Source organism: Podarcis liolepis (genome assembly GCF_965112155.1).
Source record: "Podarcis liolepis genome assembly, chromosome: 8".
Lineage (NCBI taxonomy): Eukaryota > Metazoa > Chordata > Lepidosauria > Squamata > Lacertidae > Podarcis > Podarcis liolepis.
In genome coordinates, this window is record NC_139560.1 from 36005836 (window position 1) to 36131353 (window position 125518).

At 41.5% G+C, this 125518-nt stretch overlaps 5 protein-coding genes and 1 long non-coding RNA gene across 14 annotated transcripts in view; 3 read left to right on the forward strand and 3 right to left on the reverse strand.

Moving 5' to 3' along the window:
* Nucleotides 1-1158: 1158 nt before the first annotated feature.
* YTHDF3 (YTH N6-methyladenosine RNA binding protein F3) lies at nucleotides 1159-22146 on the reverse strand. Of its 4 annotated transcripts, none has more exons than XM_083517916.1 (6): nucleotides 22005-22146; nucleotides 20263-20287; nucleotides 18712-18795; nucleotides 13554-13639; nucleotides 9880-11463; nucleotides 1159-2301 (listed from the first exon to the last, which is right to left on the reverse strand). In XM_083517916.1, exons 1-6 carry the CDS (start codon nucleotides 22026-22028, stop codon nucleotides 2278-2280), a joined length of 1827 nt encoding a protein of 608 aa, XP_083374042.1. In that variant the 5' UTR covers nucleotides 22029-22146; the 3' UTR covers nucleotides 1159-2277. The 4 variants fall into 4 exon arrangements, with proteins under 4 accessions (XP_083374042.1, XP_083374044.1, XP_083374043.1 ...); XM_083517918.1 differs by having other exon boundaries at nucleotides 18712-18824; nucleotides 22005-22083; XM_083517917.1 differs by lacking the exon at nucleotides 18712-18795 and having other exon boundaries at nucleotides 22005-22116.
* Nucleotides 22147-22390: 244 nt separating this feature from the next.
* Nucleotides 22391-30743, forward strand: LOC310713609 (E3 ubiquitin-protein ligase RNF4-like). 2 transcript variants are annotated; one of them, XM_083518050.1, is made up of 2 exons: nucleotides 22391-22688; nucleotides 26621-30743. In XM_083518050.1, exon 2 carries the CDS (start codon nucleotides 26667-26669, stop codon nucleotides 27510-27512), a length of 846 nt encoding a protein of 281 aa, XP_083374176.1. In that variant the 5' UTR covers nucleotides 22391-22688; nucleotides 26621-26666; the 3' UTR covers nucleotides 27513-30743. The 2 variants fall into 2 exon arrangements, with proteins under 2 accessions (XP_083374176.1, XP_083374177.1); XM_083518051.1 differs by having other exon boundaries at nucleotides 22560-22843.
* On the reverse strand, nucleotides 27676-33373 carry LOC310713643. Its single transcript, XR_014529378.1, has 2 exons — nucleotides 32412-33373; nucleotides 27676-31545 (listed from the first exon to the last, which is right to left on the reverse strand). It is a non-coding gene; the product is annotated as an uncharacterized lncRNA (long non-coding RNA).
* Nucleotides 33374-35399: 2026 nt separating this feature from the next.
* On the forward strand, nucleotides 35400-52383 carry TTPA (alpha tocopherol transfer protein). The gene is made up of 5 exons (XM_083518061.1): nucleotides 35400-36023; nucleotides 45434-45587; nucleotides 46847-47040; nucleotides 47751-47861; nucleotides 50131-52383. Exons 1-5 carry the CDS (start codon nucleotides 35823-35825, stop codon nucleotides 50302-50304), a joined length of 834 nt encoding a protein of 277 aa, XP_083374187.1. The 5' UTR covers nucleotides 35400-35822; the 3' UTR covers nucleotides 50305-52383.
* Nucleotides 52384-54433: 2050 nt separating this feature from the next.
* On the forward strand, nucleotides 54434-69850 carry GGH (gamma-glutamyl hydrolase). 2 transcript variants are annotated; one of them, XR_014529345.1, is made up of 10 exons: nucleotides 54434-55148; nucleotides 58178-58292; nucleotides 58783-58833; nucleotides 60140-60224; nucleotides 60701-60839; nucleotides 64404-64510; nucleotides 64733-64823; nucleotides 65384-65521; nucleotides 66785-68034; nucleotides 68323-69850. XR_014529345.1 is itself a non-coding variant. In XM_083518019.1 (9 exons), exons 1-9 carry the CDS (start codon nucleotides 55001-55003, stop codon nucleotides 66904-66906), a joined length of 996 nt encoding a protein of 331 aa, XP_083374145.1. In that variant the 5' UTR covers nucleotides 54434-55000; the 3' UTR covers nucleotides 66907-69850. The 2 variants fall into 2 exon arrangements, 1 of the variants encoding a protein (XP_083374145.1); XM_083518019.1 differs by having other exon boundaries at nucleotides 66785-69850.
* Nucleotides 69851-79774: 9924 nt separating this feature from the next.
* Nucleotides 79775-125518, reverse strand: part of NKAIN3 (sodium/potassium transporting ATPase interacting 3) — a 200826-nt gene continuing 155082 nt past the window's right edge. For 2 of the 4 annotated variants that reach the window (XM_083518081.1, XM_083518079.1), the window contains 2 exons: nucleotides 94149-94209; nucleotides 79775-82725 (listed from right to left, as the gene is read on the reverse strand). In XM_083518081.1, coding sequence (XP_083374207.1) covers nucleotides 82712-82725; nucleotides 94149-94209 — 75 coding nt within the window. In that variant the 3' untranslated portion in view covers nucleotides 79775-82711. Of the gene's footprint in view, nucleotides 82726-94100; nucleotides 94210-125518 lie in introns of all 4 variants that reach the window. The other 2 variants (XM_083518082.1, XM_083518080.1) reach the window with 1 other exon arrangement.

Genomic DNA, 125518 nt, shown 5'->3' on the forward strand with positions numbered 1-125518 from the left:
AAGATATTGAAAATGGTAACTGTTAACTATGGTTGCAAAAAAACACCTCTGTGTACAATGCAGACAAGTTAATAACAAATAGAATTATCTTGGTATTGCGCCAAAGTTTTGTTACCCATGATCAGCACTGAATGTATGCCCCAAGAAAGGTGTGTTTAATATATGCTGCAATTCATACACATGGTCACTTTGCAACACAGCCATTTGGTAGTTCTTTGTGAATGGAGTTTGCCACTGGATTCAGAAAGATTTTGACACTGCCAAGAAAATCCTCTTCTTTGGAATTTGCGGCTGGTGTTGTTAATTACCACAAAGAGAACCACTCTTCAAACCACTTACCTTAGTTAACACATGGTCCACATGATAGCACTGCACTTGGCACTATATGTTTGAATTAATCATGTTCTCCATAGTGATCACACACAAATTCTAATAACACAGCATCTTTTGAAATATGAGGATATGAACAATTATGGCTTTCTTTTGAAGTAGGCTAGCCTTTCATCCTCATACTAATCGCAATGAAGCAATTTTTTGTAGGTGTTTCAATAACCAAATGTAACTTATTTGGAAGGAAGTTGCACAGAATTCAAAGGAATTCCATCCAAGTATATAGAGGAACCTTTAGTTAAGTAACACAAGTGGGTGGGTGACCAATGTTATATACTCAGAGCAGAGCCACGGAAATTCATGACTTCAGTACCTGAAGTCCACTAATTTCAAGGGGTCTACTCTTGAGTATGGCTTGGATGGTCATCACCCAATGATGTTTTCAAAATTAATGTAAAAATGACTGTCACACTGTGCCAAAACAGCCATATATTCAACCAATTTGAATAAGAACAGAGCAGCCAAAAATAATGGGATCAAGCAGTTTTGATCTCCCCAATAAGCTTCAGAAACAGACTGCCAGTGAAAGAATCCAGACATGAAGTAAATATTTGGGTTTGACGGATACAACAAGTATTCATACAACAGCTATTTTTCAACTTCCCCATATCTGGATTTCGTACTGATCTTAAAGAAAGCTTTCAGACTCTTCAGTATTTCATGAAACCAATACAGTTGCTTCACTTTCAAGGCAGCATTCATGTTGGTGTGCAAGTGGAAATTTTAAAATAAAAGTTTAAAAAGTAGCATAGAAAATATTCAGGTGAATATGGTACCTAGGCTTTTATTATATAGCTCTAACAGATAACATGTAAACACATCCATGAGCATACAAACTGAAACCATGGATAAACGTTTATTTCCCAAAGTATTTTGAATTGAAAGAATATCAGACTATAATATTCAGAGCTGGGAACAAACAAAATTTGAGAAACAGAGTATATGCTTGCTAAAACAAGAATTATGTTTATTTAGCTAGTGAATCACCTAGAGGAGTAAATTTTCACTTCCATGATAGCAATCTTTTCAGGCTTGCAAACACCCAGAAATAGGAATTAAAGATTTTAAGTATAGTTATAAAGGTCATAAAAAGTCTGATTTAGACTGAGGTACATGTACTCAAAACTGAGATTGAGTGGTAGCAAACAAACAGTTCCTCAGACAAATGCACTTTTTTCGGTATACATGTTACAGGAAAAAAAAAGGAAATGTGCATTAATTGGTGCGGCCCACCAAGCTGCATATATTAATATTCTCTACACCAAACAGTTTGAAACAAGGGAAATGTCATTCTAATATAATTTCATGTTATAATTCATTTGGCTAAACTGCAGCTCAAAGTTGCTTTGCCATATTAAAAGTTTACTACAATAATTTTCACATGAACATTTAGACTTGAGTTTTACTCCAGGACTAAATATGGCATGATTTTGCTTTAAATTCTGTTGAATAGCTAAAAACTGACAATTAAAAAACTACATCAAAGAAAAATAAGTTGAAGCAATGTGAATCTCACATCATTGAACCACTTATGATGGTTAATTGTTAGTATTTAACAAATTCAAAGAGTTAATGAATCCTTGCATTCGTTCCATCTCCTGTGCCTTAGCTAGGATGCATAATTACAAAAGACAGCAGATACTGGTAAAAGCTTCAGGACAGAAAGTGCTTGACGAAGTTACAGTTCTCAAGTGTGTTTGGTGAGAGAGTATAAGGGCAGATGCACTGATGAGAACCATTACAAGAAGAGTCAATTTTGTGTTAAAGTGTTCAAAGATGTCACCTTAAGCAGGAACAAAGCTTTAATAACTTCTTCTTAGACATATTAGGCATTTCCAGAGTCCACATCATTAGTGTTGTAATTCTAGCAGGACCATCGCCATATAGTTATTGTTTGTTTCTATTCCTCTCCTGCAGAACAGAAGAAAGGAAAATTAGTATAGCTCTGTCATAGAAGACTTTTATTCGGTACAAGTGCTATGCGACTATAAATATTTCATAAAAGCATGACATTAGCTTTACAGAAACATTACAGCAATCAGCTGAATTAAAAGTGCAATTCTATAATCCAACCTAAGGGATGCATCCAATGGTGGCTTCCCATTCCCACAGAAATACTTCCTGCTACTGCAAGGTGAGGCATCTAGTTTTCGCTAACTGCAGCCCTCTGCATTATATTTCAAAATGTTTCCAAGGGTCTCCAAGCCCAGAGGATTCTTTTCTTGGGAGGGGGTGTCATTGGGTAAGATGGATCAATTAATATAAGGAACACTTCCACTAGCATAATGCCACTTTTTGACACAAGTCAAACACAACAAATCTTTACAATTCTACTTCATCACAGAAACTTAAATGAAAGATACAAGATGATGCCAAAGTGCTTTACAGGGCACAAAAAACCACCCCCTTATAAACTGATAATCTCTGACTAAGTTTCATTGTGTCTGGTGATATCAGTGGCACTTCAGAACCCTTGTAGCTTAGTAACATGTAGATACTAGCTATGCAAGGGATAATTTACAAATGGTAAATATCTAGTACCGACATTGTTTTCTAGAACATTTTGCCTAAAGTCACGAAGACTTGAATAGCAATTCCTGATATGAAGGGTTATACATTGTTGGCATCTGCCTGTCTCAAGAGACAGCAAAGTGTGCCTCCATGGGATAAGTCAAACCATTGTGTTGGCAGCACCAAAATCACTTCCCCAGGATGCAAGCCTAGGCAGTGGTATGGAGGTCCTGGACAGCCCAGATGACAGGACCCCCCTCTTAGCTTTGCTGATGTGGTCCAAAGGTAGGCTGAGCAGTATGTTTGTTACACACTATTGCCTTATTGGGACGCGGGTGGTGCTGTGGGTTAAACCACAGAGCCTAGGACTTGCCAATCAGGTCGGCAGTTCGAAACCCCGCGACAGGGTGAGCTCCCGTTGCTCAGTCCCTGCTCCTGCCAACCTAGCAGTTTGAAAGCACACCAAAGTGTAAGTAGATAAATAGGTACTGCTCCGGTGGGAAGGTAAACAGCGTTTCCGTGTGCTGTTCTGGTTCACCAAAAGCGGCTTAGTCATGCTGGCCACATGACCCAGAAGCTGTACACTGGCTCCCTCGGCCAATAAAGCGAGAGGAGCGTCGCAACCCCAGAGTCCGTCACAACTGGACCTAATGGTCAGGGGTCCCTTTACCTATTGCCTTATTTATTCAACTGATATCCTTTTACTCCCAAAGGAGTCCAGGTAGTATGTGTGATGTTATGACAAAGCTACTGATAGAAAAACATGTACCCTTTATGAAACATGATTACAGAATATGAATTCACGAACTGTTTGGAAGTAGGGTTTCCCTAGAAAATTATGCAAACTTTAGACTCCTACTACCTAAGTTGCTGATATTAGCCAACATGTCACTAGTGACATTTTACTTAACATTTTGAAAATACTTTGTAGTTCAGGAAAGTATGCACATTTTTAATCTGAAGCAGTGGTGGGGAACATTTAGGCTTTCTATTTGATCCACATGGTCATTTGGAGGCAAATCTAATATCATGTCAGACATGGAAGAGTTAAAGAGAACTCTTTTTTTTATCTAAGTAAGGTAAAGGTAAAGGTAAAGGGACCTGTTTACCTTCCCGCCAGAGCGGTACCTATTTATCTACTTACACTTTGTCATGCTTTCGAACTGCTAGGTTGGCAGGAGCAGGGACTGAGCAACGGGAGCTCACCCGTCACGGGGATTCGAACAGCCGACCTTTTGATCGGCAAGTCCTAGACTCTGTGGTTTAACCCACAGCACCACCCAAGTACCACAGTGTTAAGATTGAAGATAAGACCTCTTTGAGAGGAAAGGGAAGCAGAGGGCTCTCTCAACTTAAGATGGGAGACAAGCTCTTTGCCTTCTCCCAACCCCACCTTCCATTCCAGCACTGGATGGGCAGAATGCTACCTACTATTCTTAAAGAGCAGTCAGAAGATTTATTTTTTGAAATTAATACTGTAGTGCTTAGTGCTAAGATGGGGAAATAACCCTTTGACTGAAGAGGCAGATATAATTTTCTAGCCACCCCGGCCCTACAACTAGAGTGGGCTCAAAATGCATATTGTGTGTTTATGTTCCTGCCATGTGTATATGTGGCTGCATGTATGAGTGTGTGACTGAATTTATGGATGTGTAAGAAAAGGCGTGTGTGCTTACTGTGTGCCTGTTGGAGGTGTGTTGTGATGCAGGGAGAGGAGAGAGGTATGTGCAATTTTTTCATTGGGTGGGTGTTTGGTTTTTGTTTTAACATGCCACCATTCTTAGGAAGCCCCCAGAAGGTTGGGCAAGTTCTGATCTGGCCCTGGGACTCAAAAAGAATCCTCACTCCTGTTCTAAGAAGTGCATGCTTCAAATAACTACAAGTGCTATGCTCTCATCTGTTCCTCAGCCCAGATGCTTCAACCCAGTTTTCAAATCCCATGCAAAATGATGAAAAACAATTAGGAATGAAGATAAAAGGTGGACTAGGCTCCTTTCATCTTTATCCTTTTCGGAATCCTAATTTCACAAAAGCTAATCAATACACTTTTTCTTGGAACCATACTAGTTCTCCCACTGTTCCCAGTACTGCGCCTTTTTCCTTCTGAAATTTTTATTCATATACCATCTACTAATCCTATCAGACAGCAGAAGTTTAATTCAGCACAAAATGTTTCTCATTCAAAACTCTTCCCTTACAATTGTTTGGAACATTCAGGACTTCTACTAACATATGTGAATTTATTATGATCAGTCTTTGAGAAATCATCAAACACTTAACTCTGAGGTAAACAATATGGGTAGCAGACAAGCAGCTAGTTTTAAAATTAACTTACAACTATGGATCACATGGTAAACATATTTACTGCCTGCAAGAATATTATTGTACTTGTAACAAAAATAGGAAATCAACCTGGAAACAAAAGAACATTGGACTTTTGAATCTGTGTATTAAGCAGACATCTTTCTAAGCTCTGCTTTCACAACAGTCATCACTTCCAAGTTCCCAAATATTTCTTTCAAAATCTAGTAAATTTTATTCTCATCCTTGCTCAAAGTTTTCTGTACAAACAGGTGTTTCTTCGGCGTAGTCACGTAGAATTAAGATTAATTCACTATTTAATCAGATTACTGCAGATACCAATCAATGTCATTTTGTAAATATTGAGCCTTTTCGTTGTGAAATCAAACCAAGAGTTAACAGGCACAACCAAAATTAAATCAACTCAGAAAATTTAAATACAGTGGTACCCCGCAAGACGAACGCCTCGGAAGACGAAAAACTCGCTAGATGAAGGAGTTTTTCGTTTTCTTAGCCGCTTCGCAAGACACATTTCCCTATGGGCTTGCTTCACAAAACGAAGCTTGCCCCGCAAGCTCCGGGGATAGTGGGGAAGCGCAGCGCGTCTTCCCCGCTGTCCCCGGACCTCTTTTGAAGCAAGGGGCGGCGGGGAGAAGATCGCTTCTCCCCGTTGCCAGCCCCGCAATCTCTGGGGACAGAGGGGAAGGCGCACGCGCCTTCCCCTTTCTCCCCGGACCCCTTTTGAACCAAGGGGCGGCAACGGGGAGAAGCGATCTTCTCCCCTCCACCCCTTGCTTCAAAAGAGGGGACAGAGGGGAAGGTGCGCGCGCCTTCCCCTCTCTCCCCAGACCCCTTTTGAACCAAGGGGCGGCAACGGGGAGAAGCGATTCTCCCCGCCGCCCCTTGCCTTAAACAGGTCCGGCGCTTCCCCTCTGTCCCCGGATGGTCTCCATAGGAACGCATTGATTGATTTTCAATGCATTCCTATGGGAAACCGTGCTTCGCAAGACGAAAAATTCGCAAGAAGAAAAAACTTGCGGAACGAATTAATTTCGTCTTGCGAGGCCCCACTGTAGTTTGATGCCCTGCCTAGAACACAAAGGACTAAAACAATGTGCTGCATACGTAACAGATAAAAAGGTAAAGGTAAAGGGACCGACTCTGGGGTTGCAGCGCTCATCTTGCTTTACTGACGGAGGGAGCTGGTGTACAGCTTCCGGGTCATGTGGCCAGCATGATTAAGCCGCTTCTGGCGAACCAGAGCATGGAAACGCCATTTACCTTCCCGCCGGAGTGGTACCTATTTATCTACTTGCACTTTTTGACGTGCCTTCAAACTGCTAGGTTGGCAATAACAGTTAATAGGTTTTTAGAACAGTTTTGGTTCCAATTGCACCCATTGAGCCACTTGGTGCTTAAAATGTCTCTGTGACACACAGTGCCTGCCCTTCCAAGCTGTAAAGAGTGTGATCAGTCTTGAAAAAAGTAGTAGCAGTAAAAGCATTACCACCTTCTATGGCCTGTCTTAAGTCTATGAACTTTTCCAGGCTGACCAGCACCAAAACATTAAGTTGAGAGACATGAGTGGAAAGAATCCTATAGAAATGTTTAGAAACAAAGAAAAAGGTGGCTGAAGGGACAAGAAAGAAGATATAGCAAAGCAAATTTGTGTTTCTGCCTCTCTCAGACTATGCACATGATCCTCTCCTCTCCTCTATTGGTTCCTGAACCGTGTGCTTTCCTACCTCACCCTCTGGGACTCTGTTTCTCTCTCTCTCTCTCTGGGGCAATGTGTGCTTGTTTCTTTTCCTTCTCTGGATCTGTGCACTCTTCTGTTGAGGCTGCCTGTTCATCTCCCTCTCTCTTTCTGGGGCTGCATGTGCAAGCTTTGGTATCTCGATTGGTTTAATGTGAAATGAGTACTTTGTGTCTGGCTCCACCCAGCATGCAAGTCATTTTGTGAAGGGGAACAACCCCATGACAGCCATTTTATGACAGCACTATAATATATTCAAAATTCCCAACATGCCCATGGAACCCAACATATTAGGCACCACTGTAAGCCAGTGCAATATAAAGATAGGCACAGGTTTGAAAGAAACACAATTAGTAGCACTAGAATTTCTGTACTGTTCCAACAATCCAGTTACACCCTTTAAAATGAATAGAAACCCAGCAGATCAACCTATTTGTAAAATGTGCTATTTACATGAGGACAATAGGCAATAATCTTAGCAACTTGGTTGATGATGTACCCCATCTGATTTCAGGTGTCTACAACCACAAGAATAATTCCAAAAGCCATCTTGTAAATAGAACACTGGAACTAGCCTGTATATGCATCTCTAATAGCAAGTGTAATTATCTTAATAACAAGGACTGTATGAAAAACAAAACAAACACAACCACCTGAAATGAAAGTCGAAGCAAAGAACCATTACAGAAAATTTGTAAACAGAAGAACCAATTAGTATAAACATTTAAGTTGCCATTTTGTATGCAGCATCATTACTAGACTACCCAAGGAATCCTGCTTATTTATGGAGCGTGGCTGGACTCTTCATATGTAGGTATAATTTTTTCTTCTCTTCAAACACTGCAAAACTACCTGGGCTTAAAACAAAACTGTTTATTCAGTTCCACTCTGTAGATCCCACCTAAGAAAAATCAACCATGAGAAGCACAAAAGAAATGACAACTTGGGTCAAAGAGACGTTTTATTCTTCAGCCTTTTCTTCTGTTCAAGGTTCTGTCACAACTTCAGCTGAGGACCAGACTTAGTATCCCATTTGCTTTGTTAACCAATGCCATTCAATGTGAATTTAGCAATGGCTGGCTACTATGTAGCCACACCTGAATCAGAATTCTCAAACCCACTTTTGATTATGAACTGAACAGATTCTGCCCAACATCTCCTCTGCCACTGAATTCCTTGATTACAAGCAAGTTTATTTTAAGCCTTCTTCAGAACTCCTAGTTAATCCCTAGTTAACTACTTGTAACACTGTTTTTTCTTCTTCTCCAAACTGCTCCCATCCTACAAACAATGACATAGAATCCTTCTCACCAGCTTCCTATGGAATAAAAAGCTTTCTGTGGTGCACAGAGGAGACCTGGAATGGGGACACAAGATCATGCCAAGCAGTCATTCAGAAGTTAGGATATTTCTCCTGCTCTTAAAGGAGAATCCATCTACTACTTATTTACAGTAATTCCTCCTTCCATTTGAACAGTACAGGAGCTTACAAGTTCATACACTGTACACAGTCTTTTCCAGCAAGTTGACTCCATCAGCAGCTATCAGGGTATGTAGCTAACAAGAGTAAAACTGAATTACTGTGTTGTGAAATGATACATGTCTAAGAAGTGTGTCGCCAACATGAAGTTTGGAAAGCTCTTATGTAAGGAAAGATACCTGAATTTGTTTATTTTCATCTTCTTTCTTCATCCATTTTTCCTTTTGTACTGCCCCTAAGAGTCTGTGTGTTTAATTTTTATTGTAAATTACAAAAACACACAGATCTTCATAAATAACATTTGGTATGGGACAAGATACCTTGGATTGGCATGTGCTTACAGCATTAAGTACCTACGGAATAAAGTGGGGTCCACAGGTTGGTGACAAGTGCCTGTTTTGCATGTAGAACAATCCACAATCAACGCCTGGCATATCCCACATAAGAAGGGAGAAATTTCAAGTCTCTTCCCAACTCTTTATTCTCCCCTAAGATAACTAGGTCATCATAAGAATCAGCCCTGGGTTGGGTTAATTTATTTCTGCGTAAATGTTGTTTGGGTTATAGCCAAATGATGCCCCTTTACATATGAAAGGCTCTTTGATCCAGCAGAGCCTTCAAGGACTGAAGCTGTTCTAAAGGGTTCTTCAACCTTGCAAAGCAGGCTGGAGAGCTGCAGAGGGGCCAGGAAAAACACAATTTTGCCTTGACCCCTGGAAGGTTCCACTGTATTAAAGTGCCTTCCATCAGGAGAAACACATTGCCTGAATACAGCCCTTTCTATTTGTCCTGCCAGGCACATTTGATAAGAAATGTTTCACAAAAAATATTTCACAAAGGGTCAAAACACATTTAAACTCATGTTGACATTTTCTTTTTCTTTCCTATGCATCTCTATGAGAAGCAAGTCCTACTGAGTTCAATTGGGCTTACCATCAAGTAAATGGGCATAGGATAGCAGTCTAAATTCCTAACAAGCTCTCAATTTCTGTGTTATGTGGCTTTTTCTATGCATCTAAAAAAATTGTACTATTACAACAGCTGAAGCATGTAGACATCACAACTTCCATATACATATTTTTTGTTTAAATGTCACAAAACAAAACAGGCAACGAAATGATTTAAGGAACAAGTACCATTTGCTACCGAAACCATTAAAATACATATTTTTTCAATCGACTGCCAGTGAAGTTCAGTTACTTAGCTGAAGGTTTTAATGCAGAAGTAAAATGCTATGAAGAATGGAAAATTGTATTTGCAAATGTGCTTGCAAGGAAGTGTTGTTGAGTACGTTACATGCCTTGGCCTTTACCATCTAAACCCATTTCTAATTACTTTTTGTTTTACATATTAAAAAACCAAGCAGATCTGTTTTTTAAAAAACCCCAAACCCCAAAAAGCATGAAAAAAGTTTATTATAATTATAATATTAGATTCTTACCCTACGCATGGCTTCCTCCTCCTCTTGACGCTTTTCATAATGTGCAAAGTCATCAAAGATTGAGGTGGTATGCTTGAAAGTAGCAATTATTTTAAGCACTTGCTTGGCTTTTTCTAGGGGTACTTCTTGAGTGTCCCTCGAGTTGGTAACGGGTTTGTTGTCATTATTTTCCAAGCGAATGTGCCGCAGCTGGTTGTTTGGAACGTCTTTAACAAAGATCCACTTAACATCAAACTTCCCCTTCCACTTATCCTGAGACCAGACTCCAGCATATGCATTGTAGTCCACCACAGACTTCATCTCAGCTACTCCGCAGAAGTGTCCACTGCCATTCACACTGAAAAGTAAATAGAGTGGGCCTTTTCCATTCAGTGAACGGTAGGCAGCATCCAAGCGCTTATTACCATGCTCAGTACTACACCAGATAGAATACTTAATGGAGCGGTGTATATCATCCTCCGAATAGCTTTTGATTATAAACACACGACCGTTCTTCAGATTCCAATCAAAGTCTTTGGGATTATAGTTATTTATGGCCTTTAGTTTCTCCAATACTGGGTGCACTTCTACACCAGAAGGTGAAGAGCTAACTGGTATAACACCTATACCATAGTTTTCATTGCCAGCTCCATTGCTCTGATTGAAGCCTACACCCCTATTGCGAGGAGCCACCCAGCGATTTTGCAGCTGCTGCTGCTGCAGCTGATGAGGCGGAGCCTGTTGCTGAGGTCCTTGTGGCGGCGGAGGCGGAGGCTGCTGCTGAGGCAGTTGGCTTTGCACCATTGGAGGAGGCTGAATTAATGGCTGAGGCTGCTGCATTATAGTCTGAGGAGGCAGTACTGGTTGGGTTGGGGGAGCTTTTACCACAGACCCTTTGTCATCCCAAGTTCCAATATTCATGTTGTGTTTTATAGGGGGAGGTGGTACCGCAGGGCCCCCAATTCCCACATTACCTTTAGGCTTAAGTTTTGGCTGAGGCTTAGCAGGCTTCCTAGCAATGGCAGCCCATGAGGTTGGTTTAGGTGCTGAACTGCTAACCGCAGGCACACTATTTGCTGCAATGCTTGTCATACCTGTACTACTCAGAGCGGAACCAACTGTTTTCGTCACAGCGACTGTCATATCACCGCCAATTTTCAGTCCAGTCATGCCTTGCTCAATGCTGCTAATACCAGGCACCTTGTTCAATGTATCATTGCCAAATCCAGCCTGTCCATCAGCTATTGCTCTACCAAGAGAGCTAGGTGGGTAGCCATAGCTGCTGCTGTAAGCAGAGCTTTGAGTCGATTGTCCCTGAGATCCACTTGTCCCCCATGTTGAGAAATCTGCATTCCCAGGGAAAAAATTAAATCCATGCTGACCAAGGAATGGAGGGGTGTTTCCTAAAGCCCCAGGTTGACTAAAGACACCATCAGGGATGTAGTGGTGTTCACCATTGCTCATCTGTCCGTAAGTTGTCAAGTATGGCATTGGAGGATCTCCTGCTGTGGACCATGCCGCTTCACCCAGAGAGTACGGAAATCCAATGGATGGAGCATAATAACTAGGCATGTATGGGTCTGACATTGGTGGATAGCTATTATTCTGCAGGAAAACATATCAGTGTAAGAATCATTCTATTGCTACATCTACATTATTTGCCTATAAATATGCATTTATGGACATCTGAAGCAAATTTCCGACACAGTTAGAATTTTAAACAGAAAAAAAATTCAAGCAATGAGATCTAAAAGAGATACCTTTGTTATCTTTAATCTCACATACAAAACCAACGTAATTACAGCCTACATCGTTTTAATTAATATAACACAATTAAAAGTGCTTTGAGCAATTAAAAAATTCTCTTCCATCTCCAAACAGGAGTGTTTTTCCTGTTTTTTAACAGGATGTCATTTTATTTCTTTTATTCCTATAGGCAAATTCCTGTCCTACTTCTAGGCCTCTCTCCTATGCTGAACAGCTGATCAAAGATTCAGTACTGACCATGACCATTAGCCCAACATGTATGCGTACCAACATTCCCCTGAGAAACCTGCCTCTGGTGTATAGATAAGGTTCAGTGTATATATTTAACAACTCATCATGTTCCTTGCCAAGCTGTAAATAAGTTCACCCTGCACAGTGAAAAGGAACTTCAAGTACTGATAAACCCTGTCACCTAGCTCACTTGAAATCAGGGGTAGCTAACCTGAGGCCCTCAATATGATTTTGGACTCCCAGCTCCCACCAGTCAAAGACAGCATGACCAATGGTCAGAGATGATAGTCCAATAACATCTTAAAGGCTATAGCTTAGCTACATTTGTTGTAAAAAATAAAAGAATACCTCTATATGAGCAAACAAGGAAGTTTTTATAAGTGTGAGGGTTCCTTTGCATTTGCAAGAAAGGTAAAAAAAAATTGCTGATTTATTTGGTCCAGATCCAATTCCTAATTCGCTTAGCTTGCTCTAATTGTTCAATCTTGAATCAATATTTTAATGTTCTGTGTTTGGCATTTTGAGTCTTGTCACTATTATTTTCCCCAATAACAAAAAACAGAAAATGCAATTATCTGCTCTATGTATACATAAAGAATATTAAACTCCAAAGTTTGCCTAAACTATGCCACCCTTGGCGTAGCTGGATCCTTCCATTTGCAAAAGCAACCAGTACCCAGCAGAAGCTTTCCAGTGGAGGGAGAGACGTGATTTTTGCCCCTGGAACTGCCACACTTTTCCAGAGAATCAGCCAAACCTCCAAAACAGCTTTTCAGGGAAAGGCAGAGGCAAGGAGAAATCAGCAAAGTCACTTCCCACTACAGAGCAGAACTCGAATTCAAGAATGGATCAAAACCACAAGGTTTTATCAGCTCACTCATCTACAAGTGTGTTTTTCAAAAGGTTGTTTGAGTGCTGGATCAAGTAATGTATGTTCTTGCCTAGCAACTGACTGGCTGCAAGGCCATTCGACACCAAAAGGAACTGGCCCAATAAAAAGCACCACATATTCTTTGCATTTCTTACTCACCATGCAAATTTAGGCATACAAAACCACTATCAATGTATAGAAGGTTGGGCATAAGGATATAAACTGTTTCTCCCATCACAGTACACACATACAAAATGATAGAAATACCACTTTCTTGCACTTTCTTTCCAAATACCTTGCCCCAAAGCCTGTCAACATGCATCTTCTGCAAGCAAAAATTCCCTGAAATGGAAGAATCCTTGTTGGACTTGAAACTCATGTAAGAATTCAGAAAGGGAGCACAAAATCAAAAGCTAACCAAAGGCTGAATCATAAGAAAAATGACTGGACCATTAACTCTTTCTCCATCCAATCCCAACTGCTGAAGGAAATGGAATGGGATGTAGCACTGTAGGCTGCTACAGGAGTAGGGCATGAGATTTGTGTACTGTTCTGTGCACACACAACAGGTATGCTTAATTTAAGATAGATTTCATTAAGCTTAAGTGGATCCCTCTGCTTAAAGTAACTTCGCTCATTTGGAACCTAACTCGTACAAATCCATTTAGCACTGTTTAAGAGATTTACAAATACTATGAAAACTTACAATGGTCTGTTATAAAACCATTTAAACTGTTTTGTGTTACTTGCTTATTATAAAGGAATAACCAACTAAAAACTATACTCACTAGCTTACAAGAAAAGGTGTATTCTTGTAAATACTCACCTGATTTGTCTGGCTACTTAGATATGGCTCAAAATCATCATCATTTACTGCATCCTTTTGATGAATCGAACCGTTTTGCACTGAAACTGAAACATAACTGAAATTAGACATCTTCTAGAAGTCCTATGCCTAACTTTTTAGTTGTTAAAAACACATGATGGAAAAAATGTTTCAAAAACCAGAATATTTCTTTAGCAGGCAGCAACACACTACAAGCATCTTAGAATTCAAAAAACCAATAGCAGCCTATGGATGCATTTTGGCTTGCCTGCTGCTGAAAGAGACCATGAAGTGATTGATAATACCATCATTTATTAGTTTTAGACCCTTAAGTAGTAGCAGATGCCAGGACATTGTCCTGTTTGCCTCTGTGTAGTTCCTTCCTTATTTCAGATGTTGCCATATATCGAGATGTTTAGCTGGTGATATACTGCAATATTGATAACCCAGCCCTACTCTCAACAGAAACAAGGTAATTCATAGGAGTGCACTTTTTGTCTAGTTATATGTATTAAAACTGAAGTTGAAGTTTTATGGATTCACATGCAAGCATAAATATTAGATTTAACTGCTCTGTTCAAATAACTTCAACTAAACACTTTCCCATACCATCTTCTGCAGGTATACTTAGCTGGCATAATTTTCCAATATAAAATATTTGGACACTAAACCATTTTTCCTGACATCCTAACGGAACATTGTAAATTCAACACCTCAACAGATGGGAAACCTACAGAAAGCAGGGAAACCAACTCTCCATAGTTAAGAACGGAATAGTCTAAAAAGTGCTTAGCTGTTGAAATATCACTTCTAACATAGCTAGAAACAATATAGTATATTTGCAGCAATTGTTCACTTCAAAAATGAAATTTGCAGACACCTTTATTAATAGAGCTCTATGCCGAGTACTCGATACAAACGTTTTCTACCTGAAAATAGCAAAAATGCATGCAAACATTTTTAGTAAGCCAGTTCTAGTTAAATTCAAGCAAATGAAATGAAAAAGCAACACAAACTAGTTCTACAGATTAATCATTCTCTCTCTCTCTCTCTCTCTCTCACTCACACACACACACACACACACACATCTCCTGTTTGCATGTTCCTACTATTTTTTGCAACAGAATTAGAGCACAAGCACAGCTTTCAAGGCAGACATGCACACACAAGCTAGAACTTTGCCTTGGCATGACCTACTTTTCCAATAATGTAACATGAATCTGGTTTTGTTTACCTTGCCAGCAATAGGGTTCTCACCCCACCCCACAGAGCAATTCCTAATACCAAATACAAAGAATGTATTTGCAAAGAGTAATGGTAACAGTTTTTTACATGTGAGCTGACAACCCAGGACTTCTACAGGTGCACTGCAGTAAACCTGCCACACAAACAGTCACAATAAAAGCAGGTTTTGTACTTCTTGACAGTAAACAAGACCCAGAGATGTTCTGAGCATTTACAACATAAACTCTGCCCTCTAAGTAACTAAGATGGACTCATGAGAACTTAGGTTTCCAATTTCACAATGCAGACACAAAGTCCAGCTGTATTGTGTAGCTCATCCAACCAATCATAAGGACAAAGCAACTACATATGCATATATATTAGCAAGAATATGGCAGCTTAAAGTTTTTTTCCGGGAGGAAATTATGCCCTGCACACACACAGGGTGGGAAACAGTGCAATAATTTTTGGGGATGGAGGACGACAAGGACACTTAAAGATCATCAGGATTTCCTAGCATTAAAAAACCCCTTACCTTCAGGTCCTTCGCATCATATGCAAAGTAACTTGTGAAATGTAATTTGTATTCACTGTGTGTTCAGAGCTTTGTGGCGTTTTTAATTTTGCTTACAAGAAAAACAACCATCTGCCCCATGCATTTCACACAGATTTTTCAAGGAGTCAATGCACCTAATGAAATTTATACTTTGGCTAGTTACGTTGTTATTCATATTTGTATAAAGAACATAGGTGATCTGAAACTAAAGACTGCAGCTGAAAACTAGTATCCAAAACTTTGGATCACTAACTCAATTAAAAACCACGCACGCAGCTATGAAGCTGCATAGCATCTGCATTCTGCAGCATCTACACCCAGATAGCTAACATGTTCAGCCATACTTCTAACCGAGCTGCCCTGTTAAGTGTTCTTCTTGGTGCAAGAATTCCTGTTTGCACTTTTTAAGACAGCTATTTCACTTAACTGTAGAGAAAAATCTGGAGAACCATAAAAGACCCAAACTAGACAACAGCAAAACACCACTTCCCGTGGATGAGATAGTCACACCTAAAAGCAACAGGAGCTATTCCACATCTAAAACCTTTCCTGCCACAAACAAATTTCCATCAATTTATCTTTCAAGAGTCCATTCTTTCCTGCATCTCCGTCATTCTTCTCCAATAAGATGAAGTAGCTTCATCAGATCCTCTGAAAAAAACAGTGCCATTCAGTAAGTCTACCACTTTTGAAACCCTATTCAATGTTACAAAACCAAAAAAAACAACAACTTTGGCCTCCTCCCCGCCCCAATGGGTAGATCACTGCCAGTTGTTTTATACTGGGAGTAGATCGTGGTCTAATCTAAACTCCACGTTCTTTCCTCATTCACTTCTGTGTTCATTAGAAAAGGTGAAACTTTTGTCCATGCCCAAAACATTCCCTTTAATGCTACTAGATTCTCTGAGCATTTGTCTTTTTGTTTGTGCTTTTGAAAGTGGCACTTTCACATGAAGCAGACAAAGTTATAGAATACCTCAAGAAGGAGGAAGTGAACAGAGAAGACAGTAAGCCAGCAAGCCAGAAATCCATTCACAGCAGATGATGTGCCCCACCCCCACAATTCCTGTTGCAATGATTTAAACATTTTGAAAACACTGATTATATCCCCAAATATATGCAAAATAAGGAAATGTGACATTTTAGTTCATTAGTACAATACATTCCAAATCTGACTGCAGAAGCAAGAGAAATGTGGTGAGGGAGAAAGAAGGGCCTTTACTTTTGTTCAATTGGGGCTCTGCAGCCCTGGGCACAGCAATGGGCTGGATAAGAGTCAATGAAGCTGAATTGTAGCAAGATGGAGATCCTGTAGGTGACTAGTTTCCAAATCCAGAATGTAGGCAGTTTGTCTGTCCTGTATTTGTCTACTGCATTCCATGTGAAGGAGCCGAATCAAAGTATGGGGGTGTTCCTGTACCTATAGTTGTTACTGGAGTCCCATGTGACTACAGCAGCAGGGACCGCCTTTTACCAGCTTCAGTCATTACTCCAGTTGTAGCTAATCCTGGCCAGGGACAGCCTGGCTACAGTGACCCATGCATTGGAATAGAGTGTCAATTACGGTAATGTGCTTTCTGTGGGTCTACCCTCAAAACTGGTCTGGAAGCTGCAGTTAGCACAAAATGCAGTTGCTAAGTTACTGGCCATGAGACTGCAACTCCACCGTTAAAGGAACTGCACTGACTGCCAATTTGCTATCAAGCCGTGTTTCGGGATTTGTTATTAAACAATTTGGAACCAGGTTATCCGAGAGAACGCTTTCCTCTAGACAAGCATGCCCTGCCAGTAAGAACATCTGCAGAGGCCCTTCTGATTGTGCCATAGCCTGCAGATAGCATTAACTGGGACAAGGGCCTTTTCTGTGACAGAGTCCACACTATCGAATACCCCCTCCCCCAAATAAGAAATGTGCCAATAGTGGTGCAATTCCACTGCTTTTTTATTTGTTTTATATAGCTTTTGGTGGATACGGATTCCAGCGGCTGTGGAATTTTAAGAATGTTTATTGTCTGATTATTTTCATTTTCTTTGTATTACATTTTATGATATTGCTGCATTGAGTTGCCCGCATAACATGTGGTATTTAAATATCTAAATAAACAGATGCAGAAAAGCTCAAAACCTTCTCCAGTGTCTCATCAGAGAAAAGACAGCCATTTCTCCTGTGACTAAAGTGATACCATGTTTGAAAGGGGACCAACCCTGTATTGGAAAAGAGGGAGCCACATACTAGCAATTCTCCTCAAATAGTAAAATGTGCTTTAAAAGGAATTATGAACTCAGAAACAGTTATCAGCCAGTATAATGAAGTTCTGTATGTATTAAGGTACAAAAAATTTATGCTGCAAAATAAACTTGTGTCCTTAAATGAATTATTGAACTGCAAGTTGAATCTTAATAATCAAATCATTTGATTTACAGGAAAACACATGCTATATCCACAGTTACCAACGGTGTATTTCAAGTACAGTTTTATGTTTCATGTCTCTCTTCTTTGGAACGGGGAATACACCACTAAACTGAAGGTGTCACTACCAGCAAATCAATGACAGTGACATATGTACAGCTAAGACTGCAATTCTATGCACACTCAAATGGGAATAATAAATTTGTCAGTTTATAAAAAAATATTTGCACCTTATTTTGCTGTATGAAGCTTAGTGATATTTTGCCATTACCACAACCCTTGGAGGTAAGTTAGGCTGATACACAGTGCCAGTGAGCTTCATAGATCAGCAGGGATTTCAACCAGAGTTTCAGACATGTAAGTCCAATGCTCTAGCTGCACAGACTTTCAATATGTTCCTTAGTAAGATTATGAATTCTCATTCGCTGAAGAGTTAAAAAAAAAGCAGGGGAAAACAGATACTGGAGATACCTTAGGAATAGTATGGCTATGACAAGGCACAAGTGAAAGTGCTTAATCTTTAGCACAAGGCTCTTCTCATCTATACGTGCCTAAACCATGGGATCTTTTTTTTGGGGGGGGGGTGCCGGCGGCTGACATGTTGCCCTGAGAAACCCCCAAAAAAGAAATAAGGTGAGTAACAATCAGGACAGGCATCTCAATTATGGGTACTCCAGTTATAGACTAGCCTACTAAGGCTTCTTAAGTCCCAGGGTAAAGATCAGGCCTTTTAAATAACTTGTGTAATCTGGGCCTTTTTTAAAATCAGTGCTTTTAACTTTGGCGTTGTAGTGAGTTTTGTTTTCTTGTATTTATTATGCTTTTGATGTTATGCCTTATTCTGTATTTAAGTTGTTTTTATCTTTACAATAAGTCCTGAGAACTCTGTTGTGGATCAGCATACAAAAGTCATTAATACTAAAGACCACTAAACCAAACAGGAGTTGATTCTAAGTAAATATCCATACCTAAAATACAAGCCTTCAAGCACAGGATGGGGGAGAAGAGAACCAGAGTAGGGGAGTAGCTGAACTGCTGCTTAGAGATCTTTCCTGCCGAGATAAGATTCAATCTAGCTTCTCTTGTTGATATTAACGTGATATAATGGAAACAAAAAAACTTTACATTGATTGACAAAGCAGATTTGGATCACATCTGGGAGATTTAAAGGGGAATTCCCTTTTGCAACTGGAAATTCATTCATACGATGTTGGCAAGTGAACCTATCCACTGGGAAGTTCACTTCTTTGCTTGTCTTTACTCTACAGAAAATTAAGTGCACTAAAATATCCCAATGAAGATGTGATGTAAAGTGCACATGTGAAACAGCTAAAATTTTAGGAGTTCAATAACTGAACAGTTCTCAATATTTGAGAAAGGTTGATCCTATGCATACCAAACAATTTCACCCTTTGTTAAGCTATGACTAGGTAACTGCCTATGACCATATAATGTTTAGCAAGCTTTATCTCTCACTTCTAACAAAATGGAGTCCTTAACTCTCCCATGTATATATTTTAGCAGTATAGCTATATGCAGATGTTCAATTTTTTAATAAGCTGCCAAAAGCTTGAGATAAAGAATACACTAAAGATTAAAGCATACCATGATGCTATCCTGTATGCAGAGATAAATAACATGCTACATTCACTTTTTTTTTCATTTGCCAGTATGTCTCACAGTTTAAGGACTCAAAATTCTCATGCACATATGCTCACCACTCATCATCAGTTTAGCACACTTGCTACTAGGCTAAATGAAGAACCATTCCTACAATAACATGCACATAAGCACAATTATTAACCCTTCATATACAGAAACATTTTTTATGGTTTTTCACTACCTTTTTGTTCTGGCAGGTATTTAACTGTCTTCTTGTTTTATGGTCTTTGCATAAGCTCATAAAGTGCACTGTTGCTTATCTGCTTTTATTGGAATTTTAATGGCTTTACGTTTTGCTTTCCGGTTTAATTTTTAGCTGATTTTAATAGGTCGTACTACTCAGTGTATGATTCATATATGACTCTATACTCTTGGCTGAGTATAAAGCATTCTGACAGCACAATTCTGTCTACACATGACTACTCAGATGTCCCACTGAGTTCAACATAAGTAGGAATAGACTGGTGCCTGAATTACTCTATATAATGGGAGATATTCAGCTAAATAATTGCATGAGCAGAAGAGGAATTCCCCTGCTCCCCCCCCCCCACCAATCTGTTCTGAGGGTTCCTCAGAAATATGGGGACAACACAGGAGAAGTCCTGATATGCAAATGGAAGCTGTTGCAGAATCAATATATTAAGAATGATGTAACACACAAAAATGTTGGGAAAGTCCACTTTATAAGTGAAAAAAATGATTCACTGTCTGGTGCAGTCTCATGACTACTACTACTACTACTACTCCAGTATAAACTGTCAATTGAATGCATCTGCTACACTTAACTGTCTACTACAGGGAAATCATTGAATTACTCTATTCATGTCAGTGAACCTAACACAGAAGAATCAACTTACCTTTATTTCCCTGTCCTTTAGGTCTCTGTTAGTGATAAAACAAGAAAAACAAACAAACAAAAATTAGAGGAACCGAACATTAAAGTTATCACAAAGATCAAATAATTTTGGTGATTTTAAGATACCCCAAGATGGTAAAATACAAGCCATTTTATTAAAAAGAAAGAACTATGACTTAAGTGCTGCAAGCCTGATGCATTCTAAATTCTGTTTATTGGGATTACTGGTAGACTCCCAATATTACTGTACACATTAAGATACCTAACTACAGTTTACCATTCAGAAACAAAATGGAACAGTCATCCAATATTTATGTGTGGCACTATAAAAAGTATAATCAGATGATTTTGTAGAAGCTAAACTGTTCACTGTACTATGCCTGCTTTTATTTCTTAAAACTATGCATGTATTGCTATTATCAAATCAGTTATAAAAAGGTGCCTGTAAAATGCAAAAAAAATATGCAACAAGGACCGAATAGCATGTTCCAGTGAGGTACAGGCCACTCCCATTTTAGGCGCAACTGATATGTGCATGATCGTGCACATGTGCCGAACCCGGAAATGTTATAAAGATGTCATTGAAATGTCACTAAATGGGTAGAATGGGTGTTTGTAGACTTTTTCAATTAGTTTCTGATTTCACACAAATGTGTAATGACCTGAATGCAACCCCCACACAAATGGGGTGTTGCCTGTACTGCTGCATGCCCCTAGTCCTGTACCTTAAGAATGCTACACTTCGATGCTGAATAAAATCAGAACTAGCCATATTGCGGACTATACTATTTATTACATACCATGTTAAAATATTTTTACTTCATTAAGTGCATTTCCCTGCCCCCAAATAAAGCTCCCATTACAAACAATTCCTGTTTCCACATAGACTTTACGACTCTGACCCTGCAATGACTTTTGCAAATTACTCAATCCTGACAGAATGAAGAAAAACCTGTACTAGCTGAAGAGCCAATACTAAAAGCAAGTATTTTCAAAAGTGGCATTCCAGGTTTAAAAATGAAACTTGTGCAGACATGGATTCTGGTTTGCAAGATTTCTCCCCCAAGTTAACGTTCACCAGAGACCTCCATTATCTGCTCTCAGCTGCAAAAATAATGTTTACACGGGGAGGGGGGACCCAGAAGGGTGAGACTGAGAGGATCAAGACTAGAAAAACAACCATGGGAAGAATTGGTGAAAGAATTGGGAGGGGGGATAAGGAGATCAGAAAAGGGTGAAAGAAAGAAAAAAGTGTACATGGAATAGCTGCATGAAAACAAAATAAGCAGATACGGAAACACGCATGAAGACATGCCATCAATAAATGAAACGCAAAGAAACATATAACCGCAAGAACGAGATACGAGAGGCGGCTGCACTACGAAGGAGGTTTAACGGTGGCCGTAAGGATCCCTCCAAGTCCACTTGCGAGGGAAAACCGGAGGCGGCACAGGAAAGCGGGCAGAGGGCGAAGCTGGCGGGGAAAGCGAAGGCGCCCCCGGAGAGGGAAAGGCCTGCTCGTGAAGAGAAGCAACGGGTTCGCCTCACGGCCTCCGCGGGGAGGCCCCAGGCCGAGCGGCCTCCAGGCCTGCGGAGGGGGCGGGCCTGGGAACAGGGGAGGAGCCGCACGGCCTCGGATGTAGCGGGCGCGGATCCCCGCTATGCCCAGAGGAAGGAGGGCGGGACGGGGTGAGGAAGGGGAGGCCGAGCCATCCTCCAGGCCAGGCCGGGCGCAGACCGTACCTGGTCGACGCTGGTGGCTGACATTCTTCACGGGGAGCCGCAATCCCCTCACCCCGCTCCGCTTGGGCCTCCTCCTCCTCCTCCCGCTCTTCCTCAATTCCCCGCCGCCGCCCTTTCCGCCGCTCTCCCCGCCGCCGCCGCCGCCTGACTCTCTCCGCAGCCCGGGCACTTCTAGTCTGCTCGGCGCCTCCGAAAGCAACCAGCTGGACACAGCTCGGCTTCCCTCCCCTGCTCCGCTTTCCCACAATGGCGGACGCGCTCCGGATCCTACTTCCGCTCCGCGGCGCCCTGACCTTCCGCTCTCCCCCCTCCCTCTACCACTGACGACATTGCAGCCGACTTTTCCCTTTCCGTCCCCGTCTCCTATCACGTGGTTCCGAAGACGAGGGCGGGGGAAACGGCCGTCCGTCGGCGCGCACGCGCGCGCTCGCCTCTTAAATGTCCCGTATGTTAACAGCCCGAGCAAACAGCGACAGCGCGCTTGCGCGGCATTTGTCGAATTGCCGAGGTGTGTGGGGGGTGGAGTGGAGGAGGAGGAGGAGGAAGTGACGTTTTAACGTTCTCAGCGGTCGGGTGTAGAGCTGTGTGGGAGCCTCGGAGAGGAAGGTGCGCGCGAGTCTTCGGAGGGAGGCAGCTCGGGAAAGTGCGGCCGTGTGGATTTCTGCAGCGTCGTCCGTTTCTGTGGTGGGTTTAAGAAAGGATTTGTTCCCCTTTTTTGGGCCTCTGGGTAGCGGGAGCGGCCGCTAGAGGTTGTTCTGAGGTAGTTTCGTCCCGTACAGAGGAGGGTCGGGGAGGCGTTTCTCGAAAGACTGCCATTATACGCCGGATGTTCGTGACAGGTAGGCCCTGGCTGTCGTCTTCAGAAAGGCCGCTCCTCGGCAGGGCCTTTCCTTCCAGTGAGGCTGCTTTGAAGGCTGAGGGTTCCGTGGGGCTGGGGCGGGAGGGAGGCGATCCCTCAGAATCGAAACCGTAACGAATATATGTGGGTGTGGTTCGAGCTCTGCGCAAGGGGACAGCGATGGGAGGCTTTTTGGAATCGTGGTGGTCTAGGCAGGGAACAGGAAGTGCGCACAATCTCGTTCCTTGGCGCGCCTAAGGCCTGCTCTCGGGTAAAGACTCGCCGCTCCGAGAAGACCCAGCCTCTCCCCTCCCCGCCCCCCCCCCCGCGACCTTCGAACTGTGAACGGAGACGGCCCTGGAAGGTTTGTACCAACAATTCACACCTCCCCAGCTCAAAAGTTGCAAGCAGGCCTCTGGATAGTTGCTGACCAAGCCTAACATCGGAGTTGCCAGCCTGTCTGTCAGGACCTCTTCCCGACAAAGAAGTGTGGTGCTCCCCCCACCACCACCCGGCTTCCCCTGGGTTCAGCTGCCAAACCAGCCTCTAGCCTTTCTCCTAGCTTTGGAGCTGGGGAAGTGGCAGTGAGTGCCTGATGTTCTAGTCCCTATAATGGAGATAAGGCATTTATTAGCTTGATTATGACATTGTATGTAACCCTTTTTAGTATAGCCCACCCAAAGTGACACACAACAGGCTTGACTCAGTAGATGTAATGATAATTTTTATTTATACCCGACCCTCCCCAGCCAAGGCCGGGCTCAGGGCAGCTAACAAGCAATAATAAAAACAAGTTGAATGAATACAACTTAAAAACAAGATTAAAATACAACATTAAAATGCAGCCTCATCACAGGAGGAGAAAGAAAAAAGAAAGGGGTAGGGAATCAAATTGGCTCCAAGCCAAAGGCCAGGCGGAACAACTCTGTCTTACAGGCCCTGCGGAAAGAAATCAGATCCTGCAGGGCCCTGGTCTCATGAGGCAGAGCGTTCCACCAGGCCGGAGCCAGTGTTGAAAAGGCCCTGTCTCTGGTTGAAGCTAATCTAACTTCCTTAGGGCCCGGGACCACTAGGGTGTTGCTATTTATGGACCTTGAGGCTCTCCATGGTGTACACAGTGTTATGTACCAAATGGTATCAAAAATCCTTGGGTGGAGTTTCCTTGCAGATAATCTGGTTTTACTGAATTCCTGGAGGTGATGTGGTTAATATATTTAATAGACAGATGTTGAACTTCCCGTCTTTCTGAAGAGCTCTATCCAGTGTTAGAAACTCAGGTGTATAAGCTAATCACCAAATGGCACTGTAAACTTTGGTTACGGTCACCACAACAGAATGTCTAGGTGCCATTTTGCCCTAGTGGGGTTTACTATTATTATTAATTTCATTTATATACAGCTTTATATTTTAAAGAAAAATCTCAAAGCTGTTTACAACACATTAAAACCTCAAATAAAAATCCAGAATAAACAAATTCAAGCTTCAAGGAAAATATTTCAGATCCTTCTCTAAGTGACATTTGGCTTTCCCCATGTTTGTTAATCTACTTAATTTATAGCTGCCCAGTAGCAGAAGTACTCTAGCAAGCCAGTGAGGTGTAGTGGTTAGAGATCAGGGTTAAAATCTCCACTCAGTCATGAAGCTCACTGAGTGACATTGGAGTCAGTCACAGCCTCTTAACCTACCTCACAGGGTTATTGTAAGGATTAACTGGGGAGGGGGTGAAGTGTGTACTATTTGGAGAAAAAGCTGGGATATAAATGCAGTGAATAAGCTCTTCAATTGCCAACGTAGCATTATGTTTCAAGTCCATTTCCTATTTTCCCCTAAAATATAATTCCTGTTTTTTTACTGCTGGCACAACCTGGATCGACATCTTAGTTGAGCTATCCACTATGACCCTAATATCTCTTCTTGGTCAGCCACTGTCAACTCAAACCTCAATAGCATATATACAATGTTAGGGTGTTTTGCCTCAACATGCATCACTTTACCCTTGTTAACACTGAATCAGATTTACCATTTTACTGCTCATTCCCCCAGTTTGGAGAGGTCCTTTTGGAGAACCTCACAGCCTCTTTTAGTTAAAAATTACCCAGAACAACTTGATGTCCTCAGCAAACTTTGCTAACTCATCCCCAGGAAGGGCTAGAAAGATGCTCTGTCTCATGCTTCAGACTTGGGTTCAAAAAGCAGACAGCACACATATAGTAAATCTCACTGTCACAAATAAGCAGGAATGGGTTTCTTATCTATTTCAAATATAAGAATATTTATTCTATTTGCACTCCTCTCTCCGTACTAAATATGCCACCAGATACGCAAAATAAAACTTCAGAATGGGCAGGTACACATAAAGGGAACACCCCCCAACAACCCCCCCCCCCAATTTCCAGTCTGTTCTCTCCAACCCCAGGCTCAACCTGCATTCCTGGGGGAAAAACAGCAACGATGCAGCAGAAACCAAATAAAGGGGGCAAGCCTTTATTCTTCCAATCAAGCCAGCAAAAATATGAGAAGACATGAAAGGCAAAATAAGAAAAGGGGCACTGCTTAAGTACTAGAGCCATTTCACTTTTGAGAAGCAAGATCATCATTAGAAGCCCCTTAAATAATCAGTCAGCACAGGAAAAATCCATCGCAGGTTGGGTTTGTTTGCAAACCACAACATGTCCCGTGCCCACAAGAGAGAAGCAATCCATGTAATGGTATGAAAGAGCTTCTTCTCAGTTTGCTTACCTAAGCTCTCCTGCCCAGCCAGAGGAGATTTCAGTTGCAAACCACGTGACTGTCACAAGGGGGCGCTCCTGAGTAGCAGAAAGCATCTGGCCAGCCTGGGCAAAATGGTTGGTTCCAAAAAGGTTATAGCATGTAGACCTTTATGCTGGGCCTGATCTGAGCTTGGAACATGTCAACTACTTGTGCAACTAATTTCTGTGCTGCATTGCCATCTTTTGGCTTTATGTTTTAACTCTTTGTACATTTTCTGTTCCAAAAACGACATACATTTCTGCTTCATATGGATCAGTAGCCATTGCTTGTGCCTGGGATTTTGCAAGTGCTCTAGCCATATTAATACCAGCAGCCTAGACATTTGTTAGTTGGGAATTTTCAGGGAACCTTTCCTTTAAACTTGCCCTCTGACAAGCTAAACACAATATTGTCTCTAAGGATGAGTTCTTGGGCAGTTCAAAATGCAGTCTCTTGCTGCTTGTCTTAACTCTTTTATAATATTCCTTATCCCTCATCAAACCTGAGCTGCTAAGATTGATACCTCTCAAAATCTGAATGTTTTATTGATTCACTATTCAGTGCTTTTAAGGCATTTGCAAGGGTTTTATTTGCAGTATCTGCATAGATATATATTTTCCAGTGCCCTATTGCTAATAATAGATTGTAGGCAATTTTAATTATTTAATGCTGAAGCCTTGGTGATACTTAGGTAGACTTGATGCTTATTTGTGCATTGAAAGGGAATGCATACTGACTTAGTTCAGTTCTGAATCTGTTCTCTGAGCCAGGAATTGGGGCAGAGACACAAAGAACCATCAACCTCCATTCCAGCTGCAGCACAGCCCAGTTGACTAAGGGACAGTTGAACAATGTGAGAAAACCATACTTAGGAATAGAGCATTTGTTTTTTTTTAAAAAAAGTACATTCACATACCACAATGTGGGTGGGTACAGTCTTGTGTTTTGTGACTAGTCACTTGGAAATATATATATGGGCAATCTATGTCATGTGTCAGGATTTATCATGCATTTCTTTTGTTCCTAGAATACTAGTTTAATTGGGAGTTTCGCCTCTTCTGCCTCTATGTACCATGAGCCCTACTGATGCCAAGCGTAGTGCCAAGCGCAAGAAGAATAAGAAGGGCAGTGGCCTTGGCTTAGCAAGTCTCTCTGGTGCCCTGGAGATCAAGCCTGCAGGGCCTGCTGCTTCAACCCCTGCTTCTCCCTCTTCATCCCCATCAACTTCCTTTGTGGCCTCCTTGCAAATGGCTGCTGCTGCAGCAACAGTTTCTAGCACCGGAAATGATGTAGCAGCCACTCCTGTGATTTCCAGTGAAAGGATGGGGAAGACCGAGGTGCCCAAAAAGCGTTGTGGAGGGACAATTAATTCCAGACAAACACGCAAGCAAAGTAGAATGGCTGCTTCAGCTGCTGAAGCAGCTTCACAGGCCGCTTCACAGGCAGAGCCAATTGACCTCGAAGAAGGTGCTTGTGAAGAAGTCGTAGACCTTACTTGTGAATCTTCAGAACCAGTAGTCGTTGATCTGACGCACAATGATTCTGTTGTGATAGTTGAAGAAAATGTTCGACGAAGAAATCAAGAGTTAAGAAGGCAACAACTGCTTGACAGCTGTGTACTAAGTAGTGATGATGACGACGCAAGAGATAATGATGTGGTGCTGACCGGTACATTGCCCAGAGAATTGGAATTGCTTGATGATGGAATTTCAAATTCACGGCGTTCAGGTACCGTGAGTTGTCCAATTTGCATGGATGGCTACTCTGAAATTGTGCAGAGTGGGCGGCTCATTGTATCAACAAAGTGTGGTCATGTCTTTTGTAGTCAGTGCCTCCGTGATTCGCTAAGAAATGCTAATTCTTGCCCAACTTGTAGGAAGAAGCTTGGTTCTAAACAATATCATCCAATTTATATATGAAGCTTTAAATTCTTCTCTGAAGAATCTAACTTGAACTTCTGTGGATCCTGCATAAACTTATACCTCTGCAAACAAAGGGTTATAGATCACATATGTGCCCACTTGTGAAGTTGATTTGTGACCTTTTCTAGTTGGCCTTTTTATTGGCCAGTCCTACACATGGGTTTTGTTTTGTTTTGATATTCGTACCAACACATTTGCTGAAGTACAGTGTGTGAGAAGCAGCTAGTGTTGCTGTGTTACTTTCAAAGAACTTGAATGAAACCTTTGCGAAATGTATTGACCACTTTGGGGGACAGTGTGCATGCATTTTGTTCAGGACTTTGGAGTCATTATGATCATGATAGTACAAGTAAAAGTGGCAAACGACTACCAAACCTGCAACTGTTGTGCTGTTCACTCTTTAAGAATTGATACCAAATGTTATCTGTTTACCCATGATGAGCCTCCTTTTGTGGAAACTTCAGAATTTTATATGGGACCTGACTTTATAATCATACTGCAACACACTTGCAATATCAGATGTGTAAATACTGTATTTGGATGCCTTTCTTAATCAACGCAGAAGACAAAGACTATCTGAAAGAAATACTTGGCTGTTACAGCCATACCTATAAGCAAATCTTGTATGTGCACACCTTATAACTGGAGGGGGGGGAGGTGTGGTTACTTATCTTGGCCATGTTAGATACTCATGATACAATGCTAAACAGCTTTATATAAAACAAAACACAAAAAAACCTTAATATACTAATTAGCTAACAATTTAAGAATCTTCTGTTGTGGACATGCTTAATTATAAGTGATTCAATCTTCAGTATTTTGAAAACTGTCACATCATGGCCTGCTTGCCATTTGACAGTATTCAGAATGCTGTGCAGCTTTCTCAGATCTGGTACCCACCAGATGTTTTGGACTGCAACTCCCATCATCCCCAGTTAGCACAGTTGTTCTGGCTGGGACTGATGGAAATAGTAGTCTGAAGCATCTGAAGGGCACTAGGTAGGGGACAGCTGATGCTACATGGAATTTAGTTACTTTACTAAGTTCAGAACTAAGCATTTTCTGATGACTTTCTATTTTCATGTGTAAAGCCGTGGCATATTAGCTTCATGGGATTTCTGTATCGCTGATAGATAAGTTTCTCATATTCATTACAGTGCAGCTTGAAGTCTGTCCGCAAGTCCATTTTCTGAGCTTCAGATTATTTCTTCTGTAAGGGAAGCACTGGAAATTGCCCCCACCCCAAAAAACAACAAAAACCCAGTACCTCCATCAGCAGGGAGAAAAGAGCTGTGCAAGCTGCACAAACACAGGCTCTGTCAGGAACATACTGAAAAAAACAGGAAAGATGGGTCCTTACCTACACTAATATGCAATAAGTCCATTAAAGTATACAAAATGTAATAGTATAAAATCAGAAGTATTAGCAAGCATTTAAAATAGAATATTTGCTCATTGTTGGAGCTGTAGAGAAAATTTTAGATGCCTTCTAACCTCCTGGGATATGATAGAAAAACTAAGTTCATGTTCAGAAGTTTAAATATGCAGAAAAATGTACAGTTAAAGGGTCACGATTTTTAGCTTTCACTGATATAGGTATCCTTCAGAGGTTCTGGCCTCATCATAGGTGCTTTAGGCATATGGCTCAGGGCTGCATCTAAATGACCAAACCATGTGATTATGCTACCAGTGTAGCTGAGCACTTTAGATGCAGCATGTGGTGCTTGCAGATTTGCAGCTCCTGCACCACTGAGTATTTTTAAGGGCCACAATAATTGTATAATGGAGTTTGAGAAATGTTTCATGTAATATCTTTCACCAGCTTAGCAAAATATATCTCACATATTGGGGATGCTTTGGTTCTTCATAATTCAAAACTGAATAATTTCTTAAAAGTTCAAGTTGGTAACTGGTAAAAGCCATTTCAGTAGGCATCTAGAAATGTATCAATTCAAACATCAGCCATTAAATCTTAATACTGTACACTTTAAAATCCATGGCAAAATAGCTATCCATCTTGTCAAAGGCAAGACTTAGGAATTTTAAGGAAGTAAGGATGCAGTTCTACAGAGAGTTACTTGTAAGTTCCATTGAACTGAATGAGGCTTTTCATCTAATGTGTTGGATTGGGCTGTACATCAGGAGTTATAAATGATTTAATAAACCTATTTCCTAGTCTTAAGAGGGTGTGCAGTTCTATTCATGCTTTAGTAATATATTGTTTCATATGGTATACCTCTACCTGAATATTTGATTAACAAAAAAGAGTGCTAAGTTTGAATGTTCTATCTACAGAGCACACAGTTCGTAGCACTAACTTCAAATTTAGCACACTGTAGCTGCACCTTCCTGTGGCTTTAAACTATAGTTTAATGTTACCTGAATAAGCCTTGGGCTCATCAATTGCTCCTTCCCCTTGTCTGTGTGACGGTGAGGATGCTTTCACTTTCATTTTTAATTAGCAACAGTTCAGAATTATGTCCAAACATAGGAAAATGTTTCGTTTTCACTGTACAGTGGAACCTCGGTTGTAGAAAGTAATTTGTCCTGGAAGACTGTTTGACTTCCAAAACATTCAACAACCAAGGTGCAATTGCTGGTTGGCAAAATCCACTGAAAAAATTGAGAAACTCGCCTCGGAAGCTGTTCAGCTTCCGAGGCACGTTTGAAAACAGAAGCATTTACTTCTGGGTTGTCAGCGTTTGAAAGCCAAAACGTTCAACTTCCAAAGTGTTTGAGAACTGAGGTTCCACTGTACTATACTAAAACAACCCAAGTTCCACCACAAAGTTGAATTGTTTCATTAATCCATAGTTGAGATTACCCAGAGTTTTGTGTTTGGACATAATGCTAGCACAGTGGTTGATTATAACAGAACTGACATCATCCGTTACCCTCTTCACTGACAGAGTGGGGAAGGGAGCACATAAGCCTGAGACATGTGCATGTAACACTGAATCCTAGTTCAGTGTTGTGTCTGAACAAGGCCATTCTGTCTGCATTGTCAAAAGCCATTTTGGTTTCAGGGCAAGTGATACTAGCTTAAGACGCATGGATTTAAGAACAAATAGTTAATTCTCTGTTGCCTCTCTTTTTCCATTTGTAAATTTGTATATTTTTTTTCTTATTTAAATGTATTCCTTTTGTGTATATCAGCTTTGCTTTTTGGAATCTTAATTTGGCAAATAAAATCTAGGCAAATAAATTTTAACTGCAGATGAAAATAAAGGTTTTTTTCTTCCTCTAAATTGGCAGGGGGGGAAACTTGGATGCTTAAAGGTATAGCTGTTGAAGAACACAAGCACAACTTGCCTCTTACTTTGCACAATACATGCTGGATTATATCCAATGCAATGTTGTGCAAGGTAAATGGGCAGGAGTTGGAAATATTGGGCAAAAGTTCCTAGCCCGACATTTTAGGCTTTGCCAGAGTGTATTCTGTCTCAGGAAAGCTTTGTCCTGAATTGGATACAACCTAGTATCTGGAATTGGCCATGGAAAAATCTGGAGTACTGTTCCTTGGACTATGGGAGGTGACACTTAAGTTACACATTTATCTACCAACTGAGAATAATCTTTCATGCATCTGATGAAGTGGGCTGTGGTCTATAAAAGCTTATGTTGTGATAAATCTGTTCACCTTTAAGGTGCCACAAGACTTTTTGTTACATGTTGGCTTCCATACTCAATTGCAAATTCTTATTTAAAATGTAAGAGGAAAATAAGAATTCCTGTGACCCATGCGGGTGGGATAAATAAAAGAATTGGTTGGGTGCCTAGATTCAAAACATGGGGCTAAACTCGCTGTCCAGCAGGCGAGAGCCCCCCAAGAACAGAGTTTAAATTCACAAAAGTCAAGCAGCAGTATAGCATTAGGAATATAAGTTGTTAGACCCTCTGTACCCCTCTTGCAATAAATAGACCACACACAGTTAAGTAAGTTTAAAAATACTTTACTTACAAAATGTTCCAAAGATCACATTCATGTATTTGTCCAAGCAGCTGCAGAGAGAGCACAGGCAGAATACTCCTGGGTAGAAAATACAGAAAGATAGTTTCAAACATGCTTTAAGATCGGCGCTTGCCAGTTACATGGTGTAGAGAGAGAACAAGAAGAGTAGGCTTCGCTTCCTTTCTCATCAGAGAAGAGGGTGTGCGACCTAGCTGAGCCTAGGAATCAACCCTGTTGTCTTCGCCCCTTCTTACACTAACTAGCACTTGGACATAGTTCTGTGTGACTGCAATTTCCCACACGAAAAACAACAAAAACTACGTCAGGTTGGATAGTGGGTTTATCGGTGGCTTAATACTGAGCAGCTTGGAGAAAGGAGGAATACACATAGAGTGGGTTACATCTAACGCTGTGCCCGTGGGGTTCTGCTGATTCAACAAGACTTCTATTTCTTCTGTGCATGCACACACATGCTGCCAAGTGTGCTGAACAGGTTCTCCCAACCCTCTGGAGCTGACTGAGAGTGCACATGGTGGGGATTGGCAGGGAAAGAAAGCTCTCTTGTGCACACAAATCCATTGTGCCTGTGGAGCTGCAGCTTTGGAAGGGGGGGAAAATCAGTAATAGAAGAAAGTTGTAAAAAGCTATACTTGGTTTTTTATTAGGGGCATGTACTGATCCTCTTCGAAATGTTTATTTAAACGGAGGGTGTCTTCCTTGGATCTAGTAAAAGGTATTGGACTTGAAAACCAGCAGCTAATTGATAGCTTTAATTAAGCTCCACTTTTATCTCTATAAAGAGTTCTCCAAACCAGGATGAATTTAATAGTTTATGAATGAGATCAAACTTCGGAATTTTCTGAAGTAAAAAGAATTCAAAGTGTTGCTTATTCAATGCCTGAGTTACACATTTACACTTAATATGGAGAAGAGAGTGAACTTACATTCCATGGAAGTACCTCAACTGCTGTCTGAGGATGAAGCATAAAAAAATACTTATTTAAGTGCTGCCTTAGAAAGGAGGATTTCATTTGAAGTATAAGCTGCTTCAGATCTGGTCTCCTTTGTTAACAAGTTTTATTATGGTCAATAAACTTTGGCCAGTTTTATGTAATCTTGATCTGTCTGCTGCATTGCACCTCATTTTCTTTTGTGCTTTCTTTAAGAATTATCTGTTTGAGAAAACATAAATTGACAGAATAATTCATGCCAGAACCAAGCTCTCTGTAATGTTTCTGTCATGTGCACAGGTCCACAGCTCTCTCTGAAAGAATGCTTTATATCATTGCTCATGAACAGTTTATCTCTCATTTTGTCCCTCATAACAAGGTCACTCAAAGCATTTAGTGCAGCTCCTCCTCCCCGGATTCACAAGCACAGATAACTCTGCTGGTTCCCGGAATGTTTTGGCAAATGGCAGAACTGCTAGAGGAAAATGCAGCATGCCTCCAAAAAGGGTGTGTGTCTGTTTTCTTTTTGTTAACTATTAGCATTGTTTGGTTTCTGCATTTTGAATTAAAAGCATGGAGGAACTGGCATCTAAGAATTGTGATGATTGGCTCTCAGTCGGCTTCAATCCTTCACTCATTTAGAGCAGGCAAGGCCCACTCTAGTGGGTGTGGTCACCCTGTACTCCCAACAAGAACACACTTGCATGTACATGCATACACAAATACGGGCACATGTGTAGTTCAGCTGAGAATGGGAGCTGTCACCCCCTGATCAAAAGATTATCAGTCTGATAGGAGACAATTTGCATCTCCATTACTGGGCTGGACTGGACTGGGTTGAGGAGTAGTTTAAACTTACATTTCCTGCCCTGTTTCTAGTTTTGTTTTGTTTTTGGTGCAACCACAAAAAATTGAGGGTGAGGGGCATAAAAAATTGCTTGGAGAGCCACATCTAGCCCTTGGTCTGGCAGCAATCTTGCACTTCAGTAACTCATAGGTATTGCTTCCTTGACATCACCAAAGTCAATAATTAAAAGATGCTCAAATATTTATAGAGCCATTTTTTCCCCACAAGGCTTGTGTCTGATCAAAAGGACAAGTAAGCAAGATCTACCTAAAAATTCTAGAGATTGTGGGGTGGAATGTTGCAATCTTAGTTAATGATCAGCTTGTTTTTCAGATTTGGCTTGTTTATGAAGAAAATTTAGTTTAACCATTTTTGGAAGCTGTGATACCAAAAAGGCTATTGAGACTTATAAACAAATAACAGCTCTAAAACCAAAAGGTTATAGCAAAACCATTAATGTTAGATTTCAAGGCAGGCTGTTTGAAGTAGGCTCTTCACTTTTGAAAAATTGTAGTGACCTTCCTTTACCTTACAGAATCAGTGCTACATAGATGTAGTTACATTGGAAGGTATTTGAGAGTTCATCAGATTAGGATTCCAATTAACTCCTTTTTTATTTCATCAGTTTATTCAGTAAAACAATATAGAAACATTTAAAATAAACTTCAATAGCAATACTTAGTAAGTATTTCAAGCTTTTGGTATAAGCAATTTATCCCCAACAACTTAATCATGTCCAGTGTTGTTGTTGTTTTTTTTTGGGGGGGGGGGTTAAAAAAAAAGAAAAGGTGCCAGTACTCCATAACAGTGATTACTGTCTCTCACACACACCCCAAAAGAAAAAGGAGAGGAAAGCCCTGATCTTATTTCTCCATATTCACCCTTAGGGAATTCTCATGCTTCCATTTAATTAGCTTCTGGTAAGTCTTAATCATAAATCAGTCAGATGGAAGTACTGGAATTTAAACCATTTTCTCAGGTGATTTCAGTTCAACAGTTTGGATGTAACCAAGATGCAGCTCAATCCAATTTTTGTTGACTACAAGTAAATATCAGAGTTCAGTAGGGCTTACTCCTAAATAAGAATGCAAAGGCTTGCAGCTTTAAATTAACAATACAAATCTCAGAGCCTAAAAAGCTGGCAATTTATAAATCTAAATCTAAAGGCCAGGGTCTATATTCATAAGACATTACGTAAGGGCAGTATATGGTCAAAACAAAACACTTAACACAGTTAAATGGAGTAAATATTCTAACAGAAGCAGAGCACTGAGAACCTGATTCAACTAATAAAGCCACTACAGAGGCCCTGCTAAAATACATTGTCACTTGGCTCTGAAAAACATAGCACACATAGCACACTTGAAAATTTCCCAGAAACCCATGTCCCTGATGGGGAGTAACATAGGCTTTCAGGGCCAAGTGACATTCTGTAGTGGCTTTAGTGACAAACATAATTAGGTCTTTTGTTTTGCTTTCTTCAGTATCTGTATTCCAACTCAACTAGTGTTGAAATCAGCACAAGGCTACTGTAAAATGGTTTAAGGAAGCACTGACTACTGAATTGGCCTAATTAATACCCACCTTTAGCCTTGAAAAGTTGTGCTGCGGCATTCCACTCTTTAATGACCTTGCTCATAAGTAAGACACTCAGCATGACTGATTGCTCTTTTAGACTTTTACAGCTGAGCAGGTGTTTGGATGGAAGACCCGGGAACCGCATGGAAGTACTATGAAATCCATGCTGGATATAAACGTTGTTGCAGAGAATAATAGCCCCCTCACAAGACTAATATTATTGTACTAGGGAGTTGTTTTTCCTCATCCCATGCTTATTGTTTACTGGGAGATGTACAGAGCGAGCCCTTTCAATGAACTTCCCAGCTGGAAGAGGGCTTTAGCGGGTAAGGGAAAGCCCCTCTACACATGATGAGAGGCACTCATTTGCTACAGGGCTGGGGAGCGTGAGGCTTGTTTCTTCAGGAAAGGGAAATGAAATGCCGGTGACCCCGACCCCAACTCGCATTTCATTTTGAACTCTTCCCTTCACCGTCTTGAATATAAGCTAGAAGCCATGCGCACACCCCTCCAATCCCAGTGGTTTGGTCCTACATTAGCCACGTACGTGCTAAGAAGGTTGACAAGGAGCCAAGGCTGCGCTTGGTGGCCCACGAGGTTCTCACGGGAGGAGCCGGGCTTGGGTTCTCCTTGTCCCTTCTCCGCCCCTAGTGCTTCACAGTGCGTTACGCCAAGCCCGGGGGAGCCTCGTCCGTTGCGCCTGCGGAGGCGCAGGAGTCGAGGCAGCCTGGCTCGGAGCCGAGTGGGCGAAGGCTGCCAATGAAAGCGGCGGCTCCTGTTTGCCATGCGGAGGCGCGGCGCAGACTCGACGGTTTGCTTGGCAGCGGGCTCGGCCGCCAATCTGGCAGCCGCGCCAGGCACTCCTCGCCCTCGTTATTATGTAATGGGGCCGGAGGAGCGGGGCCGCGGGAAGCCCTTGCTCATCCCTCAGTTGCAGCCGCGCCAGGCCGAGGCGAGGGAGTCGGCGGGGAGGTGGCGCCATGAGCCAAGACGAGCCGTGCGCCCTGAAAGGGAACCTCAACGAGCTGCCCGACGGCTCCCCGGTCGTGAGGGCCGCCGTGGCCGCGCTGAGGCGCCGAGCCCAGGAGGAGAATGTACAGCCTTCGCCCTGGTCCCTGTCCGACGCCTTCCTGGTCCGCTTCTTGCGAGCTCGGGATTTCGACGCCGAGCTGGCATGGAAGGTAAAGGGAGCGTGCGGGCGCGTGCACGATAAGCGCGTCTAGCCCACCCGGGCTGCGGGGGACTGAGCGCGCGCGGGGAAGCCTACCTGGCTCACTCTGTTTTTCAATGCACACATATCAGGGACTCAGTCCCACCTTGCCTAAGATTGCAGCACTACCACGCTTTCTTGAGATGCCTAAGCTTCAGGTTGTGACTACAGCACGCATCTCACTACAAGCGAGATGCAGGCAGAGAATCAGTTTGCCCACTGCAAAGCATAAGAGGAGGACATGGGTCTGTTGCACTTCTGTGTAATGTGCAATTGATTTTTGAATTCTGAATTTATTGTTATTCACGTTTTATATTGTATTTTATGTTGTTTTGTTGTTGCATCAATTAAGTGTTTTAAATTTGTTGTTAGCCGTCCTGAGCCCGGTTTTCTGAACCGGGAAGGGCAGGGTATAAAAAAAAAATTATTTATTTATTATTATTATAGCCAGGCTGAACTGTGGCAGGCTATGGAGAGGGCCTTAGCCACATCAGAAACAAGCATCACATTGCAATTTAATGTAGCTCTTAGAACAGCTCTTGGAAACAGCCGTGTATGCACATGCAATAATACTTCAGGACATTTAGGAGCACCTTGAGTTAAAGCAGCTTTACATGGCAGCTTTGGGCCCCACCCCACCCCACTCTGGGGCTTCCTACCTTTACAAGCTTAAGGATGGACACTACAGTTATTTCACAGCATCAACTTCCTATTCAAAGGCACCTTGTTACAAACACACAGGACATTTTGGCAACTGAGGCCAACCTTCCCTGGCCAGGGAAGAAGGGGTGAGTGAAGCTCCACATCAGGACTAAGGGGGGGGGGAGAGAAAGACTAACATTGAGGTCTGCTGCCCCTGTGAGCCCTGTGGCCTGAGTTGGTCGCCTCACCTGCCCTCATGGGTGGACTTGCTCTGGAAACACACCACGCCTGCTAAATGTTAGAATGAAATAAATTGATGGTATATTTTTGCTTTGCACAGTTTCTGCTTAATGTTACTATTCTTGAGGGGCAGTAAAATACTTGTTTTAAAAATACAAGTCCTTTAAAAAAAGGCGTAGTGAAAAAATAGTTCCCAAAGTTTCTTTACATCACAAAAAACAAAATATATGGCATTAGATGCACAGCATCACATAAAGAATACCATGTTGTGTGCAGCAAATTGTCCAAAGTTTGTCCTATAAAGCCCAGTGAGAGGCAAGTCCACTGGTCTCTTTTGGATTGTTTATTTGTCCTGAAGCTCACACTTCTATGTTTGCATATAAAACTCCAGAGACATGGTCTTGTAAAACATAGTTCGTCATTCATAGATTACTGCATCTGTCTTTGGACCCTATTGGCTAGAACCTTTCAACTTTATATATTTTCCAGTTAATGTGATTCCCCCCCCCCCCCCCCGGTGCACTTGCTTTTAAGGAACTTTTTATTTCAGGATACTGTTTAGAATTGCCTATTTTTCTTACCCTTTTTGTATTCTTTCTGTATCTTTTTGTGTTTGTAAAAACATCCATGGTAATGCCTGTGTTTCTCAGTATGGCAAGAAGCAGTAAAAAAGCCAAAGGTTATCTGAAGCAAGCAGTAGGTAGGATACTAATATGCTAGCTGTTCCTCTGGTGTGTGGCAGACATCTAAGAAGACCAGTAGCATCTGGGTAGGTGCTTTAATTCAGGGATTTTACATGGGGACAAAGGGCCAGTGCTTTGTTTCTTAAAAAATATTTAGGAGTAGTACTCTCGTTTTGACTCAAGAAAACCGCCATTTTATAGTTCAAATCAGGGAAAATAAATACAGTGGTACCTCGGGTTAAGTACTTAATTTGTTCCGGAGGTCCGTTCTTAACCTGAAGCACCACTTTAGCTAATGGGGCCTCCTGCTGCCGCTGCGCCGCCCGAGCACTATTTCTGTTCTCATCCTGAAGCAAAGTTCTTAACCCGAGGAACTATTTCTGGGTTAGCAAAGTCTGTAATCTGAAGCGTATGTAACCCGAGGTACCACTGTACAGTAAATGGACAAAAGTACAAAGATTCACAAAATGTTTAGGGGGTATGTGTACCCCTGCGTCTCTCCCAGAAAAAAGCACCGCAAAGAGCTAATCCACGCACACACTGTTCCTGATCAAAGATGTAGTTATAGTCACCACCTTTAAAAGATAATTAGAAGAAGAAGGAGGAGGAGGAGGAGTTTGGATTTGATATCCCGCTTTATCGCTACCTGAAAGAGTCTCAAAGCGGCTGACATTCTCCTTTCCCTTCCTCCCCCACAACAAACATGCTGTGAGGTGAGTGGGGCTGAGAGACTTCAGAGAAGTGTAACTAGCCCAAGGTCACCCAGCAGCTGCATGTGGAGGGGCGGAGACGCGAACCCGGTTCACCAGATTACGAGTCTACCGCTCTTAACCACTACACCACACTGGCTCTCATTGGATAAATTAGCTAAATTAAATAATAAAATGCATGGATGATAATGGTAGTCATTATGGCTAGAAGCTGTTGAGATGTTCTGCCTCTGCTGTTGGAGGCAGTATGCCTCTAAGTACCAGTTGCTGGGAATCCCAAGTAGAGAGAACAGCGGCATAGCTAGCCGCTTGGGTGCCTGGTGCAGGTGCGTGTCCTGCAGCCAGGGGCAGGGCGAACTGCCCATGGGTTAGGGCAAGCTTCTCCAGTGCCTTGAGCCTCTCCGCTGCCTCTCCCTCAGCTGTAGGGCAGCTGAGGGAGAGGCAGTAGGCAGACGCAAGTCCCATGCTGCTGTTTGACATTGTGGAACCTCCAGGCACCTAAACCACCACGTCACTCCTAAAAAGTTTTGTGAGCCCAATTAAAAAAAAAACTTCGTTTGTCACCCCTGCCACAGTAATGGCACTCAGGCGAGCCGCACCCCCCCTCGCACCCCCTTCCTCTGCAACTGGGAGAGAACACTGTGTTCTCCCATCCTACTTATGGGTTTCCCACGGGTATATAGCCAACTACAGTGAGAACAGGGTGTTAAACTGGTGGGTACTTGGCCGAATCTTGTTTTCAGATTTCTCTCTCACACACCCACACAACCCTGTGGCTGCCTTCTGAAAGGGGTGGGAAAGCATGTGCAGTGTTACAATCACAGAACTCCATGTAACATGCCTTGTAAACAAATATGGAGCTGCTGTCCCTCTTTGTCCCTCTTTGCTGTTATAACACAGTGTGTGATGCAATATCATTGCTCTTGAACATTGCCCTACCAACAGCCACATGTCATTAGATGTTGGTGATGGGGCAGCCCAATGTCACATCATATTGCAAAGAAAAGAGAGGGACGTGGCTGCTGGTTCCCTCACTGCAAGAAGCAAAGTTACAGGGAACCAGGCAGAGGGCCTTCTCGGTAGTGGCGCCCTCCCTGTGGAACATCCTCTCTTCAGATGTCAAGGAAATAAACTATCTGACTTTTAGAAGACATCTGAAGGCAGCCCTGTTTAGGGAAGTTTTTAACGTTTGGTGTTAAACAACAACTGAGAAGTGAAAGAGACAACACCATATATGGACAGAAGGAATTTCCAGGGACATAACAGTTTTCACACACAGGACAGAATAAAGATAATAGTCTGAGTTTGTCACTTGAAACTTTATAAACTTATATATTGTAACATCATGAATAGAAATCATTGATTATGTAGCTGTTAACTAAGGGATTATTATTATAACTGAAAAGTAACTGACATTCATTAAGATTATGGAATGCAGTGATTTAAGATTGGAAATGCACCCAAACCACCATGCAGGGAGCCACTTTAACTAAAATGTATTAATTGGAAGTTGACTGCCATTTTGATAATTGTATAATTTGGGGATTAATTGTTATTGTTATAATTTGGCTATTATTGGGGGTATATTGGAAAACTAATCACACACACACACACACACGTTGCATGCTGGTTTGTGCAGTTGCAGGTTCTTGGTTGGTGCAAAGAATAGTAACATAGGATGGTCTTCTATTGAGTCAGGCCATTATCTACTACAGTGCCCAGCTCAGTATTGTTTTCACTGATTAGCAGCAGTTTTTCAGGTTTCAGATTGGGATCTATGCCAGACCTACCTGGATATGCTGAGGATTGGACCTTGGACCTTGGGGTGTGCAACACTGATACTCTACCACTGTTAAAAGAAATACAAATTTTCAGGGATTATTTAGGAGATTAAGCACCTCCCTTTGTCACGAATAAAACATGGACTCATGTTAATGCCGTGTATGCTAACGGACGACTGAAGAAGGAATAAATATGTTTGTGTATCTTTTTAAGTTTTGTAAGTCATGCTGCCAGTGGATAAGGCACAGAGGAAAGCAAAAAGAAAGGAAACAGTGATCTTCAGACCATGAAGTGGCTAGCTGAACATATCCTCAGAAGAAGGATATAGGATCTGAATGGCTCAGCTGAAAACCCATACAGTGGTACCTCGGGTTACATACGCTTCAGGTTACAGACTCTGCTAACCCAGAAATAGTACCTCAGGTTAAGAACTTTGCTTCAGGATGAGAACAGAAATCGTGCTTCGGCGGCGCAGCGGCAGTGGGAGGCCCCATTAGCTAAAGTGGTGCTTCACGTTAAGAACAGTTTCAGGTTAAGAATGGGCCTCTGGTACGAATTAAGTACTTAACCCGAGGTACCACTGTATTGTCTTTTAAGCTTCTGATGATAATATAAATGCTTATACCTGCATTTCCAATAATATAAAAGCACAAAGTTTATTTGATGTCTGTTTGCAGTGCCATTCATACATCAATAATACAAGGCTACCTGATTCTCTTTCATTCTAGGAAAAATGTACAGGAAATTAGGGCACAGGAAGGAAGAGGGCTCTTGCTGATTCACAGATGCCCGTGTGTTGATTTATTTTATTTCATAAAATTTATATATGGCTTGATTGCGGAAAACCCCATAGCACACATGCAAACATTTCTCCCACATTTTAGCATGCATATAAAACCTTCATTTAATAGGTATGGAACCCCACCTTTACACTTCCTTTCTCACACACACACACACAAATGCATTTCTCCTCACATGTATGCATGCATATACTCACAAGAGTACAGAAAGGAAATGAGTACTCCCATAGCTTTTCCTCTCTGTTCTCCTGCCCCTCAAACCCATGTGACCTCTCTCTCATCCCCCCACCTCTCTTTTACTCTTCTTCATCATCCAGACCCTTACTGGTGCTTGCAGGAAGAAACATGCTGTCAACTTATCTCCCATAAGTCTTTGATGGAAGAGGTCCAGGATGAGGGTGTTTGTTGATGCATTGTGGGCTAGAGAAGCCGCTGGAAGGCCATCTACTGACCACCTTTACTTCCAGTGGCCTATCAGAAAAAACATCTCCTGTTCACTAGTCTCAGATCCTTGGCAACTTAAGGATCTCTGGTAACCTAAAACCTTGCAAGCAAGCACAATTTTTGAATTATATGAAGCTGGTCTGATGGGGAGCATAGAACTGTTGGCATCCTCCCAACAGTGTTGTTGTTGTTGTTTTTAAAGCCTTGGGAGTTTCCAGCATCCACAATTATCTACTCATTTGGGGTGTGTACTTTAGTTATATGATAGAGGAGGAAAAACCACACGGTTGCACCACTTGAATTATATCAAGGTAATTACTGTATACTCACTCCTGAGTCAGTTAATGTTAGTTAGTTGCTTGCCTTGCACTCCTTTTGTGCAGTTATTGATTCACAGTCAGAATAGAACAAGCGCTACAACTAATACTTTGCTACAAATGGCAACATTTATTCATACTGTTATGGGGATCCTAGCAAAGTGATACATTAGGTCTCCAGCCTAACTCCTCACTGGATCAATAATGCACACAAGTGTGCCAGCATTCTTTACTGCTGTGGCTGTGACAGAAAATCTATTATCACTCTTGTATCTAGGAGCTTTCCTCTGAGTAGTTGAGAAATGGCAAAGATAGAAACGGTTTGTAATTGAGAAAGGCAACATTCATAGTACCCATGCTTTGCATAGATAGATAGATAGATAGATGATAGATAGATAGATAGATAGATAGATAGATAGATAGATAGATAGATATTAACAACATTAGAAAACAACTTCAAGTGAGTGAAATTACTCAGAGACAACCCTCAGTGTCAAAGTTGGAAAAGAAGAAATACTGCCTTCAAGAAAGGATTTCCTTCAGAACTATGGCTAGTAAGGAATCTTGAAATACCAATTGGCCCTATAGATAGATGACAGTAACCATTGCAAATAGGGTAATTGTAAATAGGTCAAATTTATTTTTAATGCAGCAGTTTTGTACAAAAGCAGTTTTGTGCAAAACAACTGTATAAATGAATGAATAAGTGCTCCATGAATATGCCTGGTGAAATAGACATAAGAACTTCTCTGCTCTCTTAATCTCCCAGGGCAATCTCTTCCTAGATTTCTGCTCCAAGTACATACTTCCAGGTAGGGTCTGGGCTTCTCACAACAGCTGCTTGTGTGGGCTTGGCTGACTTAAGCCTTGGTACAACTCTGCTGCCAATACCAGTTGTCAGCCTTTTCTTCTTTTGGCTCTGTCTCCTGTTAGACCACATCCACCCACCAACTCCATCCCCTGTTGTGCACATTTCCTACCTTTTGACCCTTCCTTTTATGCCTTCCTCTTGCCATTAATAGTCCACAAGGGTTCCTCCTGATCTGACTGATCAGTCTCCTTCCCACACTGCTTCATTCAAGGTACTTCACATCAGTGGAAGCACTTGGGAAGATATGGCTTAGGTCAGTGATGGCCAAACTTGGCCCTCCAGCTGTTTTGGGACTACAATTCCCTGACCACTGGTCCAGTTAGCTAGGGATGATGGGAGTTGTAGTCCCAAAACAGCTGGAGGGCCAAGTTTGGCCATCACTGGCTTAGGTCATGATACCCCTGCAATGTATACACAATCTTAGTTCAGTGTGATACAGTATTCCTGATTTAGGAGCTCGGCACAATCCAGAGATAAGGAATCATGGTGTTTGTTTAATACAGTCCCAAACTGTGAACGCTTGTGTATTAAACTTAACAAATCTGTTTCCTTTGCCATAAGTGTTATTCAAAATAAGGAGGATTATGTCACAACATAAAGTGTTATTGGAAAAACAAGCATCCTGTTGAAAATGGGGGAAAGGCTAAGAATTAAGCATTGGGAAATATCCATTCAAAGTTCATAAGAATTTCTCCAACATTTGAAAACAAACTGTGAGGCTAGACTTTTTCCAACCCAAATATCTCCAGTTGAAAGCCTAAGGATGATTAATGTGGATAAATCATTTCTCATATGAGAAGCACATAAACCTTTAAAGCTATACATTAATTTATCTTTTGAGCCCTGGGTACTTGTCATTCCTGCTTTAATTGGTAAATGGACATGCCTTAGAATAACTGATGGCTAAGATCATGAGATCACTCTACAGATGACCTGAGTAAACTGAATCAGATTTGTTAGTGGGTGCATTGGTACAAATGTGAAAATCCATAAGCAAAGTCCTCTGTCCCAACATAAGAAGTGTGCATGTTCAGGAAACATGCAGATACTGATCAGAACAATGAAAGACAAAACTCGAATGAAATTATAGGTTGTACATACACTGATATGAATGCAAGATAAGATCATCTGCCCAAATGTATTCATTAGGTGAGAGTGCAGAAAGAAGATGCTGGATGTCTCTATTAAAAGAGAAGCTTGGCTCATTTCTTCATTCTTTCCAGGCACTTCTTCACAGTTGTACATTTAGCTTCTTTGTTTAGCACATTTAGCTACTTAACATAGTCTGATGGTATCAAAAACTGCTCCATATTCCAGAATGATTGCCTAAAGGGACTTACTTCATGTTGATCATGGGGCAAGTGCATTCAGATATCAACAAATCACTCCTTGGAAGCTTTGTTCTTAATGAAAGTGAGACAATTTATACAGATTTGATAATGGGACCAAAAAATGAAGGAGAAAACTTGTATTATTATTTTGCATTTATGAGAAAGAAAAAGAAATGAATTGTTGAGAGAAGAATAGTAATTGAAAGGTAGCTTCATCTACCTGGATAAGTCTTAAAATAAACTATGGATATTTCCCTGTTTACCTACTAAGTGTAACCTATTAAGTAGCAAATATTGTTCCAAGTAAAATTCCTGTTAGACAAGACTTATGTAAAAATCATGTTCTGGTTAGATAATAGTTATGTAGTGCTCCTGAATTCTACCTTGTTCTGAATACAGTACCAATGGGGAAAGGATCTGTTTTCTTTTCCTCCAAAAAGAAAGACCAACATTGTCTCTGAACCAGGCTAGCAACCAGAAAAATCTCTATAGTGCTTGATAGTCTTGCTGTAAAAAGGTGTTGCTATCTGCATTGTTTACTGGTGGTGTGTGGGAAAATGTAGGGTTGAATCCAATGAAGTCATCCCATCAGCACGAATACTTTCACCTGCACAACAGGACTTTTCCTCCCTTGTCTTCTGCACCTCCCAGTCTGTTTCTGAGGGTTCCCCCAACCTTCCAGAGGAGATTTAGGGGAAGGGAAGTCACGTTGTGCAGGCAGAAGTCTTTGCACTCATGGGATGTCTTCTTTGGATACAACCCACATGCTTGGTTTCAGTGATTTCTTTACATGCTTACTCAGATGCAAATAGGATCCAGTGGGGTTTACTCCAAGGTAAGTGAGCACAGGATTCAGCCTAAGTGACCATGTTAATAATTGTGGGACCCATGCCTCTGCTGCTTTGTTTGACCCACACCAAGCTGCTTTTATTTGAAATTGTTTTGCTTCTTAATATTGTATACTTGTAAGCAAGTTTTACTTGTTTTCAGTTGTATGATTATATACCCTTTATGGTGAAGGCTGGGTTGGAAACCTTATACTGGTCCTGTTTTGGAAGCTTATACTTTCTGTCACAATTGTGCACTGTTCTTCCTTCCATCAAGTTCAAGGCAATGAACACGAGGGCCTGCTTCTCCACCCCACCCCCCCTCACAGCAGTCATGTGAAGCAGGTTATCTTGAGATGCTGTATATTGAATGGTACAGGATTAACCTGTGAGCCTCATCTCTGAGTAGGGATTAAAATCCAGACTCCTTGCTACCTAATTGCACCACAGGGATTAAACCTGCAACCTTGTCATTATCAGCATCACACTCTTATCGACTAAGCTATCTATAGTCAAGTCTAGTGTTACAGGAGATTAATTTCAACAAAAGGAAACCAGCCTAAATGTTAAAATATATTTGCACACAGTTTGTGAAATTAACTGAGATAAAAGTATGCATATACTTAGCGGGAAGGGCAGTAATATTTTACAACATAAGAATCATGTAACAGAATACTCTACAACTGACTGCTTTGCGGTACTATCTCCCCCTCTTTCTGCTATTTCTTTCCCAGCTATTGAAAAACTATCACAAGTGGAGAGCTGAATTCCCAGAAATAGTTGGAGATGTACGGCCTTTCTCTGTCCTTGGTCTGATGAAATCTGGTTACCTTGGAGTTCTGAAGGAGAGGGACCCAGCTGGTAGCAAAGTTCTCATTTACAGAATTGGCAAGTAGCTTTTCTTTTTGCAACACTGGCAAGTAGTATGCTTCCTCTGACTTCTTGTAATGTAAGGCTGTCGTCTCGCAGCCCCCACTGGTGGATTTGTAGTACTTCATCAGAATCCTGGATTTGCATGAAGTTCGGGTGGAGGAGGCAGAAGAGAAGGCAGGTTTCACAACAGCAGTGGCCATGGCAGGAAGCTAGGAAGGACTCTGAGAATGGAAAGTGGTGGGAGGGGTCTGAATAGATTGGAAAGGGAGGGTTGTTGTGGTCGTGGTTGTTTACAAAAGTAGCACAGGTGGGTACAACACAGAAATTGTACACAGAAAATAACACCAAAAAGCAAACACAAAAAGTGCTGCTCCCAGCTCCCTTCTTGCAGCATTGAAACCTTCTTTTAAACTGCCACTTTTTCTCTCAGTGTCTCCCACTTCCACTTTCTTTATTCAAACCTCTGCCACTTGTTTAAAACCTGCATTTTCCTCTCAATATCTCTCCCTTTTCTCTTTCCCCTTTTCTTTTCCTCAGCTGCCTTGTGTGAGAGACATAGAGGATGTGGAGCCCTCAAATATTTCACAGTACTTTCACACAGTGTATTTAGTTCCTGGTGCTATGTGTTGACTTCAACATGACATTCCAGATTCAATGTAGAAATTTAGAACAAATATTTTATTATCAAACACTCATACGGTGACAACATCCATCAACTCAGTCGAACCTTCTCTAACTGAATGAGCTAACTGACAGACTTGCTCTTAAGATTCTGTTCATCTTTAAGGTACAGTAACATATAGCATCAGGGTATGTGAGTGCAAAGGGGGCTGTGGAATCTGAGGCAGGAGGAAGCCCAGAAATGGAGGGGGGAATCTGTGTGCAAGGGAGAATTGTAGGAAGGAGGAGGTAGGAATAAAGGAGATGAAGGTAAAAATAATGGGTTGTATGGACAAAGTGGGCTTTGAATTAGGACACTGGAGGAGACATGGAAGTGGGGATGGTCTGTGTGCAAGCAGGAACTGAGAGAAGGGAAAAGGGGCTGAAGGTTAAAATCAGCTTAGCATTTTTGTAGCCCATGAAGGGTTAGGCATTTATTTAAATGACATCATTTCAAAGCAGGTAAGAAATCAGCAAACGGGTGTATTTTGCCCATTATTCACTGTCCAGTTTAAGCCAAAGTACCACGTTTAAGACATTTTAGTTCCATTGGCCTTTTTGGGGGGAAAGTGCTTACTTTATTCATCTCCCTCTCTCCTCTCTTTTGTCATTAGAAAAATGGGACCCAAAGACATTCACAGCATTTGATTTGTTTCGTTTAAGTCTTATCACATCTGAGCTCATTGTGAGAGAGCTAGAAACACAGCGGAATGGAGTCAAGGGTATCTTTGATCTTCAAGGATGGAGATTCGCTCATGCATTTCAGATCACGCCTACGGTTGCCAAGATAATAGCTGCCGCGATCACAGTGAGCTTTGGTTCTAAATTTTAGTTATGCTGTAAGCAGATAGTGGCTTTCACGTACCAATGTTTTTGGAGAACAAGAGCATTAGATAGCTCCTGTGTTTTTAATACAGTCTAATTCTGCTGTTCTAGATGGCTTGAGGTATTCTAACAACACCACTACCGATATTTAGTATTATTAGCACTTGGTCAAGTGGGCAGAGTGTGTCATGTCCTTCTTAGGGAACCAATATAACTCCTGACTGGGAGCTGTGGGGCTGAGCAGAGATGTGGATGCACTGCTGCCTCTTAAGTCCTGCTGCTCAGGGTGAAAAGTGTTGGTGGTGGTTCAGGTGTAATGAGGAAACTATTATTAATTAACCCAGGAATGCCAAGAAGGGAGGAGGGAAGGGCAGCGTGAGAATGGAGTGCTTAAGCACAAGGCACAGGCATATCTCAGCTTAATAAGGCAAGATATATCTATCTGAACTGGGCCATATTCTCCTGAATTTTCTCAACCCCACATTTATTTTCTTTCTTATGAGATAGGCACATTGTGACTATTTTATAAATGCAGTCCTAAGTACTTGAAAACCCAGGGGTGGCTATGGTCAGAAAACTTCTGCTTAAAATCAAATGTAGTCTGACATTTTGGCAGGTCTGCTCATGCGAATGTAGGCATTAGAATATGAAGGTCCTAGTCTTCTATCATGCTTCTCTCCGCTCTCTTCGCAGGATGCCTTTCCACTAAAAGTTCGTGGAATCCACTTGGTTAATGAGCCTTTGCTCTTTCACCCGGTCTTTGCTCTAATTAAGACATTCCTCTCAGAAAAGATTAAAGCACGGGTGAGTAAATGCTAATTCTTTGTCTATGAAATTCACACATTATCCCAACACATTTTCTTTTTAAATAAAAAGAGACTACACCTCTTTTATTCCAATAGGGTTCTATAAGTTTTATATTTCATTAATGTGGGTTCATACAATAGCTCAAAATGCCACAAGATGGTGCCATTCAAGCTATTTTCATGCACGTTTCCCATGTAGGCCACACTGTATTCCCCACTGTCTCCAAAGGGTTGCCTACACAAGAACAACAGCCCTTGTAGAGATGCTCCACATTGAACCCTAGAATTGTAGAGTTGGAAGGGACCCTGAGGGTCATCTAGTCCAACACCCTGCAATGCAAGAATCTTAACTAAAGTATCTATGGCAGTTGACCATCCAACCTCTGCTTACAAACCTCCAAGGAGAGTCCAACACCTCCCAAGGGAGTCTGTTCCACTGTCAAACAGCTCCTACTGTCACAAAATTCTTGCTGATGTTCAGTCAAAATCTCCTTTCTTGTAACTTGAATCCATTGGTTCAGGTCCTAGCTTCTGAAGCAGGAGAAAACAAGCTTGCTCCATCCTCCATGTGACACCCATTTAGATATTTGATTATTGTTATAATATCTCCTCTCAGTGTCCTCTTTACTAGGCTAAACATAGACTATTTCCTCAATCGTTCCACATAAGGCTTGATTTCCAGACCCTTGATCATCTTGGTTGCCCTTCTCTGCACATGTTCCAGTTTGTCAATAATCTTCTTAAATTGTGGTGCCCAGAACTGGACACAGGACTCTAGGTGTGCTCTGACCAAGGCAGAATAGAGCAGGACTATTATTTCCCTTGATCAGTATACGTCTGTTGATGCAGCTTAGAAGACCATTGACTTTTTTTGCTGCTTCATCACACTGTTGACTCATGTTAAGCTGGTGGTCTAAGACCCATAGATCCTTTTCACATGTAGTACTGACAATCCCATATTATATTTGCGCAGCTGGTTCTTCCTGCCTAAGTGTAGAACTTTATCTTTGTCTCTATTGAAATTAATTTGTTAGTTTGGGCACAGTTCTCCAATCTGGTCAGGATATTTTGAATTCCAATTTTGACTTCAGTAGCATTGGCTACACCTCCCTGTTTGGTGTCATCTGCAAATTTGATGAGCACCACCCCATTACCTTCATCAAATTCACTTATAAGGACATTGAACAACAACAGCCCAGGACAGAACCCTGCAGCACCCCACTTAGCACTTTCTCCCAGAATGACAAGGAACTGTTAGTGACAATTCTTTAGTTTTTAGCAGCAATCAGCTACAAATCCACCTAACAGTTACCTCATCCAGGCCACATTTTACTAGTCTGCAATAATATAATGGGAGACTTTGTGAAAACCCTTCCTGAAATCAAGATACACTATGTCCACAGCACTTCCATGATCCACCAAGCTTGCAACTCTATCGAAAAAAGAAATGAGATTACAGTGGTGCCTCGCAAGACGAAATTAATTCTTTCTGCGAGTTTTTTCGTCTTGCAAATTTTTCGTCTTGTGAAGCAATGCACCCTGGGTATTAACGGTTTTAAGAAAAAGGAAACAAACTCGCAAGACGTTTTCGTCTTGCGAAGCAAGCCCATTGGGAAATTTGTCTTGCGAAGCAACTCAAAAAACCAAAAACTCTTTCGTCTTGCGAGTTTTTTGTCTTGTGAGGCATTCGTCTTGCGAGGTACCACTGTAATTTGGCATTACTTGTTTTTGAGAAACTTATTCTGGGTCTTTGTAATCACAGCATCATTTTCAAAGTGCTCACAGACTCGTACTTCATCTGTTCAGATCCTAGGATGGTTTACAAAATAATTCAATAAAAATATGTGTATCATAAAGCAAATAATAAAACTTGAAAACATCAGATAAAAATAATATGCAATCATAAGTCATATAGGCAGATCTTTTGTTTCAGCCAGAGCTCACCAGAGCTCAGTTCCAGCACCTGTTAGGTGGGTGCCATTGCCATTCCAAGAGAACAAGGGAGAAGTTCATGGTGAGCTCTGGCACCTCTTTTTCTAGAAAAATAGCATTGCATATAGGTAGAGTGCAGCACTTTCAACACCTTGAATTGGGCCTAGTAGGAAACAGGCAGTCAGTGGTCTCATCATGAACAACTGTACACATCAATTTCCCTATTAACTAAGCCACTTGCCTTAACAGGACTTAAACTGTACAATGCTCTGATAGTGAATTTTGTCTTCTTGAATAGTATTAAGTAAAGGTAGAAACAATTCCTCTTATTGCAGATCCACATGCATGGGAGTAACTATGTTCCTACTCTCCAACAACACTTCCCAGCCAGCATTCTCCCAAAAGAATATGGCGGTGAAGCTGTCACCATTGAAACCCTTTCCCAAGAATGGACTAACTTCGTAATGGATTCTGAAAGTTATCTTCAGAGTATTACTCTGATTAAGTAGTATGTTCTGGGAGAAGCACAGTTATTTGATTATTAACCAAAATATGAGAGAGAGATGATGGTGACGATGACAATGATAGCTTCAATGTGATTTACAGAAGATTTAAATGGGGGTTGAGGTTGGCTCAGACTACAGAAGTTAGTGAAACAAACAACTACATATGCAGACTTGACTTAGATAAATGTGAAATTGCTTTTACACCAATGTCAAATGTTTTGATATCTGAATAATATTTCTGGAGAATACATGCCTTATCTGCTGCATTCTTTCTTAAGGCAAGGAAGAGAACAAGTAAAATGGAAATTTTACAACAAGGGTGGTAAATGTGTGGGTCCTCTAGATGTTGCTGGACTCTAGCTTCTGTTTGCCCCAGCAAGCCCGGCCACTGGCCAGGGATGATGGGAGTTTTAGTCCAGTAATGTCTGAAGGGCACAGGCTCCCCGTCCATTTTACAGGAAGAGGAATATTTCCACTAGAAGGCACTTTGCAGCTTCTTATATATTAATTGAATTGCCTGCTGGATGTACGATTAAAACAAACATAAGAACAGCCTAAGATCAGATCAAAGGCTCATCTACCCCACTGTTCTTCCTAGTGGCCAACTAGATGCCCTTTAGAAGCTGGCATGTGTGGCAAAGTGGAAGTAGCCATTTTCAGTTTCTTGCCTTAGTATCTGGTATTCAGAAATATGGTGCCTCTAAATACGGAAGCTGACTTCAGCTGTTATGACTAATAGCCATAAAATAATCCATCATACACAAAGTTGTCTTATTATCAATCATGAACCTACTTGCAATTATGGTGCCTTTGGGATACTGGAGAGGGATCAAACTTTTTATACAACAATAGCTAGTAATTTAGATATATTTGCAGGCTAAGCTTATGTTTACATAAAATTAATCTTTGTTATATTCAGTGAAGTTTTTTCTGAGCCTTCTGTCTACTCCGAAGTAATTGCAACTGGGTTTACTGGAATTTACTCTCAAATAAGTGAATATAGGATTGCAGGTTTTACTTATTCTTTCATTGTACAAGCTGGCAAGGGGCTAACAAGTAAATACATAAAATAAAATGCACCAACTGTAGCATAGTCCTTAGAATAGTGATTGTGCTTAGACACACTTTTTAGCCTTACTGTTTGCTTTCAGAAGATTATCATTCCTTGAAATTATTTTATGGGGAGAGGTGGATTATCTGTGAAATACTTAGCTACCGCTGCCAGAGAGGGGTTGGTAGCATAGTGCACTAATGGGAAAAGTCACATTTTAGCTGTTACATATTTATTAATTCCCTAGTTGGGTAAGCCCTGATTGCTTATCCCCTTGGACCAGCACCCTGAAAAGATGTGAATACCTGCTAATATGAAACAGTTTTGCTACAACAGTGTTTTCTGCAAAGCAAAAAGGAAAGCTCTATCACGCTGCAGTGCCTTGTCACTTCCCAGCACAAGGCAATGAGTCTATTCTGATGGTTCTGTGGCAACTACAATAGCTTTAGGTCCTCAGGATGTATAAACTTTTCTTATTTCATTGTATTTTGTGTGAATTACCCACAAACTACTGTGACAGATCTACAGCTTTCTCTGTCTACCTAAACCTCTTACCATGCCATGCATCTGACAAAATGGGCTTTGGGCTCAGAAAGCTTATTCTGCAATAACAGGACAATCATATGCATCTCTGCTTAAAAGTCACCCCCAACGAGTTAAGTGCACTGGATTGCAGTCTAAAAAATTAGTCTTTAATTAAAGTGTCACAATACTCTGTTACATGTGATAAATACTTAAGCATTTGCCAACATTGTTCTATTAACAGTTACTGAGCAAATTATTTATTAATGGGAAAGATATTTAATTTTCAGATGTCTAATTTATATTTTATCCAGCAGTTTTAGAATCCTATAGGGTAGCATGACATCAGCAGAACAGAAAGGAAGAAATCATGTAATTTAGAAATGATAAAGGAACTCTAATTGTACCAAGTGTGCCTAAAAACAACAACCCAACCAGCAACATGTTAGCAGATACAACTTGTTATATGCTGTATTTTTTTCTAATTTTGTACATTATAAATGAGCCAAGCTGTCCCATCATTTGTGAGTGTGTATTTTTTTCTCAACACCACTTGCTTTTATTGCAATACTAAATATTATTTCACGACAGTCTATTTCTCTTCATTCTACACTAAGAGTAGTTCATTAAGCAGTCAAAATTTGAAGACAAACTATGTTAATAGGGCTGGAGGAAGTGCTTTGCATTCGAAGTACTTCCACCAAGCAGCATGTTTTTGTCTGCATGGGGGATGCTCCGTTTAAACGGAGCAGTTTTTCTACTGCATAGGAAGCTAAAGGTAAAGGGACCCCTGACCGTTAAGTCCAGTCGCGGACGACTCTGGGGTTGCGACGCTCATCTCGCTTTACTGGCCAAGGGAGCTCGCGTACAGCTTCCGGATCATGTGGCCAGCATAACTAAGCCACTTCTGGCGAACCAGAGCAGCGCACGGAAATGCCGTTTACCTTCCACTGGAGCGGTACCTATTTATCTACTTGCACTTCGTGCTTTCAAACTGCTTGGTTGCCAGGAGCAGGGACCGAGCAACAGGAGCTCACCCTGCTGCGGGGATTTGAACCAATGACCTTCTGATCAGCAAGCCCTAGGCTCTGTGGTTTATCCCACAGTGCCACCCGCATCCCATGCATAGGAAGCTATTTACACTCAAAATGCTTCCTCCAGAAACATTTCAAAGGAACACTCTGTAACTGCCTATCAGCTGATCAGCAGTGGCAGCAAGCCCATTACAAGGCAAGCTCCCAGCGCCAGTCAGCTGATGGTTGCTGAATGTGCATCTTCAGAGGAGGTTGCTGTAGCTGCCACTCTAAAACTTTTATGAGTGTCAATAATCTGATGTTATTATCACAGCTGGTGACTGACAGGTGGTTAGCCAACCCATTTATCAAAGTTGGCCTGCAGGGGTTGGGTGAATTAGGGATGTGGCCTACTGGTATTGTCCGATTCCCACCCACCCTCAGCCAATCAGCAGTGCCCCAAAGCAATAGCCCTCTTCTGCTCCTATTCTCCAGCAACTAGTATTCAGAGATATACTGTCTCTGATACTGCAGACAACATATATCCATTATGACTTGTAGTCAGCAATAACCTTTTCCTCCATGGATTTGTCGAATTCCCCTTTAAAATCATTTAAGTTCATAGGCGGCAACATGCCTTGTAATGAAGAATACACTGTGTGAAGGATGACTTCCTTCCTGATTAGGTTTCACCGGATGACCCTGGTTTCTAGCATTATGAACCCCTGCTAGTTTTGGTTGCCATTTCCTGAACTTTCTGACTCTACAATGTATTTTTTTTTGAGATGCAACAACTGGAATTCTGCATAGTACTCCCAAGTGTGTTCACCCCATGGATTTGTATAAAGGTAATATAATATTGCCAGCCTTATTTTAAATTTCTTTCCTAATGATGCCTAACATGGAATGTGCATTTTTCACACCTACCATACAGTGACTTAAAAGTTTTCATCGGCTATGTAACACAACCCCAAGGTCTTTTTCCTGCTCAGTCTCCACCAGCTCAGACCCCATAAGCATACATGTGACTTTTTGCCCCATTGTGTCATTTTACACTTACACTGAGCTTCACTTGGCATTTTATTGCTCATTCACTCAGTTTGGTTACCCTTTTGGAGCTCTTTACAGTCCCCATTTTTACAGTGCTGAGTTAAGCAAACTTGGTTCCCACGCTGCTTCCCTTGATCCCATATCATTTATGAACAAGTGAAGAAGCATCAGTTCCAATACAGGTCTAGGTGGATACAATTACTTCTTATGTCCTATTGGGGGAACAGTCCATTTATTGCTTCTCTCTGTACATTATACAGTACAAACACAAATCGAACACACTGCTTCCACTGAAAACAGCAGCACTACTATGTCCTCAAGGAACTATTTCTAAATGTGAATAAACATTGACACACCCAAATGGTGATTATTAAAATTCATCATTCGTTATAGGTGTGCTACACCATTTATGACACAATGGCCAGTTTGCTAGGCTGTAGTACTATGCCAAATAAATGTCAAGGAAGTTTGTTGGGCAGAACTGTCCTTTATTCCTACGCGATTTTCTTACTGGCTGCCTAGAAACCTCCCTAGATATCATCGTCATTTGCATGCTGCCTTTCCATAGTTAAAAACCATGCTCGAGGCGGCTTACGACATGGCAACATTTACATAATTACCCAAATGCACTCATAAGAAACCGTATCAAAGCGCCAACAACGAAATTAAGCAATCCCAACACAAGTTATAACGAGATCTATAAAGAGTAGTTTAATATCACGAACAGCAAGATGGACATAAACAAAATAAAATCTTGACTCCAACAACCCCACCCGGCCTAAATCTCCCGCGCGCACCGATGCCCACGCGGGCATTTCCAGCAGCTCTTCCTCCTCCGCCTCTTTTTGCGTTGCCGGCAAAGAAGGAACGAGGAAGAAAAGGCGCAGCGGCGAAGAAGCGCGGCTGCCCGAGGACTACATTTCCCAGAATGCCGCGGCCGCCCAGCCGAGATGCGCCCTGATTGGACGGCGTTGCAAAGCCGCTCGGCTCCGGGGCTGAGCGTTCGGCAGAGGCGCGCGCCATAAGAAGGGCGTCGCGCGCGGAGTCTGGCTCGGGTCGCCGAATGCTGCGGGCGGACATGGCGAGCTGGGTGGGACTCGGGCGCGCGCTGGGCGCCTGCTGCCTCCTGGGCCTCTTCTGCGGCGCCGCGCTGCCCTTCTCGCTGCAGGGCGCGAACGAGAAAGCCATCATCAACGAGAGACCCATCATCGGTGAGTCGCCGCGCTCTGCGCTTGTAAGGGGGGACCCCCGGGATTCTCCAAAGAGCCAGAGAAAGAGTCCTGTTGCCAGGGAACGTGGACGAGGGGAAGGAGAGAGAGAGAGGGAAATAGAAGAAATGCAAAAAGTCTCCCTTCCCTCCTTTAGCTCGGTGGGTCGGGCACCTTTAAATCATAGAATTGTAGAGTTGGAAGGGACCAACTAAAGCATGAATGACAGATGAGCATCCAACTTCTGCTTTTAAAAAATAATGTTATGCTTGCACTGGGATCACCCGAGGGGATTATTTTTGAGACCAGGTGGCTCTTTCGCACTTGATTCTTATCACCCCAGTTGTTTCGGATGAAGTCTTCCACGAATCCCGGCTCTTAAATGCAGTGCTACTTTCCAAGCAAATGACCTAGGCTTGAGTAGGAAGATCCGCAAGGTGCCGCCTTGTCGCAGTTGGTTCGAGATCAATCAGTATTCACCTGTCACTGGCGAGACTTCACTGGTAGATTAAAACAAGCAAGTAAACATGGCATCTTTCAGGTGCCTGGGGCAACTGTAGAGCTTCTAGAATACTTTTTTGATTTTTCCTGCCATTTCCAGTGTCTTCATTTCAGGGGGTACAAGAATTCATGTGTACCCGTGGTTGACAGCCTGTTCCTATAGGTATGTTTACTTGGATGTAAGCCACCCCAGTGAATTCATTAGCAGCAGCTGCTAGAGAAATTGCACAGGGTTATGGTCCTAGTCTTCAAAATATTTCGATTGATGTAATAATGATTTTAGCCTATCTGTGCAAGTAGCGAAAGACAACACATTCACCCAGACATCACCTGTTACTGGGGGAAATGTACCTCTGTAGAAATCTTGAAATAACACTAAGAATGCCATTTCTGAAAGAGGCTCACTATCTTTAATGAGGCCTTTATCAATTGGCTGTCCTCCATATGTTTTTGGACTAAGCAAAGTCTGTGTGTTGAAAATCCACCTTTTAGCGACTTTTATTTATTTTGATTTGTGATGGGTTGTTGGCAGAGGGTATGTAGCAGATATCCAGAAGATTTGCAGTAAGTAGATTGGTAAGGATTCTGACTCCTCAGTTGTTTTACAAGAGCAACAGATTGACATTTGCTGAAAAGTAGGAAGCTAATCGGGTGGAAAAGGACTGTGAACTCAGTTCAGTTCTGGTACTTAGAACAAATTCCTGGGCTTAAAATGTTACTGGAGGCACCCTGAACACTTATTCAGAGTCTTCTGTGCCTGACTTTAGGGGCAGATCTGCTCTGTGGTATATATAGGGATTCTAGCAAAAAGCAAAGTAGATCTAACAAACTTAAAGTCTGCCCATCCCTGTTCTATACTCCCTGATGGAAACTATGTCAGTAACAGTGATTTTTGGAGAGAGTGTGACTACCCATAAATGTATAAAGTTCCTCGTTCTAAGGTTTCTGTAAAACACACACACACCACCACCACCTTCTCCTCCTCCTCATTTTGTTGTTCGATTCCAGAAGGAAGAAGTGCCTGTTCAACACCAAGTCGATGAGCTGGCAACCTGGAATGCCTCAACCTCCCCCCCTCCCAATTGTGGTGCAATGGGTCTTGTTGACAGCATTGCATAACTTACTGGTATCATGTTCTGCTGTGTCTGGGTTGTGAACTTTTGGAAAGCTGGTTCTAAATTCCTTTTAAAAAAACATATTTCTGATATAGAGAGTGTGATAGGATGCTTGCTGGAACTTGTCTGTTGTCTGGATCTAAGCATTCAGCTGCGTGCGTCAAATTGTGAAGCACTCATGCGGTCAAAAGTGTATTGTATTTCAACAAGTCAGTTTAAAAAGGATAATGCAGGTACGTTAAAATATGGTATGAAAAATTTGCTTTCATGATAATATAGCAGACCCTTGACTTACAGGCTATTCCATATTTCATATAGAAAGTATTTAAGCGTAGCATGAAATCCATTTGTAGACAGTCATGTCTGCTTATCACAGATTTTCAGGGTGTACATAGTGAGACATACATGCAATTTTCATGTATGTAATTTATTTATATCATATCATTTCTATACTGTTTGCTTGTAAAAAACAAAAACAACCCCCCCAAAGGAGTTTACAAAAGGAATTTACTCCTGCTTTCACATAAATGCTTTCTGAGTATAAAATGAGTAACATGCAAACCAATCTTAAATATAGTTGTGTTTAACACCATCTGAACAAGTAATTACCCCGCTGCTGCTGCTGCTGGATTGTCATTGTGATGTTATGAGACACCATGTTCTTTCTTGGATTCAAATTTAGATAATATGAAATTACCGTATTTTTCGCTCTATAGGACGCACTTTTTCCCCTTCAGAAATGAAGGGGAAATGTGTGTGCGCCCTATGGAGCGAAGAAGCCATAGCCCCGCGACCCTCTCCCGGCTGGAGAGGTGACGCACGGCTATGGCAGGAGCCTCTATAGCCGCGTGTCACCTCTCCAGCCGCAGAGCACGTGCGGGGCTAAAGAAGCCCCCTGCGACCCTCTCCCAGCTGGAGAGGTGACGCGCGACTATGGCAGCAGCCTCTCCGCTGTGCGCCTTTCCGCTTCTCCCCAACCTGCTCTTTGGGACTGGTGGTGGGCTTCCCCCCGCCAGCCCCAAGGAGCAGGTCGAAAGGAACCTGAAGCCTGGAGAGGAGAGGGGTCGGTGTGCACCGACCCGTCTCCAGGCTTCCAAGGTAGCCGCCTGAAGGCGACTGAACGCACCTTAAACGACAACTTGTTTTAGAGGGGGAAAACAAAAGGGGAAAATTCTCCCCCTTTCTGCGCAACGCCTCCTGCCTCTTCGCTGAAGGGGCGCTGGGCAGAGAGGGAGAGAATTTTTTTCCCTTGTTTTCCCCCCTCTAAAACAAGGTGCGTCCTATTGTCCGGTGCGTCCTATGGTGCGAAAAATACGGTAATCATCACACTCCACCTACTGCTAGTTTATCAGCGGCATCTCAGTTTTTCCTGTGGCTTCACTGATGCCTAACTTTTTTTCCTCTGGATCTTTCTAGGAATATTAGCACAGGAAACTGACTTTAAAAGCTTCCAAAAATTTGGAAGTTCTTACATTGGGGCTTCATATGTGAAGTTTATTGAATCTGCTGGAGCCCGGGTAGTACCAATCAGGTAAGCTTGTGTGAATAATGTGCTCACATCCTGCAGTGCAAAGTAGAAATTTTCTCAGGACAATATTTGCCAGTCTTTAGGGTAGAAGCAGATTAGCACTCTTCAGTATGGGTGTATTTGTGAATCAATTGCATTGTAGCGGTTCAAGAGTTAGACTAGGACTGGAAAGATCCAGGTTCAAAATTCTACTTAGTCATGAAGTTCACCTGGTGACCAGTCACAACCTGTCACCTTAACCTACTTTGCAAAGTTGTTGTGAAGATTAGGGGAAATGTGTAAACTGCCTTGAGGTGCTTAGAGGACATAGATGTGACTGATTAATGACACTTTCCAGGAAGTCTGCACTAGGGACTGACTTAACATGAATTTAAATTGTAGCACAGGAAATTGGCGTTAACCTTTTAGGTACTGTACTAAAAACTATTCTAAACTGATGCAGGGAAGCTATACATCTCTAATGCAACCTTTCATTTCCTTTTAATTCCTCCAGACTGAATCGTTCAGATGAAGAATATGATAAGATTTTCAATTCTATCAATGGGTAAGCGTCCTAATGAACATCGGTTTTGTTGCTACTGGTAGTAAAAGTGAAGAGCAGTGAAGTGGAAGGAAGGCAACTGAGACGATATCAGAGACTCAGGTTCCAATTTCTATCAGGCCTTGAATCTCATTGGGTGTCTGTTGCTCAGCAGTTTACCTTGAAAGGCTGTTGGGAAGATGATAAGGTTTGTAAAGTACATTGCCATATGCAAAGTGTTACAGAAGTTAATAGATACTGAAAAAGATGTCAAGATAATAGTGTACTGATAATAGTGTCTGTAATGGTGGCTTTTTTGTGCTCTGCTTGGTGATAATTCTGTGTATTCTATAACCTGAGTGTGCAGTTCCTAGCATTTCCTAGCAGAAATGTGGGGCTGTCAGTACCAGAATAAGAGACCAGCTGAAATGAAAACAAACAGAACAAATCGTTATTGTGGCAGGCATAGCATATACATTTAACATTGGTTTCTTTTCAAAAGGCGTATTAAACAGAATCCTGGGTGATACTTCCTCTAATGAAAAGTGCATATTTGCCTACATATTCCACACAAATTTATTTGAGCTGATTTGGCATTCACAGCTGCTAGCCACTTGATTTTTATTTTTTATTTACACAATTTCCAACCCACCTTTCATCATCGGTGATCTCATTACAGGTAACAACCATTTGAAAAACAAATGTGGTTATGGAAAAATGCTCATGCAATAATGGAGTTTGCATCACTATGGTGTAAACCACTGAGCCTAGGGCTTGCCGGTCAGAAGGTTGGCGGTTCGAATCCCCATGATGGAGTGAGCGCCCCTTGCTCGGTCCCAGCTCCTGCCAACCTAGCAGTTCGAAAGCACATCAAAGTGCAAGTAGATAAATAGGTACCGCTCCGGCAGAAAGGTAAACGGTGTTTCCGTGCGCTGCTCTGGTTTGCCAGAAGCGGCTTAGTCATGCTGGCCACTTGGCCAGGAAAAACTGTCTGTGGACAAACGTTGACTCCCTCTGCCAGTAAAGCAAGATGAGTGCCGCAACCCCAGAGTCATTCGCGACTGGACTTAACTGTCAGGGGTCCTTTACCTTTACCACTTGGAAACTGAGGTTTTTATTTCCAACTACTATCTTCCTGCTGCTCCCACCGTGTTCCACTATGACTGTCTGAACAACCCTTCCTTATAGTACTTGAGTATGTCACTTTTTCTTTAAAGATTGTATTGCAGATCCTTCCGTGATTACAATCCAGGTTTATCCATGTTACCTTTGTGTGACCAATCGGCAGTTCATTGCTGCTGACGAAAGTGTTGTCATTTTGTTTGCTTAGGATTCTCTATCCCGGAGGTGGTGTTAGCCTTGAGACTTCTGAATTTGCCAGAGTTGCAAAGATCTTCTACAATAAAGCACTAGAGGTAAATATTGGAGCATGCCAATATTTCTGCATTGGGGCGTTGGCAATGTTGAGGAATGACAGTTATTGGTGCCTCTTATTTTCACACCTTTCTAGCTGGCATGTGGGCAGTCATACAACTCTGCCTTATCTTTATGTACACGATTTTGGGACTAGGCTGTAAGATGTAAATGAATCATAAAGTTGGAAGGGACCTCAAGGGTCATCTAGTCCAACCCCCTGCAATGCAGGAATCTTTTGCCCAACGTGGGCTTGAACCCACAACCTTGAGATTAAGAGCCTCATGCTCTACCAACTGAGCTGCCCCAGTTTCTATCCTGGTGATGTATGGGGAGTCCCCAACCCCTCTGAGACCTGGGGGGCACATTAGGAAATCTAAGGAACTATCCTGCTATCTTCCTAGGTAGTTAAATAATGGGGAATATAAATGTCCAGGATCTGTAGCTATTGATTTCTCCCCCTTATTGTTGTTTCCAGGCTAATGATAGAGGGGACTATTTTCCTGTGTGGGGGACATGCCTGGGACACCAGCTGCTTAGCGTCCTCACTTGCGGGGAAGACCTGCTCACCTGGACCAATACGGATGGCTTTGTATTGCCGCTGAACTTTACTCCAGGTAAAAACTCAAGAGTTTCAGTTCACAGAAGACTTATGACTGGGGGGGGGGGGATCGGTGATAATAAATTCTGCGAGTCAAAGTGAAAGAATGACTTTGAGAATGCATTGAGCTCTGAGGTCCTGGAGATGTTTAGTCTTCTATCTCATAAGTTTGAGAGGCCGGATACTGTGCTGCGCTGGAGATCAATAGTAGAATACAGGGTCTGGTGAAAGAGTCCCTTCTTTGGTATTGTAGTCTGGCTCCATGAACTCTGCTGGAACAGACTGTTGCTGTTGGTTCAGCTGTGCTGTATAATGAGTTTTAGGGGACTGTAAGAAAAGGATAGGAAAAGGGTCGAGAACTTGTGGCCTTCTGGATGTTGCTGAACTACAGCTCCCATAATATGTGTCTGTTAGACATGCTGTCTGGGGCTGGTGGGAGTTTGACAACACTTGAAAGGCCACAAGTTCTCCACTGCTGGGATGGAGCCACTGATGGCCCCAACGCCAGAGTAATGGCTCTGTCTCCTTAGAGCTAATGATGACACTTGCTAGCTGTTTAGAGCAGCAGTGGAAATTAAGAGCTTCATAATGTGTGGGATGCTGTTACTTCTTGAGCCTCTGTTTGAAAATTACAGTGAACTGGGAGGGGGGGGGACTCTTTATCTGGAATGCTACAGATCAGACCTGTATCTGGTTATAAGCAAAATGTCCAAATATTAGGGGGGGAAATGATTTAAACACTGCAGTCTTTTTCATATTTAATTTTCACATGGCAGCTCCACTTTTGTTAGCACTGACCTATGGTGGATCGTCTTCCTTCAAAGCAGGAAGTCGGCAATCATTGTGCAAAGCTGGAAATTAGCAGTGAGTGAGGGTTTTCCCAGAACAATTTTGGTATGGTTAAACCCATGGTTCCTACATGTTGACCACAAAAGGAACGCCCTTAAGCTCTTGCATTTTAAGGAAGGAATATTGCTTTTTTTTCTAACCTTCACATTGCAACTCCCCCCCCCCGCCCCCCGCTGAAAAGTGGTGCTTTTATTACAGTTCTGAGCATTGCAAAGCACAAAGGGAACATGAGGGCGCAAGTGTTGTGGACAGTGCCTGTAATGCTGTCAGTGATTAGAGGAATGATTATGGATTTCTGAAAAGCCTTACTGTTTTAATTGCCTTAAACAACTACGTTCCCCACCATTTTTCAGCCTGTGTTTATTTGAAGCCTGAGTGGTTGTTCTCCTATGTCCTGGAGCCCAGTAGGATACCCCTTCCTGCCCCTGCTACTAAAATAAACACAGCTCTCTCCTTGCAGCACTGCAGGATGGTTAACCCACCTCCATTAACTGCAAATGGGATACAGTGTGGCTGATGCTGGATTGCACTAATGTGTTAATAAGGAAATGGCTACTGGCCCTGATGATTGTATGCTGTGCCACCTCCAGGTTTGGAGGTAGCGTGCCTCTGAATTCCTGTTCCTGGGGAACAATCGCGGGAGAGCTGTTGCCCTCAATGCCCTGCTTGTGGGATTCCCAGAGGCATTTGATTGGCCAATGCAGGAAAACAAGCTGGGCTGATGTTCTTAGATAAGAGTCTGTGTCATTGAAAGGTCCTAAGCCAAATCCTGGTGTGGCTCTTCTTCCAGCAATTAATAGGTAGCTTGTCTTCTTGTTGAGTTAATCCTGAATCTGTGCGTCATAATACATTCCACTAAAGTGAATAGGACCCAGAATATGACTCTGAATACAGTATTTAGCAGATTGGGTAGCGATGCTTGCCCTGAACCACTGGCACAAAGGAGGACTCATGGGAGTGGTTGGGTGCAGGTGTACCAAAGGACGATGCCAAAAATGCTGGAGTGATCAGTTCTAGTGCTTTATTAGAGAAGGTGTAGACTTACAGCAAATCAGCCTGCCAGGTCTCCTAGCCTTTGCAGATGCAGGACGGACTCTGCAGCAAGGAGATGACTTGTCTGTGCCCAAGCAAACATTCATAATTTATAAACAAAGCAGCATACGTCCCTTTTCCTACGACTTCCACTGCTTCACCTGCCCAGGTGAGGGCAAAGGTGGCAAATGCCCAAACCTTACAGACAGCTCCCCATTCTGGGCTCAGAGCCCAGCACCCCAGGCCTACAGATGAGGATAACATCTAGCTTATATCAAAGCAAGTGAATATAAACGTATAGAGTCAAACCTCCGTTGTTGAATGTAATCCATTCCGGAAGCACGTTCAGCTTCCAAAATGTTTGACAACCAAGGCACGGCTACCATTTGGTTGCAGGAGCTTCCTGAACTCAAGCAGAAGCTGCGTCAGACGTTTGGCTTCTGAAATTGTTCAAAAACCGGAGCATTTACTTCTGGGTTTTCGGCATTCGGGAGCTGTAACATTCCAAAACAGAGGTGTTGGGGATCCGAGGTTTGACTGTATGAACTTGTTGCCGCAACAACAACCAATTAATTGCGGTGTTATCTTGACTACCAAGATGGAGTTAGCAAAGTTTCTGGAACAATTCACCTTTGGTTTAACACAATGTTTAAAGAGGTTTTTTTCATGAAGTTTGTTTTATGATTTACACTTTGATAAAGGGTTCTATGTAGTGGGGAGGGAGAGTTGAAAATAATGTCAAAATATTTCACATCTGGCAACCAATGTACCACTTTGGTTCCAGACAGTAGATGAGTAGACAAGTATAAAAAGCCCAGGACACAAATTTTCATGGCCCTCTAGCTAGCAGCTATGGTGGCTCATTTAACAAAAGCAATATAATTCTGCAGAAACTCTGGACGTTTACTTGATACTGACCAAACTAAGCCTCCTAGAGCAAAATATGTCTTGGAAATTTTTCTCAGTATTGATCCAGAGTAGATTCCAATTTATAGTCAGCAAAGTAAAAACTTTAAAATGTTGCAGGATTCCTAAAAAATAGAACAGAGGCAATTAATATTTCATCCAACAGAGTTTTACTGCTACTGAAGGCAAATGAGCATAATGGTCACAAATCCAATACATTCAGAATTGGCACTGTCCGTAAGAAATCCAGTTGTGGCAGACTTAACTTAAACTTACAATAACTCTATACAGAACACCACACCAGGAAAAGAGAAAGAAAGAGAAAAGCAAAACCCACGCTTCCCTCTGGCCTATTTTTATAGTCAGCATGACCTTGACGGAAGAGATAACAGAACCATTTTAAGCCAGCTGTACTCAGCGTCTCTGAAGGATCCTCGTGAACCTTCTGCTTGTTTCTTTCACACAGAAGCTTCCAGGACCCTCTTGAATTAAGTAGAATAGGAAAGATATCTACAAGTCACATCAATACTTTCTGCACTAAGAAATGCAGACTGACAAAATAAACACCAGAATCATAGAACCATAGAATTGTAGAGTTGGAAGGTACCCCCAAAGGATACCAATGGGGTACCTGCTGTTGACTGTTGTGTGTATCTGTGTGTGTGTCATTTGACATCAGTTCAGTTTTTCTAAGCGCTACCTGAGCTCTTGCAGATCAGGCATGCTTTAAACAAGTGGGCACACTGCAGGTAGTAATGTTAACTCTTCTTGCCTTTTTTATTTTTGGTATAAGATGCCAAAAACAGTGGAATATTCCAGGATTTTCCTGCTGATTTGTTGCAACAGATGGCTTCTGAACCGTTGACATCAAACTTCCACTTCTGGAGCCTTTCTGTGCAGGTACTTTTAAAGTTTGCATGTAAAACATTAATTTACAATATACCAAACTGCCTTCTACAGCTATGACCTCACAAAGCAACATGCTAAGGTGTGAGAGATAAGGTGTAAATAGTAGCAGCAGGACAGACGCACATGTTAATAGGAGAGGGATTAGTAGAAGGATAAAAGTGCCCCATCTAAAAGAATATTTTGTAATATAAATAAAAAACCTTTCTCTTACAGAATTTTACAAATAACGAGAAGTTGCGCAACTTCTATAAGATCTTAACAACTAATGTTCATAACAACGTGGACTTCATATCTACCATGGAAGGTAATGTAAATCAGAAGTGCAGAAGCCTTTTCTTCCTGGGGGTGGGGGGCTGCATGCCCCTCCCTTCTAGCCCAGTGGGTTGCTGGGGTGTGTCTATGTGTGTGACACGTTACTCTTGCCAGAGATCTGAACTGGCAGCTTACAGAGGACTTTCCTCCTCCTCCTCCTCCTTTCATTGCTCCATCAGTTCTATCCTTCCACCCCTCTTCTCTCCCTCTGGGCCTGAATATTGCCTCTTCCACACCAAACTCACTGAGTGGCTGGCCATTCTGTCTCAGTGCCCCCACCTGCGAAATGGAGGTAACAGCCCTGACCTACCTTGGAGTTTGTAAGGTTGTTGGTCGGCATCCATCTGTCTTGGGAAGCATGCAAGGATAATGCCCATGAAGTGTTTTGGACGCAACCCAAGCTCTATTTAAATGCTTGTTGTTAATGGTAATATTTTGTGTGAAATTCCTTTATAATCTTGTTTAGAACTATAAATTCTACATCCAAACTTTTAAGAGAAACTTCTTGTCTTATGTGCATGAGTTGATGGAAACCAATTGGTTATTTTCTAGCTCACAGATACCCTGTGTACGGCGTCCAATGGCATCCAGAAAAAAACTCATATGAATGGAAGAACTCAACAGGCATTCCACATTCCAAGGCAGCTGTAAAAGTCACATACTACATTGCTGACTTCTTAGTCAGTGAAGGTATTAAAAGTTTGTAGATGGCAGTTGTGAAATTTCACCTGAAAGGAGAAATGCTTGTATGTTGAGAGGCAGCTTTTTCTTACAGCTAAACTGTGAAAATATAAATTGGAATAGTTAGTGGCAGTGCAACCACATATTCTGATTAAAGAAAAATTAGACAAAACAATGCCAGCTTTTATCCGCACAATGCGGAGGTCAATATTAGAGTCGTATCCCATGAAGTCCTGTTCTCCACTTGCTCGCTGGACTTTCTCTTCCCTCTACCTGGTTTGGGGAACCCCAGATCAGCTTAGGCAAAGTGGGGAGTGTTGAGAGAGTGAGCAGGTAAGTTCTGTTGCACAGTCGGGTTTCCTTGCACCAACAGAACTTCACTGAATGCAGTCCTTAATGTTTTGATCTTAACAATTGAGCAGAGAGACCTACTCAAAGGAACTGTAGAATTTTTGAGATTAGTAATAAAGTAAGGCAGGCATCTTCTAGGGTTGTCTTGCTCTTGACATGCTGGTTTTAGAACAACATCCCCAGAAAAGCTTGCTTGGTGCCATCCGTACCATCTCTTTCTTTTAATTACCCAGGCCTTTTTATCCAACTTGAGTGTTTACAATGCCTCTTAGTCTTTACGATTTGTGTTTTACTATATATAGACCAGAAAAAGAACAAAAAAAAATGCTGCTTTCATTGTTTTCAATTATGTTTTACACTTCAAACTTTGTGAGCTACCCACAGAACATAAGTTATAGAGTGGCCATTCAGGTTAATAAATACTGAAGAATTGGTCTGGATGGCTGGTTATCGGAACCTGCAGTACTCAAACTGCTTGTTCCATCCCAATATCATTGGTGTCAAGAGGACTACACTAGCTTAGGGTTGCCATAGATACAGGATTTCCGGACATATCCAGGATTCGTCCATTGAAAAGAATGTCGGGGCGGAATTTCTGAAAATTGGTAAAAATGTCTGGGAAAACCCAGACTAATTTCTAGACTAATTTCTTAAGGTTGATTTCAGCAGAACATACATCCTGTGTGCATTTGTGTAGCAGAATTAGCGCTTAAAAGTAGGGGGGGGGTTTGTTGTCTTCTAAGAGAGAGGGACCCCTGTGTGTGGCTGGCACTTCCCGCAAGTGCCTCTGAGGAGACCATTAATTCCCCGTGTGACCCAAGTCTTACATTTAGTCTAGGATTGCTAAAGTGCATTTGACAAAATGTGTTCTTTCACAATTGATAACATAGACGTAATCCATATTTCTCCAATGTTTTGCAGCCCGGAAGAGCAACCACCGTTTTCCCAACAAAAGTGAGGAGACCAACGCACTGATCTATAATTTTAACCCCGTTTTCACAGGGCCATTTTCCTCCTTTGATCAAGCTTATTTCTTTGATTAAATTTCCAGCCAGAAATAGGGGAGAGGCGGTCTTAGAAATGATGTAGCTGTGGCATCTTTCGGGATTAAACACACACAGTGAATTATGAAGAGCCAAGATGACAAGATTGCTTACAAGCTCCTTCTAATTTTTCCAGTCCTCTCTGTTGAATTGCACTTTTTTTTTGTTCTGCTGCGGCACAATCAGCCGACAAGAACCCCTTTGAAAACCCTGTTGAAGTCCATGTGTCTCAAATTAGTAATTCAGTGTGAGGACAACAGCTGCAACCCTTACACAAGTTTTGTGAAACTTATTAGGACTCTATCCCACCTTTCAGACACCATGAAACTCAAGACGCTTTCCCTCACCTTATGTACAGCATTGCTGCGCGGTAAATGCTCTAAGCTTGTTTGCAGGCGGGTCTTGTAATTGTAACTGCTAGCACTTTTTAATCCACACGACAGAGAAATGTTAAGTCCTCTTTTTGTGCACCAGTGTGAATTTTAAAACATTATTTATTTGAAAATATTGAAGAAGCCAGTCTTCATGTGGCTTGAAGCAAATGAATGTTCATCTATGATCAGAGAATCTATTTCTGTTCATATTAAACTGTATTATTACTGGTTTGATATAAACATGTGCAGGTAATCAACCTTTTGATAAAGGACAGGATTCCCCTTGAAAGTACATAAAGGATTCCTGTTTGTCTTTCCTTTTCCCCTGGCTCCCCAAATTCAGCATAGACTACTCTCTTGTGGTTTCTTCCTTTACTTTCTCTTTGTGCTTTAAATCATGCTGCTTTTCCAGGTCTGGATTGGACACTCTCACCCACGCCACTGATCAAGATACCTTCTTCTCTTCTGTTTCCCTTCTTAAGGTCTACTTGAGGAAACAATCTGAATGTTCCCTGAAAAAAAGTTATCTTTTTTAAAAAAACCACATGTTTTATTTCTTGCTCTTCCTTCAGAGAACTTGAGCCTTGGGGTTCCCACTGAACAGGTCCCTGCCACATTCATTTAAAGGATTTTTATACAGCCTTTGATGTAGCATTCCAAGCCAGTGTATGACAGAAAAGTAACAACAACTTAATATTAAAACAGCAATAAAAAAACCTGCCCGTACGGGCCAGTCTTGACAGACTCTAGGATTGTGTGCTCATCTCACTCTAGAGGCCGGGAGCCAGCGCTGTCCGGAGACACTTCCAGGTCACGTGGCCAGTGTGACAAGCTGCATCTGGCGAGCCAGCGCAGCACACGGAACGCCATTTACCTTCCTGCTAGTAAGCAATCCCTATTTATCTACTTGCACCCGGGGGTGCTTTTGAACTGCTAGGTTGGCAGGCGCTGGGACCGAACAACGGGAGCGCACCCCGCCGCGGGGATTCGAACCGCCGACCATGCGATCGGCAAGTCCTAGGCGCTGAGGTTTTACCCACAGCGCCACCCGCGTCCCTTCCTCTGGGATTAAACACCAGTAAAAGTTTAAATTTAAAATACCTCACAATTCCTCTGCACACTGGGACATAGCTTCACCATTGCTGTAGAGGCCCTTTACGCCAGGCCTTGTTGGTATTATTGTGCCTGCCCTTCTGTGCGCCACTTCTACCCAACTGCTTCCTTACAAATTGGGTCCTGTGCTGCCTCTCCAACCTGAATGTGATGGGATCTATGTCACTTCTGCATAGTCTAGGCACTGGTGCTAAGTAAAACTGCCTAAGTTGATGTAATCCTGCATATGTCTACTGAGGCTTACTTCCAGCTAACTGAGAACAGCCTTTAATACAATGGGATTAGTTATATTAATACTTGATGGGATAAAAGGTAGCGCCTGCCCTATAAGATTTACAAACATTGTTTTTGTTGCAAAACCTGCAGTTTTGAAGTGACACACAGAATACCTCATCTAAGATGGTGATGTGTCACATTGAGACCTAATAGTTTGTTCACATAGATGCATGCAGATTTTACTGAATGACAGGTGTCTCTTGCTTGGATTGCAGCTCAGGTACTATTAGCTGTAATTTGCACATTTCAGTTGACTGTATGTGTATATTAAGCATTGTGATTAAACATTCCAAGGTGAAGTTTTTTGAACAGTAATATCAGAGATAGGATTTTCATATACCAGAAGCAATTTGCCAGTTTGGAAGCCTGGATTCTTGCCTGAAACGCGCATGGACTTTCTGCTCCCTGCATCGTCTTGAGCCCCATTTTGCTGAAAAGTCTGATGCAAGCCATTTTGTTCTTGGAGATCATTGGACCTCTGCACTAGATCCAAATGGCCACAAGAGCATGTGTTTCCCATCATAGCCTGTGTGAAGGGAAAGCTCTGGGCTTTAATGAGGCCCATTTTTTAGCCTTCTCCGTAACTGAATGTGGCAGACATATGCACATACTTACAACCTTTGGGCTTTGGGATGTTCAACCAGACGTGAATTCCAGATGAGACTTTACCAGTCATAGGACTATTTATTTCTCTCTTTGATTATGCTTTAACATTGCACTTTTCCTATACCTGTTTGCCTTTAGAATGTTTAAATGATAATATACACGTAGGCTGGGCTCAAAATTGAACCTAATGTAAAATAATAAAAAATGAATGTGGATATATTTGTCTTTTTTAAAAACCCTGTTAAATACAGTGGTACCTCGGGTTAAGTACTTAATTCGTTCCGCAGGTGTGTTCTTAACCTGAAACTGTTCTTAACCTGAAGCACCACTTTAGCTAATGGGGCCTCCTGCTGCTGCCGTGCTGCCGGAGCACAATTTCTGTTCTCATCCTAAAGCAAAGTTCTTAACCTGAGGTACTATTTCTGGGTTAGCGGAGTCTGTAACCTGAAGCGTGTGTAACCCGAGGTACCACTGTAGTGAGATTAAACTATCCACTTGAATCCAAGCAGGTGCCCTTCTTACTTGCTTTTCAAGCCCTTCTTGCTGTTGAATAAAGGAAAATACCACAGACTCAATAGTGCTTGCTGGTAGTAATTCATGTCAAGCATCTTTACCATATGGACAATTTTCACTATGAAAGGGTTGGAAGATGGGGAGGGCAGGGGTTGCCAGCTTCCTCTCAAACCTTCAAGAATGGCATTTATCACTGCGCTGAGAGCTACTAGTCTTTAAAAATATATATTAGAGTATCTTTTCTTGGGTAGCAACAGCTCCTCTAACTAGGTCTATATTAGTGGGGAGCTACACTGCTTCCAGAGCTATAACATGGGTGAGTGGAGTAGAGGCTGGTTGTGAGTCTTACTGTTTCAGACAGGAAGTTGCTTCATGCGAGTCCCCTTTAGTCAAGGACCGCTTTGACTCAAGACAAGGCAGAGTCTCACTTTAGCTTTCTTTCCCCATGTATGTCAATGGAGACAGCACTGCCTTCATCAAGTTCCTTGGGGCAGAATATAGAAGGTATCCCTGTAAACGGTGGGGAGAAGCAGCTTCTCCATTGAGAAGTATTGGGGAAAACACACTCCTTGGCAAGGGGTGAACTTATCCAGCAGGCATTTTTGCAGGGGCAGATCCCCCCCCCCCCGAAGTCAGAGGAGACAGCACTTTGACACCAGCAGACCTTTGAAGAGGTGTGTGTGTATCTGCTCTAGGCTCTTTTGGGAAATGTGTGCTTTTCCTTGGACTGAGGACTGGCTATCTCCAAGAAAGCGCCCCTACCCTTTGGTTCCATATTCATCCAAAGCTGATGCACACACCTCCTCACAACCCAGGCTTTTTTGGGGGGCGGATTTTCTAATGGGGAAGAGGAAGATGAAGAAGGGAGACAGAAACTAGTCTCTTGCTTTATTTTAAGAACAAGCAAAACACATCTTGCCTACGTGCTTGTACGCCAATATTGCATTTACTTCCTTAATTGTGCAACTTTCCTATCAAAGATTCGGAGCTTGAAATGCTATGCATTTCTTCAGGCCAGAGATAAAGTATGACTTCAGTTCACATGCATAACAGATTGGTGCAGAACTAGGTCATTACTAGTTCAGAACAATGTGACGACTATGACAATGATTTCCTACTTTTCTGGCTGATATGTTTCAGTGAGCCCATGCACCCTTTGGAATGAGAAAAACAACAAAACACTCTTGTACTGTTTTATGCTTGGCACTAGATGGCTCACATGAGCCATCTTACTAAATTCTCATTTTGATAAACAACCAAAACTGCCCCCCCCCTCTCTGGAATCTAAAACCTTCAGAAAAAGTTTATTATACAATACTATTTTCATTTTTGTCGATATTGGCAAGCACACTTCTCCATGCTGGAATAATTCAATGGAAGAGTAAGGTGTTAAAAAATAATAGTGGAAAGCATTACACTGCTACAGGTAAGAACTTTAAGAACTTTAGATTTGGCTACATTATCTTCTAAGTTCTCCTTAATTTCCAAAGTGAGGAGGGATTTAGTCAAAGCATCTGTGTGTTGTGTACATTTATTTTGGATTTGTTCCCAAATAAATGTGCATAGGATTGCAGACATTATTTGAGTTGAAGCTGATGGGATTCTGAGGTTCTGAGGTTTGGCTGGATTTCAAAAATTATACAAAGAATCAGAAATGCAGCCTTGTAGGTAGAATGCAAGCAGAGGTGCATTTCCCAGCTGTACCCCAAAGTCTGTTTAGATACTGTAGTTTACTCTGCATCTGTGTGTGTTGCTGAGGATGTGCAGCTTGAGGACGATAACCTTGACAATTGTCAATTGTATTTACTTAATTATCATTGTTCCTTTTATAACACTAATCCTGTTTCACCCAGTTGGCCACCACCCTAAGATGATATGAGGAAATTGGACTTCGGCTAAGCTTACTAAGACTAGGCAAAACTGTCATGTCACTGTGCCAAAGGTTTAGTAAAACACAGTTCTAAATACAGGGGCAGGAGAGATATAATAGTGCGAGTTCAGATGATTACCGTATTGTTCACCCTATAGGACGCACCAGCCCATAGGACGCACCTAGTTTTTTTTGGGGGGGGAATAAAGGGGAAAAATTTATTCCCCCCCCCAGGCGCGGCTTCAGCGCGCCCCGGGCAGCAGGCTGCTATCCGCAGCCTAGGGAGCCCTGCGGGAACTCCTGCGGGCTCCCCAGGCTTGCTGATAGCTTCCTGAAGCCTGGAGAGAGAGAGGGGTCGGTGCGCATGATGAAAACCCATCAAGGTATAAGCGGGGAAAACTTACAAACATGTTGCAGTGTGATTAAAAGAATAATGTAATCAAAAGCAGAAAGGAACTGATAAAGCCACTAATAAATGAGAATAAAATCAAGCCCTGCCTTAAGCTGACACAGTTAACCTTGTCATGAATTTAGAGTTTGTGAGTGTTATTAGAGTGCCAGTCTTTACGACATCTGAAACTGCCAGTTTAGCATCTTCAAAGCACCTATATTCAAATACACCTAATATCGTGCCAATAGTGGGCTCCATTTTGGAACTTTTTAGTCCATTGCTAGTTTTAGAGGACTGGTAAGACAAAGAAAAATATGTTGTGATTTCCATAACTACATTAGTTAAAGGGCAATCATATAACTATGTGAACATGGGTTGTGATATTTGCAGAAGGGAGAGGGTCACAAATGCTGCCCTCTCCACCACAATGTATATCAGAACAGATGGAAACAACCTGAGTGAATGGGTAGTTATGTGAACAAATACACATACAGTCTTCTCATTTAACTTCTATGACCTTTCCTGTAAATGATGGTGCTGTATGTGCCAATCCTTTCTAAGGTTACAGTCCTAGAGCCCCTTAGAAGAAGGCCACAGGGTGTCTTGCGTCCCTAACCTTCCCCCACCCGCTTTGGATTGCTCTATCTTTGGATTGCCCTCAAAGGCCCTTACTGAAACAATTTAAATTGGATTGCACAGCACATCCAAAAGGGAAGCAATTAAAATTTAGGATGTTTCTTCTGCCTAATTAAACATCTGACAAGATGAGCCTAGTGCCACTCCTCTCCAATCTTCATTTTATTTGTTTAATTTTCTTCTGTATGAACACCTCATGTGTATGTCGTAAGCCATCTGTTGGTGCTGCTGACTCATTTGAGGGTGGCTGTGTTATGAGTCTGCAAAGCATTCTCATTTCAATGTATCAAGCATAGACATTTGATCTCTACAAGAAGCTTAATCTATCAGAGCCTTTCTGTTGAAAGGGCATTTCACAAATGATGGCACAGGCAGGTCTGCTTTAATCACCAGGTGTGCATTCAACACAGAATGGCAGCTAATCACAGTTCCTTTACCGATTATATATTTTGGGAAGCTGTTCACTATGCATTTGGGCTCTTCTTTGGATGGGGTGGGAAACCTTCCTGGCCTGGTGGGCCAGATCTTTATTTCCTGCCAGCCTGCGGGGCAACTTTGACACTCACCCCTGGCCTAAGTCAGCCTGCAGAGGGAGGATACTCACTAAACAAGACTGAGGCAAAAATCACCACCCAGATGGTGGGTGAGTGTGGGAGGTTTCAATCCTACAAGAGAATTCTCTGTGATGAACTCACACACACCCAAACCAACAACAAAGCACCTAAAACAGATAACTTGATTATGTATTGTGAACCTCAGAGTAGAGGGTGTTCTAGGCAGTGAGAACAATCGTGGAAAATTTCTGCTTCCAGGTGTCCTGAACCCCTGGCCTACCTGGCAGCAAGTCAGTATGTCAAGTCCCCAGTCCAGGTTCAATCCACATGTCCAAAGTCCAGACTGAAACACAGTCCCACAGAGATCCTGGAGTATCCAAGCTGAGATCCATCAACATGGGCATCTGAGCAGACCCAGTCCCTCAGCTCTGCTTCCTTCTTGTGCTTGGCAAGCTGATTGCAACATCTGGGCTTGATGAGGCAGGGAGCCCTCAACTGCTCCAAGCCTACACCTGCTGAGGAATCACACACCACCTCCCAGAGTTAGTGAGCCCACCTGGTCAGCTAGGGAGTCTGGCTCAGCCTCCTGGAGTCCCTACGCTTCAGAGCCTGCCATGTTTGTGGAGACAGGGGCCCCTCTGGCTCTGGTGATGGGCCTTGCTGCTTTGGTTCCTGTGCACTGACCCCCTCGCCATCCTCTGCCACCCTGTGAGTATTTCCTACACCAACCTCTGCTTCCTCATCCCCTTCTTGCTGGGGGTGTCCCAGTCCCAGCTACACCCCTCACTGGGATCCTCTTACTCCTCTCCGTTGTCTTGCCAGTTGATGAGCTGGAAGGGGAACTGGGTGTGCTGCACACATGATTCTTCCTTCTGCTTCAATGGCTTGGGTTGAATGCATGGAGCATTTTTGTACAGCCTACATTCATGGCTTGAGAGGGGACCGGGGACTGGGATTGTGCCTGTTCCTGCTGTGTGCCTTACGATGAGCCTATTGAAAGAGAGATACAGGTGTTCCATGTTCCTCAGGGTTGACCTTAAAGTGGGTCACAGAAAGCACTTGATCATATCTCATCCTTAACTCCACCAGTTCTCCAGGTATTCTGCAACTGTGCCTTTGCATCATTCTTTCCAGCTATGCAGCCTCCACAGCTGATTGTCTCCGAGCGACATCTTGAATTATAATACAGTAGCCCAGCACATACCATTATAATCTTAGAAAGACATTGCACAAGGAATACAGGAAGTTGCCTTATGTTAAATCAGGCTACTGTATTTGTCCACTTATTGTCAACACTGACTGGCAGCTTGGTCAGATCTTTCCTAATGTCTGTGAATGGGCTTTTTTAACTAGAGATGCCAGATATTAAACCTGGGACCCTCTGGCTTCTGTCAGCTCAGTGTGGACCTTGAACTCTTGATGTTCGTAGCACCATGCTCTCACTCACTCAGCTAGCTAACAGACACAAACTAGCACAGATTGCCTTAATATGCTTTATGATTAGGCCTCTTAGGCCCTGGTTTTCCCACTACGGTATCAGGGAGCCTCTTTCTCCTTTAAGTCATCTGCCAGACATTAGTGGGTTCCAGCTCACACCAGCTGACCATGCTGGCTAGGGCAGATGAGAGTTGAAGTCCAACAGTATCTAGATGACATCAGGTCCACCACGCCTGACATAAAGGATTCTCAAGGATGTATAAAGAACATGGCCAGGCCTCATATGACCTTGCTGAGATAGGTTAAGCATTAACACAACAATACAATTTGGAAAAACCGATCCCATCCAGTGGACTTTGGGCTCTCAATTTCAGCAGCACCCCATGCAACACTAAAATTCGACGCTTCTCTCTTCTCACACTCCATTCTATATCATTGTTGCAGCACCCCCTGTGGCACTTGTGTCCAGTGCAGCCGAAGCAGCTGGGAACTGTGATTCTGTGAGAGGAGAACTACCATTCCCAGGGTTCTTTTGGGAAAGTAATGCGTTTTAAATGTGTTACAGATGTCTTTTAAATATATGTTGTGGATCTGCTGTCAGTGGCACCTCAAACCTGACTGGAACCTACTGGGATTAATCTTGTTCATAAATATATATCTCACAAAGCACAGTGGGGCATGGGCAATGATTCCACTGTATGAATGCCTGCATCCTAATATACAGACTTGGCTAGGCCCAAGAGTAAGCTGTAATTAAGATGCATTTCTGTCTAGAAATACAAGGCAATGCTCAAGTATTGGGAGTGAAAATGTTTTTTACATTTACATCTTCTTTCTTTTTGTCCGCCAAGATCATTGTGTTAAAATAATCTCCCATAGAAACTTAATTGAAAACCATCTTGAGAATAAACCCTCATAGCAGTTGTGGGTGTAAAATCACATTTTCCTTAGAAAAAGCACAAATTAATTCCACTTTCAGTGTTTACAAACAAGCATCTCCAAACATGAAATACAGTCAATGTTTTAACTTCATTGATTTACATATAATCCCTTTGGGATTTTATGCTTCTTGCATTAGGTGTCAGACAGATGAATGGCTTTTAATTGCTTTTTAGAAGATCAAACCTATCCATTCTGAAGGAAATCAGCCCTGAGTGCTCACTGGAAGGACAGATCCTGAAGCTGAGGCTCCAATACTTTGGCCACCTCATAAGAAGAGGAGACGCCCTGGAAAAGACCCTGATGTTGGGAAAGATTGAGGGCACAAGGAGAAGGGGACGACAGAGGACGAGATGGTTGGATAGTGTTCTCGAAGCTACAAACATGAGTTTGACCAAACTGCGGGAGGCAGTGGAAAACAGGAGTGCCTGGCGTGCTCTGGTCCATGGGGTCATGAAGAGTCGGACACGACTAAACAACAACAATCATTTGAACTGCACACTCTGGGTTGTGTTTCTGTATGGAATAGTACGGAGCTTCTGCTGTGCTAAACTTACACTTGAAGATAATCTTTGTAGTCTAGCATTCTGGATCCTGTGCCATCTACTTCATTTGAATTACGGTACTACCCTCATGTTCAGAAGTGGATTTCTTCAGTACTGAGAGCAGGGCTGTAGCCACTGGGTGGAGCTGCGGCTCCCTTAAAGATATTCCAGGTCACTTGCTGCATTTTCAGCTTTCCTTTAAAAGAAAAAGGAAAAGAGTAAGCAGAACAGACATCTTTTCCAGGTGAGGACCTGGCTAACCTGCCCAGAAGTTTTTAACACTATTTAGGACTTCTAACCCTTTATTAGTCTTTGCTCTATGGCTATGCTACAGTTGCTTCCCTAAATACCAGGTGCATTCGGATATAGGGATTATTGTGTTAGGTTTTCTGATTATAATGCTAGAGCTTCTGTTCCAGTTCCCTGCATTCCTTTTACACTGCATTACCTGTTGAGTTATGGAATGGTGACATTTTGATTAATATACTGCCATTCGCATCAAAGGGTGTGGTGTGACATGACAGCGGGTGTCATCAGACATGTAGCCTTTATGCATGTATGTGCTTCGGTTCCCTGCGATTCACCCATGGGAATGGTGGGTGGGGAGAACTATATGTTGAGATACCACCCCAAATTTCATCACATGGTATGATTCATGGAAATGGTGGGCAAATTACAGCACAAAACTCCCCCAAGTTCCTGAGTTAACAGAGTTGCAAAATACTTTTTTACTGGAAGCAATTAATGCAGAAATGAGCACTAAACATCCAATAGATTTCCAGAAATGACTTTTATGCCATATGAAAGCGTACATGAAGAAGAACATTAACAGGTAAGGAAACATCAGGAAAATAGAACGAAGTGCTGTTTGAATGCAGCCACCAACTTCCAAGTTACTCAGGTACAGTTGGCTGCAATCCTAAACCCATTTACTTGGGAATAAGTCCCACTGAATTCAATGGAACTTACTTCCGAGTAGGTACTGGTGTTCTGAGCCAGCAACAGGCTCAGACTCACACCCCAGTGGGACATCATTGCCAGCTTTAAGACAAAGATGTAATTTGGTTTCAGAGTAATGCTCTTATTGAGGGATGCACTGCTTTTCTTCGGCTTGTTTCCTATGTGGCGACCTGTCTTGTGTCATCTGGTTTGAAAGCATATGTGTGTAGTCTCCCAAATGTGTTTTCTGGGATTCCTGTACAGCACAAAACTAGACTTGAGGGGAAGAAGGAAGGTACTTAGTGCTGGGAACCCAGCACTAAGATTCTGGATTCTGTTGTGGGCACTCTGGATTCTGTTGTGGGTACTGTTTACTGTTTACTTGAGAGCCAGTGTGGTGTAGTGGTTAAGAGCGGTAGTCACGTAATCTGGGTAACCGGGTTCGCGTCTCCGCTCCTCCACATGCAGCTGCTGGGTGACCTTGGGCCAGTCACACTTCTTTGAAGTCTCTCAGCCCCACTCACCTTACAGGGTGTTTGTTGTGGGGGAGGAAGGGAAAGGAGATTGTTAGCCGCTTTGAGACTCCTGAAGGGGAGTGAAAGGCGGGATATCAAATCCAAACTCTTCTTCTTCTCTGCCCAACAGAGCTATTAGTTGTGGTTTGAAGGACCTAAAAGGATGCTACTTTACCAGAGTGGTGCAAAACAGTTCAGCCATCATATAGGAAGAAGCTGCAAGCCTCTAGTGCAGGGTTACAATACGTCTGGAATTTCCTGGACATACCTGGAAAACTGCAGTTGGAAGCAGTGTCTGGGTGGAAATCGGCAAAATGTCTGGGAAAATCTGGATGTATGGCAACCGATGTTGGCAGCTCAAAAACATTGATTTTTTGTGATTTTCCCCAAAAAGCTCAAGCTACCCTACTCTAGTGGTTCAGTAATAATACTGATTTTTTTCACCAAATGCATTCCTAGGATAAGGGCTCCTGATGGCTACACCAGCATGCAATAAAAAAAGGGATATTTACACTTGCGTTGTAGACAGACAAGCTTATGCAAATGCTTAGGGTCAGAGTGCCAGATGGATAGAGGAAAAACATCACCCAGTCTCTTTCTGCTCAAAGGCTTTTTATGCTGGGAATGGGCTACAATGGGTTCTCAAAGGGAAGATGCAGAAATAATGTTTATACATGACGAATGCTTTACAGGGCTAGGAGGCAATATATTTTTTTTACTGCATAAAACAGCTCTGGGCCTGTAATTTATTACAATGAAACTAAACGAGGCTGAATTTAGGAGGAGGAAGGCCAATTAATTTGGCACATCAATTTTTGTTTGCTGCTGTCAAATACTGTAAGAGGAACTTGATAGATTGCAGACTTGGATTTTCTAATCAGGTGTTTCTGAAGCAAAAAGGAGGAGAGAGAGAACTTGACAGAGGAACACATCGTATCATAGATGTCAGGCAGTTTGTGGGTGTTTTCGCAGATTGAAAGAATGCAATATCTCTTGTTTCCTAGGGCCAAGTTCAGGTGTCCATACAGAGCCTCTTACACAGATGTTGCACACAGCTTTTATCATGATTGGCTTTTCGCCTCAGACCTGCTCTTTCAAAGCCTGCCCCTCCTGCCCCTGAACTTTCGAATTCCAAAGCAGGAGAGATCAAAAGTATTATATTTGATAGATATTATTGCATAACTTATTTTGCATACAATGAGAAACTTACCTGTGGTATCTGCACTGCGCAATGTTGAGAACTGGTGTGGCCACTCATTTATCGTATGGAAAATGCCTTCAATAAATGAAGGATATATTTTGTTACTAGATATTCCTGTATGCAACAAAATGTGTGATGATGACAATCTTACTGCTAGCCACGGGATTCATCCTAGTGTCTGAGGAAAGCAGGGGGAGCTGGTTGTGTCCTTTTTGTGTGCACTCTGTTGCCTTTATTTCTCTCTCTCTAGCATACACTGTCTTAAGTGAGCTTATTTCTTACACCTGGAAACCTGTGACCCTCCAGACAGAGTTGGGACTTCAGTTCCCATCAGCCTCCACCAGTACAGCTGATGGTCAGGGATAATGGGACTTTTATTCAATTTTTTTTTAATGTAGAAAGATTTGTAGACTGCTTAATCGCATAACTCTCAAATTGTAGAACACAACTAAAATCCACAAAACTGTTAACAAAACTAATCTAAGTAAAGTGATCATCAATAAAGCACATATAAAACCAGTAAATCTTAATATATATATATATATATAAAGCCAGAATACCTGCCTAAGGTCAATGGGCAGGGAGTTTCAAAGTTATAGGTGTTGCAGCTGCACAAAAATATCAACTCCTTGCAAAAACAGAACAGAAATTATATGATACTTGTAAAAGTGCATGTTCTGCCGACTGAAGTGGTTGACAAGGCAAACGCAGGCCAAGGTGATCCCTTGTATAAACTGGTTCCAAAATGCTGAGGACTTTAGATACCAATAGTAAAATCTTGAACTTGGTTCAGTAACAAGTTGGCGGCTAGGGCAGATCTATGAGCAGAAGTGCAATAAATGATCTCGCTCCTGTCACAATTGTACTGTAGCATTTCATACTGCAGCTTCTGGAACAGGAAGCCCCTCAGCGAGTGTTGTTGTAAACCATGTTGATATTTTTTTTAAAAAATGATATAGTGGCACAGAAATATTTTAATAACAAGACAGAGTGTGTCACAATAGTCCAGTCTTGAAGTGACCAATGTCTGAGCAACTGAGGCCAAGGTATTCCAGTCTACAAATGGATCCAGCAGCACCCCAGGCTGTGTACCTGCTCCTTCAGAGAAAGTGCAATCCCATGTAGGGTAGGCAATTAGCCAATTTCTTGGACATGAGAACCACTCAGCCCCAGAGCCTCTGTCTTGCCAGGCTTCAAGCTCAGTTTATTTTCCCACATTCAGGGGCTGGCATAGCCTCTTCTGATTCAGATATTACAGAGAAATAGAACTGTGTCATCAGAATAATGATGGCACCTTGCCCCAAATCACTCAAATGACTACTCTTAATGGCTTCATGTAGATGTTAAATAACTTTGGGGGATAAAATACAGTTGTGCCCTGTGCTGCCCCATAGCATATTTGCCAGGGAACAGAACAGCAGGTTCCCAGAGCTATTCTCCTGACTCAGTGTTGGGAGTACAATGGCAGCTAAAGAGGATGTTTCCCATCTCCAACCACATTAAAGGATTTGCAGCAATCTTTCTCTTGCTCATTCATGGGGACCTGCCCTAATCTGCAGCACAGAAAGGTTCTTGACCTACTTGCCATTAGCATCAACCCACCCTGAAATAGTTTAATACATAACAGCAAAATTACAAAATATTAGTCATATCCACCAATTGAGAAAGGATATAATCAAACTCTCTCTGTATTTTTTGAACAATAACCCACTTACTTCCCATTCATAAAGACAGAGAAAACAGACGTTGAATGCTAGAGCACTAGATGGAGTGGGTTACAGAAATCATATTTGTTGTAAATAAAGCAAACACAAATGAAGAGAGAAGTGGATGAACATCACAAATAGGTTCTGAACAGTTCTGTGTTCCCTACTAAAAGAGCAGTGATTGGGCCCCTGGGAAAACATATAATTCTGCACCCTGTGAAGAACTGATTTTGTAGACAGCTGGCAAGAGTCCCCAGGAATATGCACCATGGGAACCGAGCTAAATACTTTCCTACAGTACACAGAAGAGGAAGAAAGACAAGTAACTAATTCAGATAGTGCCAAATATACAGACAAAAGAATCACTTGTGTGCATCACTTTTTATACCATTGGAAACTAAATTAAAAAACCCAAAATGCCACATTGATGCATATTCATATTCTAAAGGTATTTACAGATAACTTTACAAATTTTTATACATATTTTCATAATTAATGCCTTCTGGTCAGCTTTTAAGTTAAGGGCATCATGAACCCTCAGAGGATCATAAGGCTGTAGTTGGTGCCACCCCTTGGCTCTTTACCCCAGTGTAGTATAAATTCATACTTGGCTCCTTCTTAGGAGAAAAATTAAAAGACCATGTGTGCAAATTACAGGCATCTGCCCTGAATTTCTGGAGAATGAAACAGTGTTTCCATTCATTTCTCTACCGATCATCAAGAACAACAGTTAATGCATGTATGGAAGGGGGCAACCTGGGCAAAGAAGCCATATGCAAATTAGGTTATAAATGCTTATGCATACTTACTTACTTGGGAGAAAGCACCATTGAACTCAGTGGGGCTTCCATCTGAGTAAGCACACACAGACCTGGGCTCTTACGATATTTAGATAACGATGGTGATCATTACAATCAATGGGAAATAATTGCAGCATAGAATTCCTACATACACAGTAGGTTGATCATAGGATTTGAAACGTCCTCATTGGCCTGTCATGGTAAGCTTATGGCTCATAGCTTATGGCTTACCATGAACATGCAGATTGCTCCTTCGCAAGCGGGAGCAACAAACCACAATCCTTAATAGACGAACATGGTTTATTTCAAAGAAGCAAGCCACTAACAGGAAGCCAAGAACAAACATTGGCTTCAGAACACTTGCTACTCAGAGAGAAACTGAAACTCCCTCCCCCCCCCCCCCCCGTTTTGGGCTTCCACATGGCCACTATTTTCAGATGGATTCAACCAGCAAATTCAGGTTGGGCAATTATAGCTTATCTGTAGATCTTGTGCAACAAATTCACCCTCCCCCCCAATTGGACTTTTTGTGATAAGAAAAGTGGCAGAGAAACGCACTGGGAAGTGTGGGATAATACTTTATTTGAGTCAATACCATCTAACCTCCCTGCAAGCAAATCAGAGAGGCTGCTCATTAAACAGTGAATGTTGTCAGCACTCCCTGCAAACAAGTCAGGATGAATGGTCAATAAACAGGTGGTCTGGAAGTGCCTAAGTGTAGGGTTGTGGTTTGTTGCTTTTGCTTGTGCTGGGGGTGGAGCAAAGCAGGAGTGATCTCCTCGTTCATGGCAGACTATTAACCATGGCTTCCCATGGCAAACTGTCCCACTGTAAGTGCAGAGCGCAATGTTGTGTCCCAGTTGTAGCTCCCCACTGCTACTGCCCCACAACCTGGTGCTTTCTGAGGAACGTGTGTGTGTGTGTGTGTGTGTGTGTTTGTCTGTCTGTCTGTCTCTGTGTGTGAAATAACGACTAGCACATGCAGGTACAGTATGGTCGCATTAGTCCAAAAATACTGGCTGAATTCTGGGGGGGAAACTCCCCTCACCTCACACACATTCAATTATTTCATGCCTTAAACATTAGATATTTGTTTTAAAAAAATTATTTAAAAAGAAAAAAGGTTACAATTTACAAGTGTCCATAAAAGTGAATAATTAAAAGAAAATTCAAGATAATCTAACAGGAATCCACCTAACAACAATGATAAGAAAAATGAGTCTGTGGCTGATCTATTCAGTCCCACGTTGGTAGAGGAATCCACAGTCCAGGTTAAATGCATGTTGCGTCTCTTCTGTAAGACGGTCTTGCAAGGCTGGTGCTCCCTTTGAACAGGTTGATTCCTCAGCAAAATGTTGCTAAAAGTAATGGACAGCTCCATCAGTGCTCATTACTTATTTCGACCTGAAATGAGAATATACAAGTTACTGAGGGGAGGAGAGAAAGGAGGCTGTTTTCTATATTCCATGAGCTCTGTGATGTTGTCAGTGTGTCAACAAACAATGGCAAACATTTTATTCAGGCTAATCTCCACAGGATCGTTTTACCACTTACGCTTTTCAAATTCAGATTGTGTTTACATTTCAAGTGTTAAGACTAGGTTATGTTGATGTTAACCATACTATTATTGTATTTGAGTACTGTTCTGTGATTTAATCAATTTCTGAAAGCAGTACAGGGGTTTTTACAATTAAGGGAGCAATTCTATACCCATCTGCCTTGGGAAAAGCCCCTCTGAACTCAACAGGACTTATTTCTGAGAAGACACATAGCAGTTTCCACTGTTAAGTGAGAGACAAATGTAATAAATGAAATAACAACGTTGAGAGTGCTTTTCTGTTAATATGGGGTATAAATAAATAACCAACCATAGTATTTGTTTCACCCAAATTAAATGGGTGTATTAAAATGTTCAATAAAAAGAGGATTTATTAGAAGTTCAAATTGCTGCTTTGGGTGCCCTTGCAGATGTAAAACTTTAGTTCTTTTGTTTTGTAAACTTTTAGTTCTTTGGTTAAATTTTTTATTTTGGGTCATTAAAAGTAAAGCTGTTGCTCAGTCAAAGAAGATTTGTTAATTGTATGGGTTGGTTTGATCAATTAGTTGACTGACCACTTAATTAGTTAACACTGAAGAAATGTGCACATAGGTGAATGGGAGACTAAGTTATGAATCAGAAAGCCCCAATCTGAATGTCATCACTAAGCAGGCTTCCGCACAGTCATTCAGCCCCAGCCCTCCACCCCCATCTGTAAAATACAAGATACCAATATTAGCTTTCCCTACAGCTGTAAGTATTACAGGTAGATAAGGCATGTGAAATGTTTTGATCACTTGTAAACACCCATAGTTAAGCATCACCAGTGCTTTTTTCAGGGGGTATTCAAGGATACACAGTACTGGCACCTCTTTTTGTTGTTGTTAAAAAGTTTGGCCCTTTATGTAACAGCTTCATGGTGATTAGCAGCACCTATTTTTCAGGGCATTACTATACTAGAAAAGCAATAGTTCTGGAGATTTTTAGCTGATATTTTTGAACAGGGGTGGGGAACATTCAGCCCACCAAGTCTCCCCATTTGGCCTTCCAGCCTATTTTGGCCAAGCCATAGAAATGATGCAAAAATAGGGCAAACCAAACTTCCGGTTGGCAAAAATGAGAAACTGAGAGAAACCAACAGCGACAGCCCCATTGATCCCTACTGGAGGTACACAGTAGGTAACTCTTGTGGAGAAGGCAGAGTTAGATGGAGCATGGCAGTTCTGACACAGCATTCAGCAACAGTCAATGTGATTCTGGAAAAGCTGTGCTTTGGCATGCCAATTGCCTAAGGGACATAAATAATACATAATATTCTGTGGGAGGGTGCAGGAATGGATTCACCTTTTAACATCATGTTTCAGCCTGTCTGTTGCATAACCTTTATTCATTTTTAACTGAATAGTTTATTTGTTCTTAATGGATTGTTATCTGCTCTGAGGCTTTGGGATAGGGAGCAGCAGAAACCTCTATGAATAACTTGGCAGCAAGAATGCCGAGAAATAAAATAAAATCTAAAGGCGCACGAGTGCTTTCAGGTTTGAATGAAAGTTAGAAAATGCCGTTCTTTTCCTCCAGCTCTGAGCATGAAAGAGAGTGGAGTTTTTCACAATTTGGATAGTGAAAGGCCCATTAGCTCTGAACGCAGCAGCTTTCCTGGCCCATTTGCAACAGATACTGATACCAATTATCTTATTGTGAATCCAAGTGGGCAGCCTGCCACACCGCCGACAGATCAGAATCGAGAAACTAGGGGATGGCACAGTTCACTGCCTACCCAAATTGTTTTCTGCAGCTTGGCTTTTAATGGAAATTCACCTTGGTCATTGAAATTCTTCATTCTTTAGAGCCTATTTGCAGTCTGTGACTGCACAGGCACACAAGGTCCCTAGGAAAATTTGTTTTTGTATTCTCTCCCCCCAGAGAAAACCAGCAGTGCTGGGAATCAGGTCAAGCTATTTGTCCATCAAGCCCCAGTACTACTCCATACCCTCCAACATTTCTCCAATGAAAATAAGGATGTCAATAATAATAATAATAATAATAATAATAATAATAATAATAATAATAATTCCCCACCTATTTGACATTCTGGGATCAAATCAGAAACCAGGATGGCTTCTGCAAATCTGGGACTGTCCTTGGAAAATAGGGACACTTGGAGGGTCTCCTATTGTACCCAGCCTGGCACTAGGGTCTCAGGTGGAGATTCAGATAATTTTTTAACATGTTTTAAACTGGATATACTAAAGAATAAATGTTGAAGCTACTGTCATTCATTCTTTTAACATCTTTTAACCTGCTCATTATTGCTGAATCAGAGCAAACAACAGTCTGGATGAGTCCTTACAGACAGAGGGAGATCTTGCTTCTGTCGCTATTGGGAATAACCAGGAGTGAGAAACTCTTGTCAATCTACAGCAAACCCCCCTGAAAATCACCCAAAGATCTTGATCTACCTTCTGCCCAGCCCATGAGACTCATGCCTTCCCTCATACCCACAGATGGATGCTGCTTTCCGGCCGATGGAAGCTACCAATGTGGACTGCAGAGCCTCTTGCATCTGAACCAAGCCAACGAGGATTGATCACTGAAATGGCTGATGCCTGAGGCCAGTGTGTCTTGGGACGTTCTTACACAAAGCAGGGGAAAAAACCACTGCTACATAAAACCTATGGAGCATTCATTGGTAGATCGGATAGCAGTCACATAATGTAAAGTGACTCTGCCGGCACATTTTAAATAGTTATTGCATCTTGAGGGAGTTAGAGATAATGTTAGTAATCTCATGCCAAACCTATCTGAGCAGCAGATTAAAATTTCAGTGTAGTTAGGAGGATTAATGCGGTCCTTTTGACCAATCTCTTAATTTACAAGCTTTGCAGGCTTATTCAAAATGTTCCATGGGGTGGGGGTGGGGTTTGTTGGTAGAATAAGTGTCAACAAGTCCACCTATGAAATCAACTGAAAATACAGTGTCGTTCAATATGAATTTGTGGAAATCAATTGTGTACACACTGTCTTGAAATTTAAGTAAATGGAAAACAGTGTAAAATAAGAATAAATTAAATAATGGCTGTGCCTGCATACCTATATATGAAGTATTCAAGATATTCTGTCACTCTCCGCAGTTCAGCTTTAACATGATATGCAGACATTCTTTTTTATATAGAGAATTGAGTTCCATTTTGAGAGATGTTGTGGGGAGGGTGTCCTTACAATTAGCCAGTTGAGGCACCCCCTTTTTTGACTACTTTACACTGTTCTGTCTGGGAAGCATATCAGCTTGCTAATGTGATTGTTTGCATAAATTATTGTTGGCACAGCTAGTGGGCACAACGTGGGCAGGGAGGGACTGTGGAACAAGACACTGAGAATATAAAAATCAACTATTATGTGTTATAGCCATCAAAGAAAGCTTTAAAAGACAGGTTTTTGTATTTTTTTACATTTAAAGAGTTAATGTATAGACAACATAAACCTTCATAAACTATCCAGTGAAAATGACATCATTTATTCCAAATATGGCATGGGAAAACCTACTTTATCTATCTCGTGCTAGGTTGATCTCTATAGGTGAAAGCTATTATGAGTTCTCAATACAAAAAAAAAAAAAAAGGTTTGAAAGTCACAAATTCTGGGGATATAATCAGACGAAGACACAATCTCCTCTTCCATATAGTCTATAGAAGTTCAAACAGCCTCTGCATTGAGAAATAGTTTAGCGGGACCTGTACCTTCTTACTACAAAAAGAGCCCTGTGTGGAGCCCAGCTATTAAGCAATGTCTTGCAGAGTTGAAGAGAGGAGTTTTCCACAACCTGCAGATCACTGCTGGTTGCAGGAGAAACTAGTTGTTTTAGCTGCTACTGGCTGCAAAATACGATTTATTTTCCAAGGGCAGCTGCTTTGTAGCTCTGCAGGAATCATAATAGCTGATATCTAAGTCACCTTAAATAATGAAGGTAACGCTGGAAGGAGCTGGTGCCAGAAGGAAGCAATAAAACAATGTAGGAATAAACAGCAGTTGGCAACGAGTCTAAGATTGGCCTTTTGCTTCTTCCCCCTTGGTGCCATCAGCAAGCTAATGCTCTGAACCAGCAACTTTTTGTGCAGGAGAAAAGAAGACCACAAGAGTGGGTGGTACAACCTGCAGTTTTCTGCTATTTCCTATCCCTCTTGAAAATATCTGTAGGGTTGATAGCTAGGGCTAAAGGTCTCATTTCATCTGCTGAAAAAAATATAGATGAGTGTTACAGATACAGATGAGTAGTGCAATGGGTCAACTGGCTTGGGAGAGTTAGAGGAGGATGACTGTGTCAGGCGGACCCCACCATTAAATGTGGGAAGAGGAGGGACACCTGGCTTTGAAGCAGCTGTTTCCTATGAAGCTATTTTATTTGTATCTATCTGTTTTATTTGCTGTGACCTGTGTTGTATTAACTGGGGTTAGCTAGCCATGTTTACAATAGATGTGACAAGTTATTCAACAAAACAACATGTTCTTCATAAGGCAACAAAATGTTCTCAGCTTGCTTCTTCACAGAAGACAGAGCTTCAGGCTGCTCTAAGTTTTGGCTCTTGGTCCTAAAAACATTATGTGGTATCAACGACTGAGGACAGCCTATCCCTCTCACACACCAATTATCAGCTCCCAGAACCTCCCTCTTTCAGTATTTTGGCTGCCCTTTCATCTCCAACACAGTCGCCCTCTGTATTGTAAGTCCTCCTCCTCACCACTTGCCTCTCCGGTGGTCTCTGCAGCTTATAAAGAGGAAGTAGCTTTCCTGCTTGCTCTGTGCCTCTGCTTTCTGAACCACACTCCTCAAAAGTCCACCTGGGTTTCATTCCAGCTAGCTGGGAGCCAAGCTGTCTTATTGTCTTTCCCAGACTAACCACAGATCATCATCCTCTTGAAACAACTAATAATAAGAGTACAATCATATAATGTCTACTCAAAGGTAAGCCCAAATGAATTTGATAGGATTTGTTCATGGTGAGAATATAGGATAACAACCATGCTAACAGAACAACTACTACCTTTGAATCACTTTGGATAAACTTAGCCCGTGATAAGGTAGCATGCAGTACACCGAACTGAATCGTCATAGTTGCTGTGGGCTGGATCATCTGAGGTATAGAATGGGATAGCACTGTGCTGAAAACTGAACTAGTTGAAGGCAGAAACAATCTAATGATTAAAAGAAAATTACTTTTCTATGTTTGTCCAACAGATAGTTATCCTTTCTGAAGAAACTGTTTGCTGTTCTAAATTCTCAGGCTTTTCAGAAAATGCACCCACTGTGTGTTTCCAGACTGGAACACATGCATCTAATTTTTTTTAAAAACGAAAGTTTAAAAGTCTTTTATATTTTGCTCCCCTCCCCTTTTTGCACACACTTTCCCAGCAAAAACTGTACTGTATTGTGTTCTCAGTGAAATATAATAGTGCCTTTTCTCACTTCCAGTGGCATTTAGGCTGAGATTTGAGACAGCACAAAGACCTGTTGCCTTTAAAAGTCCTTAGGTCCCAAAGACACCACATCAAGCTATCAAATCTGACGAAGAATCGTCCTGGGTGGCTGTGCAGTAAGTGCAAATAACCAGCTGCTTCTCTATCTCTATCTCTCCATGTCCACATCTATATATCTATATAAAAGATGCTCGGATATAATCATGACAAGTTGTCAGCCCAATTCTGCATGAATCAGCAGCCCACTACCTCCACCCCAGACAAATCTTCGGGTACCTTCTTTCATTCCCTCCCTCAGGCCTCAAATGAAAGCTGATATTCTCTGTCGCAGTTCTGTGTCCTAAACAGCAAAAGGCCCAAGAGAAAAGCCAAGCGCTGCATGCTAATATGCTGAGAATGGCAAACTAATTCACTCTTAAACAAAACAAAACAGACATATAAAATATCAGGGAGGAAATTTATCTAAACTGAATCCCAAGATCATTCACTGGTATATAATTAAGTTAATTTATGGTCAGGGCACGTCAGGTGTAGGGCCTGATTAATTTACTCTATCATCTATTCTACTCCACACACAGCCTCATAATATGTAATTACCTCTCCACCAAGGATGCTGTAATAAAAGCCATGCAGCTGCTAAGGAACGACTCTTGTGTGGTGGGAAAAAGAGAGGCAAAGCCTCAAAATGATGCTTGACATGAAGAAATTTATTAAACAATGCAATCTATCCAACCCTAAGTGGCATAGAAGAAAATGATATATACTAGAACACAATGGACTTACTGCATCCTTTAATAAACTAATCCCCCCTGAGCATCATTTTGAAGTGATGCCTATATTTTAATTTTGTCTTCATCCTTGCTCCTGCCCCTTCGCTTTCTTTCTCCAAGATGGTGGGAAACTACTTCTAAAATTGACAGCTGCAAATCAAAAGCAAAGCCTGAAAATCGGAGGAAGAAAAAGTGACACTTAGCATAAAGAAGAATGTTTTGGTTGATAGGGAACAAGAAAGGACCTGGTGGGGCCTGAGAATTCATACTAAACTGCTTGACCAGCTTCAAGAGTTCTGCATGCGCCAAGGGCTCATACCAAGAACTCAGCAAGGAATCAGCAAAGTCAACTCCCCCCATCAGTGGGATCTCTCTGCTGGACCAAATGTCTCCTTTTACAGGCTTGAAAGGAGTGTTGCCAAGGCAAGGTCTGGATAAAGCTGAATATAAATCATCCTCACATTAGGGCACTAATCAATTATCCCCAATTGAATGTGAATTGCAACCTGAGATGCACTCTTGAGCAGTGTCTTGAGAACTATGTAGTCATGAACACACACTGATGTGAATAAACATTTTTCAACTGTACGTGCTGCACAGTTTTCTAGATATTGTTCACCAGAAACCTTTTGCTCTTATGAATAAGTCAGTCAACTGCAATATATACTAAACTTAAGTTTTGAAGCTAATTCATATATTGTTTAAGGCAACTTACTATGACTGTTCCCAGAAAATAAGTGGAAGGAAATATTGTAATGCCCTCCAGGCCCCCACAAGAAATGTCACACATGTCAGAAAAGCACTACTTTTAGTTTTGTTTTGAATCAGGTTCACAAAAGCCAGTTATTTGTGACCATACCTGCCTTCCACTGTACCTATCAGATTTGTTCAGTTTATGGAACACCCACATAATATGAGGTGAGTGGGAAAACTGGGACATGTTCTGCTCCCTAGGAATATGGACTTAAAAAGTAGTATCTCAGACACGGAATATGAAGGATACAGCTGGCGTGGAAGTTCCCAATGTCTGTTAGTGTAGAAGCTCTTTTCAAAATAGTACTACAGTATGCTGTTTACTTCAAAACCATCCAACCAAATCTAGCAACACTGTTAATGAGAACAATAGGTTTGATCTAGATTAGGTTAGTCTCACTGAAATCAACAGGATAAGTTAATCATCACAAACTTAAGTCCTCTTGCTTTCACTGAGGCTAAAGTGTGCCTAACGTAGTCTGGATCCAACTTGTTCTTGTTAATGTGAAAATATTCATGAAAATGCTTTTTTTAATTAAAAGTTACTGAGAGGAAGGGTGCATAATACCTAGCTGTATAAATATTGAACGGAACAACTAAAAACAAACCTCACTTTATTTAGAATGTTAACAACAGATGGCTGGTATTCATGTGTAAATTCTGCATTATATTTCATTTAGTGCAGTCAAATATTACAGCTTGAGAGGAAGGGCAATAATGTATTATGTGTTAATTAATACTATAGCAGCTGGCTATTTCTCTGTGGGTGTCAGAAGATTCTGCTATTATGCAACATTCTCCTTCGAGAATTGGCAAAGAATGATATGGGGGCTCCTAGAATATATTAACTTTAAATAATAGCTTGATATAAATTACACTGTGTAACAAATTTAGGAACTGTGACTTCCATTCCTGGACGTTAGAAGAATCTTTTTTATTTCAATTGCTTTTAGGGGCTTAAAAGGTACCTCTACATTGAGGAGCCAATTATGTTTGCAGATTATTTTGTCCATGTCTTTGAACTCAAACGCAACAACAACGCCATATGAAAATGCAGTTAACTTTTATTGAAACAATGGGACATTAAAAAGTATCAGTGGCCCCAAGTAAAGAACATGTAAACTTTTTTCTCCAGTTGCCTGTGACATGTATATGTAAAACTAAATATTATTCCATTCCCCCATTCCATTCCAGACTGCTCTCAGCCTACCATTTGGCAAGATAATAAGTTTCTGAGTTTGTTTTCCGTCTGCTCTGAGTGTAATTTTAATTCTATATATAGCACAGGTTAAGATTAATACAGATACAAATGAAAGGCTGACAAATGAAAGGAAGTAATTAATATAAACAGACTTTGTTGTTAGTGGGAGAATACTAGTGTGTTGCTGAAATGCTTATTTAACATGTCCCCCACCCATTATAATCCTTTTGAGCTACAATAATCTTTATACTGGACTGATGCATCCTTCCAAATATATGAGTGAAGGTAATGGGAGAACAATAACCTATGGGAACTGGATCTGGCAGAAGAGTCACTAAAAGGGCAAGAATCTGCATTTCATCTCTTTTCTAACCAAGCACATTATCCCTTTCTCTTTCTCATGAACATGTGCACACATGTGCACACAGATATTTCTGAGGATAGTGGGAAGTGAGAGGAAATATATGCTCTCCAAACTTTTACTCCACCTTCCCTTCAACCTACACGTGCCACCCCTGGTAGAACACCACCCCAGTTACTCCATGGAGCTTGTTGGTGCGACTACTAAGAAACCACTCAAGCCACGGCATTTCATAAAATTGCATGTCTGGCAAACAGAATGCTTGACAAACACTTAGCCCTGTCACATTGGGCATTAGCACATTTAGCAAAGAGGAGCTTGGGCAGGAAAGGGGAGCAATTTCCAGCAGGGAAAATAGTGTGGGGAAAAGGATTAACCTCCACACCCCTGAGTCATGGTCCTGACCTGGATCTACCTCCTCTCCAATGGCTGCTTTTTCAAAGTATGTGCAGGGAGACAAACTGCACAAACCACTGGAGAGCCAAGAGATCTATACATTTAAGCTAGCAACAGCTGTAGGAAAGACATACAGTACTTCAGCTCAGAACCATAGTGCTGAGAGGTGAGGAATTAATATTTTTGTCCAGTGTTATTTTGCCAAGTGAAACGAGGAGCCTACTATTGCTCCATTGAGGAAAATGGATGTGTACACAGTTCTACAAAATTTCAGAGAGCCATTTTTCTGAGTGTTAATTACTACCTGGGATTCATTAATGTGAAATGAACCTGGGACTGCATACATATGTTGTGACTACTGAATTACAAGTCATTTGAAATAAATAATGAAAGATGTCCCCATATGAGACAAAAACTAGAAGAGCAATCACTTTAAACAACATTCCTTTATTGCCCTCTGGAATGCATTCATTGGCTGATCCTCAACCATATCCCTTTAAGCCCTACACGGCAATGAAAGAGGTGGCTGTTATTAATTTTTAAGCCTTCCTGCCAGGTTTCAGACCAATAACTTCGGTGAACTGAATAAGGCAAGGATATTTCATTAAAGAAAGTCTTAAAGGCCAATGCACATGGGGCCCCTTCTGCACTAGACATTTAAGTATCATCACACCCCTTTAAACAGTCATGGCTTCCCCTAAAGAATCATGGCAGATGTAGTTTGTTAAGGGTACTGAGAGATGGTAGGAGACACTCATTCCCCTCACAGAGCTACCATTTGCAGAGTGGAATTATGGTGCTGGAGGAGACTCTTGAGAGTCCCATGGACTGCAAGAAGATCAAACCTATCCATTCTTAAGGAAATCAGCCCTGAGTGCTCACTGGAAGGACAGATCCTGAAGCTGAGGCTCCAATACTTTGGCCACCTCATGAGAAGAGAAGACTCCCTGGAAAAGACCCTGATGTTGGGAAAGATTGAGGGCACAAGGAGAAGGGGACGACAGAGGATGAGATGGTTGGACAGTGTTCTCGAAGCTACCAGCATGAGTCTGACCAAACTGCGGGAGGCAGTGGAAGACAGGAGTGCCTGGGGTCACGAAGAGTCGGACACAAATAAATGACTAAACAACAACAACAAAAAATAAAAATCAACCCCTCTTCCCTGGGATCTCTGGAAACTGGAGCTCTGCCAGGGCACCCTTTACAAACTACAATCCTCAGGATCCTTTGGGGCAAGTCATGACTGTTTCAAGTGGTATAATAGTGTTTTCAACATTTAGCAAAGATGGGGTCTTGGCTGACAATGCTGGAATTAAGCTGTAAAACTATACAATTTTGATGGTTTCCAAAGCTGTGTATCTCTCTTATTTAGAGTAAAATCCAGCTGCTATAGATCCTTATGCGGCACAGAGACAAAAGACAGACAATGAGCCAAAAATCATCCATTCCCAAAGATCAGGCTGACCCAGAAGACAGTCAGAACAGTGATAAACGTGGTAAGGATGTCAGAGCATTCATTTCAAAGAATTGGTACAGTCATGAGGAAATTGGATCTTTAGGGATGCTAGAATTGTTTTCCATTCCTTCATATTATGTTCTCTGTGGAATCATCTGTCATACGCTCCAACTTTTCAGGAACGAGAAAAATGTGCCTCAAAAACTGCAGGTCAAAGTGGGAAGGAAGATGGAGGGGGATAAGTGGATGGCTGGGAGGTGGGGATTCAGACATCCATATAAATACATAGAAAGAACACATATTGGGAATTGCAGGGTCACATTGGCTAGTTCTTGCCTGCCCCCTGCAAAGCACAGTGCAGCCACATATCCTGACATCTGTGCAATCACCAAGAGTCGAGAGCTTCAATGCACCGGATGCTGGCTGAATGTGTGGGCAGTGGGGCTGCGGCCACAATACACAGTGGTGGGGCGGAGCTGGTGCATGAAAGCCCCTCACATGTTCTTTCAATGTGTAGGGGTGCTCTCTAGATCCCCCCACATGCCAGAATCACATTGCATTACAAGAAATTGCCACTACAATGGAAAACATAGCTTTTCCAATATCATTGTTTATCACCATTAACCAAGTTGGCATGCCAAATATCAATGAAACTGTAGGCACATTTTAGGAAAATGTTGGTTGTGTAAGCCTTTGCAAAGCACATGCATATACTTCCTGCAGAAAAAGGACTGATTTAGGACAAAGCTACCGGTGATCAATGAAAGGATGCCTTTTGCAAATATAAGCCGCCAGTTCTGAGCAGTTGGCTGTAGCGTAATACTAAATCTCACCCCAGCATTGTGGCTCCAGTGATGGGTAGGTGTGTATTCAGTACTTACAGCTGTCCTCTTCCTCCATGAAAATGCTGATCACGTAACAGGCATAAACAAAGCCAATCAACTGTGGGAAAACAAAAGGAGAAAACCCATTAGTTATAACTTATGCAGCAGTGCTAAGGCTGCAGTACAACATAATTTATTTTCATTTTCTTAATTTATTATTATTTTTTACTTTTAAAAAATGCATTGCTAGAACAGTCCCGAATTCAAACATGCAGGCACTTTCAAGAACGACACCAGTTTTTTAAAATAAATGTTTTGGCCTGAGAACGCCATATACACTAAAAGCCCATTGAAATTAGTGGCATTTAAGAGCATTGGTGATTAAGCCTCATTTGTTTTCATGGGATGCAGGCACAGTGAATTCTCAAGTTTGCCAGCACTATTTTTGACTGGTGTTTGATTTGGAATCTAGGGCAAAACTTTCTGTGAACTATAACTTTTCTTTTTCTAGTCCTCATGGCTGCAGTGGGTGGGTGGATTCAAACATCTGCAGCCAGTATCTTCAGAAAGGAATGGAAAGCAAACACCAACTTGAGAGGTACTTGACCTCAATGAGTGTTTAGCATTGTTTCAAAACTGTCTGCTACATGCAGGTATTATATAACAGATTTCAAACACTCATTGTTTCAGGCATTTAACTTAGTTGCAAATGCCATGTTCTGATGTGATTCATAAGCTCCAGAAAATTCTTACTGATGGATTTTGGAAACTATCTCAAATACTTTCAGAATCCTAAGGGATGAACCAGACACATTGTGACAATATTTTGAATAAGGCGGTATTCTAAAAACTCACTTAACCTTATATCACTGTCATATGTGCTTCAGGACAAGAGCTTAGGGAATCTAGTTGTTTGTCTTCCAACAATGACAAAATGTTTCCTTAGCTGCAGCCAAGAAAAGAAGCCTTGTCTCTGGGCAAACAATACTTGTTAGAAGAGAGTGCCCCAGATATGTGATAAAAAAATCCAAAGGCAGAACAGCTCTGAGTGTTCTCACAGAGTGCTAATCTTGGGTTGTAGGAGACTAATAGCGCAATCCTAACAATTTCTAATCAGAAGGAAGTCCTACTGAATTCAGTGGGGCTTATACCTAGGCCTGTAAGGGTGGGGATTGTAGCCTAAGTCATATTCAGGGATGGCCCACTGAAACCAATGGACTTAAGTTTGAATTTAAATTCATTGACCTCAATGGATCTACTCAAGAGTTTGACTTGTTTTTATTTATTTATAATATTTCAAAAATCTCTATGTAGTGTACAGTCTAAAAAGCAAACAAACAATAAATCATTTAAACAAGAACAAAACTACAACCTGTAACAAAAAGTAAAAGAAAAACATTAGTAGTAGTAGTTGTAAAAATTGTATACTGCTCTATACTCACTAGGTTTCAGGGCACTACACAGGATAAAATTATATGAAGGCAAATATAACAATCTGAGGATTCAAACATATTATACAAATCTCTTTCTACATAGCAATGCCAAGATTTCTCTGAACAAATATATTTTCCCTAAAATAATACTCTTCTCAGCTTGAAGGACAATGAGTCAGTTCAAGAAAGCATTAAGCACTTAGTGCCCTGAGTAATTTCCATATACTCAGAGCAGGGGACATGAAGGTTTGGTATGCTTTATGCTACTAAATAATTACTTAGACCTGTTTGATAAAAGGATCATTGTTTGAACTGTGTTTTCTCTTTGCATGTTGATCTTGGCCTACAAAATTCCTAAATGAAAGTGATTCAACATTTGTAGTTGTAGTTGTCAGTTGCAGATGATATTGACATGACATGGAAAATCGACCTTGCAAAAGTTCTATACATAGATTTCATCTTCTGAATTGGCCATTTAAGTGTGTCCTTTCCCCACTGCCACCATAGACTCCAATTCCCAACTTACCAGAAAGGGAGAGAGAGAGAAACCCAGAACACATTCCTTATAAACAGAGTTTATGTCCACTAATACTTAGTTGAAGAAATCAGACACACCAGTAATTAGATGGGTGACTGATGTTTGAGCAAGTTGTGCACACTGAATGACTTCCCTACCCAATGGCAAATATTAAATCTTGCAAATGTAGATATTAAAGGGCGTGGGGAGTCCACAGCTTGAATGTTATTAGAAGGAAATTCATTAAGATATTCCCTTTTGCTTTATTAATGGCAATAAAATATTTATTCCAACAAATTACTTTTGGTATCTTGATTAACCCAACCGATGCTTGATTAATAAGGCTGCACTCACAAAAGCCCATCTAACTGTTAGGTTAATCACCAATTTGCAGTGGGCCAATTGGTGTGCACTGCTTGGTTTATCGATGTCTTAATGAAAATAGCCTTCCTTGGCAATTTGCCCAGCCTCAATTGGAAGAATGTAACTTGTATTCACTGATAACAAAAGAGAATGTGATGCACCCAATTATTCACAGATAAGTTTGAGATCATCTTGGGGTGGAATAAAGTTTAACTGCAATGACTAAAATAGTAAAGTTTTAAGAAATGTGATTGAGTCTTAACCATTAAAAACAGGCTCCCGCCTCTTCCTGAACATTATCATCTATTCCACCCACTCCAAATGATGCACCTCAAATATTCCCCAACCCACCATTTGCTTGATTTAGAACTATGGTTAATTAACACAAACAATATCTTGTGGCTCAGCAATATCCATTTCTTGGGGGTAGCCCTTCAGATGCTATCGAACTGCAACTCTCATCAGCCCTAGCCAGCACAGACAACAGTACAGGATGATAAAAGTTGTAATCCAACATTGGGAGGGAACCATATTGGCTACTCCTCAACACCATTTGAAGGAGGATTCATTTACCCACATAAAATGTTCATTGTTTCCTATCATGGGCCACAATCTCTATGACAAACTCTTGCAGCACCACATCTAAGAAGAAGCAGACACATACTCTGTGCTCCTCTAATTCTGTTTCTGGAAGCTGATCCTCTCCCCTCCTCCACACATGCACACACACTTGCCTCTTCCAGGTGAATGACTCCTAATTCAGTCTCCTCTCACATGAAGTTTATTGGTATGTATAGGGCAAAGCTCAATCCTCTTGAGAAAATCTCTCTCTCTCTCAAAGTACCCATATAAATGTGTTCATTAGTGTTGGTGTTTCTTCATTCTGCAGCTCAGAAGCACTCACCAGGCTTCAGTAAGACTCTGGATTTTATATATCACACTGTAAAATAATTTGATGCAGAACTTATGCAGCTGGGAACTGCCTTACATGATACTTTTTGAAGGCACAGAGATGGACAGAGATGTTTTAAGGTGCAAAGGGACTTTGGAAAGGAGAGCATGTGTGCTTTTTTCTCTACTTTGGCACCAAGGCTGTATTCCAAAGGTGAGTGGGCAAAGTCTAAATGTGATTTAAGCACCTCACCCTACACCCTGCTAAAATTGACAGGGCAGCAGTGAGGGCAGAGGAACTCTCTGTGGTCCTCCATCAACTTCTGGGTTATTCTTTTTAAAAATGTATCGGTATACATTCTTTCCACTAGAGGCAATGAGAAGGAGAAATCTGGACATTCCTGAGTGTGCCTAAATTTCTTCCCAATTTGGGAGTTGATCAAGGTACTGGGATGACTGTGGATCCAAGCAGATTCTTGGTCCTCTGCTAGCATGCCCCTGATAAGCCATCTTTGTGGCCCAACTGATGCCAGAGCCCCAGTGTTGGCTGGGACAGGGAATCAGGATTCAGGATCAGCAAAGAGGGGTGGATGATGGAACCAGACTCAACTTCCCTTGACAATACTGGAGTTCTGTCCTTGATGCTGGAGAGGGAGATCCAATCTGTCGGATGTTCCTTGGGATGCCCTATCATGGACCACAGGACTGCAGTCAAAGTGCTCTGTGAACAGTTTTCAGATTACCCCCCCCCCTCCAAATGTCAGAGGTGGATTTAGGACAGTGCAACCATTTCTGCTGCACTGGACACCAAAACTAGGGGCACTGCATGGTGTCACAACTATGACGTAGTGAATTGAGCAGAATGGAAGGTGAGAGGCACTAAATTTTGACCTTACTGAAATCTGAAAGACCAAAGTCTTCCCCTGAAAATGTACACCTTTTCTAGAATATAAACAGAGCTGCCATTCTACCCATCAAGGGTGACAACTTGAAAAAAAAATGGAGGAGACAAGTAAGCTCCACCCCACATAATCAATCACATGGTGCAGCACACAAAAACCATTTGAATGTCAATGCCCATCAACTTGGGGGGAGGCCCTTGGCCCCTAGGAGTTGGATTCTATGCTCCCCATGTTCTTTCTGCAGAAATTTTTAAGCATGGGATTTCACACATCTTTAAAATATGAATACTTTTGTGGTGGCATCTTGCTTGAGGTGTGATGTGCTAACATTTGCAAACTATGTTAAGTTTCACCACCTATTTTGCACTGTTTAATAAGAGTAAAATGTTAACTCTGCATGTGCTTCCAAGCAATACTTATCATTTTCTGAAATCTAGAACCAGGCCTTTAGTATCAATCAACATTACCAGGGCAGCTTACAACAACACAGGGAAGGGGAGGGCTGTAACCTCTGAGAGTTTTGTTTCTTTGTTTGTTTTTTACAATCAAGCGGTGTACAAATTTTTGTTAAACAAATTAATTAATAAATATTGATAATAAAAACACAGTGGGTTAGATCTAGAGAAAAGTGCATAGCTAGGAGCTGGTAGAAGATGACTTACCTCCCCCTCCTCTCCTAATAACCATCATTAACAGCCTCTCTGGGGGCTCAGAGACCTTTGCTGAATGAGGGAGATGCCCTATAATTGGGTATAAGCAACATCTGCAACAGTCGCTCTCCAAATAATTTTATTATATCTTTTGAAACACAATAATAACTATTCAGAATCCTGCAGATCCTGTGTGAGTTTCTAATTTTTCTATATATATATTTAATGTTGAGCACTGTTCAGAATTCTGCTGTACATACCAGTGGAGAAGCACCAATAATGTAGTACTGATTAACATAATTTTGGAACATGGTTTATTTTTTACATGTTATGTAGAAGATCTTTTTATGTCCATTCCTAATATCTGTCTTTCTTCTGTAGCACATTGTCCTCTGAACTTATCATTTAGTTAGTGCCTGAAAGTATGCTAAGCTAAAAGACTCAAGTTAGAAAGAACTTAAAGGCTTCTAACAAGATAACTGGAATTTGAGATTAGAAGACGGTGAGCCATATTTCATGGTCTAGTTGATACAACCCATCATTGCCTCCAGCTCTTTAACAGACACATTGATTCTTAATACGATGGGTTTGCTACTCTGTCTAGGGATGTCATGTTGACCCAGTTAACGTAATGAACTTTCTCTAGTGGGGGAGGCAGATAGCTGCCTCTTACTGATAAAAAAGGCAGGGTGTGAATGCTCTGAGTTTATGCTATAATTTCCTAGCTTATGCTTTCATGTCTGCCATATTTAGATGGAATAGAAGCCAAAGAATGAGTCCAAAATCTGTACACAAACCCTAAACAACTGCAAAGTTTCTAGGCCCTCTGTGCCTCCTTAACATTTGCTGCAGTAGCAACTGATGCCACAGCTGGTGGAAGTCTCTCTCTAGGCATATTTTAAAGGTACAATAGTATTACATGGCTCCAGAATCAAGATTAGCAACCCCGTATTCCCTTGGCTGACTGACAGACAGCTGACTCACGCACACCAAATGAGTTTTATTATATTCACTCTTTTACAATATATCCTTCATCTTGCTTATTGCCTCATTGCCTGATCTCATATGCTGACCAAAGCCTTGTCCCCGAAAAACTTATTTTCTATGTGACAGAAATATTCTGTATGGAGGAGCAATCACTCCTGAGATCTCCTAAGAATGACCATACTGGAGCCGAACAAAGTCTTATATAACAGCACACAGAACATATAAAGCTACTCTATTCTGAATCAGATCTTTTGTCCATCTAGATCAGTACCCAGTGATTGGCTGTGGCTCTCCAGTATTTGATAAAGAGGTTATTTCCCCGCATGCAAATTAGATGTGCTGTGGCTGAGCTAAGACCCTTTCAGCAGCCTGTTTCTGACATTGGCCAACCTGTAGTCTGAAGCCATTTCAATCAGCACCAAAGAACACACACTTTCAGATGACTCATGCCTGATGTTCTGAAGTATTTTGTTTGTTTGTTTACAAAATGCACCCACTGGGGGAGAGGATCTGGTACTTTAACCAGGGAAGTGGTGCAGGGACTGGAAGCAATTAGGACTTTCCTCTCCAGCACAATTTTCTAAATCAAAGTTCGAGGTGGAATGAGGTAAGAGAGAAATACAGATGCCTGGTTCACTTCTGTCTGCCCCCCCCCCTCATGGAGTAAATGGCAGCTTAGGGATGGGACAATCTCAATCAAGTAAATTATGGGGCAGGGAAGGATTAAACACCCTCAAATCAAATGAGTAGCCCCCATATAAGAATTTTAAGAACAAATAATTATGAATCTTTCAAAACTAAGTGTGAACCTGCTTGATCTTCTGTCTTCCCAACCTGTTCGCTGGTCTTCGCAATAACCAGTTTGCTTTGCCCGCATCTCCTGGTTGCAGGTTTCCCATGGGCATCTGATTGATGACTGAGAGAACAGGATGTTGGACTGGATGAACCATTTGCCTAATCCATCAGTCTCTTCTTATGTTCTTATGACCTAATCCTCAAGAGTTCGTGCTTGGCCTGAGCTCAGGGCATGAAAAGGCAGGCCCCAGCACATCCAGTTGCCGTTCATTCCAGAATCCCCTAGTAGTATGACTAAGAGTCAGGAAAGCAAACAGCTACCACATGGACACTGTTGTGAATTACAGTTGTGGTGGCATAGATCTGCATGGTGAGTCATTGCACACTTTCAGGCCACCACATGGAGAGTCCTCCATCATTGGTTACTTAAAGCAGTCCTTCATAGATTCAAGCTCTGTCACATTTCACGTACAGATCAAAACAGTTCTGTGATTGGAAAAAAACACACACAAAATTTCTACAACAGAGGAAGGTATGCTTGTAGTGTCTTTTGAATTCATTGCTTACAGAGCTCCTTTTCACTCTTCCACTTTTCTTTTCTTTTTTAAAAAAGAACACCCAGATTGTAGTGCTTTAGGATTTTGGTTTTTTGGGTGTGTTTTTTTTTTTAAACCCACACATTAATATTTAAGACCTGAAGGAACACCAGACTATTTCAATGTACATTAATTTACAAGCATGATATAAGGACTGTAGGAAATAAATGTTCCACTCGCTCTATTAATGACAGTTACTGAATTCTTCTCTGAAGCTCGCTACATGCCAAGGATGGGCATTCGCCAGAAAACCTAAGGCACCATCAAATCAGCTTATCATAGGAAATGTTTGAGGATCTAATGGACTGTGTGGTAGTATTTCCCTCTGCCTTTGCCAGACTGACTTTATTAGCCCCCCTGGTGAAACCTTCAAACAGGAGTTGCGGGAGATGTGGGCAGAGGAATGCACTTCAAAAGCAAGCTCCAGGACCTGAAAGACATTCACTTAGCCCTGGCAATAACTGAAATCACACAACAATGCGTCCAGACAATTCTTAGAGGATGATTAAGTTTATAACTGTACAGAATGTTTCAGTCCAGCGCCTCATCAATAGGATAAAGTACGATTTAATCTAACTTCCAGATTTTTAGGTATGGTGGATGTTGACTCTGATAAACCACTTTTAATAAAGTACCTTTTAACATTCAAGTTCAAACAGAGATGACAGACATTCTCATTTGGAAAGTATTGTTTTGTGTGCGCTCAGAGCAGTGGGATGTTAAGAGTCAGCCTTACATGGCCCCTGTGCATTTACAGGTAGAAAAATAATAATTGTGAACAAGCAGTGAGTACAGACATGACTATAGCCCCATTCCTGGATCAATAGGGGTCACAGCCTAACAAGCTCAGAAGCCCCCAAGTTGACCCCTTGTTTCAAACATCCTATCAGCTAGATGTCCACTCAGTTTCCTTTCCTTATGAAGTGCTGTAGTTCACATGCAGATGGTCAGCCCAAGAGATTCTATTAGTTCACAAACCACACTGCTACGTATAGGACTGTCCAATAATTGACCCAAGGCTCCAGTGAATCACTGGGTTTTACTCTGATCAGTACACTGCCACAAACAAGTTGCACTTTCAAAGGTATGCATGCAGAATCTACCTGATAATAACAAAATATGAATATATGGACCCACAACTCAGACCTGCATGCTTTCTGTACCAATTGCACAATCATAATTCTGTTGTTGAAAATTACGCACATCAGGTAAACCCTTTTGGCAGATCCGGATGCTACCTTTCTTCACATATCTACTCTAGCAACACTGTTGCAGGACCATAAAATATCACCCACATCATTGGGTGTTCATTTGCAACATCAGGGATTCATTCATCTTCTAATATGATATGTGCCATCATCTGCCAGCAATGCACTTCTGCATTCTACATAGGACAAACAAGCTGGGATTTACACAAAAGAATGAATGGACACAAATCAGAATGGACTGATATCAGAAATGGCAACCTTAAAAAAGGCAAAGGGGAACATTTTAACTCTCCAGGATACACTGTAAATAACACTGAAGTAGCCATATTGAAGCGAAGGAACTTCAAAATAAGATTGCACCTGTAAAACTGTTGAATTACCATAGACATAGACACTATATGAATGCCAGAACTTGGTTAGAGCACCTGCATAAATAAATTGTGCCACTGAAGTGGCTTTGGGCAAAATAGAAGGCTTACGAATGTCCCCTTCTACTGCCTCCTACAGACCATAGCTGTAAGGTTATCCAATGAGTCATGCTTACTTGGAGTTATCAAAACTGAAACTAAGGAAGCAGCACAGAATCAGCAGCAGAGTGTTAGGCTTACTAAGGACCATGAATTAAGACAGGAGTAGGCAACCTAAGGCCCATGGGCCACAAGTGGCCCACAGGGGTCATTTAACCGGCCCCTAAGCCACCCCCGAACTGAGCCACCCACTCGGCAAGTCCCCATGCACTGCGCTAAACTGGCACAGCGTGGCGCGGGGACTCGCTTCCGCTGCACCAGAAATTGCGTCTGTGCAATTGCAGACACCAGAAAACACAATCCGGCCCATGGAGGGATCTCCGCTGGAGTGAACCGGCCCAGGCAAGGTGAACATTGCCGACCCCTGAATTAGGACAATTAGTTGAGAATCATGGCATAGCACAGGTCACACTTTGGACTATTAGCATTTTCTAGGATAGTCATTGCTTCTCTTTTGCAACCTAGAACAGTGGTTCCCAATTAGCTAATTACTGAGAACCCCCTATTTCTCAAAAGCCAAGCCACGGACTCCCTACTTTTGAAAATTTTGATAGCTCTATGGTACTCACCTGTGCAAAGCAATTCTTCGAAGAAAATGTGGGGTGGCCCCTAATAAGCAAAGGATTTTAGGTATACTAAAAAGCAGACCATAAAATTTGTGATATTACCACAAACTGCCTTTCCCAAGACAGTAGGAAAAACTTGTCTCCATTGCTCCATTACAGCTGAATAAATAAAAAGCAGTTATGTCCCTAATTATGTTTTGAACCACTGACCCAGAGTATTCACAACCGGGGACTCTCTATTTTACAGCGTTCCTGATCGCACAGAGAGAGCAATGTCTGCCGGCTTGTTTACATTGTTAACTGAACACAGGAAGGTGAGGGTAATAACCAGGAATCTTGATCCTCCTCTGCTTTCCAGTTTTTCCTCTAGTTAGTAGGGTAGGATTAGGTCACTGAGTGGTCAGTGTGTATCAGCAAGAATGTGAAGGCTTGAACTCAAATCTCTGTGAAGCTCACTACATGTCCCTGGGCCAGCCCCTAGCTCACAATCTCACAGGTCTAGCTTCTGCTTGGTTATTTTTGTCACTTTCTGACTTTCTCTATGCAAATCTGACACAAGCAATAGTAAAACTTGACAGCCTTCTTATCACCTCATTCACTTGCCAGAGCAAAGAGGCAATTTACCTCTTTGGTGCTTCAACAGATGGCATCTTATCTCCTACTATGGAAAAAAATTGTGGAGCAGCACTTCCCTGCATTTCCCCTCCATTGCACCACTGCCTATAAACAGTTCTATTTTATTTACAGTTTAATTTTCTTTAATTTGCATTTTGCAGCATGCATATAATATTTTGAATGTATAATACCTGCTTATGCAGGTGTGTACAGGAGGCCTCTTCCATTAATCACTTTAATTACATAAATGTAATTTAAAATCAAATACTCATTTGCATATATTTATGTGCAGGGATAAAAGCAATACATTATTCAAGAAACAGACACACCTTTCAAATTCCAAAGTTTTGTTTATAAAAAAGAAGGGTTGCCAATAATTTTTGAGACATATAGTAGCATCTGCCCTGAATTCTAAGATTGAATAGTATTTTCCATATTGATCATTATATTTCAGTGTGATAAAAATAAAGTTGTCTTTTCAGCACACACACACACACACACACACACGGGAAATAGCAAGGTTAGCCATCTACACAGGTATTCCCAGTTCAAATTTGTGCAAGAAGGCTTTCGTGTTGCGTTCCCAGTGGGCAGAAAAACTATCAAGAACAGCAATGAAGCAACACTTTCTGTCAGGCTGCAGTGCCTAATGAGTTTCAGAGCCTGCCTTTGTAGGTCATATGTAACCCGGTGTGATCCTTTACACTACTTTAGAATGTCACAACTTATAAACTTAGAAGATGTCATTCCCCCATGCTGGGTTTACAGCAGTGATTTCAAGCCCCACTGTTGTTCTCCCGACTGGAGCTGGACTCCACTATACTACCGCAGTCCTATAATTCAAAGAAATGCTGTTAGTCGCAGACAAACACCAGAGGTGATCCAGTTCTCTAACAGAGGCTATTACCATGAATCAACACGGCCAACAGGCTCTCCTGGAATTCAAAGTAATTTTGCGGGCAATAAGTTCTACAGCGAGGTTTACCAGAAGGGATTGGAGTTGTCACAACATTTACATTATTCTCTGGCCCATATTTATCTTCGTTTAAATTTACTTCGGGGAAGGCAAATGTGAAAGTTAACATTACAAAGGCGGAATGTTTGCTTCCTCCTCCTTGCCGATAGATAGATAGATAGATAGATAGATAGATAGATAGATAGATAGATAGATGTTTATGGAGTCAAATAATAATGGTGTCAGACTTTGCCACCCTGGTGCCCTGGGGCTGATGGGAATTGTAGTGCAAAACATCTACAGGGCATCAGGTTGCAAAGCTGGTCTATGCGATACTAACACTTCACTGGCTAATTGCAGATGAAATATATCTACAAAGTCTAAGCAATTGTCCTGTTTCTTTGCATGCTTTTCAAAGAAGCCATTTCATTTATTTAGCAGAATGTTTAATTATATGAGTTTACTGCATTTTCCTAAATATTAATACCCTTGATTCTTGTGAAGCACAAAAGTGAACATCCAGAGGCTTACATCTTGACTTTAAAAACATTCCTCTGGGTATCTCACCAGAGTTGCAAATAAAACTGCCAGAACAGCTACGTCATGAATGATCTATGGACTCACTAAAAGGTAGAATTTTGGGTTGAGATAAAACAACATATTTTTCTGTTTTCATTCTTGCCAAACTCTATAGGGTATATTAGTCCTTCTGTTTTGCAGATAAATCAAAGAGATGAAACCCTCTGTTAAGAAACACTATGGAATATTTTAAAGAAGAAAATATATCTCTGGTTATTTCCCCCTAAGATCACTTTTTTTTTTGGACAGTGCAAGACTGCAGAAGGATTCTACCAGTATTTACACTTTGAGTGCATATGTAAGCTAAGCAGGACTTAGATCATCTCAATTGAGTTATTCATATTCATCTATTTCCCCCCTCTTTGTTGGACTTGTCCATGGTGCATGAATAAGCTTCACTGTGGCATTTCCAGCTGTGGCCTTATGCACAACAGTTATTTTATAAAGCTATTTGGGCTGTACAACATATCACATATTCAAATCCATTTTCTCTTTAAGCTGATACATAATGAAAAACCATTTCCATTTCCATATATAACACTAAACATTAAAAACATTGCTTAATAACTGCTTCCTATCTGTCTTTTCTCTAACCTGATTGGGCTGTCTGTTAAAAGACACTAACAGGTCCTCATAGGCTTATAGGGATAAGCTGTGCCTTGTCTTTGTACCATACTGACTTGAGTGTTACAGATTTTGGGAGAAACCAAAATCTGAGTCTGAGTTTTCTATCTGCCCAGAGCCAGGAGACTAACTGAATGAAATGCCTGAAGTAAATACTTCGTTGTTCCCATAGCCAAAGGGCAGAATCCAATGAATCTGCTTGCTTGGCCAATGGGACATCTGGTTTTCTTTTCAGCCTTTTCTCCCATCTTTACAGTGGATTTGGGTTATTCATGGGGGGTGGGGGGCTGCAGGGGAAGGAGAGGAAGGAGGAACCCCAGTCCTCAAGCAGATGCCTGTTTGTGGTATGCTGGATTTCAGATGGATCGCACCCAAAGTTCTTTCCCCATATTCTTTTGCAACTCAAACATAACTAACATATACTTCAAAGGAGAGTAACAAATTGCTTTCAGAGGATGTAAATCTTAAAAGGCCCTTTCAGATTCAATGATGACCTGAAATAACTACAGCTCTTAAACATCTTGTGGCTTTTGTGTTTCATATTCAAAGCAGTATTTTATCTATGCAAATAATAATTAATACTTCACAGAAAAAATGGATACAGTTAACAAAAGAGTTTCCAGGCTTTAGCCTGGATGCAGTGCTGGAATTCAGTCATTGTGTGCAATGGACATTGGAAATGAGGGTAATCTTGATCCAGGGGAGATCACCATGGCTGAGACTGAGATTGCTCATTCGTTTGCCTGTTGCTCTTTCTAAATACAGATGCTCTGCATTCAAGCTCTGAAAAGGGGGAATAGGACTAGAACTAAAATAAAAATAAAAATACAAAAGAGGTAGGGAAAGAAAACAAACATACAGAAAGCCAAATGACTGTGGTAACCATCATACAAGTTTACACAATTTTCAGTAGCTGCCCTAGTGCAGGGAGAACAGGAGTAACATTTTCCCAACAACAAAATATTATGGATTGTTGCACCTTGCACCTTAGTTCATAGAAATATATTCAGTTCCCTTGTACAGGAAACAAGCTGCTGTAGAGGCCTGAAGGGGATTTTGGCTTTTTCTTAATAGCAAATTCTAAGTATGCTATTTGCTAGGTGTAGGGGGTGTTAGGGGAGGGGTAATACCTCTGGTGGGGGCACGCTGTGTTTCTTCTGGGGTAGTTTGTCCACCTTTGGTTCCCATCCTACATTCAGCACTCACCTGTGGCTTCTAGAAGCTGTCAGCATGTGACAGTGGCCACACCCCGGTGACAACTTCAAATGGCCAGCAAAACCAGGTGAGGGTAGTTGATGGGTCTCAAACTCTCGGTGAGTTAGGGACCTCGCCCTGCATGCAAAGACAGGCTCCAGCAGATTAAGCAGATGATACCAATAGTGGTTCCAATGGTCAAGAAAGGTGGTTTCTGAACATGCTGCAGAATAAAGTGAGGGGCAGATGGGGCTTGTCAAACTGGATAGCCTAGGAGACGGAGTTTAGCACAACCAAGCACTGATGAGTGGAAATGGCAGGGGGGAGGGATAGAATTTGGAACACCTCAGTTCGCTAGGCTAGAGAAAGATCAAAGTGGCCTTTGAAATATTCAATATTTGTGAATTAAACCAGAGAATATCATTGTGTAGAGGTAAGGATGATAGCATAAAAGGACACCAAAAAGTAATTGCATAGAGAAAAGGTTACCCTGTTTCTCTCAAAGGAACTCTCAAGGAACTTTTGATCAAACATTGCATCACTGAAATGTTAATACAACATCACTATGATGTGCTAATAAGCAGCTTCAAGATCAAGGGAACCACAAAAGGAGTATCAGAACAAGGATTTTGGACACAAAGAGTGAGTGAGTGGCTGTCTGGTCTGACAGAGAGTGTATCAGTGTATAAGCTATGACAGGAACTGAAAGATAAATAGGAAAAAGAGAGAGAAAGAATGCTGTTGCCCACTATGATGGTCTCCAAGTGATGGGAGAGAATGAATTGGATTGACTTACACCAAATGCATAGTGGGTAGCTATGCCTTCGGGCTTTCCTCCTTTTAATTAATCACACATGCAAATAACCTATAGCTTTTGTTTAAATGTGCTAGATAGGGATGGAGAAGCTGTGGCTCTCCAGATGTTGTTAGACTCCAGCTTCCATCAGCCCCAATGATCAAGGATGATGGGTTTTGTAGCCTAAAAGCATCTGGAGGACCGGAGGTTCCCCACTCCAGCTATATACAATGCTTATGGTGTTATCTTTCTTCTTGAATTTTCAGTCCTCACCTTATCACAAAGGCTGCCTTTGGGGCCTGTCTAGAGAATAGAACATTATGAAATCAGTATCCTAAGAAAGCAGCATCACCCTCCTTTCACAAACAAGGAATTGGGAGGTATTTGTGCATGCAGTGATCCTGGCTTTTATACGTTCCACTGTATTTAGCTGGATGCAGATGGTTTACAGAAGCTCTTACCAGGATGAATGAAAGATGAGACAGGAAACCTCTGATTTTGCAAGTGCTCACATATTCTTTCACTTCAGACTTTTGAACAATACAGCAAATCAGAAATTGGAGTGAGTTGGGGGGATGTATAAACCTACTCAAGAATTGCACTGAAAGAATTTGAGGGAAGGTACAACTGTGCTGTTTAATTTCAATCATTCCAAGCTATTCATTTGTCCTTTAATAAAGTCTGCTCAATTCCTATCTGGGTTGGATTTCAGACATTAATGAGTCTGGCCATTACATATATGGGAGACTGCCAAAGAAAATCTAAAGTGGTTTCACTTATTCAATAGCTGTTGCTCTTTTCCCTGCATTACCCACTGGCTCTCTAACACCAGTAATTAACACAACTCTTGTAGAAAATTAAAGGGTGGACTTCAATGTCGCGCTGTGATGAATGTTCCGTCTGTGAAAGCATTGCAGCTTGCCAGACAGAATGATCCATCCTCTCCTCCCCCTGCATGGTGTTGGTTCTCCTGACTCCCCCAGGGCCAATTTGGGGGGTGCAAGGGGAGCAGGGGGGAAGCCTCATTGCACAAGCAAAAACCCTAGTGCAGGGCTTCTGTAAATGGGGATCATTAAGATGCTTATGCCTAACTCTTGTGGTCCTTAAAGAAGGGTACTCTGACTAATTTTTTGACTGAATTCCATCTTGGAAAATTAACTGGCTTTGATTTCCACTTCAATTGATTTCCTGTATTCAACAGTTTTGAGCTACAGCAACCCCTTGCAGTGAATGCCGGAAGCAGCTTCTGTTTGGAGCCATCTCTGACAGGTTATATTTCTGTGGCATTGCAGGAGCTTTAATGAGAAGAATTGGAACAGAAAATATCTGTGCTATGAAATAATAGCATGGTTACATAGATATGATTAGAAATATTAAGAGTGACACACAATGGCAAAGATCTTTGAATAAAATCTTACGCAGACAAACAAAATCCACCGTTATTAGTCTGGGTTGGCTTGTCTAAAGATTTTACTTGAAGGGATTGCCTTTCCCCTATATGCACCTACTCAGTGGCTTCATCCTGCACAGCCTACCACAAAATGTTCCCTCTGCATTTGCAAGGACTTAGTCCTTCAGTATGGCATCACTTACAACGGCCTGCTGCCCACCCAACATATGCAGACAGGAGCGCTTAAGTGTGACTAAGAAAAAAGCTATTTACACTGGCAAGTAATGGTAAGGCTTGGCAGCAGACGCAGAGCTCAGGAGTCATGATTCCGGACAGAGGCAGATTTAGGGAACTGCAACCAGTTCTTCTGAACTGGGTGCTGAGCCTAGAAGGTGCTGCATGACATCACAACTATGATGTAGTGAATTGAGCAGAATGGAAGGCAAGAGGTGGGGGCGCAAAATTTTGGCCTTGCACAGGGTGTCACTGAAATTTGAAAGACCAAAGTCTACCCAATTCAGGAGTTCAGGAATCAGGCAAGGTGTTCAGAACAGATAGGAGCAATGAAGACTGGGGCATGCCCCACTAGCTAAACTTTTAAAGAGGCATTGTACGCCAACTTGTGGAACTCGTTTGCTTTGTGAGGCTGTCAGGATTGCAACTGTGTGCTCCTCTCTGGATGGCACTTAGTTCTAGGCAATAATGGTACATCCTTCTCATCAGGCTCCTGATTGCATGTCACAGCCTCCTGAGTTGTATCCTCTCTCAGCTGCCCACGGCCCTCCCCAATCTCCACTGAAACTCTCTGCTCTGCCAGGAGGAAGAACTGGCACCCCCACTTCCCCTTTCAAATTGGGTGAAGCTGAAGCACATTGGGAAGAGCCTCCCTCCTCAGGTTCCAGTTTCAACCAAGCAGGAGCCCCTCTGTTTCTTCCCAATCCTGACAATGCTGTGGGGCTCATGTCATCCACTTTGGAACTCCCTGTCCATTGATATTAAGCAGGTGCTTTCACTGTATTGTTTTTGGCACCTGTTAAAACCTTTTCGTTTTGGCAAGTCTTACCAGACTTAATGGGGGGACGCGGGTGGCGCTGTGGGTTAAACCACAGAGCCTAGGACTTGCCAATCAGAAGGTCAGCAGTTCGAATACCCGCAATGGGGTGAGCTCCCCTTGCTCGGTCCCAGCTCCTGCCCACCTAGCAGTACAAAAGCACATCAAAGTGCAAGTAGAAAAATAGGTACCACTCCAGTGGGAAGGTAAATGGCATTTCCGTGTGCTGCTCTGGTTCATCAGAAGCAGCTTAGTCATGCTGGCCACATGACCCGGAAGCTGTACACCGGCTCTCTTGGTCAATAAAGCGCCGCAACCCCAGAGTCGGTCACGACTGGACCTAATGGTCAGGGGTCCCTTTACTGATCTTATTTGCATTTTGTTTTTAATGTTTTATTTTATTTATTTTTTTTTTCATGCGTAATTTTTATTAGTTTTCAAAAGTCAAAATACATAGCAAACTTAATCAAAACTCATATCTGTCACTTAAAGAAAAGAAAAGAGTTGACTTCCTTCAGTCATTTCACGAATCGTCCAAAATAACATTAAACAATCAATCCGCATTTCCGTATTTGTAAAGCCATAAGTCATTCTTCTCCTTCCATTTTCTTTTAGCTTTACCCTTTTCTCTTACAGAGCTTCTTGGAAACCTACTAGTGTTGTCTGTTCATCGATTAAACTTTTCAGATATTTCGTGAAACTTTCCCAATTTTCAACAAATCTCTGATCTTTTGTATATCTAATTTTACATGTCATCCTATCCATCTCCACATATTCTAATAATTTGCTTCTCCATTCCTCCGTTGTTGGGATACTCTCCTGCTTCCAATTTTTTGCTAATAGGACCCTTGCTGCCGTTGTTGCGTATTGGAACAATTTGTAGTCTTTCTTCTTAATTTCTTTTCCTACCAGACCTAACAAGAACGCCTCTGGTCTTTTATTGAAGGTATATCTTAGTATTTTTTTCATTTCATCATAGATACTCTCCCAGAACCTTATGACCTTTGGACATTCCCACCACATATGGTAGAACGTGCCTTCCCTTATCTTACATTTCCAGCATTTGTTGCAGGATCCATACATTTTGGCTAACTTAACCGGAGTCAGGTACCAGCGATAAAACATTTTCATTAGGTTCTCCTTAAGTGTCACACAGGCCGTAAATTTTAGATGTTGTTTCCAGAGTTTTTCCCACTCTTCATAATAAATATTACGGCCAAAATCTCTGGCCCAATGGGTCATTACCGCCTTAACCTCCTCATCAGCTAAGTTCCAGTCCAGTAAATACTTGTACAGTTTAGATAATATTTTTATGTTGCTCCCCAAAACCTCAGATTGGAATCTAGAGTTATTGTCGGCATAGCCTTTGTCTTTTACGTCTTTCCTGAACATATCATTTATTTGGTGGTAGTGTAGCCAATCGTATACTTGAGATTTAACCTGGTCATACGGCCTCATTTTCCATTTTCCTTCCTCCTTCATGAGCAGTTGTTCGTAAGTTGCCCAGTTGGTTCCCATATTGATCTTTTTGATGGCCATTACCTCTAACGGGGATAACCATTGCGGGGTTCTGGGTTCTAACATCTCCTTATATCTTTCCCAAACCTCCAACAGTGGGCCCCTAAATACATGGTTCCCAAAACCTGTATGGCCCTTCTTCCGCCCATGCCACAGATAAGCGTGCCACCCATATCGGTTATCGTGACCCTCTAAATCTAGCACTTCCCCATCTTCTAATTTTATCCATGTTTTTATCCAACATAGGCTGGATGCTTCATAATAAATCCTCAAATCGGGAAGGGCGAAGCCTCCTCTTTCTTTCGTGTCCGTCAAAATTTTAAACTTCACTCTCGGCTTCTTTCCTTGCCAGATAAATCTGGAGATGTCTCTGTGCCAGGCTTTAAATATCTTAGTACCTTTAATGATCGGGATGTTTTGGAAGAGGAACAAAACTCTTGGAAATACTGACATTTTGATTGTGGCTATTCTACCCCAAAATGACAATCTTAACCGACCCCACGTTTCCATGTCTTTCTTAACTCCTTTCCATACCGCTTCGTAATTATTTTTGAAGAGATCTATATTTTTTGGCGTAACCCATATCCCTAAGTATTTCACCTTCTTAGTTACCTCTATTCCTGTTTCTCTTTGTAGTTCTTCAATTTCTGCTGCCTGCATGTTTTTAGCTATTATTTTTGTTTTTCTTTTATTTGATCTAAAGCCTGCAACCTCGCCAAATTGGTCAAATTCTCCGAGTACCTTTTTTGTTGATTCTAATGGCTCTTCCAACGTTACCACCAAATCATCTGCGAAGGCTTTAGTTTTATGCTCATGCTGGCCGACCCTGATACCTTTGATTTCTTTGTTTTCTCTGATGGTTTTTAGTAGGACCTCTAATATCGTTATGAATAACAGTGGGGACAGTGGGCATCCCTGTCTTGTCCCCTTGGTTACTGTTATTTCTTCCGTCTCTACGTTGTTTATTATTAATCTTGCTTTTTGTTCCGTATATATTGCTTTAATGCCATTGAGAAATTCAGTGCCCACTTCCATGTAATCCAATTGTTTCAATAGGAATTCCCAATTTACGTTGTCGAACGCTTTTTCGGCGTCCACGAATAGCAGTATGCCTTGTTTGTCGCACCTTTCTGTTAGGTATTCTATAATGTTTATAATATTTCTTAGGTTATCCTTCATTTGCCTGCCCGGCAAGAAGCCGGCTTGGTCTTTATGGATACTATTTAGCAAAATGTCTTTAAATCTTCTTGCCAGGACTCCCGCAAAGATCTTATAGTCTACGTTTAGTAAGGAAATCGGCCTGTAGTTTTTAATTTGATCTAATTCTGAATCTTGCTTTGGAATTAGTGTGATCAGTGCCTCCTTCCACGTCTCCGGTATTTCTCTTTCCTTCAGAATAATATTCATTACTTCTTGTAAGGGATATAACAGAGTCGGTTCCATCTCTTTGTAATATCTACTAGTGAACCCGTCTGGGCCCGGGGCCTTCCCATTTTTTAGGTCTGTTATTATTGCTTTTATTTCCTCCACCTTGATCGGGGCATTTAGTTTCTCTTTGTCTGCCGGGGGAATCTTTTTTATATTCTTGGATGTTAAGTATCTCTCTATTTCCCTCGTTTTATTCTTTCCTGAATCTCTGAAGAGTTCCCCATAGAAATCCACAAATGCTTTTCTTATTTCTTTAGGTTTATTTATTTCTTCTCCTTCCACCACTATCCTATTTATCGTGTTCTGTTCCTTCCTTTTTTTCAATTGCCAAGCTAATATCTTCCCCGTTTTGTTGGCGTGTTCGAAATTCCTCTGTCTCAATCTTTTAATTTTCCATTCTATCTCTCTATTTATCAGCATTGTATATTGGGATTGTAAGACTTTTATATTCTCTTTTATTTTCTTATTTTGTGGGTTTTTGATTAGCTTCTGCTCGTTTTCTGCTAATTGTTGCATAATTTCTTTTTTCCCTTTTTCCCTTTTTTTGTTCTTGATTGCACTCTGTTGGATAAAGAAGCCCCGCATTACCGCCTTTCCTGCGTCCCATACCACCTTAGGTTTTGTATTTTTGCCTAAATTATCTTCAAAGTATTCTTTTAATCTATTTTGAGCCTTTTCTACTACCTCTTGGTCATCTAACAGGTAGTCCTTTAATTTCCATCTAAATAGTCTGCTTTCCTGCTCTTTCAATTCCATTTTTATTGGATTGTGGTCTGAAATGTTTTATTTTATTGGTATTTGATATTGTTTTATGCACACCACTTAAGAGGTTTTTTTGATTACGCGGTATTTCATATTGCGAAAAAAATAAAATAAATACATGATCTATATGATATAGAAATGGTTAGATTTTATATAATGGGTTGCCAATGTAGTGATCTCCGGATGTTGTTGGACTACAGTTCCCATGAGCCCCAGCTGGCAGGAGCACTTGTGAGGGATGATGGGAACTATAGTCCAACAACATCAGGAGGACTATATTCGGTCTCTGTCAGCAAAGATGGAATGAAGGTGTGGACTGAAAGAGACACTTGGGTAAAGTGAAGACACTTCAGCTCTTACAAGGTGAGGCTTAGGAATCTCACTAATTCTCACTGTTCCAACGAACTGTTGATCAGTCCGGAAAGGAAGAAGGGAATGTAAAAGAGAGAAATGCTCATTTTTTGAGCAGAACATGGTTTGTCATTCTTAGGATCTGAGCCAATTGCTTTTCTTGCTCTTTTTATTTACAATGCTCACAACCTTAATTGCCTACTGAGGTTACTGTTTGACAGAAGTTATATTTCATTGTTAAACAGATTTCAAGCTGTTCTGGGGGGGGGGGAGAAGGTGGGGAGAATTTTGGTTTGGTAAACACAGCAACTATCATTTTGTCAGTTTTTTTAAAAAAATAAACATTATTAATTTTTCCCCCCATGACCACAACCAGGCAGGATTTTCTTAAAGGAGAAAAGCCACTACCAAACAACACAATTTTGTTGGAAGAGTGACAGTTCACATATGATAATAACAACAAGTCATTTGAAGACAATGTAAAAATGGGATTGTTACAGGGAAGTATGCCTTTGGATGGACTGTTTTATAGAACAGAAAAGTAGACCATTGCTCATTCCCAACAGAGGCGCCAAAAACAATGTTTGGAAAAGATCCAACAGGTAGCAGAGGAATAATTGCTTGTGGAAGGAAGTGAAGTCTAGACCTATTCTTAATAGAAATTAGTTAAATAAAATAAACACATGTTTCAAGCTAGGTAAAACTTGCATTTTCTTTTAAGACAACCCTAGGGACATTTAGTTTTATCAAAACATACCAAGAGGATTGAAAGAATATCAGACACATCCAGTTCCCCAGAATGGTGCAGGATTCTCCATTCTCACTGCTCTTAACAGTTGCCTCATTGCCATCCAGATTATAGTGTCGGAGGCAGTATGGGCAGAAAGTGCTGTTGCATTGAGACCCTGTGTTCAGGTTTCGCACAGGCATCTGGCTGGCCATTGTGAGAACAGGATGCTGGACTAGATAGGTCTTTGGCCTGATCCAGCAGGGCTGTTCTTAAGTTTTCATCAAGAGCAACTGAAATGGGCAAGGTCAAAACTACCTTCAGAAAAACACATCTCAATAGCTCAGGCTGTGTGTGTGTGTGTGTGTGTGTGTGCACGCACACGCACACGCACACACAGACACCATGGCTTGTGGAAAGCATTCCCCCCCCCCGACCTCATCTATAGCAATTATTCTTTGTGACACATGGGTTGTGAGGGGTTTTTTTCTGTTTGTATTTGGGGCACAAAGTGGTACGAATCCTCTTATTGATAGTTTAATTATTGCTTCTTACTGTGGGAGCCCACTCCATTACTAGCACTTTTAAGCCGTACATCTAATGCATTATAACAAGTGCACCAGTGTTTGGTGGTGGTGTTTTTTAACCAGCACTTTCATTATTCATTTATATGCCACCAGCTGGCAGCGATTAAAACTTAAGCATGAAAGCATAGTTCAGAATTAATGCTCCACAAGTAACCCCATTGGCCCAGAGATTGTTACTTAAAAGCACAATGTTTATAATACCAAAAGAGATGGCAAAAAGCTCAGTCTTTTTCTACTGCCAAACTTGTACTTACCCATCCTTGGCTGCTTATGCTCTGGAAACTGGTGTGTTATAGGGAGATAGCTGACAGTGTTGATTTCTATTTTCTTTTGAAGAACAACATTGTATTTTATAATGGGAGGAAAGGGCAGGGTGCAACCTTGAAACAAACAATATAACTTAAAAAATTGTATTAGGGCAACGCCTTTATTAGGCAAACCAAAATAATACCCAATAGTATGCAACCTTTTGAGTACTCCAAAATTCTTTATCACGCTAATTGTAAACAGTGTAATCTAAGCTGATGAAGAGTTGTGGGGAACTTGAAAGCTTGCACACTATTTGGTGATATTTTGGTTGGCCTAATTAAAGGGATTATCCTAACATGGATTTCTGAATTTTCTTAGGAGCCAAGAGAGCTGCTGTAATTTTTAGTAAAACATTTTTGGTGAAGTAAGAGGCAAGGCAGACACGACTCCTTTATGTCTCTCTCCTCCCCAATCTTGTCAAACTCTGCCCCTTCACCTCCAGTCTTCTGTAGTAGCAGATCCAGGTTTGGGGGAGACCTTGGAAAGGTGCTTTGGCACCTACCTGCTGATGCTGCCCAGGGAGTTCCATAATCTGGGTGCAACCAGTGAGAAAGTTTTCTCCATCATCCTGGCCAAATGTACTAGGACCTACAGTAGAGCCTTCCCCACAGATCTTAATTCATGGGCAAGAAAGTAACCTGATCCTAAATGAGACCTTGTCAACCTGGTACCTTGAAGGTGTTTTTGACTATAACTCCCACCAACTCCAGTCAGTATGTGCAACATCCAGAGGGTATTAGGACTGCACAAAATATTTATAAGTCACCCAGGTGGCAAAGGCTGTCTTGAGTTGTATTTCTGCAACAACAAAACACAGGAATAGCAGAGGCACACAGATCAAAAGTTCCAGCAACTAATATGAATGCATTGTCCTAAGCGAATTTTTAACAAGTGGGCATATAGTGGGATGAGCCTTCAGAAACCTTTCAGAAACTATCAATCCTGGTGGAGGGAAACAAATTACACAGGAAGTGTCTTCAGGATCAAGTGTTTATTTTCTCACTGACAAATGACTGGTTTTGAGATTGACATTTACAGGATTGCAAACATGCCAGTAGTTACAATCTGTTAATGACAGGCAATATTTCACATTTTAATATTTTTGTGAGATAAAACCAATTGCAGATGGTTAATCTAAAATCCACACAGTCTGGCACGTCAGATTCCTTAAAAGTCTAATTAAACTTTTCTAGATAAGGATGCACTCTAACTAAATGGGATCTTCTAAAGAAAAAGTACTTGCGACAAATGATTGATAAAACTATCTGCCTGATTAATTGCTCCTGTCAAGTTCCCAATAAGGTGCAATCCTGTCATCAGCTCTCTAAGACTAACTAACTCCTACTAACTCCAATGCAATTTTTGGATACAAGATTGACAGTGTGGTGTAGTGGCTAGTGCTACAGTTTAACCAGGGAGAGTTGGGCTCAAATTCCTGCTGAGCTATGAAATTCACAACATGACCATGAGCCAGTTACACACACCCAAGTTAACCTACCTCACAGGTCTGTTGTGAAGATAAAATGGAGGCAGATATGTTGTCTTGATACCCCAGGGAAAAGGATGGAATAAAAATGAAATGAATTGTCATGATTCAAGAGCCCAGCAATGACCAGGACACCAGATCACAGGATATAGGGTCACTGACTAAACAGCTGAACATGGCTTGGAGCCTGATACTGGTGATCAAGGTCCAACTGAAACGAAGGCTGGCAGGCAGGAAGCTGTTCAACTGGATGCTACGCATGATGGGAACCTTCCCCTGGGCCTGAGGAGCCAGTCACAGTGCTTTGCCAATCCAACAGTGCAGGGAGCACCACAGGCAGGAAGTCATGGAGCAACAAAGGCACATGTCCTCAGACCAGAGCATGGGTATTGTAAGAGTCTGCAGTTGTCCCACAAGGGCATCAGACCATAAGGGCAGCAGACCACACAAGGCTCAAGAGGCCTTCTTCAGAGTAAGCTGCTCACTTGGAGCTCTCCATGGTGCTGCAACAACCTTAACTGCCTTGCTGTGCTCTGTAGGCTCCTCCTCAGAACTCAAAGAGGGCATAAGTAAATAGATAAAGAAAATGAATCTGGTTATGCATTTTCACTAACAGAAGCTTCCAGTGGGTACAATCCACTAAAGACTGCAGCCTGAGTCCCTAAAGCCAGAACCCATATGCATTAGGATTTCCCATTACAGGCTGATATATGGATATAAGAAGCTGCCCTGGATCAGAACACTGAGACATCTAGTCTAATGTATTTCAGGTGGAGATCTTCAGTGGTCCTATTACTCAAGGCTTTTATTTTAAGAAGGGTTTGAACATGCAATTTCAGCATGCAAAGGATGCATCCTACTTAACATGCTGGCTCAGGCATAAATTATGTTGAAATAAATAGGGCTTGTGCCAGGGAAGCAGTTCAGATTTAAAACTTACTTTGCAAGGGTAGCCTTGATTCATTCAGTATCTGTAGCAGGTAAGTACACTGGTGCCAGCTGCTTAATAATATATAGATATAATTAGTCCTAATTAGACATTTCAATGACCCATGCAGCCTGGTATATTGTTTCTCCAAAGGTGTCCATTTTAAAATAAAATCTTTGAGACCACCAATAAACTAGTCCCTCACCTGTAGTCCACTCCTAAGTCAAAGATAACTGATTAGATAAATGTTCTTCAAATATGAGGTGAGTCTCTGTAGAGATGAGCATTTAGTTAAAAAACAATTTTTTAAAAGCAAAATAATTTGTCAAAACTGAGTATTTGAATTTTATGCTCTGAATAAGCTTGTGCTTGGGGGAGGAAAATTTTCACTGAGATCATGGTGTTTCAATGTTCAAGCACTGATAAAATGCATTGCACCCAAATTTTACAGATGCAAGTTTCTGAAATTCATTTTCCCCCAAGAAGCCCACCTGCATAATATTTTGAATTTCCCTTTCCAATAAGGGCAGGGATGATGCATTCACTCTGATGTTATGTTCTCTAGTTGTTGAACTTCAGATAAAATGAATTTAAATCAGACTTAATTATTTAAAATTTTGAAAATTTTCTAATTAAAATATACCCAAGTCCATTTCCAGTCCAGCTGTATGTCCTTTTTTAACTCAAGGCAAAAACTGTTCTTCCTAATTTAGTCTAAATTATGAATCCAGTTTCATGACTATTATCTCAATTAGTAACATTATTAGTATGCTGCAGGCAATACAACCCTTCTCTATTGCATTTTAGCTGGTGGAAATTTTATATTCATAATTATATTTATGGGAAGAAAGTTATTAGAGTCTATTTTCAAAAGTCAAACTAAAGGTTAAGAGAACAGCAGGACAAGACCACTATTACCTCCATAACCAGTGAGACTACTTTAAATGGGATCTCCATCTGTAAGTGGTAAGAAATCAAATAGAAAATGAAGCAGCATCCTAGCTGGGGGAGGAAAAGACATTTGTGGCATAATTCACACATAATGAGTTACAAGAATCAACATTCATGGATTGTATGGCAGTTCAATAATGAAATTCTCCCCTCCCACCCCATACTATGTGATATTATTGTACTGGATAAAATCCCACCTGTTCACTATTGGTGCCTAAGATAGCTCACAAGATATAAGATCACCAGATAAACCACAATCAATTTACAGTGCAATCCTGTGCATGGTATTATGTAAATATGGCAAAATGCTTTCATTTTGCTTTATATCAGAGCTAGGTGACGTTAGCATACTGCACACTTAGCTGCATTTCTGGGTTTTTTGTAGTTTGATCTCTCTATATATAATAAAAAAGTTAGACTGGAATTGTGTAGGATTTGTAGTGTCACATCACAATCCTGGATTTGCATGAAGTCAGGGTGGGGTAGAGGAACAAGAGGGAAGGCACAACTGGCATTGGCGTGAGAAGTGAGGACATTGAGAGGGGGAAAGTGATGGTTTAAAATAGGCATGGCCAAACTTGGCCCACCAGCTGTTTTGGGACTACAATTCCCATCATCCCTGACTGCTGGTCCTGTTAGCTAGGGATGATGGGAGTTGTAGTCCCAAAACAGCTTGAGGGCCAAGTTTGGCCATTCCTGGTTTAAAACAATGGCAGAAGTTTGAGTACAGTGGTGCCTCGCAAGACGAAAAGAATTCGTTCCGCGAGTCTTTTCGTCTTGCGATGTTTTTCATCTTGCGAAGCACGGTCCATCGCAACTGCACCTCTTCAAGCGGCTTTTTTAAAAAAGCGCAAGACGTTTTTGTCTTGCGAAGCAAGCCCATAGGGAAATTCGTCTAGCGAAGCAACGCAAAAACGGAAAACCCTTTTGTCTAGCGAGTTTTTCGTCTTGCGAGGCATTCGTCTTGCGGGGCACCACTGTAAAGCAAGGATGGGGAAAACTGAGAGGAAAATGGCAGGATGAAACAATGCCCGGGGTTTGATTGAAGTACTAGGTAATATCTGAGGGCTCTGCATGCTTTATCCCTCTCATATGAGGAAGCTGAGGAATGCAAGAAGTTCGAGTACAGTGAGAAGACAGATACTGAAAAGACAAAATGGCAGAAGTCTGAGGAAAGCAGGGATGAAGTATCACTGAGGGGAAAACAGTGGTTTTAAAATAGCAAAGCTTTGAGTAACGCAGAGATAGAGAGATTCTGAGAATAAAAAAGCCCAATAGCCTCTGAAGTGTCACAGATTCCCCATCTCTGCTCTGTAACATGTTTACTAGGACTGCTACGATTCACTTTGAATCTCACAGGCATGATTTGCCTCTCCAATCAATCAGTGATACTGACCTAATGAAAAAGTAAACTGAAAGTAATGAAACAGGACAAAGAGAGAGGAGAAATTTGTTTAGTAAGATCAGCGACTTGGAGTGCCATGGCAATAGCAGAAACCCAAAGAATGCCATATATAAGTAGGAGTTTTGCAAACAGAGTACAAGTGTAACACTAAATAACTGTGTTTGCCTTTTTGTAAATTATTCTGTATCCCAATCTTCTAAAACAGGACATGTTGGTGAATTCGTTATATTTTACCTGCTTTTAAACAATGTGTAAGAGAGCTGAATACTGAAATGTTTTGTATTTGACAAAGAATAAAACTCAAGGTAACAGGCCTGATGTTCATTACTCCAACAAATGCCACTGTGGTTCATTATAAGCTAAAGCAAAAGATTCTGCAGTTCAATATCCCCATATGTGCTGTGCTTTATAAATATCAATCTTCAGTAATTAGCAGAACGCCCATCTTTCTGAATATTAATCACCAGGAAAAACATTTCTCTCTTCTAATTAGAAAAATAAAAACTGTGAAGAATCCCCACTGACCATTTCACAAGTCTTGTCCAGGTTTCTAAAATACTAATGGGAGAAAGAAATGATTATTTGTTCGGCTTCAGGGAACCTCTCCAAATTCAATTCATGTTTCCTGACTACACATTTCACCTCCCGCACACCTCCCTGTGCTATTCCGTTCCACACCCAATTACCATTCAGCTACAATGCTTCAGTAATCATTAAACTATTGTGACAACTTATTTTGATTTTAAATTCCCATCAACACCACTACCTGCTGTACAGCTTCTGACATTTCATGGCCATGTTCATTGTAATTTTGTTATCACTTCTGGGTGCTAATGGGGCTTAAATGTTCTTCTGACAGCAGCACATGGGCTAGAATGGTTTCACTTGTTTTGTGTGTTGCATTACCAAGATGTGAGTCACTAGGAACTTTGCATGCCATCCGCAGAAGTAAATCCCACTCAGTTGCTCTCTAGGACGGATTCATGCAGGTATTCTAATGGTGCATTATTGTCATTTCAAACTAGGAGCCTGATCTAATAGTCACAAAAGACAACAGGAAATACAAAGTCACAGAAGTCAACCAGTCAACAAGAAATGTTGCCTTCCCCCTCAAGCACTAACAAACTATTTCAGTTTATTAAAATGGTCATAAATGGAAGAAAGGTGCATTGACTGTGCCACCAGATGGGATGCAGGGTGTCCAGTAAGTAACACACATTTGCAGGAGAAGTACCTTTGGTTCTTGCAGGCATTGGTAAGAAGAGATGTTTGAGACACTAGCCTCCCACACAAACAATAGCTTTCAAATAGTTATCTATGCTGACTGTTCCTGGTGTGTATTGTTGTTGTTGTTATTGTCAGTGCAAACTTATCACTTCTTTTATACCAACCTCAATCTACAGCACACTTTCCCCCCTAAGAAACTGTCAAAAGTGATTCTGACCCATCTGCAAGTCAAAGAAGTGAGGGGAAAGGGGAGGACAGAAAGCAAAATAGTACCACGTTGGCATGCTTATATAATACCACAGTTTTGCACCCATATTCTCATGTAGGAAAGAAATGATCTGTGATGGCAGGTCATATCCTATTGCACAAATAAGACATTTCCTCTTACTTATGAGAATGGGATGCCCCTGAGTATATGGAGGTTCTAAATTGTGCCCACAACGCAGCAGAACAAAGTAAAAGATCATGAGAGAGAGAAGCTGAGCATCTTCAAAGTACTCAATTACAACACAAATACTGTATTCAAAGCTTAACTCTAGGACAGACTGATAGGCACAGTTTGAATTAGGAAAACTATGCTCCAGGGAAGACCTTGCAGAACTGAGCCCTACATTCCTTCACTGTCTATTGAAATGATTTATAATAAGATTAGCACCGGACAGGAAGGAAGGCACACTGAGCAGAAATAATTGGTCTGCACAACGGCTGTTTCCTTTGCTATATAGTTGAATTTACTATTCCTCAAAATGCCACTGAATCCTTGTCTGAATAACTCAAGTGCTCATAGTGCTTCAGGCTTGCCTGCTGGGCAATTACTCACACTGCTCAGCATGAAAAGGGTTTCCACTGCACAGACACCTGTTGGGGTTTAGGCTACTTTACATTTGCTTTTGTTAATTTATGTCAAATATAGTACAGCATGAAGCAACTGCAGGAATCGTACAGCAGAGCTAATTCAGATTAAAGCATTCCGAAATGTAACACTGAAAGCCTGCATATATGAATATCTTGCAATATAAATTGTGATTCTAGCACTCCTGGAAGTATAGCAGGCAGGTGGGGTGGGTATCCCAAATATGAAACAGGAACAGGTATCATTTAGTATTTTAGATATACTACTGGTTCCTGGCTTTCAAAGGTTTAGGTGAACAATGCAGACATACTCCACCAACCTACAGACATGCATGGAAGTTGTGAAGGTTGTGGCTACCTTGTTGACTTTTAAAAAGACTTGGATTTGAGCCACTCCAAATGTAGATCATATACATAGTTAACTATCTGCACTCCATTAATTGTGTATACAACCCTCCATCTGTAGATCTCAGGGCAACATACAACATACAAATAAATGCAACATACAAATAAACCAAAGTGCTAATATGTTCCTCTTCAGATTTACAATTAAACCCTGCCAGGGAAGAAAAAGTTTCCATTCCAGTGTACATTGATTAGCATCTGTTCTCTGTTTCAGATAGAAGTCCTTCCCAATCTAGTTTGGCAAATGCCGTTGATTAAACCTAGAGCCTTTAGCATTGAAAGCATATAATCTACCACTAAGCTATAGCTAGATTTGATGATTCAATGTTAGATTCTGTTGTTATATTGATCTCTGAATCATTTTAGTTTAGCTTGTAGGCCCTTGGGGCAGAAATGAGGAAGTTACAATGCTTTAAATAAATAAAGTGATCAAGGCAGCCAAATCTACTAAAAGCAGCACACTGTGAACACTTGGCCTTCTCTGAATCTAGATGTTTTTTCTATAGCTCAGCTCAAATCCATGTCTAGCTCTGGAATCTATATTTCATCATTTAATCAGAAGTCTATCTTGTCAATTCAAGAACTTTCAGAGAGCACTAATTACTTGTGTCATAGGATATGGATTGCCATTGTTCTCAGGTCTCACGAGGCAGACTTTTTCCCTTAAGAAACACACAATAGGTACTTTAGGAGAGATTACACACAACTTAATGAAGTGCATAGCCTGCCACTCAGTGCACCTTTCAGTAATCTCAGAAAAATATGTCATAATGTCTTTAGAGAATAATGATTTTTTTAAAAAGCAATTTAATAGCTTGCAGATTCAGTTAAAAATGTCAGCAGTTAAAATTACTAGAATATTTGTATCAATCCCGAAATACCGCCACCCAGATTTTGGAACTACCACTTGTCTTCTTCTGACACATCACCCAGTAAATTTGTCAATGCTGAAGACAAAAAAAATGGTGTTTACAGCTGACACTGGATATATAGACATCTCTGGAGATATGTAAAAACTACTGCCAAACAAAGAACCTCTTCAGTCACACTTCTGTCAGGAGAAGTGCTGATTTAGGGAGAAATCCTAAGTATGGGATGTCAGATTAATTTATGTCACTTAAATTAAGCCCACACTCCATTCAGGAGAATGGCTGCTGCCGGCTGAGCCAGCCCATGCTTAGAAGGAAAACAAGCTATTAAAATGGAGTTTGGCTTACAGTACCCTTTTTGAGAGATTTTACTTTCTTGGGCTCCATGATCACTGCAGATGGTGACAGCAGTCACGCAATTAAAAGACACCTGCTTCTTGGGAGAAAAGCGATGACAAACCTAGAGAGCATCTTAAAAAGCAGAGACATCACCTCGCCAACAAAGGCCCGTATAGTTAAAGCTATGGTTTTCCCAGTAGTGATGTATGGAAGTGAGAGCTGGACCATAAAGAAGGCTGATTGCCGAAGAATTGATGCTTTTGAATTATGGTGCTGGAGGAGACTCTTGAGCGTCCCATGGACTGCAAGAAGATCAAACCTATCCATTCTGAAGGAAATCAGCCCTGAGTGCTCACTGGAAGGACAGATCTTGAAGCTGAGGCTCCAATACTTTCACCCCTTCATGAGAAGAGAAGACTCCCTGGAAAAGACCCTGATGTTGGGAAAAATGGAGGGCACAAGGAGAAGGGGACGACAGAGGACAAGATAGTTGGACAGTGTTCTCAAAGCTACCAGCATGAGTTTGACCAAACTGCGGGAGGCAGTGGAAGACAGAAGTGCCTGGCATGCTCTGGTCCATGGGGTCACGAAGAGTCAGACACAACTAAACGACTAAACAACAACAACACCCTTTTTGCCAAAGT

Excerpts from the sequence above, each read along its gene's own strand:
- LOC310713609 (XM_083518050.1), top strand. The coding sequence starts at position 26,667 with ATGAGCCCTACTGATGCCAAGCGTAGTGCCAAGCGCAAGAAGAATAAG.
- YTHDF3 (XM_083517916.1), bottom strand. The coding sequence starts at position 22,028 with ATGTCAGCCACCAGCGTCGACCAG. Across the intron at positions 20,288-22,004 it reads CAGCCACCAGCGTCGACCAG|AGACCTAAAGGACAGGGAAA; the intron begins GTACGGTCTGCG and ends TATCACTAACAG. Across the intron at positions 13,640-18,711 it reads CTTGAAGGCTTGTATTTTAG|TTTCAGTGCAAAACGGTTCG; the intron begins GTATGGATATTT and ends GTTATGTTTCAG.
- TTPA (XM_083518061.1), top strand. The coding sequence starts at position 35,823 with ATGAGCCAAGACGAGCCGTGCGCCCTGAAAGGGAACCTCAACGAGCTG. Across the intron at positions 36,024-45,433 it reads ACGCCGAGCTGGCATGGAAG|CTATTGAAAAACTATCACAA; the intron begins GTAAAGGGAGCG and ends TTTCTTTCCCAG. Across the intron at positions 45,588-46,846 it reads AGTTCTCATTTACAGAATTG|AAAAATGGGACCCAAAGACA; the intron begins GCAAGTAGCTTT and ends TTTTGTCATTAG.
- GGH (XM_083518019.1), top strand. The coding sequence starts at position 55,001 with ATGCTGCGGGCGGACATGGCGAGCTGGGTGGGACTCGGGCGCGCGCTG. Across the intron at positions 55,149-58,177 it reads CAACGAGAGACCCATCATCG|GAATATTAGCACAGGAAACT; the intron begins GTGAGTCGCCGC and ends GGATCTTTCTAG. Across the intron at positions 60,225-60,700 it reads TCTACAATAAAGCACTAGAG|GCTAATGATAGAGGGGACTA; the intron begins GTAAATATTGGA and ends TGTTGTTTCCAG.